Raw genomic sequence first — 144,179 nt, forward strand, 5'->3', positions numbered from 1 at the left:
TATCCTGTCGTGGCCGCTAGGCCTACCCACACAATTGAGGTATCATTTTTATCGGGAGACTTGGGGGAGCGCTGGGTGGAAGGAAATTTGTGGCTCCTCTCAGATTCCAGAACTTTCTGTCCCCGAAATTTGAGGAAAATGTGTTTTTTTAGCCAAACTTTGAGGTTTGCAAAGGATTCTGGGTAACAGAACCTGGTCAGAGCCCCACAAGTCACCCCATATTGGATTCCCCTAGGTCTCTAGTTTTCAAAAATGCACAGGTTTGGTAGGTTTCCTTAGGTGCCGGCTGAGCTAGAGGCCAAAATCTACAGGTAGGCACTTTGCAAAAAACAGCTCTGTTTTCTGTGATGTGTCCACGTTGTGTTTTGGGGCATATCCTGTCGCGGGCACTAGGCCTACCCACACAAGTGAGGTACCATTTTTATCGGGAGACTTGGGGGAGCGCTGGGTGGAAGGAAATTTGTGGCTCCTCTCAGATTCCAGAACTTTCTGTCACCGAAATGTGAGGAAAATGTGTTTTTTTTAGCCAAATTTTGAGGTTTGCAAAGGATTCTGGGTAACAGAACCTGGTCAGAGCCCCACAAGTCACCCCATCTTGGATTCCCCTAGGTCTCTAGTTTTCAAAAATGCACAGGTTTGGTAGGTTTCCCTAGGTGCCGGCTGAGCTAGAGGCCAAAATCTACAGGTAGGCACTTTGCAAAAAACAGCTCTTTTTTCTGTGATGTGTCCACGTTGTGTTTTGGGGCATATCCTGTCGCGGGCGCTAGGCCTACCCACACAAGTGAGGTACCATTTTTATCAGGAGACTTGGGGGAGCGCTGGGTGGAAGGAAATTTGTGGCTCCTCTCAGATTCCAGAACTTTCTGTCACCGAAATGTGAGGAAAATGTGTTTTTTTTAGCCAAATTTTGAGGTTTGCAAAGGATTCTGGGTAACAGAACCTGGTCAGAGCCCCACAAGTCACCCCATCTTGGATTCCCCTAGGTCTCTAGTTCTCATAAATGCACAGGTTTGGTAGGTTTCCCTAGGTGCCGGCTGAGCTAGAGGTCAAAATCTACAGGTAGGCACTTTGCAAAAAACAGCTCTGTTTTCTGTGATGTGTCCACGTTGTGTTTTGGGGCATATCCTGTCGCGGGCGCTAGGCCTACCCACACAAGTGAGGTACCATTTGTATCGGGAGACTTGGGGGAGCACTGGGTGGAAGGAAATTTGTGGCTCCTCTCAGATTCCAGAACTTTCTGTCACAGAAATGTGAGGAAAATTTGTTTTTTTAGCCAAATTTTGAGGTTTGCAAAGGATTCTGGGTAACAGAACCTGGACAGGGCCCCACAAGTCACCCCATCTTGGATTCCCCTAGATCGCTAGTTTTAAAAAATGCACAGGTTTGGTAGGTTTCCCTAGGTGCTCGCTGAGCTAGAGGCCAAAATCTACAGGTAAGCACTTTGCAAAAAACAGCTCTGTTTTCTGTGATGTGTCCACGTTGTGTTTTGGGGCATATCCTGACGCGGGCGCTAGGCCTACCCACTCAAGTGAGGTACCATTTTTATCGGGAGACTTGGGGGAGCACTGGGTGGAAGGAAATTTTTTCTCTCCTTTCAGATTACAGAACTTTCTGTCACCGAAATGTGAAGAAAATGTGTTTTTTTAACCAGATTTTGAGGTTTGCAAAGGATTCTGGGTAACAGAACCTGGTCAGAGCCCCACAAGTCACCCCATCTTGGATTCCCCTAGGTCTCTAGTTTTCAAAAATGCACAGGTTTGGTAGGTTTCCCTAGGTGCCGGCTGAGCTAGAGGCCAAAATCTACAGGTAAGCACTTTGCAAAAAACAGCTCTGTTTTCTGTGATGTGTCCACGTTGTGTTTTGGGGCATATCCTGTCGCGGGCGCTAGGCCTACCCACACAAGTGAGGTACCATTTTTATCGGGAGACTTGGGGGAGCGCTGGGTGGAAGGAAATTTGTGGCTCCTCTCAGATTCCAGAACTTTCTGTCACCGAAATGTGAGGAAAATGTGTTTTTTTAGCCAAATTTTGAGGTTTGCAAAGGATTCTGGGTAACAGAACCTGGTCAGAGCCCCACAAGTCACCCCATCTTGGATTCCCCTAGGTCTCTAGTTTTCATAAATGCACAGGTTTGGTAGGTTTCCCTAGGTGCCGGCTGAGCTAGAGGCCAAAATCTACAGGTAGGCACTTTGCAAAAAACAGCTCTGTTTTCTGTGATGTGTCCACGTTGTGTTTTGGGGCATATCCTGTCGCGGGCGCTAGGCCTACCCACACAAGTGAGGTACCATTTGTATCGGGAGACTTGGGGGAGCACTGGGTGGAAGGAAATTTGTGGCTCCTCTCAGATTCCAGAACTCTCTGTCACCGAAATGTGAGGAAAATGCGTTTTTTTAGCCAAAACTTGAGGTTTGCAAAGGATTCTGGGTAACAGAACCTGGTCAGAGCCCCACAAGTCACCCCATATTGGATTCCCCTAGGTCTCTAGTTTTCAAAAATGCACAGGTTTGGTAGGTTTCCTTAGGTGCCGGCTGAGCTAGAGGCCAAAATCTACAGGTAGGCACTATGCAAAAAACAGCTCTGTTTTCTGTGATGTGTCCACGTTGTGTTTTGGGGCATATCCTGTCGCGGGCACTAGGCCTACCCACACAAGTGAGGTACCATTTTTATCGGGAGACTTGGGGGAGCGCTGGGTGGAAGGAAATTTGTGGCTCCTCTCAGATTCCCGAACTTTCTGTCACCGAAATGTGAGGAAAATGTGTTTTTTTAGCCAAATTTTGAGGTTTGCAAAGGATTCTGGGAAACAGAACCTGGTCAGAGCCCCACAAGTCACCCCATCTTGGATTCCCCTAGGTCTCTAGTTCTCATAAATGCACAGGTTTGGTAGGTTTCCCTAGGTGCCGGCTGAGCTAGAGGTCAAAATCTACAGGTAGGCACTTTGCAAAAAACAGCTCTGTTTTCTGTGATGTGTCCACGTTGTGTTTTGGGGCATATCCTGTCGCGGGCGCTAGACCTACGCACACAAGTGAGGTACCATTTGTATCGGGAGACTTGGGGGAGCACTAGGTGGAAGGAAATTTGTGGCTCCTCTCAGATTCCAGAACTTTCTGTCACCGAAATGTGAGGAAAATTTGTTTTTTTAGCCAAATTTTGAGGTTTGCAAAGGATTCTGGGTAACAGAACCTGGGCAGGGCCCCACAAGTCACCCCATCTTGGATTCCCCTAGATCGCTAGTTTTCAAAAATGCACAGGTTTGGTAGGTTTCCCTAGGTGCTCGCTGAGCTAGAGGCCAAAATCTACAGGTAGGCACTTTGCAAAAAACAGCTCTGTTTTCTATGATGTGTCCACGTTGTGTTTTGGGGCATATCCTGTCGCGGGCGCTAGGCCTACCCACACAAGTGAGGTACCATTTTTATCGGGAGACTTGGGGGAGCGCTGGGTGGAAGGAAATTTTTTCTCTCCTCTCAGATTACAGAACCTTCTGTCACCGAAATGTGAAGAAAATGTGTTTTTTAACCAGATTTTGAGGTTTGCAAAGGATTCTGGGTAACAGAACCTGGTCAGAGCCCCACAAGTCACCCCATCTTGGATTCCCCTAGGTCTCTAGTTTTCAAAAATGCACAGGTTTGGTAGGTTTCCCTAGGTGCCGGCTGAGCTAGAGGCCAAAATCTACAGGTAAGCACTTTGCAAAAAACAGCTCTGTTTTCTGTTATGTGTCCACGTTGTGTTTTGGGGCATATCCTGTCGCGGGCGCTAGGCCTACCCACACAAGTGAGGTACCATTTTTATCGGGAGACTTGGGGGAACATAGAATAGCAAAACAATTGTTATTGCCCCTTGTCTTTCTCTACATTTTTCCCTTCCAAATGTAAGACAGTGTGTAAAAAAGACGTCTATTTGAGAAATGCCCTGTAATTCACATGCTAGTATGGGCACCCCGGAATTCAGAGATGTGCAAATAACCACTGCTTCTCAACACCTTATCTTGTGCCCATTTTGGAAATACAAAGGTTTTCTTGATAGCTATTTTTTACTCTTTATATTTCAGCAAATGAATTGCTGTATACCCGGTATGGGATGAGAACCCACTGCAGGGTGCAGGTCATTTATTGGCTCTGGGTACCTAGAGTTCTTGATGAACCTACAAGCCCTATATATCCCCTCAACCAGAAGAGTCCAGCAGACGTAACGGTATATTGCTTTCGAGAATCTGACATTGCATGATAAAGTTACAGAGTAAAACGTAGAGAAAGATTTATGTTTTTTCACCTCAATTTCAATATTTTTCTTTTTCAGTTGTTATTTTCTGTAGTTAACATTAGCAGAATCTACACACATTACCCCTTGCTGAATTCAGAATTTTGTCTACTTTTCAGAAATGTTGCGGTTTCTGGGATCCAGCGTTGGTTTCATGCCCATTTCTGTCACTGACTGGAAGGAGGAGGAAAGCACAAAAAATTGTAAAAATGGGGCATGTCCCAGTAAAATGCCAAAATTGTGTTGAAAAATTAGGTTTTCTGATTCAAGTCTGCCTGTTCCTGAAAGCTGGGAAGCTGGTGATTTTAGCACCACAAACCCTTTGTTGATTCCCTTTTCAGGGAAAAAACCACTAGCCTTCTTCTGCAGCCCCTTTTTCCCATTTTTTTTGAAAAAAACAAAATTTCATTGTATTTTGGCTAATTTCTTGCCCTTCTTCTGGGGAACCCACAAAGTCTGGGTACCTCTAGAATCCCTAGGATGTTGGAAAAAAAGGACGCAAATTTGGCGTGGGTAGCTTATGCGAACAAAAAGTTATTAAGGCCTAAGTGCAAACTGCTCCAAATAGCCAAAAAAAGGCTCCTCACAGGAGGGGGAAAAGGCCTGGCAGCGAAGGGGTTAATGAGATGCAGTAGGTATTGGTGAAGGTTTTGTGGTGTTTGATATTTGTTCTGGCAGTGATTAGCACAACATGACTTGAGACATCTATGCCTTTTTTGGAAGTTACATGACATCGGCATGGTGTATGCCCTTGATGTGTCTGTGCTATTGTTTGTTTGGTGTAGTATGTGTGATATGTACATAGTGGGCAACCTGAGGCCACTTGTAGTGGCCGGTGTAGTTCTGCTGTTTTCAAAGAGTACATGCCTGCACCTGTCCCTCCTGTGGTGTGCCTGTCAAGTTGTGGGTGTGTTACGTACATGAGGGTATGTGTATCAGTGTTGTGCACTGATTGTGCTGTACTGCAGCATGTGGCATATGTGTTATCACCTGCACATGTGTGTAACCCTGGCCATATGTTACTGTAGTGGTGGTATGTCTTGTGTGTCAGACAGGGTTGGGGTATTGTGTGTACATTACTAGATTTGTAGACTTACCCATAAGTAGGCCATTTCCAAATTGTCCATCCTGGAACTGTCTATTGATTGTACTGTGCCAGAATATATAGGTGTCATGGACACTCCCAGGATACTTGGCCAAAATGTTTATGAATAATCCACGGAGGTTGAGTATGCCCTGCACATTAATGGAATGTGTGTACTTGGGATTCCAGTATAAGTGCTTGGTTGCTGCAGGTGGTACGAGCCGGACATGGGTGCAGTCCATTGCACCGAGCACATGCGGAAGCCATGGATTTGATAGAACCTCTGTTTGTTCTCCTGCTGCTTTTGCTGGTGTTGGTAGATCTGATGTGGCAGGGTGTCAGGGAGATGATGGCATCTAAGACCTTTGGCAGGAATGCAGAGAAGGACGGCTGTGAGACACTAGCAACCAGCAATCAGCGCACCCATTGTTTGGAATGAGCCATTTGCCAGCATGTGCAGGACAGCGAGCAGTTTTTTTTATATGTGGTATGTTGTGTGGGGTCTGCAGGCTTGCTGCAATTTGCGGCTCAGTGTGGTGCAGCAGGTGTTGTATGGGTTGCAGGTTGAGTATATAGGTCCAAATTATGTCCAGGTCCTTGAGGCCAAGGAGGGATGTCCTGGTTCTGAAGAGCCTCTCCTGCCTTCTGCGCTGCCTTTGTGGGCCGTGTTATAGTTGTGGTGATTGCTGGAGTTGTTGCTGTCCTCTGCGTCATCTAGCAAGCTGTATCAGTATCACCTCCATCTTGTCCTTTGAGTGCAATGTTGCTTCTGTGTGTTTTCCTTAGGTAGTGGTGTGTTTGCCTCATATTAATGCCTGCCCTGACCCAGGCATTACATTTTGACACAAATTGGTATTAACGTCATTTTTTGGGTCCGCCTCTGTATGTCTTTTTGCCCATGTGGATAACTATGGTGCTAAGGTGTTTGAGTCATTTTTTGGACGAGAACGCCTACCCTGCATCTCATTGATGCAAGGAGGTTTCACGCATCCTAAAAATGACGTTAACACCATTATTTTGACGCTAGACGGGTCTGGAGTCAAAATATAGAAATGGTGTTAGGTTTGTGCTGGATTTGCCTAAAAAAAATGACACAAATCTGGCGTAAACAGAGTATAAATATGCCCCCTAGAGCGTAAGCATAAGCACGCTTTGATTAGCTTACATCTGATCAACGAGGCTGCTGCACAACCACTTTACTGTTCTGCTGGACCAAAAGCATTATTTAATCTACAAGTTAGAAGTATTGTTTGATCTACAAATTACAAAGTAAGGATAAAAATGAATGTATCTTAAACTTTCAAACTTAGAAATATGAACTTTACAGGAATTAGGTACCCTGTGGATCTTATATCTGTCCATTCTTGCCTGATAATAGAGCTCTGGACTATATTATTTTAATACTGTCTGCATATTTACTCTCTACTGACTTGATATTGGCATCCCTGCCTGAAGTTATGAAATATATTGAAAATCGTTTATGTTAAGTGTAGGCTGGCTCATGCATTCTTAACCAGTAAATTCATTTTGAATTCCACAGACATGGGAATGCATTTGGTGACCTCATCTGAGAAAGTATAGGAAATAGCTTCGCTGTAAAAGAATGCACATTTATAAGGAATTTGTCTATGGAGATGAGTCTGCAATTATAAAATAAAATAATGAGATCCTGCTGCAATTCATGAAAGAGTTAAAAAAGTGCAACACATCATTGTATTCTTCTTTCAGTTTCCTGTTGTCAGCCTTAAATTGAATCAGATTGGCTTTCTCCATTTAATACACATTTTCATTTCTGTGAAACGTTATTGTTTTTTAAAGGTACCACCTGGAGCTATATCCTGATCCCGTTTTCACATTATCAGCGCATCCATTAACTCGAAAAAATCCTCTAGTTAGTACATGGCCTATTAACATCAGAGCTCGGAGATACAGAAAGGCAACTATTGCCTGTTTTTGCTGAGCACTGCTGTCTGCACGCCATGCACTAACTCGTGTTAAGGTATGCGCTGAATATAGGAAAATGAAACACACAGGGCCGTATTTATACTTTTTGGCGCACAACTGCGCCAACGCAGTTGTGCGTCAAAAAATTTAACACCCGGCTAACGCCATTCCAAAGCGCCATGCGGGCGCCTTATTTATGGAATGACGTTAGCCGGCGGAGCTGCCTGGTGTGCGTAAAAAAAAATGACTTACACCAGGCAGCGCTGGCGTAGGGGAAAATGGAGCTTGGGCGTCAAAAAATGGGGCAAGTCGGTCTGAGGCAAAAAATCTGCCTCAACCCGAGTTGCGCCATTTTTTTTGGACTCCCACCCTCCATTGAGATGACTCCTGTCTTAGCAAAGACAGGAGTCATGCCCCCTTGCCCAATGGCCATGCCCAGGAGACTTATGTCCCCTGGGCATGGTCATTGGGCATAGTGGCATGTAGGGGGGCACAAATCAAGCCCCCTATGCCACCAAAAAAAATAAAAATATACTTACCTGAACTTACCTTAAGTTCCCTGGGATTGGTCCCTCCATCCTTGGGTGTCCTCCTGGGGTGGGCAAGGGTGGCAGGGGGTGTCCCTGGGGGCATGGGAGGGCACTTCTGGGCTCCTTCCGAGCCCACAGGTCCCTTAACGCCTGCCCTGACCAGGCGCTAAAAAATGACACTAAAGCGGCTGGACGTCATTTTTTTTGACCCGCCCACTCCCGGGCGTCATTTTTGCCCGAGAGTATAAATACGGCGCACATGCCTCGGAGTCATTTTTTAGACGGGAACGCCTACCTTGCATATCATTAACGCAAGTAAGGTGTCCACGCTAAAAAATGACGCAAACTCCAAGATCTTTGGCGCTAGACGGGTCTAACGCCAAAGTATAAATATGGAGTTAGTTTTGCGTCGGATTTGCGTAAAAAAAAACGACGCAATTCCGGCGCAACCAGAGTATAAATATGCCCCACAGAGCCCATCTGCACTAGAGAAGTGCAAGAAAGGGAATCATAATGCAGCCCGTGTTACTGTGGGAAGCTTAAGCGATCTCCTGACCAGAAAACTAAAGTTATACAATCCAGTATAAGGTGTAGAACTGGGATGTACTTTCCAGCACAAAACTGGTTGTAAAATAGCACTAAAATAATGCAAAATAATGGTATGCGCTACTTTACAAGACGGCGTACCTTGGGGGTATATGACCATTGTCATGCAGCCACTCGTAGATTTTGACGCAAATCCTTATCTACAAAAAAATCTGAAAAACCGTAGGCGTAGGGTTAGGGAAAAGGTTTCTTTTCTCCGACCCAGCTTTTAATGTGTCCTCTAATAAACAGACCTTATACAAATTTGGAAACATTTTACTGCCAACTGTATTTATTCAGTATATTAAACACACCATCCTCTACAGCCATGAGGCCAAAATTGAGGAAAACTTTTAGCGACAACTATGTTTATTCAGTAGTTTCATATTCTTAGTCTACAGCCATGAGGCCAACGAGCAACTCAGAAAGCTTAAAATACAGGATTGAATTGTAAACAGTAAGTAAATCCCCACGACCCCTGCCACCCCCACCCCATGCTCCCATGCAAAATATAACACATAGGGCCGTATTTATACTTTTTGGCGCACAACTGCGCCAACGCAGTTGTGCGTCAAAAAATTGAACGCCGGCTAACGCCATTCCAAAGCACCATGCGGGCGCCTTATTTATGGAATGAAGTTAGCCGGCGGAGCTGCCTGGTGTGCGTAAAAAAAAATGACTTACACCAGGCAGCGCCGGCGTAGGGGAAAATGGAGCTTGGGCGTCAAAAAAAGGGGCACGTCAGGCTGAGGCGAAATTTTCGCCTCAACCCGATTTGCGCCATTTTTTTGGACTCCCAACCCCCATTTAAATGACTCCTGTCTTAGCAAAGACAGGAGTCATGCCCCCTTGCCCAATGGCCATGCCCAGGGGACTTCTGTCCCCTGGGCATAGTGGCATGTAGGGGGGCACAAATCAGGCCCCCCTATGCCACAAAAAAAAAAGAAAAAAAACTTACCTCAACTTACCTTAAGTTCCCTGGGATGGGTCCCTCCATCCTTGGGTGTCCTCCTGGGGTGGGCAAGGGTGGCAGGGGGTGTCCCTGGGGGCATGGGAGGGCACCTCTGGGCTCCTTCCGAGCCCACAGGTCCCTTAACGCCTGCCCTGACCAGGCGTTAAAAAATGACACTAAAGCGGCTGGACGTCATTTTTTTTGACCCGCCCACTCCCGGGCGTCATTTTTGCCCGGGAGTATAAATACGGCGCACATGCCTCGGAGTCATTTTTTAGACGGGAACACCTACCTTGCATATCATTAACGCAAGGAAGGTGTCCACGCTAAAAAATGACGCAAACTCCAAGATCTTTGGCGCTAGACGGGTCTAACGCCAAAGTATAAATATGGAGTTAGTTTTGCGTCGGATTTGCGTAAAAAAAAACAACGCAAATCCAGCGCAAACAGAGCATAAATATGCCCCATACATCCTTGCATTATGGAGCCAAGGTTTGTGCATAGTGCAAGGCTGCCTGAAATATACCAGTAGAGAGTACTAAGAAGCAGCATCATTATTTTTAATACATTTGATTAGTTTCAAAAATGTAAAACGTTCTTAAAAAGTATAAATCATGCGGAAAACAAACTTCCAAAGAGGGTTCCCCCTCTCGTGTCTGACACAAAGCCTTAGGTATATGGCTTCCACATACACCAGCGACTGGATCGAACTCACATCCTCACTGGAGAGCGAGAGACTGTCAAATTGTGTCAGATATGTTCCTTAATGGAGAAATTAGAAACTTTGCTGACTGTACCCACCTCTAGCCATCCATATTACACAACATTCATCAGTATTACATGTTTTTTTAAAATCAAAAAGTCTCAGTGCCCATAGTCTAGGTGGACAAGTCACAGTTCCTCCTATGTCTTCCAAGTATAACAACACCGATAGACAAGTTTTTAAGAGGTTGTCCATATCTTTATCTACACAAACTATATAATTTTCCACTGGCATGGTGTCCTAAATATTCCAGCACCACGTATGTCATCAAGGTCTTACAGATTGTTTCCAGTATTTAGGAATGGGCATGCATACTCTCAGGAGGGCCTCACTTGTAAATTTCTGTTTAGTTAGTATTCCCACATCCCAGTCCATAGGACGCAGGTCCCTTTGGGTCAGTTGGCATAGGGACCCATCTGATTCTATCATGCTGATTTTGGGCTAGTAAATTATACTTGTCAATGTCCTTCCAGAGTTTTCGCCACCTTTTCATGGTGATGTCACGCTGTAAGGCTTTGGCCGAGTGTACATTTATGATTAAGAGGGACGCATTAAAGGGGAACTTAAATATTTGTACGTTGCTGATATCCATATCTTTGCTCCGTTATATGTGGTGAGGAGCCCCTTTCTCTGTGTCAGCTTCTTTAATTTGTAGGTGTAAGACCTAGTGGCATACCTGCTGATAGTGAAATTACTCCAGCTCTGTGAGGTTGTATGTTTTCCTACAGTCAGCAAAGGTTCCAAGTTCTCCATTAGGGAAGGTATCTGACACAATTTGACAGTTTCTCGTTCTCTCGTGTGAGGATGTGATTTAAATCCAATTCCTGGTGTGAAGTCTGGGTAGTCTAATATGGAAGTTAAGGGTGAATGGTACGTCACAATTACATATCTTAGAGCTATTGCATCATACTCTTCCAATAATGAAACAGGGATTTGGCTACAATGTTCATTTTGCGGCCTGTGTTTGTGTTGCATCCAAATTATATTCCTTTACGTTTTGCCTATGATTTCTCTGTCTATGTGATGTAAAATGTGAGGTCAAAAGAGGTGCATCACTGGTGCTCAAGTTATAGTTAACTCAGGTAACTATAACTGCTGAATTTCTTAGGTTTTGAACGAGTAAATTCAGAACGTAACTATAATATCCCTGTATTCTCGTTTTTTTTTCAGTAAATTTGTAAGGCTTTTTTTAATTCTGTTTCCTAACAATAATGTCCCTGTAACCTTTTTGTTTTTTCAGTGAATTTCTAAAGTTATTTTACAAGTATTTCCTAATTATAACGTCCCTGTAACGTTTGTTTTTTTCAGTGAATTTCTACTTTTTTTTTAACTTATATTAATTTTCATTACTATGCATTAATCGATCCACTAGCGCGCATGGCCTTTGGACGTGCACAGCAATGGTTGACCACAGGGCCTGGCCGCCTATAAGCACCTAAACTCACACCTTGCACGACCTTCACCCATGCACAGCTGGGGTTGCCCGCAAGACATGGCCTGCAGCTAGAACCTGCGGCCAATCCCCCTAACCACCCAACCTCATGCGGTGCATGGCTCTTTGGCCGTGCGTGGCGGGAGTTGGTTGCAGCCTCTCTGGGTGTGAGAACAGTTGTGAGAGGGTGTATCTGGGGGTGAGAGAGGCTGCGAGAGTGTCTGGGTGTGAGAGTGCTTACATCAGTGTTTTAGTGAGTGTGTCAGTGTATGTGCGAGTCTGTGAGGGGGTGCATGAGGGTGTCAGTGGGTCTGTGAGTGGGTGTGTGAGAGTCTGAGTGGGTCTCTGAGTTGGGGCGTAAATGTCTGAGTGCATCTGTGAGTGTGTGCATAGGTGTCTGAGTGGATGTGTGAGTGGGAGAAATTTATTGAAAGACAGAAAGAGAGAGAGGAAAAAACTGAGAGGTAGAGAGATAAAGAGTTTTTTAGGCTTTGATGTATGATATACTTAGAATGAGATATTTCTCTACAATTTAAAATAAAAAATGTATTTGTCATTGTTAAAAAAATAAGTAACTTGTCCTTTAAAAAAAAAAAAAGGGAAGAGAGTCTGGCTGGTCTCAAACCCTGCCTGCTCACTGTGAAGGTCTAGCTACCTTCACACTGAGCAATAGGCTTTTTTAATGTATTTTCTTTCAAGCACTTTATGGGACCTCCCTTTTGGTTTACTTTTTTAATATTTTACAAAAATGCCCTTACTGGTTATCTGGCACTGGAGAGAAGCCTTAAGGCTTCTCTCGCTGTGCCATTGCTTCAGCCAGCATGGAACTGCTTTACCAGAAGTTCAGTGCTTGCTGAACCATTTCATCTCTGTTCCCTGCTGCTTCATACAGCAGGACCTGCTTTACAGGTCCCACTGACAAAAAACAGTGTTCGCTGTGGCTTGGCTTGGCTGCAGAGCTGATCCACGCCACAGCAAACAGCTATGTCCCAGGGGTGGGCACCCCAGCACATGGCAGGAGCCAGCCCTGGGGGTGGTGGTCCCCAGGGCTATTATTGGCTCTTCGAAGGGGGCTGCAAGTGAAGCAGAGTCCCAAGATGGCTACCAACACTTCCTTGTTGAAGTGTTGTCAGCCAATCAGATATCAGCACTGGGACAGTTGGATCCATGGAGGATCAATACACCTATATATCTATATTTGTTGGCCCTAAATTACTCTGAAACTACAAAACAGATTCCCACCAAACCACAAAAAGCGTGACCCTCGGAACAGAATCTAGCTTCATGCCAAATTTGGTGTAATTCCATTCAGTGGTTCAGGCTGAGGGAGTTTCTAAAAGTCCTGTGGAAAAATGAATGGGGAAAACGCATTTTGGGACCCCCCCTTTTACTCTGCCCCTGCTTGATAGGTCACCCCGCAAATTTCAAAACAGAAGATGAACCAAGCAAAGTATACGTTTTAAACATTTTGTAAAGAATCATTAAGCGTCGCCAAAATTATAAGCAAAACAAATAACGCTCTTAGGTAATATATAAACATATATATATATATATATATATATATATATATATATATATATATATATATATAATATATTAACCAGTTGCCGTCACCAGTAGGTAGTTATAATTAGAACTATGTTTCCATAGAAAAAGCATTTTTTGACTTGCTTTACCTTCATGAAATTTTTTTAAAAAAGTGTCCCGGTGATTCTTGTTGCACACAGAAATTTTCGGGGTGATCCGGCAAGCGATGAAAAAGTGGGGATAAAAAATGTGCATTTCCTATGTTAGTTTCCATAGGACCTTTCAACACGGCTCCAGGTAGGCCTTGGTTCAGAAAGATGCCTTTTTGTTATTTGGTGTAAATCTGTTCAGTAGTTTTAGAGAAATTAAAGAAAATCCAAATTTGCATATATAGGGACGTGAAGGCTCAGCGAACCCTTCCAATCTTGTGCTGAGATCTGACTATCTGTCAACACTTCAACAAAGAATTGTGGGCAGCTATGTTGGGACTTAGCTTTAGCCAAGTCCCAGAAAAAAGTGTAAAAAAAAAACCAAAGGGGCAAGGTTACAGTCACCCTGGCCCCTTAGCTCTAGTGCTGGTGTCCCAAAAGAACACCTCCAGAGCTAAAAAACATTTTTTTTACATTTTTTGCCGCAATTCATTGTGGATCTGTGGATCCAGCAGAAATTTTTAAAAAACAAGTGCAGGCTCCTGTGCTTGTTTAACTGTAGCCCCCGGGTGGGCCAAGTCCCTGAGACATTAATATTTTAATGCAGGGGGAGGCTGTCCAGCCCCCTGCTGCTCCAGGAATGCCACCTCTCATGGACAAATTATGTGTGCAGAGGGACACCTGGCCCCCCACAGCCCAGAGGAGCGCCACCTCCCTGGGGCTTAAATACAATTTAATGTGGTGGTGCTGTGCAGCCCCCCCCCACAGCCCTGGGGACTACCACCTTCCCGGGGCTATTATAAAATTTAAAGGGGGGCGCATGGCCCCCCCACAGCCCTGGGGACCACCACCTCTGTGAGACTATCACAATGGATGCAGAGGGGTGCCTAGACCCCCCACAGCCCTGGGGACCGCCACGTCCTTGGGGCTATACTTAAATAGAGTGTGGGGGGCATGTGATCCTCCACAGCCCCGGGGACCTCCTCCCCCAGGGCTATAACAAAATAAATGCTAGGGGGTGTCTGTTGTGGACCCCCGCAGTGCCAGAGACCACCCACTCCCCAGGGCTATGCTTGTTGAGGGGACCATGTGGCTCCCTTTGTGGAGCCACTGATGGCCCTGGGGACCGCCACCCCCTAGGGCTGGCTCCTGCTGGGTCCCGGGGTGCCAACCCCCAGGACATAGCTGTTTGCTTTTGCTTGGAGGGAGTTTTGACAGCTCCCATCAAGCAAAAACAAACAAAGTCCGCTTTCTGCAAGAGAGAGCTGTCAAATAGCTCTCCCTTGCAGAAAGCAGAGTTTTCACCTGTCTTCCCTGCATGCAAATATGCGTGCAGGGAGGGAAGACAAATGAGAACATTGCATCCACATCCAGGGAGCTGCTGTTTAAAGCATCTCCCTGCTTGGGGGAGCAATGGCGGGTAACACAGGACATGGGGAGCTGGCTAGGACCGCAGGGGCCTTGAGGCTCCCCCCATGGTCCCATCAAAAAGCTATTTCAGAATGGTATATTTTATAACATCATTCATAATATCACTGTAACATTTATAAAATTATTCATAAAAAACTGTGCATGGTGGGGTGCAAGTTATAGTTACTTTAGGCCACAAGTTATAGTTACTTTAGATAAAATTAAGGCCCAGATTTCTACTTGCTTTGTGATGAATTAGCGTCATTTTTTTGCGCTAATTCAGCACAAACTTAACTCTATACTTATATTTTTGAGCTAGACAAGTCTAGCTCCAAAATATTGGAGTTAAAGTCATTTTTGGATGCATAAACATACCTTGGTCAATGAGATGCAAGGTAGGCGTTCCCGTCCAATAAATGACGCTAAGGCACTAGCCCTTTATTAATCCTCCTGTGCAAAAATGGTGCACGGAGGGAGGCGGGCCTAAATAATGGCCCTAAGCTTGGGCAGGCCTTAGGGGGCCTGTGGACCCATTTCCATGGTGAAACACCATGGAAAGAGCCCACAGGTGCCCTCCCCAAGCCACAGGAACACCCCCACCCACACCAGAGGGACACCAGGGGATGGAGGACCCCATCCCAGGTAAGTATAGGTAAGTAGAAGTAAGTATTTTAGATTTTTTTAAAGGTGCTATTGGGGGCCCTGAAATGGGCTCCCTACATGGCAGTGGGTGCAATGGCCATGCCCAGGGGACTCTTGTCCCCTGTGCTGGCCATTACAATGGTGGGCATGATTCTTGTCTTTTCTACAACAGGAATCATGTGGTATGGATGGTTTTGCATCAAGAAATGACACTAGGCTAGCTAGAGTCATCTTTTATTACTCTAACCAGCCTAATGTCATTTTTTGGTGCAAAACTCCTTCTACATACCGCCACCCCCACCCTGTTAACGTCATTTTGTTTTTTTACGCTAGCCCACAGTTTGCGCCGGATTGCTCCATTCCATTAATATGGTAAGCCGGTGCTATACTTTTGATGCAAAACTGCACAAATGCAGTTGTGCTTCAAAAAGTATAAATATGGGCCTAACTATAACAGGTGAATTTCTATGGTTTGTTGTGTTTAAAATATAAAATTCACTGTTACCTTTGTTTTTTTCAGTGAATTTCTAAATTTTCTTTAACTTAAAGTAGTTTTCATTACCATATGTTACTTTGAATCCCAAAAGCTGTGTGCGGGCGTTGGCCTCACGGCCTTACCACCCAAAAACCCATACCCAAACCCTACAAATTCTATTACCATCCAAAAGCCCATACCCACCTTGGAACCTAAAAGTACCTTTACCACTCAAAAACCCATAACCACCCTAAAACCTAAAAGTTCTCTTATCAACCAAAAACCTATACCGACCCTAAAAGGTCCCTACCACCCAAAAGCCCATACATTCTTTGTTTCAAACACTCTTTCTCTACACTGATCTTTAAATAAGGTTGCTTTTGTTTACCCCTTTGAGATTCTGTTAATTTCTTATTAACCACTTTATCAAGTGCATCAGCAAATAATGTGTTTTCAGACAAAAAAACACGTAATAATAGATCCCAATCTTTTTAACTGTACCTTACATCCAGCAGTACCTTACTCTTGCAGGTTCCTGATTTTTTCCTTTATGTCAGTTTTTCAGACTTACTTTTCTTTCTTCTTTCCACGTATATGTTTTTCTCTCTCAGTGATCTCAGGCAAAGTCTGATGAGGAAAAATATATACTGGTCTCCAAATCCGAATGCGGGTGGTTCCCACCTGCAACCAGCAGTAAATTAAGCACTGTTTATGCCAACCTATATAATAAGTTGCAATGGAACTGTCCAGAAACAAGTCTTGATTTTAAGGGGTCAAGACACAAACAGAAGTTATTTTCTTTAGTCACACCCCACACAACTCTCTCACATCTCCTCATCTTCCGTCCTTTTCCTCTCTATGTCATCATCTCATCCTTATTTTTTTGCAACAACCTGTTTCAACTAAGAAATTGTGAAATCTTTGAAATCTCTTTGGGTGCATTTCTCTATGCAAGCAACATCCAAGATGATTGTCATACTATATCTCATTGCTTAATTTGAGCTGGTGGTTCCATTGCTCGGCACCAGTAATTAATGGTCTTAATAGGCACTTATAACAGTCTGTTGCATGGTGGCACTGTTTGTCTAATTTAGTGTTGATGACAAAAACAGATGTTTATTATTTCAATCTTCTTTACAAATGAATAATATCTGCGGCCAAGTCATTCTTATAGCTTTGGGGCCCTGGAATAGTCTAAATTATCATGTTTGTAGGAGTGTGAAGGTGAGAAGTTGTGTTGATAGTGCCGTTGGCAGCTCTTGCAGGGTCAATTGGTGGTGCAAGCTGCAGTGGCCCCCTAACAATTGCTTCAGCCTTTATTTTTATTACAAATTAAGCACTACTGTATCTGCAGGTTACTATGGAATAATGAGAAATATGTTACAGCAATCTTGTTTCAGTCTTTCCATTCTCCTGGATGTTTACGTGGCCTCCGGTTGCTTCTGGCGTATTGGAGATTGAAAATCACGCATGTTTGGAGCAAAGTTCGAGTGTCTGATGTAGCATGTCAAGAGCAGCTTCCTCATGTTTGAATTGGTAAACTGTAGGTCATAAAACAAAATAAGAAGTTTCAAAGAGAAAATAACACAAATCTAAAAGATGTTTTTTGATTAAAAGTGGGGCCCTCTATCCAGCAAAATTCGGAATCAACACTAGCCCATTGAGTTATGATACTTATAATATCTGTTTATATAATAACCTCATGTAACAGCAATCATTTATCTGTAATTTATCATTGTGTTTTTCTACTCTAGTAGGAATTCACTTTCTGGAATAAAAAAACCTGAACGCATTATTGCCCAGGAGGAGTGCCCAAGGTGACCAGAAGGTGTGTCTTATTTTTAAGGGATTTTAGGGAAAGTACTCTACAAAGGAGGCAATTATATTTTGGCCTGGGCAGAGTTTAAATTACAAGTTAAGTTCGGGAATTTCGGGCCATATTTATACTTTTTGACGCACAACTGCGCCAACGCAGTTGTGCGTCAAAAATGGTAACGCCGGCTAACGCCATTCCAAAGCGCCATGCTGGCGCCTTATTTACGGAATTAAGTTAGCCGGCGGAGCTGACTGGTGTGCGTCAAAAAAAATGACCCACACCAGGCAGCACCGGCGTAGGGGAAAATGGAGCTTGGGCGTCAAAAAATGGGGCAAGTCGGTCTGAGGCAAAAAATCTGCCTCAACCCGATTTGCGCCATTTTTTTTTACTCCCACCCTCCATTGACATGACTCCTGTCTTAGCGAAGACAGGAGTCATGCCCCCTTGCCCAATGGCCATGCCCAGGGGACTTCTGTCCCCTGGGCATGGTCATTGGGCATAGTGGCATGTAGGGGGGCACAAATCAGGCCCCCCTATGCCACAATAAAATTTAAAAAGAAATACTTACCTGAACTTACCTTAAATTCCCTGGGATGGGTCCCTCCATCCTTGGGCGTCCTCCTGGGGTGGGCAAGGGTGGCAGGGGGTGTCCCTGGGGGCATGGGAGGGCACCTCTGGGCTCCTTCCGAGCCTACAGGTCCCTTAACGCCTGCCCTGACCAGGCGTTAAGAAATGACGCAAAAGCGGCTGGATGTAATTCTTTTTGACCCGCCCACTCCCGTGCGCCATTTTTGCACGGGAGTTTAAATAAGGCGCACATGCCTTGGAGTCATTTTTTAGACGGGAACGCCTACCTTGCATATCATTAACGCAAGGTAGGTGTCCACGCTAAAAAATGACGCAAACTCCAAGATCTTTGGCGCTAGATGGGTCTAACGCCAAAGTATAAATATGGAGTTAGCTTTGCGTCGGATTTGCGTAAAAAAAAACGACGCAATTCCGGCGCAAACAGAGTATAAATATGCCCCTTTGTGTTACTCTTGTTGCATTAAATTTCTGAAGTGTTTGCCTTGACCTCACTTTGCATCAATATGTACTTATGCACCATTTGTGGCAAAATACTGTGGCTGGCACAATATGTGTTTATTTGCCACAAGCATTTATCACAAGTGTGAAATGCAAGTGCTTGTTGTTAGTGGTGCTCTTTTTTAAATGAATCCTAACACCAAATATTGACAGAGGATGCATATTGAGCTATAATACAACGTGAAATAATAGATTTGCATTTTGCATAATGTTAGAAATTGGGCTTCTGTTTGGCAGAGGTATGTACCCTGTCGAAGCAGGAACCATAACCCTAATGTGGGTAAGTCAGATAAACACACCATAAATTAACCTGTGCTCACTGTATGTTAGCTTGGCACAGAGCAGACAGGTTTAGCTTAGGAAGCAATGTGTAAAGTATTTGTGCAACACTGTGAAGAGTAAAACAGTGAAACCACTACACAAAAAAGCACCACACCTTGTTTGTAAAATAGAGCTAAATGTTAAGAGTAAACAAGACCAAAATGATATAAACCGTATAAGTAGAAGCCGAGATATGATTTTTTAAGATTAAAATGTAATATAGCATTTAAAAGCATAAAGCCCCAAACAGGGCCATCTGGTCATGCTACACCAGGTTAAACCCAAATGTTCAGGCCAACCACAATGGAGCTCGGGTCACATACAGTTCCAGACAAGTCCCACTGAAGTTTTACCATCGCAAGAATTGAGCCAAGAGTCCTATTCATGGGGAAGAAGTTCACCAGGAGCAAGGAGAGCACTGATGGCAGTGGTCCGTGGGCACAAAGAGTCACACGGGTGTCACAGACAGGTGGACTGGAGCCTCGTGGTTATGAGTTGTGATGCTTGCTGTGTGAAGAGACAAACTTGCAGTGGCTCATGCTGATTTTTCGTGTAAGAGACACAGTTATTGTGCGATGAGGCCCGTTAGCAGTCACAAAGAGGATAAGTGCTTGATTTCTGGGGCCAAAACCACTTCCAAGGGCCTAGGACTGGAGAGGTACTTCTTGGGGATCAGGATCTGGTTGAGGATGGATCCAGGAGCTTAAGCAGGTGTGCTTTAAGTCTTTTGTGTCCCTCAGACTTTGGAATAACAGGAGGCATGCAAGCAAGCACTTGGAGACACTCTGGTTCTGTGTTGGAGAGATTCAGTTCCAGTCCTTCTCTCTACTAGGCAAGAAGGGTAGCAGACCAGCACAGCAGAGCAGGAGTCAAGCAGAGTGACAGCCGTTTCAGAAGCACAGCAGTCCTTCTTCCTGCCATAGTATCCACGGTCAGAAGTACACTGAGTTTGTTGTGGCTGAGGTCCACTTCTTACACCTGTGGTTTCTTTGAAGTGGGGAAGACTTCAAAGAGAGGCATTTGAAGTGTATAAAGTCCCTGCCCCACCTGCCCAGGCTCCAGTGTCACTACAGGGGTTATACATCCCTTTGTGTGGGATCGGAATACAGCCCATTGAGGTGTAAGAGTCAGGTCCTCGCTTCCATCCTGCCCAGGATGGTCCATCAGGCTGTGGATGGCCCATCAGACATACCTAAGCTCCCTCTGTGTGTGATTGTCTGGAGAGAACGTACAGGAGCAGAGCTGTCAAGCATCCAGATGTGTATTCAGAGATAAGCAGAAGGCACCAGTTTATTAAAGTGAGACAATGTCAACCTTCTAAAATGGCATTTTTAGAGTTACAATTGAAAATCAGACTTCACCACAAGTTGTGATTTTAAATTGTGATTCCACAGTCACCAAACGTGGGATCCCATCCCTTCCCAATTGGTAATTACACTTATAAAATGTAATAAGGCAATCCCAATGTTATTCTATTGGAAAGATAGGCCTTGCAGTAGTGAAAAAGTATTCTAAGAGTTTTTCACTACTAGGATATGTAAAACGTAAAAATACATATTCACTTTTTAAATATACTGCACCCTGGCCTTGGACTGTCTAGGGCCTGCACCCTGCCCTTGGGCTGTCTAGGGCCTACCATAGGTGTGACATTTGTATTAAAAAGGACGATTTGGGTATGGCAAGAGGGTTAACTTGCCAGGTTGACATAGCAGTTTAAACCTGCATACATGGGCTCTGCAAGGGTAGACCTGAGACATTTTTTAAAGGCTACTGAAGTGGTTGGCACAATCAGTGCTGCAGGCACACCAAGAACATTTAATGTACAGGCCCTTGGCACTCGTAGTGCACTTTAGCAAGGACTTCTAAGTAAATTTAATATGCCACTTGTGGACAAGGCAGTGTTACCATTGTTCCACCAAAGAGCACATGGTTAGCAATGGTAAAAGTGCCAGAGTCCAAAAGCTAGCAAGAAGGAGGTCTGCAAAACAGGAGGTCTGAAGGCAAAAAATGTTAGGGAATAACCTTGCTAGAGATGCCAGGTCTACCAGGGAATTACACTTATTTTTACCGTAAATTACAGTAAATATGCGAAGCATATTACACAGATTTTGCACACCCATAAATATGACATCATAACTTTTTTTCATTCAGTATTACTTAGATTCCATGAAAAACGTATTACTTGCAATACTGTCTTTCCATCATGAAAACCACAGTGTTTGTTGTAACAACAATGGTAGCCATGTTGTGTTATTGTTGAAAGTAGTTATGGGATCCTCATTTCTCCTGTATGAAACACTGCATGTTAGTTGTTACACCTATCAGTATTTTGACAAGGTGAGCAGTCAGCCATGTTTCTTCTGGTGAACTACTTAAGTGTGCTTCAGTTTTATGCTACTGATACCTTCAAGGAATAGCATACACATATTGCAGTTTTTTACAGCACAACGCTGGCCCAAGGGCTTTGGAGCACTTGACAACAAACCAAACTAAGTCACACATTTTTTTAGGACACAGATTAAAAACCTGATTTAGCAATTTGGAGATGGAGTAGTGTGCATCTGGATGACAGGACATCACTTCTTCAAAATTTAGATATGACTACCTGCCCTGCGATAATTTCTCTGCATTGAATTTTTTTTTTCAATGTGTTAAAGTTTGGTGGACTGCTGCCTTCTGTTTTGATGGCCATTCACAAACATTCTGACATTTTTTGTTTTTCAGAAACAAACTCCCAACGTGGAAGTTTGTTTCAGAAAAACAAAAAAATATTGACTCCCCACATCCTGGGAGTTTTTTCCCAGGAAGTGGGTGTCATTACTGTTTCTTTCATTCCTTACTGCCAAGTCGTTCCTGCTGGTAATTGACAGGACAGAAAGGCATTACACCATCTACCCTAAATAGGGTGGACAATGTAGTGTCCTTTCTTCCACAGCCCCTCGTCTGCTGGGCCATTGAGAAGGTGTTCCACCAACAATGCCACGGGGACCTCTGTCAACAGAAGAATTAAGGACCATCTGTGTCGAACTAAGGCATGCAGATGGAGGGTTTGATGGCAGAGTACTCTGCCACATTTGCAATGGAGTACCCTGCCACAATCTGGGGGTCTCTCACAGAGCCACAGGGGCGTATGTCTAACACCCAGTGCAATGACACAGTTCAATACACAAATAGGAGTTAGAAATCCAGTTGCACTGCTATCCATATACATTCTACTGATTAATGCAGTGCAGATGGTGTTTTCTGGTAATGGGAAGACCCAGTAGATGAGGTCAGGGTTGAAGAGAAAACCACGCCTGATTTCATTATTAAATAACACACTGCAAAATAGAATTAAGAAAAACTGGCAAAAACTTTGAAATCTTCATTTCGAATCCCAGATATAGTGTATCAAATTAAAGAGTAACCACACAAAATGAGTAAATAAATATGGTAACGCATGACATGATCAGTGAAAACAACATGAACATTCCTAACATCGTTAGTACTTTCCTAGCCTCCGAACATCTTAGCACTGTGCTTAAATTTAGCAGAAGCATAAATAAGCAAGCATATAAATCGAGTTTCTTAAGAAGGATCACACAGCATACCTTCCCCATGGAAAAATAGCTGTTCAGCTATTACCCATCACAGTCCTTCCCTGAGAATGATAAGCAGTGCCAGGCTGAAGGTCACTTCTATGCACAGCTCCTGGAGCAGGCCCCGACTGAGGCTGGTTGTCTTAGCAAGCCAGCGTCACCTTTGGATCAGTACATCCATCGCAAATCCACTCCAATTAGTGGTCAAATACCTGGTTTTATATAGTATCTGATCGCTGATGTTATCTCATGTTTGGAAGTTTGACAATACTAAAATCTCAAAAAGACAAAAAAAAATTTGAGATAAATGTACCATCAAAATTTACATGCAGAAAATTTGTCTCTATAACAAAAACAATAGAATCATGTAAGCTTTCATTGTAAGTGTTCATAGCAATATGGCAGTGACCATATTATAAAACAAATATCTCAGTCTCAATAGGATGTGGGCATGATGCTAAAATGACTGTGCATGTCTAAAACTATAGACTTATAATAGAAATAAATAAAAGAATCTGCAAGCAAGTACATGAGGATTAAAATGGCAATGCCAAAATGCTAATGGTAGCCACGGATTGGTAATCAAAATATTTGCATTATAAAGACATCTATAATACCACGAAAGAGTGATAAATTCAAAATAGTTAAATGTGAGCTAATAAGTAAAATATGGCTGAAAATATCACATAAAACATTGCATAAAATATTGCATAAAATACTACACAAAATGACAACACATACTAATCTAAGCGCATTTACAGAAAAAGGCAAAGCAATTTAGGGGCAGATGTATAAAGAAAATCAGATAGCATAGTAGGTCACCTTGCTGCACTGGGCTGCAGTGTGCTGGGTGACAGGAAAAGCTAATTTCTTGGCTTTTCCCGGCTCTGGCACAGAATGCAGGCACCCTTATACCATGGTGCAAGGCTGCCTCAGTTGTCTCAATGACGGGATTTGTGCAGGAAGGGACACCTGCCTGCACAAAAACAATCCTGAGAGGAATTTTCTTCTTTCTGTGTGTGCTGCATTCTGTAACAAGAAAAAATAAACATATTTCTCCTCATTACACCTCACCTAGGGAGGAGTAGGTTTTTGACACATCCCCAGGTCTACCAGTACTAGTAAATTTGAGAATGCGCCAAAATCCATGGTTCCGGGACTGCCCTTGCTTCACCCACCGAGTGGCTTCACTGGGCAGAGTAAAACAACACCTCAATTTGTGCTGCTTTGCAGTACTCTAGATTGTTCAAGCCAAGCAAGGCCACACCAGGCGGCCTTTCATGGCTTGATAAATCTAACTTAAGATTTGTGTCCCTTTGCTTGGTGCAAGAGTGAGGCAACTCTTTGATAAATATGCCCATTTGTGTATAACTAATACAGCTGCGTGCATAAGAAAATTGACACCATAAAAATAAAAAATGGGGTAGCAACTGTCCTTTGGCACACTCTTCATCATTTCATTTCAGAAAAGAAGGAACAGTCATTTTCCATTGTACACTGGAGACATGATTTGAACTTAGAGCATTTATTTCCAATTGGTGATAGTGTTATGTAGTCCACATGATATTCAGGGATCTTTGCCTTTTAATTTGAAGATGAGGTATCTGGGAAAGTAAGAGTATGTTCATTAGGTTGCCTCTTTGCTTTTGGTTTGACACCGATGAAGGGGGTGGGCATATGCACTGGAATAGTTCAGCTTGGTTGCTAATGATCTCATTGAAGAGGACATCTCTTGTATTTTGGCTCTTAATAGAATTGGTTATTCAAGCTTTGAGGTGATTGTTGACTCGAATTTTGGAAGAGCAATTTGCCCATCATACTGGCATTATGTCACAATCGGCCAATGCAGTGCCTGGAAGTAGGTTTTGGGCATTTTGAGTGGTCATAGTGCCTTCACATTAATCAAATCTATTGTTGGCAGTTCCAATGGAACTTCCAGAAGAGTTTCCGGAAAACAGATTACGCATCAAAAAACTGGTCTCACTTGCGTAGCATCTAATTTATGGATGGATAGAGCCCACTGCTCGCTTAGAACAGTCAGATATTCATACTCAAGACAGACCACTAGAGTTTGCCAGACGGTTCCTCTATGGCATTTTTGAAATTCATACTGGTGATTATACTGTTTTAATTTCTTGGTCAGCAGGAAGAAGAGAACTTTGCAACTGATGATCAGAAGGATTGTTGGAATCTGTCAAATAGACTGAAGTACAGTTAATGTAAAATTGAGTGAGTCAAAAAACTGTTTTAAAACTAGTCAAACAATATTCAATGTTCTTGAAGAATTGCACTATGTAATTTGGGTTTGGTTAATTAGAGATGTGTGCACAAAATCTGCAAAGTGAGTAAAATACTGGGTTTGCAAGACTTTTTGAATATCCTACGCAGAAATGAGTTGTCTGTAAGTCAACGTTTTCTGTCACTGACCTCTTTCTGCATTTATATGGTAAAAAGAGTTTTCAGCTCAGTAAGGTGCATATTCTCAATATCTATCCTGGGAAATGGGCCATTTTCATATAAGTGGTCATTATGTCCCTGGCGGTCTTCTGACCGCTAAGGATAATGTGGCGGTATGACCGCCAACAGGTTGGCGGTACATACCACCACATTATGAGATTGGCGGGTTGGCCGCAGCCAACCTGCCACTTCTCCACTCATACCGCCATGGCGGTATGAGCCAGCGGGCCGGAAATGTCTATCTCCAGCCCGACAGCCGACATAGTACTGCCCATGGCATTATGAGCCGGCCTAACATCATGGTTTTCGTGGCGGTAGGCCCTAGCGGTGACAGGGAATTCCTTCCCTGTCACTGGTAGGCAGCTCCCCCACCCAGTCTAACACTCACCTGATGCCCCCACCATCTGTTCATCCAAACTCAGAGATACACAAACTAACCCCCCAACCCCTCCATCCAAACTCCCCCCAACCCACCCGATACACAAAGTAACCCCCCTCCATCCAAACTCACCCCCCACCCACCTGATACACAAACTAATCCCCCACCCCCTCCATCCAAATTCACCCCCCACCCACTCAATACACAAACTAACCCCCAACCCCCTCCTATCCACTCACTCACCCCCATACACGCACACACCACACAACTGACCCCACCGCCCACAGCCACACACACACACATCACCCACCCCCACGACAGTCACATTGCCCCTCACCACACACCCTCCCTCCACACATACACGCACAAAGACACTCACAAGCACCAGGCATGCACCCATTCACTTATACTGACATACAAGCATTCATTAACATACTAACATACACACATTCATTCATGAATACTTCCAGACATACTCACACACATGCTTACACACAATCTCACTGACATGCAGACACGCACTCACTTCACCATTCTTACATGCATTCACTTACACACATACACCCACGCAAACAACACAAAACACACAGACGCATTCACACACACACTCAGACATTCATGCACACACTCAGACACACACACACAACACCACCCACCCTACTAACCCCCTGTCAAAATCCCGACTTACCTTGGGTGAGGAGGTCTTCCTGCAGGGAAGGGGCACTGCTACTGCCAGCAGCACCCCACCAGCAGAACACCACAAGGCCATATTACTGGTCATAATACATCTGGCGGCGTTCTACTGGCATGGCGGCACTGGTGTTAGCAGCGCCAGCTTACCTCTGTCCACCACCATGAGCACTGCTGGATTTCCGCCCTTATTGTGGCAGAAGTCAGGCAGTGCTCATAATATGGCGGATGGATGGTAGCCGCGGTGGCAGTACTTTGGTGTCCATCATTAAGGCGGTAGACGGTATGTACTGCCAATGTCATAATTAGGACCATAGTCTTTTGGGAGAAGAATACACGGTTCTTCTACAACATTTTGACATTTTTAACAGCACAATTGGCCTTGGGTGATCCCATAACACATATAATTGCTGATAAATATGAACCATTATTCAGACATGTGTGGTGGTCTGGAATGGACAAAACAGGTGCAGCTACCAAATTACAGCTTAATCATGGCTTTGAAGGGTTTCAAGCTCCATGCAGAGTGATGGAATTGCACAGAAGTGTGTGGCCTAGAGGATTTTATTGTAGGATTTTCTTGTGTATAATAGAACAATTCAAACCCTAACTCCCACACGTGATGGAAAAGGCGCTGTGCATTGTTCATACCAACCTAAGGACTTATGTTTCTGGCTCTAATGAAAATGAAAGGTAGTCAATTCCAGTGAAATTACTTTATGTAAGAGCCAAGTTTTGCATGTGTCTTCTGCTACAGAAACCGAGGCATCTTCCATTTATTTGATACTTAATAGGTTGCCTGTGCCTTCTTTTTTAGTAGCCTTTTTTCATTTTTTTTATTGAGCAGTTACAGCCTATTAAAAGCCCCAGCATGGGGAAAATCACATTACATATAGCCTAAAGCACATAACGGAAAAAAACAATAATATACAATACAATCAGGCCTAACACAAATAGAGAAATTAGTGATACTTCACCATATAATTAGCAGCAATAAACCTTAAGTGGCAAAGTGCAAGAGTGCAAGTCAAAATGTGACCTGCGATATAGAAAAAAACACAATCATATAGAATACTGCTGGGCCTAGTATCACTCAATAAATTAACAATACTTTCACATATATTCAGCAGCAATGAACTTTAAGGTAACAAAGTGCGAGAGCGCAACTCAAAATGTAACCCTCGATATGGAGGGGGACCAGATTCATGGTATATTATCTTAACTAACATTCCGTTGCATAGCCAGTTCTTAAGTCCAAAACACAGTAGTGAAAGATTTCTATAACTCTGGTAACAGTTCTCCTACCAATGATCAGCAGCAATGCAAAATAAGGAATAAAGTGCAAAAGTGCCAAGTTAAAAAGGGCAAGCCTCCGATTTGACTCCCATCATACGAAGGGGCATATTTATACTCTGTTTGCACCGAATTAGCATTATTTATTTTGACTCTAATTCGGTGCATAGCTAACTCCATATTTATACTTTGGCGCTAGACTCGTCTAGCACCAAATTTATGGAGTTAAAGTCATTTTTGGGACATGGAAACCTACCTTTCCTTAATGAGATGCAAGGTAGGCGTTCCCGTGCAAAAAATTACTCTATGGTCTTAACGCCATATTTATACTCCCATGCAAAAATGGTGCATGGGAGGGAGGATGGGTCAAAAAATGGTGCAAAGCTTGCTTTGCCTCATTTTTTAACGCCTGGGTCAGGGCAGGCGTTAGGGGACCTGTGCACCTATTTCAATGGTAGAACACCATGGAATAAGCCCACAAGTGCCCTCCCCAGGCCCAAGGGACACCCTCACCCACACCAGAGGGACAGCGGAGGATGGTGGACCCCATCCCTTGTAAGTACAAGTAAGTACAGGTAAGTATTTTTTTTAAGTGTCATAGGGCCCTGAAATGGGCCCCGATACATGGCACAGGGTGCAATGGCCATTACCAGGGGACACTTGTCCCTTGTGCTGACCACTGGGGTGGTGGGCATGACTCCTGCCTTTTCTAAGGCAGGAGTCATGTGGCATGGTAAGTTTAGCACCATAAAATGATTCTAATCTCGTTAAAGTAATTTTTTTTACTCTAACCAGCCTAGCGTCATTTTTTGGTGCTAATCCCCCATCTCTCATAACCTCATACCACCACCTCCACCCGGCTAGCATCAAATTTTTTGATGCTAGCCCACCCTTTGCGCCAGCTAGCGTCATTCCTTAAACATGATGCCTGGCGTCTAGAAATGGCACTAGCCGGCGCTATACTTTTTGCCGCAAACCTTCTCTAACTCAGGTTTGCAGCAAAAAGTATAAATCAGGGCCTGAATCTCATAAATTTTAACTTAATCCTTGAAAAACAGCGCTTAATTTCCTATCAAGTTATTAGGCTACATAAAATATCCCCATTAGTCGAAACCCCTTAAAATTCCAGAATTGGAGCATTGACTTAGGAAGAAGTTAACCTACAACTTTCTAATCATGCATATGGAAAAACCTATGGCAGATTGAAACCTGCCTTGCCTTAAATGAACCTTTAAACAAATCTCTGTTTCAGAAAACAGCTCATACCTTGGTGCAGATTTAGGAAAAGTGTTGCTGCACCCAGTGCAGCGCCACTTTTCTTGTGCCCCTTAGTGCCCCACTGCTTCTAACATGTGTACGCCATATTTAAAAATACGGCCTACCGTATTGCAGGGTAGGGGGCCATAGCATCAAAATTGTTGATGCTATTGATATGCTGTTCAGGGTTAATGCCAAAAGACTACATAGGGGCTCATTATAACCAAGGGTGTGCCCCCTTTTAATGCCAGCTCTGAGCAGGCGCTAAAAATGCTGCAAAAATGGCACAAATAAATCTTTTTTAGATTTCTTTGTGCCATTTTTTTGTCTCCTAATGGGGGAATGCCCCCTTGCATACATTATGCCTGGTGCAGGGATAATGTGGCACAAGGGGCTACAAAGTGGCGCAATGCATGAATTGCACCACTTTGTAAATCTAGCACAGTGTTTTGGCCTCGCTGGTTGCAAATGTGGCGCAAGAAGTCTCTAGGATCTCTTAAACCTGGGCCCTTGCTTTTTAGGTAGCTTGGCTATCTTTAAAAACACCAGAAGTTCAATTTCAGATTCTTGCATAATATGAGCTAGTACATAATTGTCAAATCCTCCAGAGTCATTGCCTGCGTGAACAGTAATATCCAATAGTGTTGCCTAATATGCAGTGAGAAAGAAATGGGGCAATGCGAGCCCGCCCTGATTTATATCTAGCTGCAGAATTGAATATTTGATCCTTGGGACTTTGTTATTCCACAAAAATTTAATGAAGAGGGAATATCATTTCTTACAAATGACATATAAAGTTTAAAAGGGAGATTAGAAAATGAGAATAAAAATAAGGGTAAAATAGGCATCCTAATTAGGGAAACCATAACGATCAATGTCATGGGGAGAAGAGCTCATCTTGCTATGAAGTTCTTACCTCACTGAGCATTACTTTATAGTTGAATTGAAAACTTCATAATGCTTGCATGTAACAAACATCCCCAAGTAGCGGTTTGGACACTGGGGATTACACTGAGGCTGAAGGTCTGGAGGAAGTACCATAGGTAGGGCATTATAGAAAAAGAGCTCTGTGGTACCATGATTAATCTTGTGTCCCCTGATACTTGTGTACTCTTGAATTATATCTATTTCCCCTTGAATATTAGTCATATCGCCATTAAAGTGGTTCATATCATCTGCAAAAAGTTTTATTTTAGGCATCCCTTCTAACATAGGGCTAATGGATTTCCCTATCTTTGAGCTTATGATGATTTGTGCCTCTGCATTTTGATATGGGTTTTGAAGGATTTTGGTGATTGGATCAGGAAATCCAAATATGCCTGGAATGGAAAATAAGGCATATCAATTAAAGAAATCAAACGCCTTCTCAACATCTAGCACCATTATTACTGTACTCTCTCGATAGCTAGAAGAATAGTCTATAGCTTACATCAAGAACTTCGTATTCGCGGCCATCAGCCTATTAGGCAGAAAACAATTCTGAACCTTATGAATCAACGATTGTACTGAAAGAATGACTCATACCTTAGTATGCCCATACCTTAGTAAACAATGTATAGTCTGCATTAAGTAGACTTTTTAGACTATATGAATTTACATTGATGGGGGATTTATCTTTTTTGAGAAAGCTGACTATCACAAATTCCTTGAATGTGGAAGGTATATCCACACCTTCACTGATAAAGGTAAATGCATCAGTTAAAAATGGAAGCAGATCTTTTATGAATATCTTGTAAACCTTTGGAGGTATTCCATCACTTCCAAAAGCTTTGGCTTTAGGCAGCCTCTGAAGAGCTGCCACCAATGGAGGCACTGAAATACATTCTAACAAGCTGTCTTTTAGATCATTGGATAATTGGGGGAATCAAATTGAACTAAAATATTGTTTAAGACTGAGGGCTAGATGTACGACCCAGAGTTTTGCAACTCATTTGCGAGTCGCAAATTGCAAGCCGCAAAACCATATGTACAGCAGTGTAGTTCACATTGTTTGTGATTCCCAATGGGGTCACAAATGATCTACCCCATTAATATTTATCAGGTAGGTAGCAAATTGCTACCCAAATGGAAATGGCTGCACTCACAGGGATGGCGGCCTGCTGGGCACAGCAGACCACCATGTCTGTGACTGCTTTGAAATGCAGCCCCTTTTCCTTAAAGGAAAATGGAATGCATTTCAAAAACAAAAATGAAAAGTTTTTTTTAATTTTTTCAGAGCAGGCGGTGGTCCTTGGGACCAATGCCTACTCTGAAAAAATATTTTCGCTACCATTGTCAACGGGGAAGGGGTCCCATGAGGACCCCTTCCGGTTTGAGAATGGGTTAGCACCAATTTGAAATTGGTGCTAACTGCAATTGTTTTGTGACCGCACTCACAGTCACAAAACAATCATAAATTGCACTGCGACTCGCATTTAGGAAGCTAACGCCCTTTCCTAATTGTTACTCACAAACCTGTTTGTGATTCAGTAAATAGATTACCGAATCACAAAACAGGGTCTGTACATACCAAAATGCTTCTGTAAATCGGGACTTTGCGACAAGAAAAAAACTATGTACATGTGGTCCAAAATGAGCTTTCTCACATTGATTTCTGTAATGTTGCATGAATAGTTCTACAATTTCATAGTTTTCTGACTGCATTGTATGTGTAACCAAGTTTTTGTGTTTGCTGATGTGTTGTGTACCCTGCTTGATCTGGGTAGCCTATTCGAGAAATCTTCCTATTAACAGGCTATCCTCATATATTTTCTGCTTGTAGGTCCAAGAGTTAGTAAATAATAAATAAACAAGTCTCTGAGATTCTGCTGAACCAATATATGCTGCTCTTTTAGCCCAGACTTTTCCTTAGCCCTTACCAGAGCATTCTCAGCAGAATCATCTGCCAGTTGTAGCTCCTGTTTTTTGGCACTGGAGATTTTATTTTGGTGTCCTTTATACACTAGCACTTGGCATGATAAGTGTCTTCGAAGGCCTCCGAACTGAAAACACGTATTACAATTTATTTTAAATGAAATACTTGATAAAATTGTACTTTGTCTCTAGCCAATCCTGATCTCCAGTGTTAAACTGGGACATACCTTAGTGGTAGACCCACTATGGATCATCATGATGAATAACCTGTTTAATTGTAATGAAAGTAGCAGCTGTTTTTGGTTTCAGCTACTTTTTAGTCCTATTGCAGGTGCCTAAATTCAAATCTCGAATAAAATGTAAATCTACCCCCAAAATCATGGGACCTTCTGCCCCCATGGCCAGATTATGCAGACCTCTTAATGCACTTATGTTATCTGATATTGGGCAATAGTAATTCACAAGATTAAGGACTTGGCCTTGTACCAGAAAAACTAACTTCTTTAGCCAAATCAATCTCCTATTTGTAACCCTTATCACTTCACTCACAAGCCAGTCAATGGTCCTAGCCAAATATATTGCCACCCCATGTAGCCACTCCAGCAGATGCAAAATATGCATGTCAGTATTTCTTAGGAGTAAGGAGCTTCGAGCTATTGTCCTTAAGACATGTCTCCTGTAAAAATAAATTCTGGATTAAACGAAGAAAGTCAATTCATTATGACACCATATTGCGGCTTATTTTAGAATTCCATTAGTCTTACAAGTGATTATTTTAGCATTATACATCATTACATGTTCTCCCTATTTCCTAACTTAACTCCCCACCTTATCCTAGAAATCTGGGAATCTAACTTTTTTAGAACGTCTACAAATCTACACCTGTTTCCCTGGTCTGCACAGATCTCCTATCTTGGTTTGACCCTCCACCTTTCCACCAGCCTGGGGCTGTGATCTTCCTGGTGAATCTGCTCTTTTTCTTCCAGTTTGTAACCCCTTACCCATCTTCCCGCCTCAAGAAGCCACAACCCTAGTTTTGTATACCCATAGCATAGTAAACACCTCTGTGTGGGTGAACAGAGGTGGTTACCATACCCCTTAGTCCACCTTTTCTCCTTTTTGGTGCCATGGAACTGCACCTGGCAGCACTCCAGAAAAAAAGAATCCCCCTCAGCAAAATGAGAAAAATGACACCGTAGAAACAGAGCAAAAGGCAGAAGAAATGTCAGCTTTTTCTGAAATGCTATACTGGCCAAACACCTAGCAGCTTCTGCCGTAAACCAAATCAACATTGCATTTTTTGCAATAAACCTTGGACCTCTTCTAGTGTAGTGCACAAATTAAATTCTCCTTTGACTGTTGGGCTTTAGTGCCAGGTGCCTTAAATTTGGCTCAACCCTAAGCAGTCTTTCTGTCTTTGAGCTGCAGCGGAGGACATATCTGAAAACACTTAAATCTGCACCTTGTCAGCCATCGTAAAGGTTTTTTTCTGTATGACTAGTGAGAGAATATGCACCTTTATGCAATAGTCTGCAAAATTGACAATGATAGTACTATGAAATTTAGGGCCTGATTTATGAAAAGTTAGCACTGCCTTTGTGTCATTTTTTGATGCAAAAGCAGTGCAAACTTACAAAATATAATTATATATAATTATATCTGTATAATTATATATAACTATATATATTATATATAATTACATTTTTTAAGTTTGTGCTGCTTTTGCGTAAAAAATGACACAAAGGTGCTGCTAACTTTTCATAAATCAGGCCCTTAGTTGGCAGGATGTTGAGTGGGGACCCAAGGGGCCCGCGTAATGGAGAGGTCTAGTGGGGAATTTTTGAGGACCCATGTTTTGATCAGGAATTTCATGAACTGCAAAATATTCTGGTGGCTGTTCAAACTTTCTGCTTTTCAGATACACCCAGGAAACCCAGGTTAGATCTCCTGGCTCAATTTTCCAGTTCATCAATCTTATTCTCAGACACCATAAGCTTTTTTTTAATAGTACTTATATCCTTATCCAGGATAAGGGAGTGATGCTCGAGATCTGAGACCCTTTGCTCGACCTCCTGAAGTCACAAAATTTGCAAAACAATCTTTTCAATTTTATTTAGTCTTTGATGGAGTGCAGCAATTTCGTGAGCTTGGAACAACTTAAAGTCTTGAATTTCTGTGAAAATAGTCTTTAGGAGAAACTGAAGCAAAACTGGTTCATCCAGACTGATGGTACATTTAGGCCTAGGGGTTGAGATGGTCCAAATACTTGATGACAGAAAACATCGATCCACCACATCTGCCACCTGACTTAAAGGCCACACAACCATGATTCCCTGAGGAGCAGGTGGCTGCCAGGGAGAAGGCTGTTCCAAATCCTGACCCGATGCATTTGAAGGATTACTTACTATAGGCCGAGTGGGAGACAGATCGGAGAAAGACCTGGGTTCTTCTCCACCTGCTAATGAAGATACAGGCAGGGGGAGACTGTTGTGTTATCCCAATCTCAATACCACCTCTTTAATGCCTTGCAAATAGAAAAACAGTCTTTTAGCCTCACATTTGTGCTCTGGTCTGCCTGTGGTGGTGTTTTATAGATCTCCTCTGAACTATCCTACCTTCCATGGACTTATTGCTAAGCGCTGCTCTGCTTGGACTGGTAGCAGCAGGCAAAGGCAGATCGCTACCCCTCTACCATAGGTTGAAGGGAGCAGGTAGTGGCTTCCACTGCTTTCTCCATGTTACGTAAAAGACTCTAGAAAGCCTGTTGTGGCAGCCTTTTTCCATTGTCATGCTATGCAGGCTTCCTCATGAACAAGCTTTTTCTCCTTGCCTGCATGGTTCATTTTTTAGCTTTTTTTAAGAGAGATGACAATAGCTGTCCCCCTCGGGAATGAAGCTGCCTCATGATAGACATACAGTACTTAAATTCCTGTTATGGGACCACCCATAGCCCCTTATGTAGACTGTAATTTACTCAGGCGTGGACATGGTCAACACTCTGCCTGGAGAACTACCCTGGGACCTTAAGCCGGGCAGTAGAGAAACACCAGCCCGACTCCTCATGCCTACAGAGCACTCCATGTACCTCGACTATACATCTGGCACCTACCCTAGGTGGCAGCAAATATTTGCAGCCCCCAATATGCAACCATCTGAGACTCACATTGTTATACAGAGCACTCTACAGAGAGGTCATTTCAGCTTGTTTTTGCCTGCAATCGCAGGACTGGTGGCCTCCATTCCATGGTGCTTCCATCAACTAAACTGCCATCTAGAGAAAGCCAAGCCAGACATGCCAAACTGCTGCGCTCAAACTAAGGTGTCCTCAGCTTCAGCATCCTGCAACCGGCAGTGGAAGCAATGACAAGGAGAGGAGAGGTCCTGCAGTGTGCTAGCAATGGGTAATGCAGCACCGCCTGCTGCCCTCTATACATGATTCCCTGTGCTGAGGTCAGATAATAGGGCTCAGATATGTCACTCTTAATGAGATGTCAAGGCACTTTACTAGATTTTAGTGTGTGTAGTGCCCAATTCAACTGTGTAATAGTTTGCAACTGAACCTGTCTATGCTGTAGGAGATTTAAATCTTATTTTAGAAGTTCAAGGGCCAATGACATTACAATGTTTATGGAATCTGCTCATTTAGAGAGTGCTTGCATGCCATTATCAATAACTCTTAATGTAGTTTCAATATTTTCACATTCAATTTATTGAATTCTTTCAACAGCCTCTTTTTCTGAGTATATTTGCCTTTAGTTATACATTTCATGACCCGATGCAAATAAGACGTGTTTAAGGAAGGAAGTCATTGAAATCCATTGTTTCACTATTTATTGACAAATGCTCCTAAACAGATGTGAGACTGGAACATGCTAACCATCATTCACCCAGCTTCCCCAAATTGTAGATGCTAACACAGACAGGTGTATATTTATCACATCTGGGATCTGGGCAATTAGCTAAAGGCCCCTGAGATTCATATAGAAATCTGTTCATTCTCTCAGGATGTAAAATGGCCAAAGTGTAAGTACCATTCTGGATAATGTTTGTTAATTCAGAATCTGTATTACTTTCCAATGTTTGCCAATTTGAAAAGTAGTTTAAACCGACTTCCAGGGTCTAAGGCTTCTATAACTCTCTAATATACCCAAATCACAGACACATGGTCTGTTGAGCAGTTTTGTTCAGAAATATAATTTCTTTACGAAGTATGCATGCTCTGAATAAAGATTGACCCTAAGTTTGCTACAATTGTGTTCCACAAATACTTTTTGCTTCATTATTTTCTCCAATACTCATAGTATTGTACAGCATTATTTTCAATAAATCTATGAAAATATACAAGCATGTGAAAAGTAATGAGGCTCTTTTGTGGTTTTTAATTTTTCTGAAAATAACAGTAGGATGTTGGATCCAACTTGTCAATGCTATTGAAATAAAGGAGTTTCTTTTAGAAATTTGGGTCACAATGCTCCCTCTGCATGCAACATATATTACTCAGGAAGTGCCGGTCTGTGTATGTAATGGTATCATTAGTAGTGAAAACAATATATTTCTTTATGATTAACAGCATTAGTCCTCATTATCTAAGGCACTACATTTTTGTAAGTCTTTCAGCATTCTTTTAACAGTTTTTTATGTCACATTGATCGGAAAATAAATCAGTTATTATGATGTCATCAAGAGTAATTTTTAAAATATAGGTTATTTGTAAGAGTTCAGTAGATCTTGTGATCTGGGAAGAATAATGTGGTTGCAGCTCTTGAACTACAGGAAACATCAGAGGTTCACGGAAATATAATGTCCATCACTGTCATTACCATGATGGTCTATATTAAGAGGAAAATCCCTTCAGCAGAAATCTGGAAGTAGGACCTCAGAAGTTTGAAATACCTGTCATGAAAGTAGTAGAAAACAGAGAACCAGCTGTGACATTGAGCAACTGTGTAATATTTTGCTACTTCACCTAATTCAAAGTTAGAATCATTTTCATGAAGCATTACTTGTATAGGCATCATTTCAATTGGTGTTGATTCATTTGGTAGTTCATAATAAATCACAGCAGTAATAAAAACTGTGGAAATTGTTGAAATCACAGCATCAGGCTCTGCATTAAAACTTAGCACTTGGTGTAAAGCTGGAGACATAGTCAATTCTACAGTCCCCAGATTGGGGATCAAGATTTCAGTGTGACTGCTCTCTTCTTGAGCTGCTTCCTTCAGAGTTGGAGAGATTGTAAGGCTTGCTCCCCAGGATATTTTGGTTTCAAGGAGGGTCTGTTGAATAGAGTCAGCCAAATAATGCAGTTTAATGGGATCAATGGATAGCTTCCTGTTTTGCTTTGAACCAGGTAGTGGAGGCAGGATTACAGTTTGCATGCTTTCTACCATAACAACAAAACGGGTGGTCTTTGAGATGGTGCAAAAACTTGTTTATCTGGAATCTTTTCCAGAACTAGCTTACCCACCTTGGGGGCCATTTGCCTGCAACTTTAAGATTGGGCATCTTTGTGGTTAGTGTTTAATACATTACTAACATCCTGACTACCCATTGTTACCAAAATGTTGCAGACACATAAAATAGCATACCTATAGATTGCGCTTCTTAAGATGAATTGCACAGCTATGACTATCATAGCCTTTCCTCAAATATAATAAGTAATGCAGTGCTGAAGGCCCCTTCTTTGCATCTTTCCTGGAGCAGCCCCCAGCTGAGGCTGGTTGTCCCTGCAAACCAGTGTGACCCTTGGCTTGACAGTTCTGTTGGAAAGCCCCTCCAAATATTTGTCAAAGGCTGTGATTTTTTATAATATGTGCTCACTGATGTTAGCTAATGCTTATACATTTGGAAAAACTAAAATACCAAAAAGACAACCCAAGAATGGTGATAAATGCACCATCTTGATTTACATGTAGATAAGTTGCCCCATAACTAGAACAATAAAAACATGTCAGTTTTCACTGTAAGCATCCATACTATTATGACATTGACCATAGTATAAATACCAAAAACATGTCAGTATAGATAGCAGGCAGGCATGATGCTAACACTTCTGCATTGGTCTACATTTTCAGAGTGAAAAAAGAAAAGAATCTGAAAGCAAGTGCATTAGAAGAATAGAAGAGATATAAATGACCTTCATACTGTTCATAAATACCCTGCCCACCAGACTTTAAGTTAGGCTCTAACTGATTTGCCAAGTATCACATAATGTTGAGCTGAGGTCAGGATTCAAAACTTGGTCCCCATATTTCAAAGTCTGCAGCCCTAGTTATTATGCTACATATTCTCCTCATCTATACTTGCTGTGATGTCTCAACCCTCTTTTAGTATGAGTCTCCAACACATGCTGTTAACTATGCTTGCTGAACCTCAACACAAGTTATTGTAACACCTTTTGCAGTGGTTTAGCAATGCTATACTATATATTTGAGGATACCTTCGTTATCCAAATAGATTTGATGTGTAAGATATAGAAAAATATAGCACAAATATGAATCCACAGTAACCAAAATTTCTCCAATATTTTTCACACAATGGAATTGGAACGAAGTGTTTCAGAAGTTAAAAGGAATTCAAGACAGAACACGTACAAGCAAAAATCGGAGGGCACAGGAAGGCAATGTAGGACATTCAAACTGTGACCACGCAATCTATAGTATTCAACTTTTTCTGAAAGAAACAAAATGCCTCTCATGCCTCTCATGTTCCAACAAGTTGGCTGATTAGATTTTTTTAGTGAGGCTTCTTCCATCCTCTGTGAAATCCTCTGACATCCTGAGATGAATAAAAAAAGTAAGCGGATTGCAAGACAACAATTGCTGAGGTGCCAAAATATGTTCTGAAAAATTATGTTTAGATTCTGCTGAAGCTAAAAGACAGAGGCCCTCATTACAACATTGGCGGGTGGCTACTGCCGCCCGCCAAGTTGTAACCGCTGTGCGGCCGCCAATGCGGCCGCACTGCCGCGGTGGCAATTTGGACATCCCCGCTGGGCCGGCGGGGATTTCGGCCGCAACACAGGAGCCGGCTCCAAATGGAGCCGGCGGTGTTGCGGCTGTGCGACGGGTGCAGTTGCACCCATCGCGCTTTTCACTGTCTGCTATGCTCCATGGGGCCCTGTTAGGGGGACCTGTGGCACAAAGAAGTTTCAGAAATGTCAATGACTGCTTTTATTTGGACATTTTGGGGGCAACATAAGCCTTCTGCCTTGAGTGCTGTCAAGCATAGCAGATTGGCAGAGGCTCTGGCAGCTTCTGTGAGGAAAGAGAGGATACTGGCAATGGCATTGAAAAGATGAGTCTCCTGAGAGTCTTAAGGAAGACCAGGAGAACGAGAGCCCAAATCTCGAGAGTGGTGAAGGAGGGACAGTACTGACTGCTAAAGTGTGTAATAATGTGCTGGAGGCAGCAGAGAGCCCAGCAGACCTGCTGAGGGTTTGAAGATCTGCTCCCACTCTTGTGGCGTGAGCCTCAGGTGGTGCCTGACCACACGACTACAAAGGCTGTTTGTGTGGGTGCTGCATAGTGCTTGGCCTAGCTATTTTCAGATACCGGCAGGAGTGGCAATACTTCAGTGTGCTCCCACCTAGCAGGAAGAGTTCTTATTTCTGCTCCTGCCTGGTGGGAGCGATCCAGGGTCCCTTGCCCATGGGTGTGCAAGCAGGGGAATGTAAAGTAAAACCATCATTGTGTGCCAGAGAATGATGTACCTGGCACACTATACTAGTTGCGGGCCATTGGGGCTGAGGTCCCTGCACCATTAAACCCCTTCTCTTTAATTTAATATTATTTTTTTTAATATTTATTGCGTCGACACCTGCACGCTGTTCCAACACAAGTCTTTTTACTGAAAAAGAGAGTTGTGTCCTTTACTTAAAAAAAAAATCTCTAGCAGTAGAGGAAATGTTTATTTTTTATTTTTTTTTATTTAGCCCTTGGAAGGTCCCTCTGGGCTCAATCAGTTCATAAAACCTTTATTTGTTTTATTTTTCATTGCACAAGGGATGATTTGCATGTCCTAAAATGGTCGCCAATCATGTTTGTAGATAAAAGGTAGGCAATCATGTCTTCTCTTTGGAGTTTCAAGTCCTGCTGTACTACCATGTATGTTAATCACTAGATACGGAACTTTAATATCTCACAAAGGAATGATCAGGTTTACACCAAATTACAAAAAACATGCTGTCTTTGTAGAGAGCTAGAATTCAGCCAAATGTGGTATAACAATAATTATATGTATATATGTCCTCAGACACGAAAACTCACACTCCTGAGAGAGGTTCAATGGAAGTCATGGCGAAGGCGAAAGTTATAGTTACCTTAGGCATGAGTTTTGAGGCCAGATGTACAAAGCGTTTTGCATGGCAATGCACGGTACTGACTCGCAAAATGGGAATGCGACTCGCAAATAGGAAGGGGTGTTCCCTTCCTGTTTGCGATTCGCACCGCGATGCAGAATTGCTTTGTGACCGCGAACGCGGTCGCAAAGCAATTCGCAGTTAGCACCCATGTCAAGTGGGTGCTAACTCATTCGCAAAAGGGAAGGGGTCCCCATGGGACCCTTGTGAATGTCACCAAAACTATTTTTTCAGAGCAGGCAGTGGTCCAATGGTTTCATTTTTTCTTTTGTATTGCAATACAAAAAAAAAAACTGCTTTATTAAAAAAGCAGTCACAGACATGGAGGTCTGCTGTCTCCAGCAGGCCACCATCCCGGTGAGTGCAGGGAATCACAAGGGGGTCGCAAATTGTGACCCATCTCATTAATGTTATGTTATTCGCAGATGGTGTCATGGACACCATTCTGCATATGATTTTGCGAATCGCAAATTGCGAGTCGCACCGACTAGCAATTTCCGAGTCGCAAAATCATATATACCTACATCTGGCCAATATTTCCTTCAGCTAACCATAACTATAACTTCTGAATTACTATGGTTTTGTGTGAGTAAATTCAGAACAGTAATGTCCCTGTAGCCTTGATTTTCTTAAGTGAATTTTTGTGTTTTTTTAATTCTATTTCCTAATTATAACGCCCCTGCAACCTTTGCTCTTTTCAGCGAATTTCTATTGTTTGTTTAACATTAACTAATTTGAAATTACTTTACCTTAATCCAACCAAGGCCAGGCATAGCAGTGTCCAAAAATGGTGGGAGATGCACTTGGGGGTCCTTTTAGATAGGTGTACATCATTCTGGAAAATGCAAAGAAGATGTTGCATACCACTAATGTATATGGGGGGCAAAAACAGTGAGGTATCTAGTCCATTTCACATACTTGCAGTTTTTAAAAGGGAGAACACGATCTCTGGTCCCAGCAGCAGATGGCAATAAGAACCTACTTGTCACAGTCACTACATGAGATATTGTGCTGAAAAAAGAAAGGATACAAACACCTCCATCAAGGTTTACATATAACTTTTCAAGGAGGAAATGCAGAGAAAAAACACTTGCTTTGCCTTGACCACACGCAAGAAATTAGGATGATTAGTACTTTACAGAAGTGGAGCATCAACTTGGGCACCTGCTTTGTTTATATCAGTAAATGCTTCCTGTTCAGGTTTAATTTCTGTGAAATGAGCATTGTGTCAGAATGAATCCTGCCCTGCATATTTCTCGAAGAAGAGGCCGGTGTTTTGTGCAGAATGTCTACCCAACTGGAGTACTTTCTACTGGCTAATTAGTAAGTGCTGCCTCGTTGGGTAAATATATAGTGCATCTCCTACACTACAGCTGCATTAAGGGCACTCAGGTACTGTCTCCAGTGACGTTGTGTGTCTGTAACTTTGCTAATGTGGTAGTTCTTCGAGTGTCTTCATCAGATAACTTTTCAAGTTGGAACTGGGTGGAACTGCAGAGAAAACACACTTGGATGATTTGTACTTTACAGAAGTAAGTGCTTCTTTGTTGAAGGGAGATGTGATTGTATTCCTAGGCCTCAAGAACACAGGACTGAGGGGGAGGCTTAAGGCCCCTTGGTCCTATTGCTCCCACACACAGGGAGCTCCTATAAATGCAGCTCCCTGCACGCAGGAGCAATACTATCAACTTGTTCCATGCCCGCATTTCTGCGGGCAGGGAAAGGGAGGAAAACTCTGCCCCCAGCAAGTGGGAGCATTTTGACAGTAAGCATTTGTTTTAGCTTGGCGGGACCGGTGACAGATACCGCCAAGAAAAAAAGAGCTAGCACCTGAAGGTAGGCTCCACAGGAGATAGCAGGAGCTTGCCCTGGGGAGTGTTGGTCCCCAGGGCCATTCATTTCTCCAGAAAGGGGGCCACATGCCCCCCTCATCTCTTTTTACACAGGTGAGCCCTGGGGATGTGGTGGTCCCCAGGGCCATATATAGCCTGGTAGGGGGCCGTGCAGCCCCTCTCCCTTTTGTAAAAATGTACATGGCCCTGGGGAGGTGGAGCACCCTGGGGTGTGTGAGTCCGTGTGGCCCAGCACTTATTTAGCTTTTTGACTCAGAGTTGTGGTGGTCACGGGGGTCATTTGAAAGCCTCAGGAGGGTGGTCAGTGCAGAACCCCTCCCTTTAAAAAAAAAAAAAGAAATCCCTGGGGAGGAGGTGGTCCCCGTGCCCAGAGAGGTTTGTTTGAGCCTCCCTTTATATTTTTTTAATGTAGCACTGGGGTGGTGGTCGTCCAGTGTGCCCCCTCCTTTATATCTTATGGCCACATGCTCTATGAGTGACATTTCAACAACTATGAGTGACACTTTCTCCTGAGCCAAATCACGCAAGAGGCTGTGACAGTGAAGCACACATTAGGTAACAGCCAAGCTGGCTGTATTATTTCAAAAGGAGTCACAGCTCAGTGACTATAAAAATCACTAACAAATACGCATCCATCCACAAGAAAGCATGGCGTACTCTGATAACTTTTACCATGTGCATAGCTGCAAAGTTTGTGGTTTTCCTACTAGTAACATTTCAAAGGCTTATGTGTGATATTTCTTTGCCTTATTTTTGACACTTTGAGTGACACTTTATCACATGTCAAAGAAACTGTGCCTGTGCAATAATCTTAATTTCAGAATGTCCTGAGCAACCGTGAAAGAGTATAGTGAAGGTGAGCATAGGTCGGCATGTGCTTGTTTCCTGCAAAAGGGTCATATCATGGTGAGTGTTGCAGTGTTGTGGCTATCTTATAAAAATATTAGAAAATAAGCCAAAGACCAGGCTGGCTACAGTGTGATTTTGCCAGGGTACAGCTGTCTGTAGCAAGCACTAGTGTCGTCATGTGCTGAGTTCTGCCATATGTAGCTGCAGTAAAGAAAACACCACAAAGCTGAGAATGTAACAGCTAGGGATGATACTACTACTAGGGCATTAGGCATTAAGCCTGTGTTTCATTTTTTGTATCTACCTACTAATGCCTCTCATTTACAAATCAACTGGTTTTGTTAATAATGAAGGCTTTTGGAGGCAATTGAGTCAAATACACAAGGATAGCTCTATAACTGATTTCTACATTCTGGCTCCTTTGCCACCACATAATGGAAGTCATCCTCCTCCATCCATATCCGGGCCGCCATCCCCTCTATCTCCTTTCTCCTCCAGCAAGTCTGTATCCACATTACCACGTGTGCCTGCTGTTCAGACCCAGTGCTTTGCTGTAGGAGTGTGTGATTTTCTGACATGAACAAAGTAAATAAACTGTTGCCTCTTGCTTCTACAATGTTGATTGGGGGAGATCGAGCCGAAGGGACAGTAAAAAGCACAAACACTCCACGAAGGACAGCAGATCCTACCCTTTGCATGAATTCTATGCCTGATCCTTTTTCTATCATTTCTTGTTGCCTCAATGAACAGAAACATTAAACAAAATAGGGGCTACATTCTAGCAATAATGGGAGTACAGTGGTCCCATCACAGGCTTTTTCCCCAGTGCCACAGCACAACATCTGTTGCACTGATTATAGCTATCCCCGTTCCTCCTCCAGAACCACAGGGTACTGGCTTCCGGTGTCTGGCTGTACGCGATTCAAGCGCTAATTGTCAATATGAAGAGAACACTCCCCTCCTGATCTTGAAAACCTTAACCTTCCTCCAGTCCAGATATTGCTGAGTTTATGTCCATTTCACGGAGGGTCTGACTCACACTAATTTGTAATAAATACATTGGACGTTTCAGCAAAACATCCTGGAGTTTCTCTCAAAACTAGATAGCCCAAAATTGTGTGTTGTGTGTTTGTGACCTGGGTTATTACGTGAATGTATTTTGTGGTGGCCGTCTCTGTCCCTCATGCTGTACTTTACAGGATGTATCTAGCCCATGTCATGGTTACCAAGCATTCCTGCTTTATTGGCAGCAGAGAATGTCCCGCCGACATTCGAGCCTCTGTCTTGTGGATTGATGAAAAATATCCACAGAAGTAACATGTAGCTCTGCGTCGCAACCCACACACCCCTAAGCACCCATGGGAGTTTACAGATACATTTTGCAGAATCTTTGTTACCAAAGGCACTGATTTGATTGATTGTTCTGAGAGCGCAGTGTGATCTGCGTTCATCTGACAGCCTTTTCTAGATTTTTATGGGTGATGTCTATTTCGTGTGCAGATAAAGAACCTTTAACTTTTCACTAAAAACCCTCTATTGGCCATCCTATGAGCATTTGCCAGTTGCCTTTTCTTGAATGTTTCACTCCTAGAAATAAAAACGGTTCAATAAAAAAAAATGTGTAATATTGTAGGGTTGGGCTGTTTTGGATGGGTACGGGAATCTGTAAGGAGTTTCTCTTGCAAATGTATCTTAATTCATGAGAACACTATTATTAGTACCCTCAGTAACAATTGTATTTGCATGTGGGTGATTAAGTTAACATTAGACACGTGCACAAATTAAGCTGCTTAATGAAAAAATAGATCAAAAATTCACCTACATGCAAAGCACCTTCATTTTCAATTCTAACTACCACTTTTAAAGACATGTTTCTAGTTTGTGGCTAAAATGACACCACTAAACATTAATGAAAACAAGAACCCTCTAGAAGGGCATGTAGGCCAATAATCCACATCTATGCGACGCTTTGCGCATGTAATAAAAAAATGCACTACTCCATTCTGATGTGCCTGTTCCTGATCCAATACTCTGTCTTCATACAAGAGAATTAAGGGGCATATTTAAGAGCCCCTAGTACTGGAGTGTCACCTTTTGTGATGGCCTGGTGGTGCTATGCTCAGCACCGCATTTACAAGGTAGTGTTAACTCACTTTTTGTGGCTTAACGCCATCTTGTAAATACAGCTGCTTCACACGCAGCACTTTGCGTGGAAAGGGAGGTGCAATGGGTGTTGCTGTGGGCATGCCACAGTAACACCCATTGCATTTTGACACTGCCCCAGATTTATGAGTTTTCGTATCCCTGAGGCAGCGCCAAAATTTAACACTACCCATGGGTTGCATTAGAGTGGCGCAACAAGGAGAAATGCTTTAATTTCTCCTCGTTTTTTGCTCTATTTGTGCTGCATTTTGCAGCACAGATAGATGGAGCAAATCACCATTGAAGATCGCTTTTGTGGAGGAAGGTGCCCCTTCTTACACAAAAACAATCTCCCCTTCAATGCAGCCATCCTTGCACTATGGTGCAAGGGTGGCTGTGTTGGCGCAAAGTAGAAAATGTTGTGCCAGTGCAGGGGGAAGCACTGGGGTGCACTGTATTATTGTAAATATGGTGCCTCCCTTAAAATGATGGTGCATGACACTGCCAGATTTGGCGCAGCGACATGCACTGTCATTTTCCCATAAATCTAGCCCTTATTTTTAGGCATTGGCATACTTGAAAGTTTAGTGTCTGTTCTGCTGCCAACCTTCAGCAGAGCCCAGCTGTGTAAATGCTATGACGGATGTCAGGCCCTGAACTGGCTGGTTCCTGCTGCAGCCTTAATGTGCAGGCCAGGCTGCCAGTATGTGCACTGCTTTTAGGAGTTTACCCAACCCTGGAAAAAAGGGCTGAGTAGAGCTCTGGGTGTTGGTCTTGGGTGCAACACTTACCTTCTCATGTAAAAGCTGGCTCTCAACATACTGCTGGGAGAGCCGGGCATGCATCCTGTACACATGGTCACGTGGATGTGCAAATGACCCTGCTGTTACGTTACTGGGTTTGCAAAGCACCACCCATTATATCATGGAAAGAAAGCCTGATTTAGTTACAACAGCACAAGGGTCCATGGTCCAGATAAGATATAACAAAAGGAGTGCTAGAAATAAAATTTTAGTAATTTGGGCCCATAGGTGATTCCCATGGAAACCATAGCCATTTTCTCTCTGGGCCTGGCTATATCTATATGCTTGGGGCACATTAAAATGAATAAACAAACAAACGATGTCTGTGCACTTGCCCATTGACCGCAAAACGCTTAGACAAATTGAGACATGCTTAGTATGTGTCACAGTCATTTTGATGCAGGGATGATGAGACATAGTTTGGCTATGTGAGTGTTTCAGTGGGTGTGAGATTGCCTGTGTGGGTCTGTGAATAGGTGTGTGAGTGGTTCTCTTGGTGTATTTGTGAATCACTGTATGGATGTGTGAGTTAATGTGTGAGTGGCTGTATGGATGTGTGAGTTAATGTGTGAGTGGCTGTATGGATGGATGTGTTAGTGGTTGTGTGAGTACGTGTATGAGTGTGTCTGTAAGTGGGTGTATACTTTTTTATTTGCGGTCTGGATCTTTGGATCTGCCTCAGATTTACATGGGGGGCTGCACTGAGTGCTGCGGTGGATCCTCGAATCCTTGTGCCCCTCAAAAATCATCCTTGGACAATTTCTTACCCCTCAGAGACCCCTCCATCAGTTTCATTTTTATCTTATTTACACTTTATTTTTCCCCATGGGAACTGTGCCCTGACAGGGTCGTAACCAGGCACATACATTTTGGGGGACCTGGCCATGTGAGGAAAATAAGATAAAATTGGTGAACAAAGGGTTCGGAGCAACCTTGATTGTTTATGGGCACTTCAAAATGCAGTGATACTTTTTGAGATGAACTGCTATGCATTTATTTTATATTGTATACTTCAATTGTGGTATTATTCTCCTGAAGGATTTGCATACAATATAATTGGAAATCATGGCTAACACCAATTATTTTCTATTTGATTTATAGATGTAGTTATTTCTCTCCCCCACAGATGTTTGGGTAAATGCATGCACATTTTTGCATCTTAAACACATTTGCAAAATATAAATGTAATGCATCTGAAATATTAAAATAATTTGTGGTGGTTTTGGGTTTCTTGATTCTTATCTTGACCAGCAGGCTGTGTGTTTCTTGGAGAATCGTTTTTTTCTCTCAGTGACTCAAATTGTTAATATATGGAAATGGATAATAAAAAATGTGAAAACTGGAGTTGAACTTAGGACTGTTCAAATCACAATGCCCTCTGTCTTCCCCCATTCCCGACCTTCTGGTCTCTGTAATCTGGTCTCATCTTGACCCCCATCACAACATTGTTTTATGTACAGGACCTCACTTTTGAGATGCACTTCCTACATAAAAACATATTCATTGCAAAGACCTCTGCAGCTTCCTACAGCTATGTCTGGGCTTTATCAAATGCCTAATAATTATATTTACTTTGCTAGCTCCCTCCCAAATTCTCCTTTACCACAGTAGTGCTTACTGAAGAAATACAGTTCTCACCCTTTCTCACTCAAATACTCATGTGAGACTTCAATAGTGACATATATTTTGTCTGCTAAATCTTTGGTCATTGATGTGTTCATATCGCCCAAAGCCATTCTGGGTATAGAAGTGAGAGCCTTACTGTTACTGGACGAGTATGAAGCTATGACTCAATTAATGTACACAATATGTGCAGGCTAAGCAGTCAGATACGCAGTGTACAGCAAGACTTCTCATGCATGACTGGTATGCATGCCTCAGATGTATGCAAATGCGTATAGTCTCTGGCAAATACAATGTTTACAATATTATATTTAGAGTGTAATCCTCAGGTCTCTGATATATGCAAGGGTTGCATAGCCTCTGGCCTATAGACAATATGCAGGACTCTAATATGTATCAGTTGTCTGATAAATGTGGTATTCATTCTTCAGATTGAGTCTGCATTATATACATATTTCAAATATAACGGATTGGTAAATTAACTCTCACTCCAACACCTGTTGTGATCTGCAGTCGACAAAGGCCAAGCCCATCTCCCATTCTTCCTAAGTCTTTTAAGTAACTACCAGTAAGGTAGGTAATAGGAGCACCTGTTATTTACAGCAAGTAGGCTCAAATTGGGTATGAAATAACATATACGAGTAAAATATTACTATACATACAACACCTGATGACAGGCCATGTTAGGCATTCAAATTGTTGTGTATTCGAGGTTTCCATACTATAAGTATATCAGTTGCCTGCAAACTGTGCATATATAAGAGATTGGCAGTATACATCTTCCATATAAGAATATGCTGGCATACCGTCCGTGCATCTGAAATTTGACTCTGATATGTGGACAATACATATTGATATTCAACTGTAGGAAAAAAGAATTAGAAATAATAATAAATAAAAAGCATTTCTTCACTAATTTGAAGGAACAAGTGCATGGGACGAGTACTACATATGTACACTGTCTGTAAAAACACATTGTCTTAGAGTCTGGATTTTGCTAACTTGATTTTTGTGTTACACATGTTAAATTCTTGCCATTGAATCTGAGGGTGACTGTGTTGCATTCTAATACTGACACCAAAAATGTGCATCTATCCCAGTGACTTCATGGCCACCTACATCACTCTTATCATAAAAAAACAAAACCTCAATCCAGTAGAAGCTACTAACTAAGAGCTAGTGTGTAAGAGATCATTTTTGCTAGACTCATCAACACAGAAGGCTTGAACAAAAACCGATCATGTATCTCTATCACCAAGCATCTTTCTGGAATGGCTGGAAGACCAGTGTTGACAGGAGTGGATTGGTTGTCTTATCATTACTAAAGCCATCCACTGCCTTCAATTCAGTGCATCATCCCACATGGGTTCTAAGTCTAGAAGATCTTGGAATTTAAGGAACCTTCGTAGAATGGATCTCCTCTTATCACTCCAACAAATGAAGCAACATCTCGTGCCCACTGTACTCTTCAATTTTTTCTGCCCTAAATAGGGAGTCCCATAATATTTGAAAATCTTGCCACACTTCAGCCAACTACTAGAACTCATCTGATTTCTCAAACAGAAATGTTAAAGCCATGCAGAAGACACCCACTGCACCATGAATCTCAAAATCTGACCTTTTATTCTGCTGGAGCACTGCCTCCAAACTGTTGATAAATAAAAGTATTAAACAGCCTGCAATTTAATTAATCAAAAACTTTGAGAAATTGGAAAATTTCCAGCCTATGACCATCTGGCCTCAGGAACCAGATACCTTAAAATGACGAGCAAAAAAACCTGTGAATTTTAATGGGCACTGGCCTGTCAATAGTGCCACAAGTGAAGAAATATAAAGAAAGTGCCTTTTTCATATCTGAAACTCTCTACCACATTGGTTTCTCATAAATGTCGCTCAGAAAGTCTGCCTACCATCATCTTGACGCTGTTCCACCACGGCTAGGCAAACTCACTGTCTGTTCCACCCTTTAAGAAAATGTGCACTGGTGGCATATCCCAAGAATTTACAGCCATTACTGACATTCAGAGAGCTAGCAAAAAGCTGACACTTTACAAAAAGACACCTCCCTTACTGTCAGTACCACCATCCCATAACCAACACCTGTGCAAAACAAAAATACACACACACAACTGTTTCTAACCCAACCTCACTTCATTCAATGATAAAGCTTTGCTACAAGTTCACTCCGATTTGGAAAGCCCACCTCTCTGGTTCTCATGTACAATACAAAAGCTCTTCCCACATAAGCAACACTATAATCCCAAACTCTACAAATTTAGAAGAACAACTGGAGTAGCAGTAATAAATCCAAGAAAAGCTGACTCAGTTTGTCATCATTATGAGGCCAAGCTTAGTAATTGTAGCACCTTCTATTTACAGTGTTTATAAATATTGCTATAGAGAAACAAACTTCAAATGTTTATTAATGAGATCAATGTATGTCTAACACATGGTTATACAACACTCCCCCTTTCATGGGGGTTAAGATATGTCCCCTCTTTCAAATGGCCCTATGGATCTTCCATCTTTGTAAGGTTTTGGCACCTGATCTGCATGCAGAAGCAATGGGCATGTATGCTGCTGCTGTCCAGGATATGGTCTTCATTTGTCTTCATGAGAATCGTTGCTCAGAACCATCAAAAAAGGTCTTTTAAGTGTCAACTTAATAACTGTGGAACATGTTTGTCGAGAAGGCGGCAACGTAATGAAGAATCCACTGTAGTCACATATCAAATGACTATCCATCCAAAAGTTCAGAAGTTACATCAGCCTCCTGTATCATACTCAAACAATTTTCTTCTATTGGGTAAATAGTATATTAACACAGTCTTATAACACACTACAGTGCCACCTCCTCTAACTTTGTTTGATACTAAGGGGCATATTTATGAAAAGTGGTGCTACACTGTGTGCAGCTCCACTTTCCTTGCACCCTTTACCGCCCCCCTATTGGCACCATGTGTGCGCCGTATTTAAAATACAGCACACCATGGTGCAGGGTAGGGGGCAATGGCATAATTTTTCAGGAAGCTATTGATGTACTCTGTAGGAGTACCAACACAATATTGACGCTACTCCTGCAGAGTACAAAGGGGCCCATTATAAATAATGGAAGCCTCCTTTTAATGTCTTCTCTGAGCAAGAGTTGAAAGTGCCATAAAAAATGACGCAAGGAAATCTATTGGAACTCCTTGCGCCACTGTTTCGGCTCCCCAAACAGGAAAACACCCCCTTTGAATACATTATATCTGGCACCACATTAGCTTTAAAAAAATGACATTAATGTGGAGAAAGGTGGCACTAGGGGCTTATAAATATGCCCTTAAGTGTATTGAACAGGGCAGTCCACCTAACTTAAGGTGTTCCATGAACAATGAAAAAATTATCAAATCTGCAGTGATGAGCATTTCCCCCTCCGAGGAACCTGAGGATCAACTGGGGTGGTGACCCTTCTGGGTTGCAATTGGAGCACGCATGCTTGTACACTATCAAATCAAATCATTAACATTTATAAAGCGCGCTACTCACCCGTGCGGGTCTCAAGGCGCTAGGGGGGAAAGGGGGGGTTATTGCTGCTCGAACAGCCAAGTCTTTAGGAGTCTCCGGAAAGCGGAGTGGTCCTGGGTGGTCCTGAGGCTGGTGGGGAGGGAGTTCCAGGTCTTGGCCGCCAGGAAGGAGAAAGATCTCCCACCCGCCGTGGAGCGGCGGGTGCGAGGGACGGCAGCAAGTGCGAGGCCAGCGGAGCGGAGGGGGCGGGTGGGGACGTAGAAGCTGAGGCGTCTGTTGAGGTATTCCGGTCCCTTGTTGTGGAGGGCTTTGTGTGCGTGGGTGAGAAGACAGAAGGTGATCCTTTTGCTGACTGGGAGCCAATGCAGGTGTCTCAGGTGTGCGGAGATGTGGCTGTTGCGGGGTACGTCGAGGATGAGGCGGGCCGAGGCGTTTTGGATGCGTTGCAGGCGGTTTTGGAGTTTGGCGGTGGTCCCGGCGTAGAGGGTGTTGCCGTAGTCCAGGCGACTCGTGACAAGGGCGTGGGTCACGGTTTTTCTGGTGTCGGCGGGGATCCAGCGGAAGATCTTGCGGAGCATGCGGAGAGTGAGGAAGCAGGCGGAGGACACGGCGTTGACTTGCTTGGTCATGGTGAGAAGAGGGTCCAAGATGAAGCCGAGGTTGCGGGCGTGGTCTGCGGCGGTCGGTGCGGTGCCGAGGGCCGTGGGCCACCAGGAGTCGTCCCAGGCGGACGGGGTGTTGCCGAGGATGAGGACTTCCGTTTTTTCAGAGTTCAGCTTTAGGCGGCTGAGCCTCATCCAATCTGCGACCCTCTTGTAGGTTGGTCTTGGCGCTGGCGGGGTCCTTGGTGAGGGAGAGTACAAGTTGGGTGTCGTCGGCGTAGGAGGTGATGATGATGTCGTGCTTGCGTACGATGTCGGCGAGGGGGCTCATGTAGACATTGAAGAGTGTCGGGCTGAGCGATGAGCCTTGAGGTACGCCGCAGATGATCTTGGTGGGTTCTGAGCAAAACGGAGGGAGGTAAACTCTTTGGGAGCGGTTAGCGAGGAAGGAGGCGATCCAGTCCAGGGCCTGGCCTTGGATCCCGGTGGAGCGTAGGCGGGTGATTAGGGTGCGGTGACAGACGGTGTCAAAGGCAGCCGAGAGGTCGAGGAGAATGAGGGCGACTGTTTCACCGTTGTCCATCAGGGTTCTGATGTCGTCTGTGACTGAGATGAGGGCGGTTTCCGTGCTGTGGTTGGTTCGGAATCCGGTTTGTGAAGGGTCGAGCAGGTTGTTGTCTTCCAGGAAGGTGGTCAGCTGTTTGTTGACGGTCTTTTCTATTACCTTGGCTGGGAAAGGTAGAAGAGAGATGGGGCGGAAGTTTTTCAGGTCGCTTGGGTCAGCCGTAGGTTTCTTTAGTAGGGCGTTGACTTCAGCGTGCTTCCAGCATTCGGGGAAGGTAGCAGAAGAAAAAGAAGAGTTGATGACGGTCTGGAGGTGCGGGGCGATGATGTCGTCGGCTTTGTTAAAGATGAAGTGCGGGCAGGGGTCCGAAGGGGCGCCGGAGTGGATAGAGTTCATGATGGATTTGGTTTCTTCCGTGTTGATGTGGGTCCAGTTGTTGAGGGTGATGTCCGGGGAAGCGGGTTCAGTGGTGTATGGTTGGGTCTGGTGTCCGAAGCTGTCGTGGAGGTCGCTGATCTTGCGATGGAAGAAAGTGGCGAGGGATTCGCACAAATCCTGTGAGGGCGTGACGGCGTTGGCGCTGGCGCTGGGGTTGGAGAACTCTTTGACGATGCTGAAGAGTTCTCTGCTGTTGTGGCTGTTTTTGTCTAGTCTGTCGGTGAAAAAGTTCCTTTTGGCAGTGCGGATCAGGTGGTGGTGTTCGCGTGTAGCGTTCTTGAGGGCGGTCATGTTGTCCGCGGTGTGGTCCTTGCGCCAGGCCTTCTCAAGGGCACGACAGGTTTTCTTTGATTCTTTGAGGGTGTCAGAGAACCAGAGAGGTTTTTTGGTGTTGGTCTGTCGATGCGTGCGTTTGAGGGGAGCAAGGTTGTCAGCGCAGTTGGAGATCCAGTTTGTGAGGTTGAGAGCTGCGTCGTTGGGGTCGGTGGTGAGGGTGGGTTGGTTGGCGGCGAGAGCGGAGAAGAGTTGCTCTTCAGGGATCTTGTTCCACTGTCGACGAGGGGTGGGTTGAGTGCGGAGGTGGGAGGTCTCGCGTCGGAATGTGAAGTGGACGCAGCTGTGGTCGGTCCAGTGTAGGGCAGAGGTGTGGCTGAAGAAGACGTGTTTGCTGGCGGAGAAGATAGGGTCGAGCGTGTGTCCGGCGATGTGGGTGGCGGTGTTCACCAGTTGTTTGAGGCCGAGGTTGGCGAGGTTGTCGAGCAGGGTGGTGGTGTTGGGGTCGTTGTTTTGTTCCAGATGGAAGTTGAGGTCGCCTAGGAGGATGTAGTCCGGTGAGGCGAGGGCGTGCGGGGAGATGAAGTCGGCGATGGCGTCGCTGAAAGAGGCGCGAGGTCCGGGAGGACGGTAGACGAGGGATCCTCTGAGGGTGGTCCTTGGGTCGGTGCGAATCTGAAAATGCAGGTGTTCAGCGGCGAGGGGGGGGTCTTCGGTGGAGGTGGTGACGCTGATGGAGTCTTTGAAGATGATGGCGACACCTCCTCCTACTTGGTTGGTGCGGTCTTTTCTGGAGATCTTGTAGCCTTCGGGGATGGCGGTAGCGATGTCTGGAGCAGAGGAGGCGTTCATCCATGTCTCCGTGATGAAGGCGACGTCCGGGGCTGTGGAGTCCAGGAGGTCCCAAAGTTCAACGGCGTGCTTGTGGACGGAACGAGCGTTGATCAGGATGCACTTGAGGTGGTTGATGGCGCGTGGGCTTGTGGTCGTGGTAGTTGCGTGGTGGAAGATGCGTTTGCAGGAGTTGCAGGCGAAGGGTCCATGGGTGCGTTTGGGGTGAGCTAGGAAGCAGGTTTTGGAGCGCCCTGGGTTGAGGGCGTGGAGGGTGGTGGGGTCGTAGCGGATCAGCGGGGCTTGGGGGAGCTGGGGACCAGGGGTCGTGGCGCTGGGCGCGGGCCAGGCGCAGACGGGCGCAGACGGGCTTGCCTCTGGCGCGCCTCCGGCGCGGCAGCGGCGTGCCCGCTGCGCGCGCCCGCTGCGCAGTCGCGCAGCGGCCGCCATAAGAGGTAGGAGGGGGGGGGAGGGGTCAGCTGGGGGCGAATGGGTGCTGGGGGGGCGGGGGTGTGCAGGAGGTCGCGGCGGGAAAGCGCGAGGGAGGGGGGGGGACAGGTAGAGTGAGAGGAGCTGGGGGAGGGGGTTTAGGGTGGAGGAGGGTGAGTGTTAGGAGGTTTGGAGATTAGGGAGAGAGATAGGAGTAGGGTTGTGAAGATAGGGGAGGGGGGGTTGTAGAGGTGGGTGAGGGAGAGAGGTAGAGTGAGAGGATAGGGAGATAGGTAGTAGAGGGGGTGGCGGGAGGGGGGGAGAGATAGAGAAATAGATAGAGAAAATAGATAGAGAAGTCGATAGATAGGGAAATAGATAGATAGACAGATAGGTAGGTAGGAGGAGGTGGAGAGTGGGGGAGTTAGATAGTGAGATAGGGAGCTAGAGAGATAGGAAGATAGGAGGAGTGAGGGAGGTAGATAGCGAACGGGTTAGCTAGGGGTGAGAGAGGGGGAGGTGAGTGAGGGAGGGGGATGAGGAAGGAGCAGGAGGGCAGGCTCGGGGGAAGAAGACGGAGGAGGTAGAAGAGCCGAAGACAGGAGAACAGAAGACAGAAGAACAGAAGACAGAAGAACAGAAGACAGAAGAACAGAAGACCGGAAGAGCAGAAGACAGAAGACCAGAAGACCAGAAGACCAGAAGAACAGAAGAACAGAAGAACAGAAGAACAGAAGACAGAAGCACAGAAGATCGGAAGAGCAGAAGAACAGAGAAGAACAGAGAAGAACAGAGAAGAACCGAGAAGAAGAACACAGAAGCACCGAGAAGAACAGAGAAGAAGAACACAGAAGACCGGAAGAACACAGAAGAACAGAAGGGAAGAACAGAAGAACAGAAGAGAAGAACAGAAGAACACAGAAGAAGATTGCAGAGGGGGAGCGATGTAGGTAGGGGATACTATGGGCCAGATGTAGGTAAGTTTTCTTTTGCGACTTGCAATTTGCGAGTCATAGCGACTCGCAAATTGCAACTCGCAAACGTGCATGCAGAAAGGTGTCTCAGACACCTTCTGCGACTCGCTATGGGGTCGCAAAGACCCACCTCATGAATATTAATGAGGTGGGTCGCAGTTTGCGACCCCATAGCGAGTCTGTGCACTCACAGGGATGGTGGCCTGCTGGAGACAGCAAACCACCATGTCCGTGACTGCTTTTTGAATAAAGCAGTTTTTTTTTGCTTTTTGCAGCCCGTTTTCCTTAAAGGAAAATGAGCTGCAAAAAGAAAAAATTCTGAAACCATTTGGTTTTGGTTTTTTCAGAGTAGGTAGTGGTCCATAGGACCACTGCCTGCTCTGAAAAAATATTTTAATTGACATTCACAAAGGGGAAGGGGTCCCATGGGAACCCCTTCCCTTTTGCGAATGAGTTACCATCCACTTCAAGTGGATGGTAACTGCGAGTTGGTTTGTGACCGCATTCGCGGTCCCAAAGCAACTCAGCATGGCGATGCGGTCGCAAATAGGAAGGGAACACCCCTTCCTATTTGCGAGTCGCAGCCTCAAATTGCGAGTCGGTACCGACTCGCAATTTGCGGTTGTGCATCGCATTTGGCCTTTTGCGCCTCGCAAACTGCGTTTTTCGCAGTTTGCGAGGCGCAAAAGGCTTCCTACATCTGGCCCCATCTCACAACCCTAGCAAACATCAGTCCGATGTTTCCAGACATGTTCAGTGGCACAGGGCTATATAGAGACTTCAATAACCTTGCCAGTTATATCCCAAAAGAATATACGACGAAACAACGACTGCAAAAAAAACTACTGCCTTAACAACGAGGTCGGAACACCGACCTCGTTGCTACTACTAATGATTTTACCACGAATGCCTTAACAACGATATTTCGTTGTAAAGGCATTCCTGATAAAATCATTAGCAATAGGCACCATTCACCCTACATCCCTCACCCCACCCCCCCAACCCCACCCCAAAACCTAAAACCCCCTGACCCCCCACCCACTCCCCAAAACCAAAAACGCCCCACCCACCCAACCCCACCCCAAAACCTAAAACCCCTTGACCCCCCACCCACTCCCCAAAATCAAAAACGCCCCACCCCCCCAACCCCACCCCAAAACCTAAAACCCCCTGACCCCCCCACCCCCTCCCCAAAACCTAAACCCACCGCTTACCTTCGCCAAGTCCCTTCTTTGTACCTTAACCACATGTTCGTTGTTCAGAACATACGTAGTTAAGGCACAAAAAACCGAAGTCGTGGTTAAAAAAAGCGGTGTTGCGCTTTCGTTAACCACGAACTTCGTAAAAAAAAAGTCGTAAAAAAGGATGTTTCCCGGTGTTAAGTGGTGCATCTGGCAAACCAAATTCACAGACAGTTGCACACTGAGCCTACAGAAAGCAAAGTAGAGACACTCCAATAACACCCAGCATAAATTATATTCATGCCTTCAGCTTGACTTTAAGAGCCTGGTTTGTTTTCTAGTATTGTAAGATGGACCTGGTAGTATTATACTTTAATGTGTTGGGATGACATCTCTTCTGAACACAATATATGTACATAACTGTAAATGCTTTTAAAAACGTACTTCTGAAGGTGACAATAGTTATATTTACAGATGGGTCTTTGGTACAAGGATGGTACTCAAATGTCAATGGGGTAAAATGCTTACCCTCACGTCACTGACATCAAAATCATGACCTTAAGAAGTTATAAACCTAGTAATAATTAAATACTGACTTAGAAACGGGTTTCTTTCGGGCCACCTACTCATGTCCTTAACTTTGCAGTCAAATACACTGATTGATTTCTTAATAAAGACTGTGAAAAACCTTAAGGAAATCTATGTCTGTGATGCAGTCCCTGTTTACAATTGACATGTTTTACTTCATGTTACATTCCCCAAGAGCATTTCATTTTTTCAGATGTGTTTCACATGTATTTTAATTTATCATGCAACAGATAACTTTTGGATAGTACATACTGTGAACAAAGTCACCCTCCAGGTGTCCCACCAAATTCAGGTTATGGGCGGGTGTTTTTGCTGAAGCTGCAAGCAGTGTGAATTTTTCAGTGTTTGTCAGTACATCACAGAAGTGTGTAGACTACATGGACATCCAGGGCCAAATGTAGCAATTTTTGCGAGTCGCTAATGGCCCGATTCGCTATCTCAAAATCAGAAATGGGAAGCAAAAATCCCATTTGCGAAATGCAAATAGCGATGCGACCCATTACCAACTTGCAAAAATTGCGACCTGATTTTGCGACCCGCAAATAGGAAGTCACAAATTGCGAGTCGCAAACCATATGCAAAAGCCAGTCGCAAATTACGACTAGTCGCAAAAAGCCCATTTTGCACATCCAAATTACCACTGATTCAGAGCAGGTGGTAACCAGAACCAAAGTATAAAAGGAGACCCAGAAGGCATCTGGGTGACTCAAAATGGCTGAACTGCACGTGATAGCACGGAGGAGGAGAGTCCAGGCCGCCCAGCAGAGGAGGAGGAGGCAGAGACAAGAGAGGATATACCGAGCCAGGCAGACACGATTTCAACAAACTGAGGAAGAGATATATGACAAATATAGACTGAGCAGTGCTGCAATCTTAGAATTAATTGAACTACTGAATCCTCAGCTTGAACGACAGACAATGTGCGGCAGCGCCATCCCTACACATGTGCAAGTGCTATGCTCACTGCACCTCTTGGCCTCGGGTAGCTATCAGGGGGTGATTTCTGTGGCAAGTGGGGTATCCCAAAGTGCACTCTCACGATTCTTCAGATCTTTCCTAGATGCCATACTCACACACATGTCCAGATATATATACCTTCCCAGGAATGAGGCAGAAATTAACAGCACTAAGTTGGACTTCTACAGAATTGCCAACTTCCCCCATGTAATAGGGTGTGTGGACGGGACACATATACAAATTTGCCCTCCTGCAAATCTAGAATATGTGTTCCGCAACAGGAAATGTGCCCACTCACTAAACATCCAGGTGGTATGTGACGCCCATAATGTCATTACTCACATTGTAGCTAAGTATCCAGGGAGTACACATGACTCAAACATATTTAGGCACAGTGGGATACACCAACACCTAGAATGTGGGGAGTTTGGAGACGGATATCTATTAGGTATTGCTGACTACACCCTCAATACATGCAGGTCACTGTGTAAAGCCTTCATGCCCTGCTAAATGTGCCTTTTTTGTGAAACAGGTGGCAGTGCATGTGCCCTGAGACCATGGATACTCACCCCGTACCTAACACCTGGCAATCAGAACGAGAGGCGATATAACAGTGCACATCGGCAGACCAGAGCTGTCGTGGAGAGGACCTTTGGCTTGTTATAGGCAAGATTCAGATGCCTCCACAAAAGTGGAGGTGCACTCCAGTATGCCCCAGAAACAGCATGCAAGATCGTTGCCGCCTGTGCCATCCTACACAACATTGCGACCAGAAGTGGGCTACATCTCACCCCTGAAGACACAGATACGGAGGATGAGGAGCAAAAGCTACCAAACCGACAGCCTGGGGATAGAAGCATCGCAAATGAGGGCAGACAGAGACGGAACCACAGTGCAACCCAATACTTTGGCAGGCACGTGGCAAACGTCACCACACTCACTAATGTCAGACACACATAGGCCAGTTATGTAGTGAAACAAACAACACCTTTTTATTTCTAAACTATGTGAAAGAAAGATTACTGCTGTATGTCACAGTCTGGAATTGTCTATTTGCATTTAAGATTTAAGACACATTAAAATCATGTGCCTTATTTACAGTACAGTCTGGTGGCTCACACCCTCCTCCTAGTGCGGCCACCATGGCTTATCCCTGGTGGGTCCCCTGACCCCCGCCTTGCACTGCTACTCCATAGCACACAGGACTCGTTGGCAGACACACTACTAATGGTTGACCCCTCCTCGCTGTCCTGAGGGGTCTCCCCTGTGCCCCTTGCAGCTTGCCTGCTCTCCATAAGGTCCACCGCATGGCTGATGCGGCCAAGTCCTCGCGCCACATCCCCTGCAAAGCGGCCAAGTTCCACCTGGAGGCTGACTGTACGCCTTGACAGGCATGTTGTATTTGTGTCAAGACACCCAATAGATGCTGCCAGTCGGTCAAAGCGTGCAGCAGTGTGGCACTCCCTGCACCTTGCATGTGCTCTGTCTGCCACAAGTTCAGTCACCAAATGTTGAATGGCCTGTGTTAAGTCCCCCAGATGTTGATTCATGCGGTTGAACTGACTGTCCACATTTGCCATCCCATTTGTCATTGTGGTCTGCAGTGTATTGAGGGTTCTGGTGATGGACCTTAATTGTCTGTTTTGCAGGCGCTGACCCTGAATGAGCGATGCCTCCAAGCCCGCAAAGGCTGCTTCTCCTACATCATCCTGGGGCACCGACTGAACTCTGCGCCGGCGTCTGCGCACTGGTCCAGCTGCTGGCTCTGTGCGCCTCTCTGTTGGGCTGGTCCCTGGTGTAATTTCTGCTGCCCCCATGTCCTGCGTTTGCTCTTCAATGCACCCTGGTGGTGTTCTGCTGGGCCCTGCAATGTCACCGGCAGCCTCCTGCAGTGGGTCTGGCCCATGTTCTTCTCCCTGCCTTATGTCGCTGCTGGGGGTGTCTTGTGGGAGACCTGTGGGACATAGGGGATACACTGTCAGTCTTGCACATCTGTTTTATGCCTCATAATAAACATTTGCCTATATTTGGACTACTGTACTACATTGCCCATAATGCACTATTCTAGAGGTTGCTAGACTTGAATGGAGCTAGTCTGGTGGTGCCTGCTGCTGTGTACTGGGATAGTGTGTATACTGCATTTGTGGGTGTCAAAGCATATCTCATGGTACTCACTTTTTGAAGTCCCAGGCGCTGAACTGTCCAGTTCTCCCATGCCCATTATGGCCTCTGGCTCCAGTGTCTGCTCCACCATGCTTTCCAGGGCTGTGGGTGGTGGGACGGGGGATGGGCCTCCTCCTGTGCCCCTCATCTCCCTCATGCGCTCCGCAACCCTCTCCTTGGTCCTGGAGTGCAGGTCATACCACCTTTTGCCGATTTTCTCGAGGGTGCGGTGGCTCACCCCTATGGCATTGATTTTATCCTGTATCTGCTGCCATAGTCTTTTCTTCTGAGTGTCTGGGACACTCATAGCTGCCTTTCCAAAAAGTTCATCATGGTGCAGGTCGCATTCTTCTGGCAGTTGCAGGCAAATTGCGAGTCAGTCAGAATTTGCGACAGCATTCTCGCAAATTGCGATCTCGCTTTTAGCAAAAAGCGAAGATCGCAAATTGCGGTGCGACACCTCTGCGACTCGGAAATTGGTATAGCGAGTCTTTCTTGCATTTGATTTTGCAAGTCAGAAATAGCGATTTGCATGGAGTCGCTATTTCCGAATCGCAAAAATGTTCCTACCTACATCTGGCCCCTAATCTTTGGCCTCTCGGTAGAGCATGCACAGCGATGGTCACTTATGTAGCGAATGGATTTGCCATTCTACGGCAAAGTGTGTGTGTAAGGGTAGTCCATTGTAGAAATATAGACAGCACCAAAAGAAAAGAAAATTAGATCCTCACAGCTGAGTGGGTGGTTTGTATATGAGGGAGAGATGGCAAAGTGGGGAAGATAAAAAGAATTGCCTCCTCACAGTATGCCTCATAATCGTAAGTATTGGTATGAGAAAAAAGGTTAATTGTAGGAATGAAAATTACCAGGAACTACTTTATAATTATATGCAGGACAGAGTGAAATGCTACTGAAGACCAATACGTTTTCAAAGACCTTGGTAATCTTTAATTCAGAGTCTCACATTTTTATCTTCTTATTTAGAACAAAATCATTGTTGTCAATTTATATGATACTGCTAACAGACACTGGGGAAACTAATATGACTGTATTGCCCTTTGCTGTGATTTGTATGTTTGGGTGCAGTTACAAACAAACTCACAAGGAGACACCTATATATTTGTTAGGTGGCATGCTGTATGAAGCACAGGCTTTTGCGTTACAAGTTTTAGACCACAACCTTCATGACAAAAGAAAGCTATTGTAGTTATATTTCTAGGCAAGTTTCTTTTAGAGACCCCGTTTTCATCCCACTTAAAAAATCAAAAAGTTAATAAAGCGTTGTACTGGGTTGTTTATCCATGCTTAACTATGCAAGAAAGTTATTTCGGCAAAGCAATTTAGCCTTCTTATTAGAAAACCATTTGTTGTTCACTCTCTGCAGTTGCAGAGCCATCATGCATCTATGTGGAGAGATGTTATCTCAGTCTGCTCCGATTACATTATAAAATGGCAGATTATCAGATTCAAAAACTACAGCATTCGATCCTCCTACCTGCCTGTGCCACGCTTCATCTTTCTTCTTACTTTCCTGAGCTTGCTCTAAGTGCTCATGTCAGACACATTTAAATCACTGCTGGCAAGGGCAGGGAAGAGACAGAGATGTGTGTGATACTAAACCAGCACTATTGCACCAGCCTATTGCTTTATCTGACGAGCCACTAATCATTTTTGCTGCAGTTTGGTGTGCACCATATTGAGTCTGCAGAATAGAAGGAAAAGCATGCAAAGATGCTCCCGTCAACCCTAGCAGCACTACACAGCTCTCCTGCAGCAGCACATTGCACCCTCACTGGAGGTGTAGTGCCATAGTACTTACACAGGTCAAGCCAATGAGCCCGTGGAACATTTGGAAGCAGAACTGCTGCTCAGGCCACAATAAAAAATACTGAGCAAATGTTACCAGCCCCAGTTATACATGGGCCTTAGATTTAGGGGGCCCAAAAAGAAATATGGGCTCCTATGGCCCCGCTGCCCCTCCGTGGCTATGGCCCCGTGTTCTGATTCACAAAATGGAGGCCGCAACTTTTCTCTCAGATTGCAGCAAACCAAGGACTTCATTGCTCTTGGTGCATGGATCCACAATTGTGCACTGCCTTCTGTCTGTGCATGGCAGGGGTTAGCTGCCGGGTCGGCAGCCAAATGCCTGCATGCAGCAAACACCACATTGCACAAGGTCTCTGGCTGTGCACAACTGGATATTGGCTACCATGTCTGGCTTGCAGCAGGTCCTGTGGCCAAACCCCCTAAAGGCAGCTGATCCAACACTGCACAGGGCCTTCGATCATACATGGCATGCGGTTGGTTGGAAGGCGCAGAGGACAACCCTCCCAAAGGCATTCAACCTCATGCTTTACACAGCCTTGGGTCATGCGTGGCAGAGGGTTGGCCACAGGGCCTGGTCATGAGTACCCCATTGCCCAGGTTCTCCTGAACCTATTATGGCCCTGGGGATGCCACACCCCAGGGCTATATATATTTTAAGCCTTGTTAGTCCTGGGGGACCCCATCCTTCAGAGCCACAGATTTCATTTAAAGGGAGGGGCCACCGGGTCCCCCTCCCCGAGCCTTGTTAGGCCTTGGGGATCCCATTCCCATTACAAGTAATTTAAATATAGGGAAGGGACCATGTGAACCCCCTTCCTTAACCTTCCTAGGCCCCAGTGACCCCAGAGCCACTGATTTCAATGAAGGGGAGGGGGAACGCGTGGCCCCTCTCCCCAAGCCTCTTTAGGGGAGCCCATTGATGGCCTATGATAAATGGGGAGGGGGACCAGATGGTCCCTATCCCTGAGCCATTATCAGCTCAGGGAAACGTCATTCCCTGGGGCGCTCATCATTTAGTTTATGTGGGGAGGTGGGTCACATGGCCCCCCTCAATGAGCCTCTAGAGGCCCCAGGGAGCCTACTCTGGGAACCCAGTTTGTTTATATGAAGAGGGGTGCTATGTGGCCCCCATCCTCAAACTACCAAAGGCCTAGAAAAACCCACCCCATGGCTAAAATGTAACAAAGTGGGCTTGGGGCCCACATGCAACCCTTCCTGAGCCTCAAAAGGCCCCTGGGAGCCAACCCCTGGGGTCAAAATGTAACAGAATGGACAGGTAACTGCATGGCCCTCTCCTCAAGTCTCTAAGGGCCCTAGGAGCCCAAAGCTGGGGATGAGATTACTTAAAATGGGTAAGTGGACCACGCACCCCCAGAGCTACTGTCGGCTCCAGAGACCCCATCTCCACAGTTCGCATTTTTTAAAGGTGGGTGCCCTGGAGCCTACCCATGGCACCCACCATATTGTGTTTGGGGGCTGTGGGGGGAGCTACAAAGGCCCATTGGCTGAGCTAGCTCCCCACATGCAGCAGGAGCCAGCAGTGCTCCCACCTAGAGAGAACAGCTACTAATTCTGCTCTCTCCAGGCAGGAGCAATCAGTTGACCTGCTTCCCTGCCAGCTTCAGTGTGGGCAGAGAAAGATATCAAAGGTCTGTTCCCAGCAGGTTGGAGAATTTTCAAAACTCCTGCCAACTGGGAGCAGACTTTGTGTTTGTGGCCACTTGGTGAGGGTTTTGAAAATGTTACTGCCAAGCGAGAGCAAACACATATTTCTTTGCTTGTGCAGATGTGGGCAGGGAAACTACAATGTCCCAGCGGTGGACTCCCTGGACATAGTTTGCAAGCCATCCATCAGGTAAGGGGTCCCTGGGAGAGATAGCAGCTCAGCAGAGGTCCCCTACCACCTTTAACGTAATCGCTGGACCTAGAGGGTCAGGGTGTCTCTACCCTGCACCTTTATATATTTTTTAAACTTGTTAAGGACAGAGGACTAAGGGCTTCATTATGAGTGTGGCGGTCTGAGGATCACTGCACTCAAGTTGATGGTCACACCACCACAGTCCAGGTGGTCCGACTGCCCAATTACAAACCTGGGGGTTGGACCCTAAAGGGGACACTGTCTCTGCTGCAAACATGCTTCCTGATGGCATGATGGCAGTCAGAGTTGTACTCAGCCAAGGCAGTACTGAACTCAGCACAGCCTGGCAGATTTCCACCTCCCTCACCATTAGCTTTCCCATGGTGCCTTGAATGCCATGGAAAGGCGGGCAAGTGAGGGTGTGCTGGGGCCACATGGGGCCACTGCACTACCCATGCCCATGTCATTGGCAGTGCAAGCCCCCTCTGCCCAGCAGTATCAGAATGCGCACTGTCTGCTTTCCGAGGGTGCTGGTCACCCCCTTCTGTGCTATGAGATAGCATTTGGCTCCCTTAAAGGAGCTGAGTGCTATCTTACAGCATGGTTACTGCCGGTCAGACTGAAAGGAGCAGTCTAATAGGGCAGGGGGGGAACCACTGCTATGGTGGTGGCATCCTCCCCGCGAGTTTGGTGGTTCGGACCACCAAACTCCTAATGAGGCCCTTAGGGGCTCATTCCGACCCCGGCGGTCAAGGACCGCCGGGGCCGGGGATGCGGGAGCACCGCCAACAGGCTGGCGGTGCCCCGCAGGGCATTCTGACCGTGGCGGTTTGGCCGCGGTCAGACCAGGAAAACCGGCGGTCTCCCGCCGGTTTTCCGCTGCCCTGGGAATCCCCCATGGCGGTGCAGCTTGCTGCGCCGCCATGGGGGATTCCGACCCCCTCACCGCCATCCTGTTCCTGGCGGTTCCGACCGCCAGGAACAGGATGGCGGTGAGGGGTGCGTGGGGCCCCTGGGGGCCCCTGCAGTGCCCATGCCAATGGCATGGGCACTGCAGGGGCCCCCGTAAGAGGGCCCCACTTTGAATTCCAGTGTCTGCTCAACAGACACTGGAATTCGCGACGGGTGCAACTGCACCCGTCGTACCTTCCCACTCCGCCGGCTCCATTCGGAGCCGGCTTCCTCGTGGGAAGGGGTTTCCCGCTGGGCTGGCGGGCGGCCTGCTGGCGGTCGCCCGCCAGCCCAGCGGGAAAGCCAGAATGGCCTCCGCGGTCTTTCGACCGCGGAGCGGCCATATGGCGGTTCCCTCCAGGCGGGCGGCTCCCGCCGCCCGCCGGGGTCTGAATGACCCCCTTAGTCTCAAAGTCCTGTAATGGCAGCAACATTTTTCTCATGTTGCTGCCAGCCAATCAAAGTGCTCGTTCCTAGAGGAGTCTACCTCCTGAAGGAGTGAGCTGGCCTAACGGAAATAAAGCTCCTTGGGCCAATAAAAATGCTCTAATATTAAATTGGCTCTCCTTCCAGAGTCTCTCAAGGCTCTCGCGCACCTACCTGTCCACATATACCATTATACGTTTATGAATTTAAACCTTAATTTCTCATAAACACTACCAAACCGATTTACAAAACATCACTAACAGCACAATCTGCAGACTAAAATACAGTTTCCTTCAAAATTTAGTGTAATTCTGTTGAGCAGTTTTGTCTATGGACGTCCATGGAAACTGCATGGGAATTTTGGATTTCGGCCCCCCCATTTTTCTTGTCTCCAGCTTGACAGATCACCCAAACTTTCCATTCACAAACAAAGCAAAAAGTAGCAACTTTTCGAGAAGTTTTGTGGAGATTCATCAAATGGTGCCATAATAATTAACAACACAAAAACACTTTTCCTTTGGAACAGCTGACATAACTATAACTACTGAGTGGCATTTTATTTTTACTTTTGCTTATCACCACACTTTCGATGGCGTTGTATGAAAGCAAAAACTTGCCATTTATCCACTCTCTCTAAATAGCGAGAACAGACCAATGGGCCATTGGAGAAGAATGTCAGCGGCAGAGATGGAGTTGTTCCCATTTCTGACATACTTAAATTCTGCTCAACTCTAAATGAGTGAGCAGAACTTCATTTTGACGCTGGGAACTCCGTTACTGTTGCAATACTCTCCTTGGTAAACTCTAGATGAGATCCTAATTTAGAACATTCAGAAGGGATGATTATCATTGATAATATAACTTTGTTACTGCATATCTTAACAGGTCCCAGGGCTGCCTTTATTCTAGAATACTAGAATTACATTTGAATCTTCAGTCATAATGCTTTCTGAAAACCTCTCTTTTCAGAGTAGTCACTGCGAAAGCAATCTTGTACTGCCTGGAAAGATATGAGATGATACCCTGTAGGAGAAATAAAGCTTTCTACTTTGACACATTATTCTGTTTGAGTAATTTCTTTCTTGGGTATTTGATTTCTTTATGACACATTGTATCCTTTCTTTTCCACCTAGATTGTTTCTCTTGACATATGTTGTTTCATTTGTCTTCCATGGTCTTGACTGCAATTTGTTATAAAAATATATATAAAAGTACAAAACACAGGCCGTAACACAATTTGAGTAAATAGCAAATATACACAAACATTTTATTGGGTATCTATATTGGTGTCATCAATGATGTTAACAGCAAGGTGATATGTGATGCCACCTATGATGTAATTGATAATGTAATTTTTTATGTCGTCTGTGACTTTGTATGTGAGGGGGTGAGCAGATGACATCTTTCAGTGATTTGAATGTTTTAATTTGTAACCATAAAATCAATTCAACTGCGGTTTTGCTCGGGAAAAAAAAATATTTATATATATTTATACATACCCATTCATTTTCACTAAATAAGAACATTTCATGAGGTCTATGTTATTCGTTACTTTATACAATTCAACATTTGTTGGAGTAAATCTTCCTGATCATTTCCATATCATTCTGCCAGACAGAATTTGTGATCAACTAAAATATCCTAGACCAGTTCAAAGACATTTTTTACACCTAAGGGGTATTTAGTTGTACATTATTTCACTTAAATTATTCATTTCTTTATTAGTTACTTTGTAATCGATGCCCTGTAGATTCTTTTTGGTCTCCAGGAAGCACTGGTATGTACCAACTTACTATCCTAAGAAGGAGAAATAGACCAGCTGTGCCCTATGCATCCCCCACTATTTACTTGGAAATAATGACCATTGGGCAATTTATCAAATCATGTTGGAGTCTTCTAGGAATACTATTTTAGTGGATTACTGGTTTGCCTTTCTCTGAAGGATACACAGGCACACACACACACAAGAAATCCACACTGTAATTTTAAAAGGCTATATTAATATTGTTTGGAGAGAAAAGTTATTTGCATGGTGATTCACATATACCCATTACCTGAGTGCCCAAGCTGTAATGATGCCCAGACCCCTGGGAGGTCGTCCAAAGCACCACCCTCATTGAGGTGAAAGTCTACTGCCTTTACCAGTAGTTAAGCTGCACAAGTGTGGTGGTGGTGGCTTGAAAATACCTTTTTACCTGTGTTACTGGAATGAGGTCTACAGACTCACTCTTGAAAAGTTCTACTGTGTGTACTTAACTCACCCTTTGCCTTCAAGTTAGTGTGTAGCACTGTGCAGTGCTTGTATGACGTATGCACAGGCTGGGTGTATGTGTGCCTGTGAATAGTACAACACATGGAAGATTCTGGGTTTCATTTTGGGACACCCAGGGCTGACTGGAGGAGCATGAGGAGGTAGAAAAATGCCCCACCCCAGACAAATTAGTGGAGTGCGGCATTCCTGTGAGTGGATGGGACACACACTTGCGCACTGGAGGAAGAAGAGACAAGCTCTTTAGTAGACTTAGGCGGTGATTCTGACCGCGGCGGTCGCTGCCCGCCAAGCGGTTCCCGCCGAAAGACCGCTCCGTGGTCAAAAGACCGCGGCGGCCATTCCGGCTTTCCCGCTGGGCCGGCGGGCGACCGACAGAAGACCGCCGGCCGGCCCAGCGGGACAGCCCCTTCAACAATGAAGCCGGCTCGGAATGGAGCCGGCGGAGTTGAAGGGGTGCGACGGGTGCAGTGGCACCCGTCGTGATTTTCACTGTCTGCACAGCAGACAGTGAAAATCTTTGTGGGGCCCTGTTAGGGGGCCCCTGCACTGCCCATGCCAGTGGCATGGGCAGTGCAGGGGCCCCCAGGGGCCCCACGGCACCCGTTCCCACCATCCTGGTTCCGGCGGTGGACCCCGCCAGAAACAGGCTGGCGGGAAGGTGCTCGGAATCCCCATGGCAGTGCTGCAAGCAGCGCCGCCATGGCGGATTCCCTGGGCCAGCGGGAAACCGGCGGGAAACCGCCGGCTCCCCTTTTCTGACCGCGGCTTTACCGCCGCGGTCAGAATCGCCCAGGAAGCACCGCCAGCCTGTTGGCGGTGCTTCCGCCGCCCTCCGCCACGGCGGTCATGGACCACCAAGGTCAGAATGACCCCCTTAATACTCTTTGATTCTGAAAGAGGAGACTGGAAGTAAGTCTAGGCAAATCTCAGCAATGGGACATGGCTGATAAGAGAATCACAAGGATTGGGGATGGGAGGCCCAGGTTTAAACTTTAATACACATATCACTGTGGCTGACATCCAGGTGTAAACCTCAAGTCTCTCCCATGGCCTGTGTAGGGGGATATCAGATTTAGAGCAGCTCCTGCTGTGACAGACCGCTTCTGGAAGAAGGGCAGGACAGAGAACTGAACACTTACAAAGGAACAAGACATCCTACAAATACTTCAATGACTGAAAAACACTTTTAGTGTCTGGAAATGGACCAATAAAAGGGGAGCTCAAGGCTCCCAGAATTGTCAACTGTCAAGCTGCTAGTCAGGCTGTTAAAGGAGGAGAAGCTCTGGAAGACTGCTGCCTGTGACTAAGACTAATATTTAAGGCCTGCCAGACTCCATCTGGGTGAGCGGACATCATCCAGGTAAAATGCAAGACCACATGTCCCTGAAGTACAAGTTTCTGCCTGCTTGCCAAGACCAGTGTGCCCTGTAAAGAAAGAAGAGACTGCTATTGGGAGTGAGGTTCCGTGGTGGATCCTGGTTAGTGGATCTCTGAGGTGCGAGACGATGACTATGGCGGGCTCGTGAAAGACACATTATGCTAGAGGGGCTCGTCATGAAGTTAACTGTGCTGATTGGGCCAAAATTAGATTTTTGGTTGACTGTGTTGTGAGCCCTGATCAAGCAATAGCCACAATCCCTTGCAAGGTGAACCATGAAAAGTCACTAAATTAACCTGTGCTTAACCCTGAGTAGTAATAAACTGAAACACAGCACAGGAAGAATTCCACCCCAATATGTGAATTTTTAAAAGTTTTAGTAAATCCAGGGCTACATGTACGTAGCATTATGCACATCGCAAACAGTGAATCAGGCCGTTTCGATGTGCAAAATGCACTTTTTGTATGTTGAAACCAATTTTTGCGATTCTGTAAACTATTTACCAAATAGCAAAAAGGGATTGCGAGTCACAGTTAGGAAGGGGTGATCCCTTCCTAATTGCGAGTCGAAGACCCATGTATGATTATTTTGTGACTGCGAATGCAGTCACAAAACAATCTCAGTTAGCACCAGTGTCACATTGGTGCTAACCCATTCGCAAACAGGAAGGGGTCCCTAGGGGACCCCTTCCCCTTTGTGAATGGCAGTAAAAACATTATTTCAGATCAGATAGTGGTCCTATGGACCACTGCCTGCTCTGAAAAAATGAAGCAAAAACGTTTCATGTTTTGTTTTTAAAATGCATCTCATTTTCCTTTAAGGAAAACAGGCTGCATTTAAAAAAAAAACTGCTTTATTTAAATGTAGTCACAGACATGGTGGTCTGCTGTCTCCAGCAGGCCACCATCCCTGTGAGGGTGGCCATTCCCAAGGGGGTCACAAACTGCGACCTACCTCATGAATATTCACAAATCATTTCTTTGGTCTATGTAGCCCCTAGTGCCCAAAAGACCAATGCTCCTGACTGGATCAAAGTTGAAAGATAGGGCTGACCACGATGGAGAGTGGATTTTAGAAGACATTTTAAGGAAAATGTTCTGACAAGGCACAGTTCAGATGGGCAAAACTGTAGGCAGTGTCTGAGGAGGAAGCATTGTCATTGGGAAGCCTTGGATCAAAGCTGCTATAAAGATTTCTTCATTCAGACAGACTACTTTTTGGAAGTGGAAAATCTCCAGCAGCCTGAGACAACGGAATGTAGCCAAACACAGCTCCATAAGTCCAGATACCCCTTTTGCAAAGGACTGCTGAACATGATTTGTTGAAGTGTAGAAGAATGTAGTGGTAGAAGTTGCAAAACCAATCTGGCTCGCAATGCACCTCGGGCAGATAGGTGAGCTGGTTAGTCCTGGTCTCCTCCTAGTTCTTAGAGCAGTTTTTGTTCCTCAGTTTTGGGACTTGGCCATCTGGGCACATTTAGCACCACTACCAAGTGTCCAGGACATGTGGGACAACACGTGGGGGTTCTGGACTGACTTAGGCTATGTTTAGGTGAGTGTTCAAGATGGTGGGAGTCTTTTTTGTCCCTGAGGCTCTGAACAGGGATCCAGCAAACTAGCCCTTGGAGTCACACTGATAGTCCTGGGTTCAGGTGAAGATGCAAGGCTCAACAGCAGGCTGGCCTCTGGCAGTTCAAAGCAGGCTCCAGGCAGTCCTTCCAGGTACAGCAGGCAGTCTTGCAGAGTGCACAGCAGGTCACAGCAGCAGGCAGTCCTCAAAATTCTTCAGCAGATCCTGGAGTGTACTGTAGAGTGGGTCTGAATGTTTTATATTTATACCATGGTGCCCTTCCTCCAGGTGGGAGAAGCTTCTAGAAAGGTTCTTTGAAAAGCCAGGAATTTCCTGACTCTCTTGCCCCAGCACCAATCTGGCTTTATGACAATGTGGAGGTGATAGGTCCTTTGTGTGATGGCGGAGAACACAATATTCACTTGCAAGTGGGCTGGTCTCAGATGTGCCCCCATCCTGCCAGCAATGGTCCATTCAGACACACCTAATCCCTCTATTGTGTGATAGTGTGAAAGCAATTCACAAAGTATAACTATCAGTAACATTCAATCAGGTGACTCAAGACAGGCTGCAGGCACAAAAGGGGAAAAGGGCAGGAAAATTGCAACTTTCTAAAAGTGGTATTTTCAAAATTGTAAATAAAAATCTGACATTACCATTTAAGACGTTTTTTTAAATCATAGTTTCATAGATACCAAACATGAACTGAATACCTGCTCCAATCAAACGTTAGCATTTGTTAAATATAATAAGGCAGCCCAAAGTTATCCTATGGGACAAGTGTCCCTTGCAGTAGTGAAAAATGAATTCAGAACATGTTTAACTTAAAAGTACATGTCCAGTCTTTCAGTTACAATGCACCCTGTCCTATAGATTACCTATGGCCTACCTTAGAGGTGCCTTGTATGCAATTAAAGGAGAGTTTAAGACTTGGCAAGAGGGTTATATTGTTAAGTCAAATTGGGAGTTTAAAACGGCATTCAAACTGCAGTGGCAGACCTGGGTCATGCTTTAAGGTACTACTTAGGTGGGTGACACAGTAAGTGCTGCAGGCCAACTAGCAGCATTCAAAGTAGAGGCTCTGGATATATGGTACACCAAACTCCAAGGGTTTTATAAGTAAATTAAATATGCTAAACAGGTGTAAGGCAATCAAATCATGTTTAAGTGAGTGAGCACAAGCACTTTAGCACTGGTTAGTAGTGTTAAAATGCACATAGTCCTAAGTCCAACAACAATGAATTTCAACACAAAAATGGAGGTAAGTAGGTTGAAGACCACCCGAATGCTGACTGGTCTAACATCTGTGTGTAAGTTTGTGAGTCTGCATTCTAGAGGGGACTGCAATGAAATTAACCACTTTGATCAGGCCATCACATGTGTGCAGTTGGTAACCCCGCATGACAAGAGAGGCCACTGTGAAGTTAACCGTGTTGTTTGGGACATTGTCCTAGTGTGGTGTGTAAGTTGTTGACTCTGTATGCCACAGGGGGCCACTGTGAAGTCAGTCGTGCCTATCAGGCCATTGCCAGCATACAGCTGGAGAGTAGGAACCTCAGTATTCCAGAGGGGGCCACTGTGAAGAGGACCTTGCTGTTGTGCAGATGAGGTAGTTGCCCAAGTATGGAGTAGAAGTAGTGACACTGTATGCCAGAAAGGACCACTGGAATAGATAAGGATTGTAGTTTGGTTGAAGCCATCACTAAAAGGAGAGGTTGCTCTGATGATCTGTGCAGGCTCAAGCCCTGACAGAAGATTGGAACCAGAAGCTGTTGAATCCAATCTCACCTGTGGGAAGGAACGAAAGAAACATACTGTTGCATCCGAGGAAAGTCAAGGTCACCCTGCCGTTGTCCCTGCAGAGCTGTTACTCACCGGAGGCAGCTGCTGCATTCTCTGTTCCCACGAGTGAGACAATCTCTGACACAGCAGTCATGCAATCCCTGCTGGTGCAGGTAAACCTGAAAGACGTGCCAGAAGGCCCCAGAAGAGCTTGCCTGCCAGGTAGTGCTTCGTTGCTGGAACACTTTTGACTTTTCTAAAAGAGTCAGGGGAATAATTCTGTGCCAGAGTTCACTTCAGCGCTCACAGAGAATAAAACATTTTTGGCAAAAACTTGAGACAAAGAGGGGAAATACTAGGTATGTTGAAGACCATAAAGCACTAACACCGAACTGCAGAGAAATAAAAAAACATTTTTGAGGTGAAAAAACATGATATTAACAGTAAAGTTTTAGATTCTGTTAAGATGCCAAAATATTTTAATTTTTATACAAGCATTTACTAAAATAGTCTCTTCTTCCATGTCCCACTATCTCAATCGAGAAAGTATAGGAATTTTCATGCAAAAAGCCATTGATAGCCAAATAGTTAGAGAGTCACAAAGAAACATAAACAATCCCTAAATCGAAGGTAAAGAGGGGCTTAGAACCACTACTGATAATCACTATAAGTAATCTCTAATCACTTTTTCTCATGGAGGTTGGAAGAGAAGTCTAACAGCTGTCTACTTATCACTTTAAGTGCGTTTGTTGAAACATGTTTTGGCCCATGGGTAATGGCCCTGTATGAAAGAGAAAAACAATCTTGCTGCTATTAAAGAAAAAACCCTCTCTAGAGTTGGATTATCTAAACAATCACCATCCATTCACATGCCAACCTTGAACTTTAAAAATCCTAGAACGCTGGAATAGCTTCAAGTCAGGTTTCAGTTCTCATTATGGGACCAAGAAGGTGATAATAATGTTACTTGATGATATTCTAGCCTCCGAGGTTGATTGTCACATGCTTCTGCTGATCCGGACAGATTTGCTAGCAGCATTCAACACTGTCACAATTGACCTTGTCCTTTTACATCTAATGTCTGAGGCTACCATGTTGAAATAAGGAATGAATTGGTTTAATTCTATTACATTCTTTTTTTAAACTCTGGCTACATACATACTCAAATCATAACTGTCAACTGATGCAACAGTGGAGTGTGATGCATATCAGATCATTCTGTTATGCCTCCTGTGGTTAAGCATCTTCAGTTCCCCATACTCAGGACTAGTGGGGTACATTCCCATGTTTACACTGATGGCACACAGATTTATGTGAGTCAATGAACAAGTTAAAGATTTTTCTAACTTCAATCAATCAATAACTGGTTAAGTGTGCTACTCACCCGGTGGGGTCTCAAGGTGCTGGGGAAGGAGTGAGGGGTGCTACTGCTCAAAGAGCCAGGTCTTGAGACGCTTCCTGAAGTTCAGGAGGTCCTGGGTCAGACGTAGGTTGACGGGGAGGGAGTTCCAGGTTTTGGCGGCAAGGTGGGAGAAGGATCTTCTGCTGGATGTGGTACGGTGGATGCTGGGGATGGTGGCGAGGGCGAGGTTGGCGGAGCAGGGCTGGCGTGTAGGGATGTGGAAGTTGAGACATTCGTTGAGGTAGGCAGGTCCGGTGTCGTGGAGAGCCTTGTGAGCGTGGGTCAGGAGTTTGAAGATGATCCTTTTGTTGACGTGGAGCCATTGGAGGTCTCTGAGGTGGGCTGTGGGATGTGTTCGTAACGAAGGAGATTACGGATGAGTCTTGCTGAGGCATTCTGAATGTGCTGTAGTTTTCTCTGGAGCTTGGCCGTTATTCCCGCGTTGAGTACGTTGCCGTAGTCCAGTCTACTGCTGACGAGGGCGTGGGTGACCGTTCTTCTAGTTTCAATGGGGAGCCATCTGAAGGTCTTGCGGAGCATGCAGAGGGTGTTCAAACATAAGGATGAGATGGCGTTAACATGCTGGGTCATAGTGAGCGATGAGTCCAGTATGAACCCAAGGTTGCATGTGTGGGTGGTGGGAGTTGGAGCGGTTCCTAAAGTGGCAGGCCACCAGGAGTCGTCCCATGCTGATTTGTTGGAGCCGAAGATGATGATCTCGGTCTTCTCCCAGTTCAGTTTGAGGCGGCTTCTCTCCATCCAGTTGGTGATGGTGTGAAGTCAAGTGTGGAGGTTGGTCTTGGCGGTTGCGGGGTCCTTCGTGTGAGAGCATAGGCTGTGGTTCGTCTGCGTAGGAGATGATGTTGAGGCTGTTGGATCGGACAATGTTGGCGAGCGACGCCATGTAGACACTGAAAAGTGTGGGGCTGAGAGAGGATCCTTGGGGCACTCCGCAGATGGTCTTGGTGGCTTTTGACAGGAACGGGGGGAGGCGGACTCTTTGGGTACTGTCAGAGAAGAAGGAAGTGAGCCAATCCAGGGCCCTATGGCGGATTCCAGAGTCATAGAGGCGTGTGCAAAGTGTGTGGTGACGGACGGTGTCGAAGGCTGCGGACAGGTCAAGAAGGATGAGGGCAGCGGTTTCACCTTTGTCGAGCCTGCTCCTGATGTCGTCGGTTACAGCTGTGAGAGCGGTCTCGATGCTGTGGTTCTTGCGGAAGCCAGACTGGGAGATGTTGAGTAGGCTGTTGTCCTCCAGGAAGCAAGATAGTTGGCTGTTGACTATCTTCTCGATGACCTTTGCAGGGAAAGGGAATAGGGAGATGGGTCGGTAGTTTCTGAGGTTTTCGGGGTCGGCTTTGGGTTTTTTGAGAAGGGCGTTGACTTCGCCATGTTTCCAGCTCTCTCTTAAGATGGCAGTCTTGAAGGAGCTGTTGATGATGGTACGGAGCTGGGGGGTGATGATTTGGCTGGCTTTATTGAAGACGTGGTGAGGGCAGGTGTCGGCAGGAGAACCGGAGTGGATGGTGCTCATGGTCTTGGTGGTTTCCTCGTCGTTGGTGTGGGTCCAGGTACTCAGGATGTTGGCGTAGGCGGGTGCGTTGGGGTCGGCGTTGGCAGTGGTGGTGGTGGTGTGGGACGGTGGTGCTAAACTGCCATTGATGTCTGTGATCTTGCGGTGAAAAAAGGTAGCGAGGGAGTCGCAGAGGTCTTGCGAGTGCAGGGGTTAACAGAACAGGACTTGGGATTGGTGAGTTCCTTGATGATGCTGAAGAGCTCCTTGCTGTTGTGTGCGTTGTTGTCAATTTGTTCTTTGTAGAATGATCTTTTGGTGGTCCGGATGAGCTGGTGATGTTTGCGGATGGCAGTCTTGAGGACGGCGTGATTGCATTCTGTTTGTTCTTGGCGCCAGGTCTTCTTGGCTTTCTGGCATTCCCTTTTGGAGGTCTGAAGGTCGGAGGTGAACCAGGGAGATTTCTTACTGGTGCGGGTGTTGGTAGTTTTCCTAAGTGGAGCGAGGGTGTTGGCGCAAGTCGTCAAGCCATGGTTTGAGGTTGAGGGCGGCGGTGTTGGGGTCACTGGTGTTGGGAGGCGGGTTGAGTGCGAGGTTGGAGATCAGTTGGTCCTTGGAGATCTTGTTCCACTTGCGGTGGGGAACCGAAGCTGGTGGTGGTGGGTGGTGGGTTTCTGGAAGGAGAAATGGACACAGCGGTGTTCAGTACAGTGGAGTTCGGTGGTGTGGGTGAAGGTAATGTGACTGCTGATGGAGCAGATGGCATTGAGTGTGTGGCCGGCTGAGTGGGTGAGCGTAGTAACGAGTTGCTTGAGGCCGAGGTTGGTGAGGTTGTCGAGCAGGGCTGAGGAGTTGCTGTCGCCGGTGTTCTCCAGGTGAAAGTTCAGGTCGTCGAGGAGCATGAAGTCCGTGGTGCTGATTGTGTCGGCGATGTCGTCGCAGAATTGTGGGCGGGGGCCTGGGGGTCTGTAGACAAGGGTTCGTCGCAGGGTGGTGATGGCATTGACATAGATCTGGAAGTGAAGGTGTTCTATGGTGTCTAGGGTGTCGTGGGTGGTGGTTGAGATCCTGATGGTTCTCCTGGGAACGATGGCTATTCCTCCTCCTGGCTTGTTGGAGCGGGTATCTACGGATGATTTTATAGCCCTTGGGGATGGCTATGGCGATGTCAGGATCTGAGGAGTGGTTCATCCAAGTTTTGGGAGGCAACATCTGGGGAAGTTGATGTGAGCAGGTCCCAGAGTTCAATGGCGTGCTTGTGGATGGAGCGAGTGTTGAGGAGTATGCAGCTTAGGTGGTTGTAGTGGGTAGCATTATTCTGGTGCTTGGTGGCTTGAGCGCAGGTGAAGTTGCACGTCAGGCATGAGAAGGGTCCATGGGTGTACATAGGGGAGGTCTGGACGCAGGCAGTGGGGCAGCAGGGTTGAGTGTGTGGAGTTCTTTGGCGGTGTAGCGGTGTCTGGTGGTGTGGGGGGCACCTGGGACAGGGGGACTGGTGGTAGGCACTGACCAGGCGCGTACAGGCGCAGATGGGCTTGCCTCTGGCACACCAGTGGTTCACCCGCTGCACACGGCCGCCATTAGTAAGGGGAGTTGGGATGGAGGAGCAGCTGGGAGGCGGGAGGCGGGGAGCAGGGGCAAATGGGGGCAGGTGGGGGGTGGGGACGCAGGGGACGCAGCGGCAGGAACGGGAGTAAGGAAAAAAAACATTGAAAAGGTCAGAAATACAAAAAGGCAATAAAACAGAAAAGGAAAGGCACAAGACAGAGTGAGAAAAAAACAGAAAAAGGCACAGAAGGTAGTAAAAATGGCACAAAAACACAAAGACAAATCACAGGAAACACCGTACTTACGGCAACCACTAGACACCAAGGATGATGTTCAGGCGGGTGCCTGCAGGTGGTGAAGGGCCTCGAACTCGCGGCAGCAGCGAGGGTGGGGTAGGGGGCACAGAGGCAGGCTGGTGGAGCTGCTCAGCGAGTTGAGTGATGCCTGGCCTTAAGACTTGAACTTAAAGAGAGGTACACAGCATAACTCTACACATCAATATCAGTAGGCCAAAGTTAAATAGTCTTGTTAATGGGCTTAGGCTATAAACTGTAGGCAGTAGGCATGACCCCCTCAACAACCCAAATCTATGCGGCCTTCCAGCAACTTTTGACAACACATAGGGAAACATAGAGATGTTTCAGATTCCAAACTAAAGAAAACAAATGACCAACTCTGTATCTTTATATTAGTTTACATCCAATGATATTACTTATTTTACAACATGAACATTGAGCCAAAAAAAGTCTTAATATATTATTTCACAATATTCTTTACTTCATGTTTCTTGTCGGAATATTTCTCAATATATTTCACACATTTATTTTTTGCTTGTGGAAAAAGTTTTTATATGGTGAAAACAGAAATACTCATTCATACACATGAAATCAACTACAAAATGTACCATGATGCATCTTGACCGCCTGGACACTGTTGGAGACTGTTGGGGTCATTACAAGATCAGCGAATGGAAAAGCCTGCCTGCTGAAGTCCCAACGAGCAGGTTGCCTCCTGTGCGGCTGCTTTCCTGTGGGGCCTATTAAGAGTTTCCCACTGGCCCAGCGGGAAATGCTCAACAGCATTGTCTCTGATTCATAATAGAGCCGGTGGCAATGCTGTTGTTCGTAGGGTGCACCAGCACCTGTCGCGATGTTCATTGTTCACTGTCTGCAAAGCAGACAGTGAACATTGCGACGGGGCTGGTCAGGGGGGTGGGGTCTGCACTGCCCATGCCAAGCAACATGCACTGCCATCCTTTACATGGTGGGGCTTCTGCCATGTAATCACCAGTGGAGAAGGGACTAGTAATCCCCAGGGAAGTTCTGCTTGCAGTGTTGCCCTGGCGGATTAGGACTGCCAGCCCCTCCTGTGGAGGAAAACTGTCAGTGCTGGTGGTCCGACCATGGCACAAACGCCACGTCGTAATGTGGCTGTCAGACCACCTCATTGGTGGCAGTCCGACCTCCACCGCAGCCCTGGTGGTCTTAATCAGGATCCTGTGTGTTTAGATGAGATTTCACCCAGTTATCAGAAGGCCGATGCTGTATATTATATAGCTGAACCATTATTGGCCACATTTTCTACTTGGGAGAATTTTCTTAGCCATTCATTGTCGTTTTGGCATTTGTCAACTACTACTTACTTATAGTTATTCTGTTGGGATCTCTTTATCAATATTTGTGACGTCCTTTTGATTAAGAGACTGTGACATCTTCAGCTTGAATAGCTGTGTTCATCTTTTGAAAACGAGACATAATATTCTCATTCTCATTTGGTTACCTCCCATTTCTCCTTTTTTCAGTCCTATTTTCATTACCCCCTGAAGAAAGTGGTAGACTGCATTTGGTTTCACACTGAAACACGCATCGGCACCATTGTAGGGGTGTTTGGAATACTACTCTACTCTAAAAAGTACAAGAATTAGCAAGAAGATCTTTGCATGTGAAGAGCTTTTATACTTTCAGTTTTATGAATATGTTTCAACTCTGTGTAATATCAGTCAGAATGCATTGATTGCTTACAAAAAGAGAGTATGTAATTTGTTGCACTGGAATAGAATGGATCTTCTCTGGATAGGATTCATTATACAACAATTTGAAAAGGATGATTTGTTTATGCTCTCAAGCTGTGTAATATTCAGTGGACATTTTGAAAAGGATGGTATCCTAACAACCAGCTTTACTTAATAGTTTTGTCAATGATTTTTAAGATAAAACCTAAAGGTGATTGCACTTAAAGCAATGTCTTGTTGTTAATAAAAAGGGTTTCTCTAAATAGGCGTTCTCATGCTCCAAGATTATTCAGAAGTACAGTCAGATTTTTACTTAGAATGGATCACAACATAATAAAGCTTTACGCTTTTTATAATAGACTATGCATATTTCACATGATGTTTGCCAAATCATATCAAATTTAATCCAGTTGAATGTCAAAGGGATTTAGCTCCATGTTATATTTGAAAACAGTTAACATTGATAATGCTGAGGAATGCCCTACCACTGCACATTAATGCCCAAATTTACTGAAGACTTGTGTTGTCCTGGGAAGACGCAAGTCATCACCAATCCTTAACTGGCATTTGCAATGCTAGGCAAGGGCCGATTTGTGTGGCCTGGTGTGGCTTTGTAATGAAATATAATGCAATGCTGCAGCTTGCTCCATGTTACATTATGGGCCAGATGTAGCAAGAAAGGATTTTGCGAATCGGAAATTGTGAGTCGGTGCGACTCGCAATTTCCGATTTGCAAAATCATATGCAGAATGGTGTCTCAGACACCTTCTGCTAATCACAAGGGGGTCGTAAAGACCTACCTCATTAATATTAATGAGGTGGGTCGCAATTTGCAACCCCCTTGCGATTCCCTGCACTCACAGGGATGGTGGCCTGCTGGAGACATGTCTGTGACTGCTTTTTCAATAAAGCAGTTTTTTTTTTTTGTATTGCAGCCCGTTTTCCTTAAAGGAAAACGAGTTGCAATACAAAATAAAAAATGAAACCATTTGGTTTCGTTTTTTCAGAGTAGGCAGTGGTCCATTGGACCACTGCCTGCTCATAAAAAACATTTTTATCGACATTCACAAAGGGGAAGGGGTCCCATGGGGACCCCTTCCCTTTTGCGAATGAGTTAGCACCCACTTCACGTGGTTGCTAACTGCGAATTGCTTTGCGACCACTTTCGCGGTCAAAAGCAAATCTGCATCGCGGTGCGAGTCGCAAAAAGGAAGGGAACACCCCTTCCTATTTGCAAGTCGCATTCCCATTTTGCGAGTCGGAAACAACTCGCAAAATGGGATTGTGCATCGTGATGCGCGTTTTGCATGGCGCAAACTGTGATTTTCGCAGTTTGCGCCATGCAAAACGCTTCTTACATCTGGCCCTACATTTCTTTGCCGTAGGTATTCCCAAAGGGGAGCATGGGGGTTCCTATGCATCCATCCATGGATCTGGACAAAATTCTAGATTTATTAAGCTCAGTAAACCTGAGATTGTTGCACCTCTCTGATCCAGGTATAATTAGGAGAAATATTGTTATTTCTGCTTGTTACTCCCTTCTGCTATGCATGCTTCATTTCGCATCTCGCATAGAAAGAGGAAAATATTTCTAGAGATTGTTTTTATGCAGACAGTCCTTTCTCCACAAATCAAACCTACCTGTAACGCAGGCACCCTTGCAGGATGACACTGGGTGCCTAGCCTGATGTTAGGCAGCACACATCTTTGTAAATATGACACATTTCAGCTGTCTCTTTTTCATGCAAAGCAGCGCAGCAAGTTGCCCTGCTGCACTGTCTTGCTTGAATTCTTAGTAAATCTGGGTAAGTGAGCACACCGGGTTCATTAAATAAACATATAAGTTTATTCTGTTGAATATTGTTGCGAAGAAAATCTCTCAAAGAAGAAAAAGGGGCACAGAGTAATAACCGTCATTACGAGCCAAACGACACCAAGGAATCTTCTGACATCAGCAGGCGGCGATGTCACAAGATTCCAGGTGACACATGTAAATTCTACAGCACGTCACTATGATGGTCATTACAACCCTGGCGGTCGGTGTTAAAGCAGTGGTAAGACCGCCAACAGGCCGGTGGTAAAAATTTGGAATTACAACCGTGGCGGAAACCGCCAACAAAGACAGCCACTTTAACACTCTGACCACCATGGAAGTACAAACAAACAGCATGGCGGTCAACGCCAACAGACAGGCGGGAGACAATGTACCGCCCACACTATTATGAAAGCCCAATCCGCCACCTTTTCCGGGGCGGATTCACCGCGGATAAAAACAGTGGAAACAGGAATCCCGAAGGGAAAACGCTCACCTCTACACACTCCACGAGGAACGAGGACGCCGTGGAACCAGAGCTTCACATTTTTCCAGCCCTCATCTTCTTGCTCCTCTACCAGGAGCACGACCGCCGGCGGCGAAGACCACGGTGAGTACTGCACCTACGACACAGGGGAGGGGGGAGGCAAAAAACAGGGACACACACACACACAACACCCCCACCCCCACCCTCACCCACTACAACACACACACTAATGCGTATAAATACATCACAGTTACACCCCCTAAACCCCCCGGAAGAATGCAGAGACAGTAGAAAATGAGTGTAACCATTGTAATATATTAAAAGCAAGTAGGCAGAAATAGATATATACACCATGTACATAATATATACCAAGCATAGTAGTCCAGGTAGTCTTCTAAGAAAGTCCGTGGAACACTGGGACCACACAGTATGGGCGAGGCCCACACAAGCTCCCCGACCATGACGGAGAGAACACTGCAGGGGCATCAGACAGCAACTAAACAGGCACCTCAGGGGGAGGGAAAGGGGGGGCACCTCAGCCGCTTGAGTGCACAACGCCAAATCCACGAGGGGGCCACATGCCCACTGTTCAATCCTGGGGAGTGCAAAGCCACAGTCTCTCAAGTCTCTACAGTGGGTGGGTTGCCCACTGTACCATCCTGGGGAGTGCAAAGCCACAGTCTCTCAAGTCTCTACAGTGGGTGGGTTGCCCACTGATTGTTCCTGGGGAGTGCAAAGCCACAGACTCTCAAGTGGATAACAGTCTCCACTGGTTCTGGAGGGGGACTGGTGCCCAGAGTGCTTCATCCTGTGAAGGATTCAGGTAGTGGATGCAGTTCTCCACTGGTTCTGGAGGGGGACTGGTGGCCAGAGTGCTTCATCCTGTGAAGGACAGAGGTAGTGGATGCAGTTCTCCACTGCTTCTGGAGGGGACTGGTGCCCAGGGTGCTTCATCCTGTGAAGGACAGAGGTAGTGGATGCAGTTCTCCACTGGTTCTGGAGGGGGACTGGTGCCCAGAGTGCTTCATCCTGTGAGGGACAGAGGTAGTGGATGCATGTCTCCACTGGTTCTGGAGGGGGACTGGTGCCCAGAGTGCATCACGCTCCCCATGACGGTCCCAGTTCCGTCACTGTCCCAGCTGCACATGGGCTAACGATGCTTGAGTTGGCGGTCTTTACCCTGTTCAGCGGTGCTTGACTTTGCAGTTTCTGACCTGTTCAGCGGTGCTTGCCATGGCGGTCTTTGCCCTGTTCAGTGGTCTTTGCCCTGTTCAGCGGTGCTTGACTTTGCAGTTTCTGACCGGTTCAGCGGTGCTTGCCATGGCGGTCTTTGCCCTGTTCAGCGGTGCTTGACTTTTCAGTTTCTGGCCTGTTCAGCGGTGCTTGCCATGGCGGTCTTTGCCCTGTTCAGCGGTCTTTGCCCTGTTCAGCGGTGCTTGGCTTTGCTGTCTGTGACCTGTGCAGCGGTGTGTGGCATGATGGTCCCTCAGTGCCCAGCGGGGCTGTTGCTGCCAGCGCCCTCCAGGGCACTGACGCTGACGGTGGTCTCCGGACCGGTGACGACAGCGCTTTCCTCCAGGGCACTGACTCTGGCGGTGGTCTCCGGACCTGTGACGATAGTGCTGCCCTCCAGGGCACTGACTCTGGCGGTGGTTTCCGGACCAGTGACGATTTTGCTGCCCTCCAGGGCACTGACTCTGGCAGTGGTCTCCGGACCAGTGACGATAGTCCTGCCCTCCAGGGCACTGACTCTGGCGGTGGTCTCCGGACCAGTGACGATAGTGCTGGCAGTGGCGTCCCGACCAGCGGGGAGGATGGTGGCCTCCTCCACTGTGCTGCTCTTACCAGACTTTGGAGACTTCTTCTGCCCCTTCACCACCTTGGGAGGAGTCACAGCTGACTCGGCACTCCCCCCGGGACCCTTGTGAGCTGTTTTGCCGGCAGGAGTCTTCACCCTCTCCCGTCGGGCACTGTCCAACTTAAGGTGCTTTACAGGGGGTGGACTGGCAGTGCTTTGGCTCCGTGTCACACTGGCTGTCCTGGTGGCCGGTGCACTCCACAGACCTCTAACACGCACCACTGGTACCGGACTTTTTTTGGCTGAGGTGCTAGTACGGAACCTATGAATTGGAGGGGTGGGGGTGGTGGGACAGAGGTCAAGGTTGCTCAGGAAAAGTTTCTGACGAACACTGGGATGGGTAGCTGGAGGGGGTCTGGGAGTGGAAGAAGAGGAGGTGGTTGTAGGAGGTGATTTGGGTGCAGGTGCAGGTACTGGAGGCTGTCGTGAGGTGGATGGATGTTGGGTGTGTGGGTGCCCGCGTTTGTGTACTTTGGGAGGGGGTGTCACAGACACACTGGGAGAGGACACAGGGGACGTGTAAATGGTAGTGGGGGTGGTGAGTGCAAGTGAGCGGGGTGTGGTGCTGGGTGTTCTGGTGCGAGTCCTAGTGCCTGTAGATGTAGTGCATGCAGGTGAGAGTGTAGATGACACTGAGAGGGATGAGGGAGACGACGAGGAGGGGGACACAGTGGAGGCAGTGGATGTTGCTGTGTCTGTATGTGGGTGATGCTTGTGTGAGTGCCTGTGGTATGTGTGGTGCCTATGTTTGCCTGAGCTACTTTTGTGTGTTGAGGTGTGTGCATGCTTGTCTGATGGTGTGGTTGGGATAGGCTGGGGTACAGGGGATTGGGTCTGGGTGGAGGGAGTTGGAGGGGGGAGGCTAGACACAGGGACAATGGCTGCCATCAGTGCTGAGGCCAGAGATTGCAGGGTTCGATGATGGGCAGCCTGACCAGAATGAATGCCCTCCAGGAATGCATTAGTGTGTTGCAACTCCCTTTCTACACCCTGGATGGCATTCACAATGGTAGACTGCCCAACAGTGAGTGACCTGAGGAGGTCAATGGCCTCCTCACTGAGGGCAGCAGGGGTGACAGGGGCAGGGGCTGAGGTGCCTGGGGCGAAGGTGATGTCGACCCTCCTGGGTGAGCGGGCACGGAGCAAAGGCTGAGGGGCTGCTGGGAGAGCGGTGCTGGCGGGAGGGTGGCGGCTGTACCTGTAGAAGTGGGGGGCACCGATGGTGCCGCCACCACAAGGGAGCTCCCATCGGAGGACGAGTCCATGTCGCTGTTTGCTGATCCAGTGACCGACGTGAAGCTCCCCTCGCCCTCCGTCCCACTGGTGTATTCTGAGTCCGTGGTGTGTCCCTCCATGGCCATGTGGGATGCAGCTCCCTCGTGCTCCGGTGCCACTGTACCTCCGCCTGATGATGCTGATGCACAAAAGAACAGGGAGAACACAAAAAGGGGTGGGTAAACAGAAGAAAGACAGGTTGAGTGCATGGCTTACCACTACCGTTGGCGGACAATACAGACACAGCAGCCCCCTGCACTACGCCGTGCTCTTGGCCTCTACAGATGCAGTTCCTGGGATATGGCCTACATGGCTATGAGTGTCATCTGTCCACATAGATGACACAGGGGCATGTATACCTGTACTTGGCACTCTACAGAGGTTGGATGGAGTGGCACATGGCCTGCATTCTGGAGGGGCCTAGCCTACATAACTCGCCCTGGCCTAGGGAAACCCACCGCCCTCCTCCCCCACCCAGACCCCTCCACTGCGTGCAAAGTCATCATAATGTGAGCGTACTCACCCCCTTGTGTCTACTGTGATGCCCTCATGCGCCCATCCAACTCAGGGTTGGCCACCGCCAGGATCCGGAACATCAGGGGGGTCATGGTGCGATGGGCACCCCTCCCGTGTTGGGAGGCCATCCCCAGCTGAGCCTCCGCCGTCTTCTTGCTCCAGCGGCGAATGTCCTCCCATCTTTTACAGCAGTGGGTGCTCCGTCTCTGGTGGACCTCCAGGGTCCGGACGTCCTTGGCGATGGCACGCCAAATATCCTTCTTCTGGTGGGCGCTGACCTACATGACATGTACAGGGAAGAAGAGAAGTTATTTCCAACTGCACCGTCGAAGTGATTGGCCCACATCCCTACCCTTGCCATGTGGCACATGCATTCACAGTCCTTCATGCTCGCAGAACTCTGCCCCCTTCCTACTGACATCCAGCCCTCTCCACCCAGGCATAGCTCACACAACGTGCTCCCTGTGTACTTACCTGTTGGTCTGGAGGACCGTAGAGTAGTGTGTACTGGGGGAGGACCCCGTCCACGAGCTTCTCCAACTCCTGTGCAGTGAAGGCAGGGGCCCTTTCCCCAGACGCACCAGCCATTGTCTCTTCCAGACCTAGGTCACAGCAGCACTTGCAGTGTAGGTCCTCTTCTGTCGAAGATTAGGTATCGAGTGATTGAACAGATAGAAAATGGCGGAGACGTCCGCGGCGGTGACGTCCGCGGCGGTGACGTCCGCGGCGGTGCGTATCATCACCACCGGCGCACTTCATCATTGGCTCCTGGGACCCATAGGGTCCAATGTTAACCAATGCAGCATTGCGCCGCGGTCTACGACCGCCTACCGCGACGGTGTACAACGCCAGCGCAGTTACCTCACAACCCATTGTCCCAGTTTAGAGGTCAGGCAGCCGCCATTTCACGGGCCCACATAGCTTCATTTGCTACTGCGTCACACATACCTAGGCCTACACTCAACACACATACAGGAAGAATTTTGTATTTAGTGTCGTGTTCTGTGTAGCTGTGGGTACATACCTGACAATTTGTTGACTCTGTGGTCGCTGTTGTCCTTCTTAGGCACCGTCAGCTGGGACATTTGAGGAGATGGCGGAATCCTCCGGTGTACCAACCGCTGGTGGACCTGTTAACAATGGAGGAGCGACATTTGATCATCACCTACAGGTTTGACTGTGCCACAATCCAGGAACTGTGTACCCAGTTGGAGCCAGACCTGATGTCACCAATCCACCATCCCACAGGAATCCCCCCTGAAGTGCAGGTGCTATCAGTGCTCCATTTCCTTGCAAGTGGGTCATTTCAAACAACAGTGGCCATGGCATCAGGGATGTCCCAGCATATGTTTTCCAATGTGTTGTCCAGAGTGTTGGTTGCCCTGCTGAAACACGTGAGGAGCTACATCGTTTTTCCTCAGGTGGAGGATTTGGCTACAGTTAAAGGTGACTTCTATGCCCTGGGACATATCCCTAACATCATAGGTGCTATTGATGGCACCCATGTAGCTCTGGTCCCCCCTGCAGGAGTGAACAGGTGTACAGGAACCGGAAGAGTTATCATTCGATGAATGTACAGATGGTATGTTTGGCAGACCAGTACATCTCGCAGGTAAATGCTATGTTCCCTGGCTCAGTGCATGACGCCTACATCCTGCGGAATAGCAGCATCCCGTATGTGATGGGTCAACTCCAGAGGCACTGGGTGTGGCTATTAGGTGACTCTGGTTACCCCAACCTGTCATGGCTACTGACCCCAGTGAGGAATCCCAGGGCAGAGGAACGCTACAATGAAGCCCATGGGCGGACTAGGAGGGTGATCGAACGCACCTTCGGCCTCCTGAAGGCCAGGTTCAGGTGCCTCCATATGACAGGTGGATCCCTATTCTATTCACCAAGGAAGGTCTGCCAGTTCATCATCGCCTGCTCTATGATTCACAACTTGGCTTTGCGACGCCAGGTGCCTTTTCTGCAGGAGGATGGTCCAGATGACGGTGTTGTGGCAGCTGTGGAGCCTGTGGTCAGTGATGAGGAGGAAGCAGAGGAAGAAGACATTGACACCAGGGAGTCAGTCATACAGCAATATTTCCAGTGACACACAGGTGAGAACACATTCCTGCCTACTACAAGTACTTTCACACTTCTACCTCTATTCTGTCTGTCAATTTGAAGTAGTATTTGCTAACTGAGTGATACATTTCCATTACGGTTTCACAGGTGTGTTTACCAACATGTATCATCTGCTTGCATCCTTCATGGACTTGTGATGTGTGACATAGGTATGTTGACATTACATTTTCAAACAGATTTTGTCATTGTCATGGCTAATACACATTTTCAAAATCACAGGCTGACTCCAGATTGTTTTGTGGTTCAAGGGTGTTTATTGAAGTGCTAATTATTGGAGGGGGTGGTAAAATGGTCATGGGTGATGGTGGAGGAATGTCCATGGCAGAGTCCAGTCTATTAGTCTCACAGGTGCTTTGCCCATATGGGCATAGGAAGTGGAGCTGGGGGAGTTGCAATCTGGACAGGGTAACAAAGTGGGACAGTGGGAGGACAATCAGGGTGGTCTCATTTCCTGGCGGGGGTCTTGCATCTTGCTCTGTGGTCTCAGGGACCGCTTGTGGGGTGGTTCTCCGTCTGCAGGGGGTGGGGTGTGGGTGTGGTGGTCCTGTGGCGGGGCGTCCTGTCCACTAGCGCCGGTGGAGGTGGTGGGCAGTTCATCGTCCAGGCTAGTGTCAGGGGCCCCTTGGAGTGCCACGGTGTCCCTCATGTTCTTTTGTATGTCCTTCAGCACCCCTACGATGGTGCCCAGGGTGGAGCTGATGGTTCTGAGCTCCTCCCTGAAGCCCAAATATTGTTCCTCCTGCAGGCGCTGGGTCTCCTGAAACTTGGCCAGTACGTAGCCATCGTCTCCTGGGAGTGGTGGTATGCCCCCATGATGGAGGAGAGGGCCTCGTGGAGAGTGGGTTCCCTTGGCCTGTCTGCCCCCTGTCGCACAGCGGCCCTCCCAGTTCCCCTGTGTTCCTGTGCCTCCGTCCCCTGGACCGTGTGCCCACTACCACTGCCCCCAGGTCCCTGTTGTTGTTGGGGTGGTGGGTTATCCTGGGTTCCCTGTAGCGGGGGACACACAGCTGATTGACGTGTCCTGGGTACGGAGGTATGGGCCCGCTGGGTGGGTGCTGTGCTGGTGTTACTAGAGGGTGGAAGGTCAGTGTTGGGCTGTGCCTGTGCAAGGGGAACCGACTGTCCCGAGGCCCACGATGGTCCGGGCTTGTCATCTGGATCCAGTTGGCCAGAGCTGCTGTCGCCACTGTGGGCCTCTTCTGTGGGTGGAGTGGAGATGTCTGGACCCTCCTGTCTGGTGACGTTAGGTAGTGGTCCTGCAGGGGTATAAAAGCATGATTATTGCATGTGTGTGTGTCATGGTGTACAATGGGTGGGTGTGCGTGTACCCCAGTGCAAGCATTCCTGTGTGGGGGCTTGTGTGATGATGGTTGGGGGGGTGTTATGGGTATGTGCAGTGGGCATGCTTTTGTGAGGGGTGTCCATGCTTTGTTGTGTCATGTAGGGCTTGGTGTTGGGATGGGTGGTTTGTGTTATTAGTACGTTAGTGAGGAGTTGGAGTGATAGGGGAGGGGGTGAGGGTGGGGGTGTGTGATAGCATGCAGGTAGGGTGGGGTATATGATAGTTAAGATTTGACTTACCAGTGTCCATTCCTCCACCGACTCTTCCGAGGCCCTCTGGATGCATGATGGTCAAGTCCTGCTCCTCCCATGTTGTTAGTTTGGGGGAGGAGGTGGGGGTCCGCCGCCAGTCCGCTGAATCGCGATGTTGTGCCTGGAGATCACTGAACGTACCTTTCCCCGTAGGTCGTTCCGCCTCTTCCTGATGTCCTCCCGATTTGTTGGATGCTGTCCCACAGCGTTGACCCTGTCCACGATTCTTCACCATAGCTCCATCTTCCTGGCTATGGAGGTGTGCTGCACCTGTGATCCAAATAGCTGTGGCTCTACCCGTACCATTTCCTCCACCATAACCCTGAGCTCCTCCTCGAAAAAAACCTGGGGTGTCTTTGGCGTGACATGGGGTGGTGTAGGTGATGTGTGGGGTGGTGTATGTGTTGATGAGTATGGTGATGTGCAGTGGTGTTGGGTGTTTTGTGCGTCGATGTTGTATGGGTGATGGTGTTGTGTGCCTCTGTGTGGTGGGGTTGTCTATCGCTGTGCTCTCTGTCTGTCGCCTTCGTCTATAGTTTTTGGTCGTAGGGGTCTGTGGGTGATGTGGGTGTGTGTTTTATATTGTATTGATTGTGTGGGAGGGGTGTGTGTATGTGTATCAGGTGTGTGTATTTTGAATTGTCCAATGTGGTGGTGTTTTGGAGATGTGTGTGTATTTTGAGCGCGGCGGTGTGTACCGCCAATGGAATACCGCGGTTGAAAGACCGCCGCGTGGATTCGTGGGTCATAATAGCATGGGCGTGTTTCTGTTGGTGTGACGGTGGAGGATTTGTTATCGCCAGTTTATCACTGACCTTTGGTGTGGCGGACTTGTGTGGGTGTCTGAATTTCGGCAGATTACGAACAGTGGGTCGTAATAGCTGTGGCAGAATTCCGCAGCCGCGGCAGTGTGTTGGCGGTCTTCTGCACAGTGGCTTTTACCGCCGATGTTGTAATGACCCCCAATGTTTTTAAAGAAAGAAAAGGTTGAAGTTTTTTTAGAGTTCTACAAAGAAAAATATTTCCTTATGTAACTAAAGCACCACCAACAATTGTCACCAGATGCCACATTAAAACACCGTATAAAGAAAACATGCCATAAATTAATATAAGAGGTTGACAAAACCAAGAATCAATTCAACACATAAAGTCCCATTGATAATCCATTACAGAATCAGATCGATTGATGTGAAGATCTCTCTGTAAGGAAATACAATGGGAATTAAACAATAATATGAAACCAATTATATGTAAAATCAATGTGTAAGATTTTAAACAAATAATATTAATCTAAGACTACTTAATTAAAAGATACACAATACTACAGCCTACAATTACATTTATATTAAATTACAAAATAATCTACAGCTATTAAATATTTTAAAAAAATACATATATATAGAACAATTTTGGGAGAATACATTAAAAATAAAATCGCCGACTCTCATGATTGTTTTTATTTTTATTTAGTTAGTAACAAAAATGTTTATATGTTTTGAATTAGTAAAAAAATATGCTATAGACAATTTAACATAAGCTGAATATTTTAATTAATTTCCATTTTAGAACAAACAGTGGTTGGCAATGTGTGGACTGTGGTGCTTGAATTACTCCAAAGCTGGGCTTGGTCCCTTTAGCCCTTTTTAACACTACTAGTTGTGTAGTGCAGTAATACATTTAGAAGTGTCGTGTAAATTGCAATGACCTTATTATTTTGGTTGTGTGTATTTTAATTAGCATGACCCTCCCCAAACTCATCTGAATGTTCCCTTAACTTCAGCCATATTATACTAGTTACTCCTCAATGATCCTACCACTTACTTTGGGCCCTCACACATACTTACTACAAAAACGCATACTTATGTGTGCACAGCTCTCCGCCAGGTTGTGGAGCTCTCCTTATGGTAAAGAGAGGAGAGACCGAGTAGTGGATCTCTTCCCCTGGTCAGGATTTGCATTTTGCAGTAAAGTAATAGTGCTACTGATTTTCTGCTTTCAGTGCTCCAAAAGTTTGTGAATCATGCTGTATTTTTTCTATCTTGATAACTCGCTTCTCAGGGGCTTCTGAATAGATTACCAACATGCTAAATTTGAAAATGATATACTAGGCTATCATAATGTCAGCTCCGCAAACAAATTTCACATTTTGTAGCCAACTCAGTCGCAACATTTAGAGAAGCTTTTTTCTAATTTTTATTGAAGTACTGTATGGAAAGTCTGTGGAGGATCTCAATGAAACACGCCCACATATTGTGTACTACATCCATCATCGAAGAGAGGGTCAGAGAAAACTCTATTAACTAGCATGAAGTTTTCTACTCACTGCAGCTGCAAATGCACCACATTGTGGAAATGTGAGGCACGCAAAAATGCGATGTCTCCGGTGACTTTCACTTTTTATAGTTTCTGCTCCAGAAGAAATACGCAATTTATCAGTTCCAAAAACTCATTCGCGTTGAGCAATTTTCTTGTACCAAAAATCATTCTTAAAGATTAACTCAGTCTCTTAAAGCTGGGAAATGTGCCTCACACCTGTAGCTCCTAAAGTGCGAGGTCACTTACTTCAAATACTATTTTCCAAATAGGCCCCTGCTATACGCACCTGTGTTCTTTCCTATTCATGACATGCTTTTATATAGCAGAAACCCAAAGTAATGCCAAAAATGTATTCCCAATGGCCATGCCTTACAAATGTTAGAGAAAAGATGGCGTGAAAACAACTTATTTTATATTCTCTCTGATCCTAAGAATAGTGATACTGCTTTGCACTGGCCAAAAATATTGAACATAACAAAAAGAAAATGAATTGTGTTTACAGTCCCTTGCTGAAATTGTGGCAAAATAATCCAAAAGAATTGTGTTTAATGTTATTGAAGAAGTGAGAGGACACCCTACACCATCGCAGAAGTTTCACTATCGTATTGAAAGAGATTCATATTGCAAACATAAACATTACTAATGATTTTATGCGACTAAGCTACTGCTGAAAACTGTTCATCTTGCACTTTGATCTGGTTTTGGATTCCAAAAGCAATTTATTTGAAGTGATACTACAAACATGGCTGGGGCAACTTTGAGATGGGCAAGTGATTTCACATATGTGTGAATATAAAATAATAGTGATATTTCAGAAAACAAAATCTACCATATGCCCCATGCTTTCAGGTGCTACATTTTGCTACAACAAAACACACTGGTTAGCTATAGTGTTCTGAAATGTTTCTTTTTTCTTTACCTGTTACACTATCAGCATCACACCTAAGGCCAGATTTATTAAGAATTCAAGCAAGACACTGCAGCAGGGCAGCTTTATGCGCTGCTTTTCATGAAAGAGAGACAGCAGAAATGTGTCAAATTCAGAAAGATGTGTGCTGCCTAGCGCTAGGACAGGCACCCCATTTCATCCTGCTTCCTGCAAGGCTGCCTGCATTACAGTAGGGTTGTTTTGTGCAGGACGGATTGTCTGCAGGAAAACAATCTCTAGAAATATTTTCCTCTTTCTATGCGAGATGTGGAATGCAGTACGCATAACAGACGGGAGTAACAAGCAGAAATAAATATATTTCTCCTAATTATGCCTGGGTCAGGGAGGTGCAACAATCCCAGGTTTACTGACCTTAGTAAACCTGGAATTTTGTCCATGTCCATGGATGGATGCATAGGAACCTCCATGCTCCCCTCATGAAATGCCTACGCCAAGGAAATGTAAGGTAATAACGAGCAAGCTGCAGCGTTGCATTATATTTCATCACAAAGCCACACAAGGCCACACAAATCGGCCCTTGCCTAGCTTTGCAAATGCCAGTTAAGGATTGGTGATGACTTGCGTCACTCCAGGACAACACAAGTCCTTAGTACATTTGGGCACTAATGTGCAGTGGTAGGACATTCCTCAACATTAACAATGTTAACTGTTTTCAAATATAACAAGAGCTACCTTTGGCATTTAACTGGATTAGATTTGATATGATTTGGCAAACATCATGTGAAATATGTGTAGTATATTATAAAAAGCGTAAAGTTTAGTTATGTTGTGATCCATTCTAAGTAAAAATGCCACTGTACTTCTGAATAATCTTGGAGCATGAGGCCGCCCATTTAGAGAAACCCCTTTTATTAACAACAAGGCATTCCTTTAAGTATAATCATCTTCAGGTTCCATCTTAAAAATTGTTGACAAAACCATTAAGCAAAGCTGGTTGTTAGGATACCATTCTTTTCAAAATGTTCAGATATCAGATATCATTATAGACAATATATAAAGTAAATGTGCATTATTTTACAAAATTCATCATATATAAGCATGTAAAACTACATAGTACTTTATTTACACGTTACTTTTCCCTGTGTATAATACTCTTGTTATCCACATTTCCAAATGTGGACTGTGAGAGACATTTGATGGTACAGAGTAGATATCAGCAGAGGCACACATGTATGAGCTGCTCTATACAATATTAGATTTGATTGATACTCAAATTTTGCACCATCGGTGAAGTTATTGTACCATAAAAGAAATTTGAAACCTGTTGTTTTGGTATCTCATAGGTCCTATAGGTTCAAGAGAAAGTATTGTCATGGGGAGGCCAACAAATTATTCATGCCTGTCATTAGTAAGAAATCGCTGGTCATTGTAATTCCCTAGGTCCAGGCTTGTCATACAGGTTAAACAAGGATTAGCTCACAGAATATTACACAGGTTGAATTGGTATATATATATATATATATATATATATATATATATATAAATCCAAATGCTCAAAAAATAGAACACAATCGGCCCAAGAGGGATGGTGCGAGAACCGGCACGAGCAAGCCAGTAATACATAAATTACAAAAATAAGGAGTTAATACTCGCACACTCAGGATTCAAGGAAAAGCAAAATTCATTTTAATACAAACACAACGCGTTTCGGCTGGCACAGCAGCCTTGGTCACGTGATAATTACCACCACTAAACCTCCACTAAATACTACCTCACCATAAACATAGAAATAAGACAATAGGCAAGTGATTCAAATGAAAACCCACACAGCACAACCTCATTGCATATACAGATCTTAATACCAAAAATAGCAACTCTAGTTTATATTATTGAATTTTAACTTGACTTAGTGTATTAATATCCCTATATGTTACCTTCAAAAGAAGGGGAATAAAGAAAAGAAACAGTGTAGCATAATAAAGTTAATATTCCCCCGGACCATAAAATAGATAATAAAATATTGTTAATTAGAGTCCTAAAAGGAATAAAAAAAAGAGGATAAACAATCATACACTGTAAATCTGCATTCCTACCTAAATGGCTACAAAAATAATTATAACTCACATAAATCCTATCAAAAAAAGTATCAAAATAACTACTTTACTATATTTAAAATATTCTTATCTGAAAATCTGCAAGGAGGATCACCCAACAGTAACGTGACATATAGAGAGAATGATGACAATAGATTTCCATCTGACCCATTACATCTGAAAGAGAATTACATATATATATATATATAAATGGATAAATAAATAAGTAGATAACTCAATAAATAAATAAATCAATCAGTAACTAAATACCTGGTCAACAATAACACCATTACAAATCCAATCAATCTCTCAATAATAAAGTTCATGAATTTCATAAATTTCATAGATTGGCTCTATTATACATACTAAGAACTTACTATTTTCATATTCAAATAAATTATGATAAATTATGACAGTTCCATAAAAAATCAAAGCAATTTATATCACCCTGTCAGAGTCTACAGGTCTTAGTAGATATCATATAAATGAGTGCTCAATTCTTCCCCCATATTCAATCCTTTCGGAGTCTTAGTTTCTAATTCTAAAATATATTTAGACTCTTTTCCCCTCAATGTCAATTCTCTGTTACCTCCTCTATAACTTGGAGGAACATGTTCAATGCTAAAATAGGATATCTTAGTGCAATCAGAATTGTGTTTTTCTTTAAAATGCCTTGCTACCGGATAATGCTCATCACTGGATGTAATCACATGCATATGTTCTAAAATCAGTTTTTTAACACTGTGTTTGGTACTTTCAACATACCATTTTAGACACGGGCATTCTAATATGTAGATCACAAATGAAGTACTGCACGTTATAAATTGATTGATCTGCCTAACTTTCCCAGGTTTGCATACAGCATATTGATTCCGCATAACACTGTTACGACATGCCTTGCAGTGTCCACATGGAAAGAAACCTTGTAGATTGTGTTGTCTCAATTGTGGAATTGTAGTAATATCGTTCGATCTTAAAATATCATGTAAGCTACGTCCTCTCCTATAAGTAATCTGTGGTCTTTTCTGTATTATACCTCCAATAACGGGGTCACTCTTTAAGATTTTCCAATTTTTTGCAATAATGTTATTAATCTGTCTCGAATCCTCATTATATGTCATAATAAGTCTAGTCCATTCATTGTCATCCCTTTCTAATTTGATAGTATTATCAAATGGGGTGTCAGATCTTTTTATCCCCTTTGTTTTATCAATTGCTTTTTTGATTACCCATTCGGGATAACCGCTGTCTAAATCTCTTAATCATCTCTTTTTGCTCTACTTCAAAAGCTTCATCAGTACTGCTAACTCTTTTGGCTCTTAATAATTCCCATAGGGGATACTCCATTTTAGATTTTATGGGTGACCACTAGAAGCATGTAATAAACTGTTACATGCAGTATTCTTATGAAACAGTTCAGTGGTGATCTTACACTCGCTGATCTTTATCAGGATATCCAGAAATTCAATTGAAGATCTACTTTTATTATAGGTCAGACCAATATTCAAATCATTGTTGTTTAACTCACCAACAAACTGTATGGCCTCTTCTTCCGTCCCTTTCCATATAATAAAAGGTAATCAATGTACCTTAGCCACAAGATTGCCTGACTAGTTTCTGGGAATCGTTCATCATCTTTGAAAATGTTCTCTTCCCAACATCCTAAAAAAAGGCAGGCAAAACTGGGAGCGAAACATGTACCCTTCGCAGTCCCGAGGGTCTGTTGGTATAAGATCCCATTAAACAAGAAAAAATTATTAGTCAGACAATACCTTATCATGTCCATTATCATATCAGTATGGGCCAGGTATTTTAATGATCTAGTACGTAAAAAGTGTCTGCAAGTGGCAATGCCCTTATCATGGTCAATAATAGTATATAAAAAATTTACATCCAATGTCCATCGGCGGAGTTTGGCCCGCTCCACATTCTGCTTGAAGCCAGAGTTCAGGCAAAACTCTACTAACCGCCGCATGGCAGAGTTTTTTCTCACACGAGGCTTGCCAACGTTAAGTTGGTGGCAGCTAGGAAGATTTGCATCCCTTAGTGTGAGTTTCAGGTGCTAGAATGCTTTCCAGAGAGATTTCTCCACATGGATGATCGCGGCAGGCCATGACCGTTCGTGTTGAGAAAGCTGCTGCTCTAGTAGAAAATGTACATGAGTGGCAGAAAGAAGCAGAGCCCTCTGGAGTGCTGCATGGTGCAGTTTGTGCTGATTTTACAGCGTGGAGCAAGTTCCCAGACCTAAATTCAATGCAAGTAGCGCAACATGCCTGGAATTTGCCCACTCGTTGAACTCTGCAGAATCTCACTGTTTTTATGTAACTCAGTGGAATTCTGCAGAGTGAAACTCCACAAGTTCTGCCCAGGCCTACCAGAATTAAGCAGATTAGCAGCTCTGCAGTGAGAGGCACCATGCACATATGCTGCTTCCTATGAGGAACAGCCTGTTACCCGTTTATATCAGGTGTGTCGCCATTTAGGCCAGAGCACACCAATGGAGCAATATCCTTACCCATTGGAAAAGAAGATCCCAACTGGTGTGGACTGGAATCCCTGACAGAAACCTCAACATCAAAGACAGAGTGTTAGAATACCTTTTCCTTTGCCACCCACATTTAAGAGTTGTAAAGACAACAAAAGATGTGATCCGCTTGACTGTTCAGCATGTTTTTTACATCTTCTGGTAAATGTGCAGAATCAAACATTGGGAAAAGAAAACTCCAGGAAGGTGTGCTGCACTATTGCATGTACTCCACATGCAGTCATGCATTTCACGTTAATTTAAATTGTACATAATAGGTTACAGGGTTGAAGGTGTCCACACACACATAGATACAATATGGCACTATAAGGGCACCCATATACACTAGTTTGACTAACATGAGGTAACATTTCAAACATTAGGTCCTCAGCCCCTCTTTGAAAGATAAGTACGGAAAGGTTAATTAGAACATGCTAGTACTAGTGTGATGCTGAAGTTGTTTCTTATCACAAGTGACACCTGCACAAAACTATCACAACCTAAGGACACATTATACTGGGTCTTAAAAAGAAAATCTCACATTGGATATAACCCACGGGTAGGACACTAAGATAGCCTGCATAGAGCAACTGAGATATATTGATCAATTTTAAGATTTTTTTTGTAGGTCATTGAACTAGTCCTGAGGTGGCCTGTAATTAGAGGGGCCAAAATGTGTTGACTCTTCACAAGAAGCCTTGTTCCAAGCATTGCTGATAAAGAAGCTTGAGCTACAACGGATGGTCAAGGAGGAAACAAGGCCAGTATAAAGGGACATGAAAAAAACATTGTTTCAAAGTTTATTTACTGGAAGTGTTGCAGTGGAAGTGTCACTCTTTTTTTTTATGAGTCATCGAGCCTCAAGAACAAACTAAGGGGCATATTTATAATGCCCTAGCACCACCTTGTGTACATTTACCCCATTATTTTTGATGTTAATGTGGCCAAACGAAGCTGAAATTCCCATGCCGTATTTACAATATTTTAGTGCTGCTCCTGCAGAGTACATTAATAGCGTCATGAAAAATTACACTATTGCCCCCTACCCTGAGCCATGGTGCACCATATTTTAAATATGGCACACACATAGTGGCATTAGGGGAGTGCTAAGGGGTGCAGGGCAAAGTGGTGCTGCTCTCAGTGCAACCCCACTTTCCATAAATCTGCCCCTAAATGTGTATTACAAATGAGTATTAAATTATGTAACTACAATACATCGCAAATGGTAAATTGATGATTTGAAATAATATATAAAAAATGAATAACAGCACTCAGGAGGAGGCAAAATAGTTTACTTTATATATAATTACTTTAATTAATTTACAGTGGACTGACAATTTCCTCAATATGAGTATCAGTAATTAAGGTGCCTCATACTCATATATACCTTATATTATTTTTACATGTGTCCCTTGGAGAGTAATATGCTTTTATGTATTAGATTTCAGCTTGTGACCTGCAGATCAGGAAGCACACCAGCATTTGCCTCACTGAGCCATCTTTTTGGTAGAGATACATTTTTCCTCTTGTGTTCAACTTAATAAGCACTTGGAGTATGTCAATGACATTCAAGACAATTATTTTGGCCATGTAGGGCTGGAAGAGTGATACATAGATTAAATGGTAAAAAGAACATGGAGGGCACCGTAAGTAACATGGATAGGAATTTTAGGTGTCTTTTGATTGATGAGAGCCTGAAGGTAAGCACCACATTTACAACTGCCATTGGGGAATTTGGAGAATTCAAGAAGGGTGGAGATGACTTGAATGAGTGTTTCGCACAAGTTGCACGTCAATTAGCTTTTTTTTTAGTCACACACTCTAAATCTGCAACCTAAGTTGATGAGCTGCACCAAGAAAAAATGCAAGCAAGACAACAATTACACAATATATCAATCTCTGGATCTACTGAGATTTGCCTACTTTTCCTTTCATAAACCGAATGTCAGGACCTCCATCTTAATATTCTCCTGTGTTGATAGTTTGACTTAAAATTGGTGAACCCAACACTGAAGTTATCTTATTCTCCCTTAAAGACTATAAATAGCATTTATAAAATCTTGTAACATAGTTTTGTCTTACACCCAAAAAAGAAAGCAGTTCAAGCATCTGAAAGTATCCTTATCAAACAGAAAGCACCCAATGAAAGGGCAGGCTAATATTCCATAAGGATATGATTCTTCCATTAGGATACTAGGTATGTCAAAACATATACACATAAAATGAAGGCCAGAGGGACACTTTCCTTGTAATAAGCAAAGGCCAATAGGAGGGAAATCCACAGCTGAAGGTCCTTCTATAACAGGAGCAAATGTTATTTCATTCCTTATATATAAAATATTTTGCCTCAGTTTGGTTAATTACAGCTGCTTGAGCTGGCAGAGTGATAACTAGAGGCATTTGCATAACAATTAAGAACAAATGTAAATGACCGACAGAAGTAACATAGGGTACGAAGCCACCCCATCCAATTTTCACTAGGGCATAAACTTTGTACCCACAATTTACTAACACTGTGAAAGGATCATTGTAAGAAATTGGGTCTCAAGTTGTCAGAGGTATGCACCCTGTCCAAGAAGGGGCCACAATCCAAGTCAGGGTAAGTCAGATACATAACCTAAATTAACATGTGCTCACCCCTTGGTAGCTTGGCACAGAGCAGTCACGATTAACTTAAGAGGAAATGTGTAAAAGAGTGAAATACACCACAAAAAGACTCCACATCAGTTTTGAAAAATAGAAAATATATATCTGAGTGAATGACAAAAATCCAATAAGTAGATCCTGAGATATGCAAATTTAAATGTTTAGGCGAAAATAACTATGGTTATCTAGTCGCGCAGGACTAGGACAAAGTCCTTGAGTTGACAACAATAGAGTGTGAGCAAGATACAGGGACCCACTTAGGCCCACTGAACACAGTACCTTAAATCATGGAGGGTTGCATGCACAGCGTTGCTTTGCGAGTCTTCGCTGAGGTTCCGGTGAAGTCCACAGAGGGCAGAGCACCTTAGGCTGATTTCACCACAAGTTGTGGTTTTAAATTGTGAGTTCCGAGACACCAAACTACAAATTTCTATCTTTTCTCAAATGGAAGTTACACTTAAAGGTTGCTTCATGGTAACCTCAATGTTAATATATAGGAGAGATAAGCCTGGCAGTATTGGAAACCGAATTTAGCAGTTTTCCTAATGAGGCCCTTAGTCTCCAAGTCCTGTAATGGCTACCAGCAACATTTTTCTCATGTTGCTGCCAACCAATCAGAGTGCTCTCTCCCACAGGAATTTAACTCCTCTGGGATTGAACTGGCCTACGGGAAATAAAGCTCCTTGGGCCAATAAAAATGCTCTATTATTAACTTGGCTTTCCTTCCAGAGTCTCTCAAGGCTCTCACGGACCTACCTGTCCACATATACAATTGTAAATTTATAAATGTAAACCTTAATTTCTCAAAAAAACTACCAAACCGATTTACAAAAATCATTAACAGCACAATCTGCAAACTAAAATCTAGTTTCATGTCAAATTTAGTGTAATTCTGTTGAGCAATTTTTGCTGTAGTATTGTCTATGGATGTCCATGGAAACTGCACGGAAATTTTGTTTTTCTGCACCCCCTTTCTCTCATCTCCAGCTTAATGGATCACCCAAAACTTTCCATTCAAAACAAGTCTCAAAGTTGCACCTTTTTGGGAAGTTTTGTGGAGATTCATTAAATGGTTCCATAATAATTAGCAACACAAAAACACGTTTCCTATGGAACAGCTGACCTAACTATAACTACTGAGTGGCAGTTTTATTACTTTGGCTAACCACCACACTTTCGATGGCGTTGTATGAAAGCAAAAACTTGTCATTTGTCCACTCTCCCCAAATAGCGGGTACAGACCAATAGTCCATTGGAGAAGAGTGTCAGAGATGGAGTTGTTCCTATTTCTGACATACTTAAGTTCAGCTCAACTCCAAGTGAGTGAGCAGAACTTTATTTTGGCGATGGGAACTCAGTCACTGTTGCAATACTCTCCCTGTTAAACTCTAAATGAGATCCTGATTAAGAACATTCAGAAGGGATGAGTATCATTTATAATATACATTTGTAACTGCACATGTTCACAGGTCCCAGGACTGCATTTATTCTAGAATTTTTTAATTACATTTGAATCTTCAGTTATGATGCTTTTTGAAAACCTCTGTTTTCAGAGTAATCACTGCTAAAGCAATCTTGTACTACATGGAAAGATATAAGATTATACCCTGTAGGAGAAATAAAGCCTTCTTTGTTGACACATTATTCTGTTTCAGTAATTTCTTGGGTATTTAGTTTCTTTATGACACTTTGTATCCTTTTCTTTTCCATCTAGATTTGTTCTCTTGTTATATGTTATTTCATTTGTCGTCCATGGCCTCGATTGTAATTTCATAAAAATATATATGGCAGGACAGAACACAATTTGAGTAAATAGCAAATATACACAAACATTTTATTGGGTACCTATAATGGTATCATCAGTGATGTTAATGGCATGGTGATATGTGATGCCACCTGTGATGTCATTGATCATGTAACTTTTTTATGTTGTCTGTGACTTCGTATGTGAGGTGGTGAGCAGATGACATGTTTCAGTGATTTGAATGTTTTAGTTTGTAACCATAAAATCACTTCAATTGTGGTTTTGCTTGGGAAAAAATCTCTATATATTTTATACATACCCATTCATTTTCACTAAATAAGAAGATTTAATGAGAAGGTCTTTGTTATTCGTTACTTTCTACAATTCAACATTTGAAGGAGTAAGTCTTCCTGATAGTTTTCATATCATTCTGCGAGACAGACTTTTAGATCAACTAAAATATCCTAGACCGGCTCAAAGACATTTTTACACCTAAGGGATATCACTTGTATATTAATTCACTTAAATTATTCATTTGTTTATTAGTTACTTTGTAATCAGTGCTCTGTAAATTATTTTTGGTCTTCAGCAAGCATTGGTATGTACCAACTTACTATCCTAACAAGGAGAAACAGACAAGCTGTGACCTATGCCTTCCCCACTATTTACTTGGAAATAAAGACTGTTGGGCAATGCTCAAATCATGTCAGAGTCTTCTAGGAATACTATTTTAGAGGATTACTGGTTTGCCTTTCCCTGAAGGATGCACAGGCACACACACACAAGAAATCCACACTGTAAATTTAAAAGACTACATTAATACTGTTTGGACAGAAATGTTACTTGCATGGTGATTCATGTGTACCCCTGACCTGAGTGCCCAAGCTGTAATGATGTCCAGACCCCTGGGGCAAATTTTTGTTGTCACAGGTGAAAATGGATCATGGGTGTGTGCCATGCCATAGGCCTATCTCACAGACTGCAGTCTTGTTGGACAGGGAGGTCGCCCAAAGCACTACTCTCATGGAGGTGAAAGTATACTGCCTTCACCAGTAGTTAAGCTGCACAAGTGTGGTGGTGGCAACATACCGTGTAGTAGACTTGAAAATATCTTTTTACCTGTGTCACTGGAATGAGGCCTACAGGCTCACTTTTGAAAAGTTATGCTGTGTGTACTTAACTCACCCTTTGCCTTCAAGTTAGTATGTAGCACTGTGCAGTGTGTATATGGATTATGCACATGCTTGGTGTATGTGTGCCTGTGAATAGCACAATACATAGAAGATTCTGGGTTTCATTTTGGTAGACCCAGGGCTAACTGGAGAAGCATGAGGAGGTAGAAAAATGCCCCCGACAAATTAGTGGATTGCAGCATTCCTGTGAGTGGGTGGAACACACACACACACACTGGAGGAAAGGGACAAGCTCTTCAGTAGACTTATTAGTGTACTCTTTGATTCTGAAAGAGGATACTGGAAGAGGGCCTATGCAAATCTCAGCAAGGAGACATGGCTGATAAGAGAATCACAAAGATTATGGATGGGAGGCCAAGGGTTAGAACTTTAATAAACATATCACTGTGGCTGACATCCAGGTGTAAACCTCGGGTCTGTCCCAGGTCCTGCATACAGGGATATCCGATTTAGAGTGGCTCCTGCTGTGACAGACTGCTTTCTGGAAGAAAGGCAGAACAGAAGAGTGAACACTTAAAAAGGATCAAGACATCCTACATATACTTCAATGACTGAAAATCACTTTTGGTGTATGGAAATAAATAAAATGGGAGCTCAAGGCTCCCAGAATTGTCAACTGTCAAGCCGCAAGACCACATGTCCCTGAAGTACAAGTTCCTGCCTGCCTGTCAAGACCAGTGTGCCCGGTAAGGAAAAACAGACTGCTATTGGGAGTGAGGTTCAGTGGTGGATCGTGGGGAGTGGATCTCTGTAGCGAGGAGATGACTATGGTGGGGAAGTGAAAGACCCATTATGCTAGAGGGGCCCGTCATGAAGTTAACTGTGCTGACTGGGTCAAAATTTGATTTTTGGTTGACTGGGCTGTGAGCCCTGATCAAGCAATAGCCACAATACCTTGCAAGGTGGACCATGAAAAGTCACTAAATTAACCTGTGCTTAACGCTGATTAGTAATAAAATGAAATCACAACACAGGAAGAATCCCACACCAATATATTAATTTTTAAAGGTTTTAGTAAATCTAGTGCCAAAAAGACCAATGCGCCAGACTGGATCATAGTCGAAAAATAGGGCTGACCGCAATAGACAGTGGATTTTAGAAGAAATTTTAAGGAAAATTTTCTGACAAGGCAAAGTTCAGAGGGGAAAGGCTGCAGGCAGTGTCTGAGGAGGAAGCATTGTCATCGGGAAGCCTTGGATCAAAGCTGCTATAAAGATTTCTACATTCAGACTTAGACTACTTTTTGAAAGTGGAAAATCTCCAGCAGGCTGAGGCAATGGAATGTAGCCAAACACATCTCCCTAAGGCCAGATACCCCTTTTGCAAAGGACCGCTGAACATGATTTGTTGAAGTGCAGAAGAATGTAGCTGTAGAAGTTACAAAATCAATCCGGCTTGCGATGCACCTCGGGCAGATAGGTAAGCAGGTTATTCCCGGTCTCCTTCTGGTTCATAGAGCAGTTTTTGGCTGAAAAATGTCTGTCCTCAGTTTTGGGACTTGGCCATCTGGGCACATTTACCACCACTACTAAGGGTCCAGGACAAGGGGGATGCCACATGGGTTTTCAAGACTAACTCTGGCTATGTTCAAGTGAGTTTTTAAGATGATAGGAGTCTTTTGTGTCCCTGAGGCTCTGAACAGCAAGCCAGCAAACTAGCCCTTAGAGTCACACTGATAGTCTTGGGTTCGGGTGAAAAGGCAAGGCTCAACAGCAGGGCTGGCCTCTGAGGGTTCAAAGCAGGCTCCAGGCAGTCCTTACAGGTACAGCAAACAGTCTTGCAGAGTGCACAGCAGGTCACAGCAGTAGGTAGTCCTCAGAATTCTTCGGCACATCCAGGAGCGTACTGTAGAGTGGGTCTGAATGTTTTATATTTATACCCTGCTACACTTCCTCTGGAAGGTGGGAGAAGCTTCCAGAAAGGTTCTTTGAAGTGCTTGGAATTTCCTGACTCCCTTGCACGAGCTCCAATCTGGCTTTATGACAAGGTGGAGGTCATAGGTCCTATGTGTGATGGCAGAGAACACAATATTCACTTGCAAGTGGGCTGGTCTCAGATCCGCCCACAACCTGCCAGCAGATGGCCCATTCAGGCACACCTAATCCCTCTATTGTGTGATAGTCTGGATGGAATTCACAAAGTCTAACTGTCAGTAATACTCAAACATGTGACTCAAGACAGGCTGCAGGCACAAAAGGGGCAAAAGGGCAGAACAATTGCAACTTTATAAAAGTGTTATTTTCAAAATTGTAAATAAAAATCTGACATTACCATTAAGAAGATTTTTTTTATAATATTAGTTTCATAGATGCCAAACATGAACTGCATACCTGCTCCCAATCAAACTTTAACATTTGTTAAATGTAATAAGGCAGCCCAAAGTTATCCTCTGGGACAGGTGGGCCTCACAGTAGTGAAATATGAATTTAGAACATGTTTAACTTAAAAGTACATGTCCAGTCATTCAGTTACAATGCACCCTGTCCTATAGATTACCCATGGACTACCTTAGAGGTGCCTTGTATGCAATGAAAGGAGAGTTTAAGGCTTGGCAAAAGGGTTACATTGTTCATTCAAATTAGCAGTTTAAAACTGCATTTAGAGGCATGCTTTAAGGTACTACTTAGGTGAGTGGCACAGTAAGTGCTGAAGGCTCACCAGCAGCATTCAAAGTATAGGCCCTGGTTATATGGTATACCAAACTCCAAGGGTTTTATAAGGAAATTTCATATGCAAAACAGGTGTAAGGCAATCAAATAATGTTTAAGTGAGTGAGCACAAGCACTTTAGCACTGGTTAGTAGTGGGAAAATGCACATAGTCCAAAGTCCAACAACAATGAATTTCAACAGGGAGGTAATTAGGCAAAAAGTTTGGGGGAAGACCGCCCGAAGGCTGACAGGGCTAACATCTGTGTGTAAGTTTGTGAGTCTACATTCTAGAGGGGGCTGCAATGAAATTAACTACTTTGATCAGGCCATCACTTGTGTCCAGTCTGTAAGTTGGCAACCCTGCATGACAAGAGAGGCCACTGTGAAGTTAACCGTATTGTTTGGGGCATTGCCCTAGTGTGGTGTGTAAGTTGTTGACCCTGTATGCCACAGGGGCCCACTGTGATGTTAGTCACCCTAATCAGGCCATTGCCTGCATGCAGCTGGAGAGTCGAAACCCCAGTATGCCGGAGGGGGCCACTGTGAAGAGGACCTTGATGTTGTGCAGATAAGGTAGTTGCCCAAGTACGGAGTAGAAGTAGTGACCCTGTGTGCCAGAGAAGACCACTGGAATGGACAAGGATTGTAGCTTGGTTGATTCCATCACTAAAAGGAGAGGTTGCTCTGGTGATCTATGTAGCCCCAAGCCCTCACTGAAGATTGGAACCAGAAGCTGTTAAATGCAATCTCACCTCTGGGAAGGATCAAAGGAAACTTACTGTTGCATCCAAGGAAAGTCAAGGTCATCTTGCTGTTGCCCGTGCAGAGCTGTTTCTCACCGGAGGCAGCTGCTGCATCCTCTGTTCCCACGAGTCAGACACTCTCGGACACAGAAGTCATGCAATCCCTGCTGGTGCAGGTGAGCATGAAAGATTTGCCAAAAGGCCCCAGGGGAGCTTGTCTGCCAGGTAGTTCTTTGCGGCTGGAACACATTAGAGTTTTCTAAAAGAGTCAGGGGAATAATTCTGTGCCAGAGTTCACTTTTTCTCATGGAGGTTGGAAGAGGAGTCTATCATAGCTGTCTACTTACCACTTTAAGAAGGTTTGTTGAAACATGTTTTGGCCCATTTTTAATGGCTCTGACTTAAGAGAAAAACATCTCTGCAAAGAACCGCAGAGGAGGAGATGCGTGGAAAACAAAGGGGGGTGCGTCGATTTCCCGGGCCGCACACGGTGGTGCGTTGTTTAGTTTTCACGCAGGGACGGCTGTGCATTGATTTACGGCACTCGGTCATGGATCCTCTTCTGGTTGCGGGGTTTTCAGACACCTCTGGGGTGATGCGTGGATTTCCTGCTCTGAAGTCACAGAAGCTGCGTCGATACAGTGGGTGTTGCGTCCAATTTTCTACCACACGGCAGGTGCTGCGTTGATTCCTCTCTGGAAGATGGGTTGCGTCATTCCAGTTTGGCTGTGCGTCGATCCGGTGGTCCCTGTGCCAAATTTCCGGTCGCTACGCTGGCGCTGCGCTGATCTTCTCAATGCAAAGTCAGGCTGCGTCGTTCCGGTTCGGCGTGCAGTGATATTTTCACCTTGTAGAGATGAAGGGGGTCATTCTGACCCTGGCGGCCGGTGACCGCCAGGGTCACCGACCACGGGAGCACCGCCAACAGGCTGGCGGTGCTCCCTTGAGCATTCTGACCGCGGCGGTTCAGCCGCGGTCAGAAACGGAAAGTCGGCGGTCTCCCGCCGACTTTCCGCTGCTCGGGAGAATCCTCCATGGCGGCGGAGCGCGCTCCGCCGCCATGGGGATTCTGACACCCCCTACCGCCATCCTGTTCCTGGCGGGTCTCCCGCCAGGAACAGGATGGCGGTAGGGGGTGCCGCGGGGCCCCTGGGGGCACTGCAGGGGCCCCCGTAAGAGTTGGGGGCAAAGTATTTCTGCAAAGCAGACACTGAAATACATGACGGGTGCCACAGCACCCGTCGCACCCCTGCAACTCCGCCGGCTCCATTCGGAGCCGGCATCCTCGTTGCAGGGGCATTTCCGCTGGGCCGGTGGGCGCTCTTTTGGAGAGCGCCCGCCGGCCCAGCAGAAATGTAAGAATGGCCGCCGCGGTCTTTTGACCGCGGTGCGGTCATTTGTCGGCGGGACTGTGGCGGGCGGCCTCGGCTGCCCGCCACAGTCAGAATCACCCCCGAAATCTTTTTGGTCCTGAGACTTCAGGGAACAGGAGGCAAGCTCTATCCAAGCCTTTGGAGAGCACTTCTTGACCACAGCCAGAGAGCAGCAAGGCAGCAGGGCAACAGCAAGGCAGCAGTCCTTCACAGAAAGCAGACAGGTGAGTCCTCTGGGCAGCCAGACAGTTTTTCTTTGCAGGATGAAGGTTCTGGTTCAACTTTCTTCTACAGGAAGTGTCTGAGTTGGAAGGGGCAGAGACCCTGTTTAAAAACCCAAATGTGCCTTTGAAGTGAGGGAGACTTCAAAGAGTGGCTTAGAAGTGCACAAGGTCCCTTTCCATTTCAATCGTGTCTGCCAGGGTCCCAGTCGGGGGTGTGGTAGTCCTTTGTGTGAGGGCAGGCTACTGTCTTTTGACATACAAGTGTCAGGCCCTCCACCCTCCCAGCCCAGGAAGGCCCATTCACAATGCAGATGTATGTAAGTGGGGCTGAGTATCCTGTGTTTGGGGTGTGCCTGAGTGAATGCACAAGGGAGCTGTCAACTAAACCCAGCCAGATGTGGATTGTAAGACACAGAAAGGTTTATGTGCAGAGAAATGCTCACTTTCTAAAAGTGGCATTTCTAAAATAGTAATATTAAGTCCAACTTCACCAGTCAGCAGGATTTTGTATCACCATTCTGGCCATACTAAAAATGACCTTTCTTCTCCTTTCAGGTCAGCAGCTACCACTCAAACACTGTATCAGGGCAGCCCCAATGTTCGCCTGTGAAGGGAGCAGGCCTCACAGAAGTGTAAAAACGAATTTGGGAGTTTTACACTACCAGGACATGTAAACTACACAGGTACATGTCCTGCCTTTTGCCTACACAGCACCCTGCCCTATGGGTTACCTAGGGCATACCTTAGGGGTGTCTTATATGTAAAAAAAGGGGAGTTCTAGGCTTGGCAAGTACTTTTAAATGGCAAGTCAAATTGGCAGTGAAACAGCACACACAGGCCTTGCAATGGCAGGCCTGAGATAAGGTTGAGGGGCTACTTAAGTAGGTGGCACCATCAGTGTTGCAGGCCCACTAGTAGCATTTAATCTATAGGCCTTGGGCACATATAGTGCACTCTACTAGGGACTTATAAGTACATTAAATAGTCCAATTGGGTATGATCCAATGTTGCCATGTTTAAAGGGAGAGCATATGTACTTAAGCACTGGTTAGCAGTGGTAAAGTGCGCTGAGTCTTAAAACCAGTAAAAACAGTATCTGAAAAGTGGAGGGAGGCAGGCAAAAAGTTAGGGGTGACCACCCTAAGGCTGTTAGGTCTAACACTCTTCTTGTGGTACCCCACTTACAGTTTTTTCACAATTCTAGTACATTTTGAAACATCTGATCAATTGTTGTGTGTGTGTAGAATGTTCGTGATATGCTTGAAAGTGTTTGAAGTGTTAGTACATTTTTTGGGCAAGTGGGGTGTAGTCTTGCTGTATAAAATTTCATTACATGTGGATTTATGTGGATTTCTGTTGTCACCATATAAAAAGTCTTCAACAAATAAGAAACAAATGTGTGAAATATATGGAGAAATATTCTGAAAAGAAATAAGGAATAAAGAATATTGTGAAATAATACATTAAGACATTTTTGGGCTTAATGTTCATGTTGTAAAGTAAGTAATATCCTTGGATGTAAACTAATGTAAAGATACAGGGTTGGCAGTTTTTGTTCTTCAGTTTACTTAATTTCCCCTGCTGCCGCCTGCCTCTATTCCTTTCAGAGCTCCTCTTTTCATTTGCACGTTTCAGATTCCATTCATAACATTGAATTCCACATAAGGTCTAGGGCCTGGTAAGCACTTTTCCGAATCCACCAACTGAAATGCATAACGCCTATTGTAAACAAACCCATCACAAAATAGTTTTAACCTTTCTCTTGAAATTCGTATTTGACTATTTTAATGACTATTGAGAGAGATGCTGACAGGTCAGATTAAGTGGCATCAAAAAGCTACAGCAGTTACATTAGGTGCTTAACAAAGGCCATACAACATTTCTGTGCATTAAATTATCCAGGGAAGATTTTACAGAAGGGGTTTCTTGCTCAATGATCTATTAATGATTGTGGGTGGTATTGTAGGCATAGTGTATATCAATTAAAATAACTATTTTACTTTAAAACACCTAAATGCAGATACATTTAAAGAACATTTTTACATAGAACATAAATAGATAAACTAAATAAATAAATAAATAAAGAGATTCATAAATAAACTGCTCTAGAAAGAACCCATGATACTAAGAATGGCAAAAGGTAAATACAAACCTGAAAGCATATACCGTAGTTCAAAAGAAAACACAATGTCCCATATGTATACTTTTTGACGCACAACTGCGCCAACGCAGTTGTGCGTCAATATTTTTACCGCCGGCTAACGCCATTCCAACGCACCACACGGGCGCCTTATTTATGGAATGACGTTAGCCGGCGCTGCGGACTGGTGTGCGTCAAAAAAATGACTCACACCAGGCAGCGTCGGCGTATGGGAAAATGGGGGTTGTGCGTCAAAAAATGGGGCAGGTCAGGTCTGAGGCAAAATTCAGGCCTCAAACCGGATTTGCGCCATTTTTTTTTACGCCCAACCTCCATTGACATGACTCCTGTCTTAGCAAAGAAAGGTGTCATGCCCCCTTGCCCAAGGGCCATGCCCAGGGGACTTATGTCCCCTGGGCATGGTCATTGGGCATAGTGGCATGTAGGGGGGCCCAAATCAGGCCCCCCTATGCCACAAAAAAAATCTGAAAAAAATACTTACCCGAACTTACCTTTACTTCCCTGGAATGGGTCCCTCCATCCTTGGGTGTCCTCCTGGGGTGGGCAAGGGTGGCAGGGGGTGTCCCTGGGGGCAGGGGAGGGCACCTCTGGACTCCTTCCGAGGCCACAGGTCCCTTAACGCCTGCCCTGACCCAGGCGTTAAAAAACGGCACCCATCAGGCTGTGCGTTGTTTTTTAAGGCCCACCCCCTCCTGTGCGTCAGAGTATAAATATGGGGCACAGGCCTTAAAGTCATTTTTTGGAAGGGAACGCCTACCTTGTATATAATTAACGCAAGGAAGGTTCCCCCTTCCAAAACATTACGCACATGGTGGAATTTTGACGCCCGCGGGGTCGGACGTCAAAGTATAAATATGGGGCAGGGTTTGCGCCGATTGTGCATCAAAAGTTTTGACGCACATTCGGTGCAAACAGAGTATAAATATGCCCCAATGTGTTTAAAGGAAGAAAATATTTACGTTTTTTTAGAGTTCTACATAGAAACATATGTCCTTATGTAACCAAAGCACCACCAACCAATGTCACCAAAAACAGGAATCTATTAAACACATAAAATCCCATTGATAATCCATTAGAGAATCATATTGATTGATGTGCAGATCTCTCTGTAAGGAAATACAATGGGAATTAAACAATAATATGAAATCAAGCATGTGTAAAATTAATGTGTAAGATTTTAAACAAATATTATTAATCTAAGACTGGTTAATCAAAAGATACACCACACTACTGCCTACAATTAACTTTATATTAAATTACAAAATAATCTACAACATTTAATAGTTTTTTTTTTTAAATAGCAATTTTGGGAGAATACTTTAAAATTAAAATCATACACCCTCATGATCATTTTTATTTTTATTTAGTTATAACCAAAAATGTCTATACGTTTTGAATTTGGTAAAATATATTGTAGAAATGTTAAAATAAGCTAAATATTTTAGTCAATTTCTTTTTTTGAAAAAACAGTGGCTGGCAATGTGTGGACTGTGGTACTTGAATTACTCCAAAGCAGGACTTGGTCCCTTTAGCCCTGTTTTGACACTACTAGTTGTGTAGTGCAGTAATAAATTTAGAAGTGTTGTGTAAATTGCAATGACCTTATTCTTTTGGTTGTGTGTGTTTTAATTTGCGAGATCCTCCCCAAACTCTCCTTAATCTTCCCTTGACCCTCGGGTAGGTCGCTTCCCCCGCCGCTGCAGCTCCACCTGACCAGGCTCCTGACACCTGCCAGCAAGACCAGCAAAACCGTAAGTACTCCCCCGCCCAGCCCCTCGCCCAGCCCCTCGTTACTCACCTCTGTTTTTCTACACTTCTGTCTTCTTTCTTCTGCTCTCTCCTCCATCCTTTCTTCGCACCTCTGCTGTCCTCTCTCTGTCCATTTCCCTTCGCTTTCTGCTCCTCCCTCTGGTAGCCATCTTCCTCCACTCTCTGCTCCTCTTCTGCAGCCCACTTGCTGCGTGTTCTGCTCTTCTCCTGTGTCGTTCTCTTCCTCCTCACCGCACTTTCGTCGTGTTCTGCTCTTCCTCTGTGTCCCGCTCCTCTTCATCACCGCATTTTCTTCCTGCTCTGCTCTTCCTCTGTGTTCTTCTTTTCTCTTCTTCCTCACCGCATTTTCTTCCTGCTCTGCTCTTTCTCTGTGTTCTTCTCCTCCTATGCACCCCATCCTGCGTGTTCTTATCTTCTTCTGTGTTCTTCTGTGCTCTTCTCCTCCTCTGCACCCCGTCCTGCGTGTTCTTTTCTTCTTCTGTACTCTTCTCTGCGTGTTCTTTTCTTCTTCTGTGTTCTTCTGTGCTCTTCTCCTCCTCTGCACCCCGTCCTGCGTGTTCTTTTCTTCTTCTGTACTCTTCTCTGCGTGTTCTTTTCTTCTTCTGTGTTCTTCTGTGCTCTTCTCTCCTCTTCTTCTGTGGTCTTCTCCTCTTCTTCTGTACTCTTCTCTCCTCTTCTTCTGTGGTCTTCTCCTCTTCTTCTGTACTCTTCTCTCCTCTTCTTCTGTGGTCTTTTCCTCTTCTTCAGTACTCTTCTCTCCTCTTCCTCTGTTGTCTTCTCTTCTTCCTCTTCTATTCCTCTCTTCTTTTCTTCTGAAACCTTTTCTCCTCTGTAATCCTCCCTTCCCTATCTTCTTTCCCTTCCCCTCTATCTGACGCCCCCGCCCTCCGCTTTCCAGCCACCACCTCCAGCTCAGCCCGCCCCCCCCTGCTCCCATTCGTCGCCCCCCTCCCGCCTCCGGCCCCCAGCTGACCCCTCCCCCCCTCCTTCTTATGGCGCCCGCTGCGCGGCAGAGTCAGCGACCCTTGACCCTAGGGTAGGTCGCTTCCCCCGCCGCTGCAGCTCCACCTGCCCAGGCTCCTGAAACCTCCCAGCAAGACCAGCAAAACCGTAAGTACTCCCCCCGCCCAGCCCCTCGCCCAACCCCTCGTTACTCACCTCAGTTTTACTGAACTTCTGTCTTCTTTCTTCTGCTCTCTCCTCCATCCTTTCTTCGCACCTCTGCTGTCCTCTCTCTGTCCATTTCCCTTTGCTTTCTGCTCCTCCCTCTGGTAGCCATCTTCCTACGCTATCTGCTCCTCTTCTGCAGCCCACTTGCTGCGTGTTCGGCTCTTCTCCTGTGTCCTTCTCTTCCTCCTCACTGCACTTTCCTCGTGTTCTGCTCTTCCTCTGTGTCCCGCTCCTCTTCCTAACCGCATTTTCTTCCTGCTCTGCTCTTCCTCTGTGTTCTTCTCTTCTTTTCTCTTCTTCCTCACCGCATTTTCTTCCTGCTCTGCTCTTCCTCTGTGTTCTTCTCCTCCTCTGCACCCCATCCTGCGTGTTCTTTTCTTCTTCTGTGTTCTTCTGTGCTCTTCTCCTCCTCTGCACCCCGTCCTGCGTGTTCTTTTCTTCTTCTGTACTCCTCTCTGCGTGTTATTTTCTTCTTCTGTGTTCTTCTCTGCTCTTCTCCTCCTCTGCACTCCGTCCTGCGTGTTCTTTTCTTCTTCTGTACTCTTCTCTGCGTGTTCTTTTCTTCTTCTGTGTTCTTCTGTGCTCTTCTCTCCTCTTCTTCTGTGGTCTTCTCCTCTTCTTCTGTGCTCTTCTCTCCTCTTCTTCTGTGGTCTTCTCCTTTTCTTCTGTGCTCTTCTCTCCTCTTCTTCTGTGGTCTTCTCCTATTCTTCTGTACTCTTCTCTCCTCTTCTTCTGTGGTCTTCACCTCTTCTTCTGTACTCTTCTCTCCTCTTCTTCTGACGTCTTCTCTTCTTCTTCTGTACTCTTCTCTCCTCTTCCTCTGTGGTCTTCTCTTCTTCCTCTTCTATTCCTCTCTTCTTTTCTTCTGACTCCTCTCCTCCTCTGTAATCCTCCCTTCCCTATCTTCTTTCCCTTCCCCTCTATCTGACCCCCCGCCCTCTGCTTTCCCGCCGCCACCTCCCGCTCGGCCCCGCCCCCCCTGCTCCCATTCGTCGCCCCCCCTCCCGCCAGTGCTCCCAGCTCACCCCTCCCCCCACCCTCCTCCCTCTTATGGCGTCCGCTGCGCGGCAGAATCAGCCACCCTTGACCCTAGGGTAGGTCGCTTCCCCCGCCGCTGCAGCTCCACCTGCCCAGGCTCCTGACACCTCCCAGCAAGACCGGCAAAACCGTAAGTACTCCCCCCGCCCAGCCCCTCGCCCAGCCCCTCGCCCAGCCCCTCGTTACTCACCTCTGTTTTTCTGAACTTCTGTCTTCTTTCTTCTGCTCTCTCCTCCATCCTTTCTTCGCACCTCTGCTGTCCTCTCTCTGTCCATTTCCCTTCGCTTTCTGCTCCTCCCTCTGGTAGCCATCTTCCTCCGCTCTCTGCTCCTCTTCTGCAGCCCACTTGCTGTGTGTTCTGCTCTTCTCCTGTGTCCTTCTCTTCCTCCTCACGGCACTTTCCTCGTGTTCTGCTCTTCCTCTGTGTCCCGCTCCTCTTCCTCACCGCATTTTCTTCCTGCTCTGCTCTTCCTCTGTGTTCTTCTCTTCTTTTCTCTTCTTCCTCACCACATTTTCTTCCTGCTCTGCTCTTCCTCTGTGTTCTTCTCCTCCTCTGCACCCCATCCTGCGTGTTCTTTTCTTCTTCTGTGTTCTTCTGTGCTCTTCTCCTCCTCTGCACCCCGTCCTGCGTGTTCTTTTCTTCTTCTGTGTTCTTCTGTGCTCTTCTCCTCCTCTGCACCCCGTCCGGCGTGTTCTTTTCTTCTTCTGTGTTCTTCTGTGCTCTTCTCCTCCTCTGCACCCCGTCCTGCATGTTCTTTTCTTCTTCTGTACTCTTCTCTGCGTGTTCTTTTCTTCTTCTGTGTTCTTCTGTGCTCTTCTCCTCCTCTGCACCCCGTCCTGTGTGTTCTTTTCTTCTTCTATACTCCTCTCTGCGTGTTCTTTTCTTTTTCTGTGTTCTTCTGTGCTCTTCTCTCCTCTTCTTCTGTGATCTTCTCCTCTTCTTCTGTGCTCTTCTCTCCTCTTCTTCTGTGGTCTTCTCCTCTTCTTCTGTGCTCTTCTCTCCTCTTCTTCTGTGGTCTTCTCTTCTTCTTCTGTACTCTTCTCTCCTCTTCTTCTGTGGTCTTCTCCTCTTCTTCTGTACTCTTCTCTCCTCTTCTTCTGTGGTCTTCTCTTCTTCTTCTGTACTCTTCTCTCCTCTTCCTCTGTGGTCTTCTCTTCTTCCTCTTTTATTCCTCTCTTCTTTTCTTCTGACTCCTCTCCTCCTCTGTAATCCTCCCTTCCCTATCTTCTTTCCCTTCCCCTCTATCTGACCCCCCGACCTCTGCTTTCCCGCCGCCACCTCCCGCTCGGCCCCGCCCCCCCTGCTCCCATTCGTCGCCCCCCCTCCCGCCCCCAGCTGACCCCTCCCCCCCTCCTCCCTCTTATGGCAGCCGCTGCCCGACGCGCGCAGCGGGTGCGTCGCTGCCGCGCCAAAGGCGCACAAAAGGCAAGCCCGTCTGCGCCCGTCCGCACCTGGACCGTGCCCAGTGCCACGACCCCTGGCCCCCAGCACTCCCAAACCCCGCAGCACCGCTACGACCCCACCTCCCTCCACGCACTCAACCCGGGACGCTCCAGAACCTGCTTCCAAGCCAACCCGAAACGCACTCATGGACCCTTCGCATGCCTTACCTGCAAACACACCTTCCACCGCGACTGCACCCCGCCCGCCAGCCCACGCGCCAATAATCATCTCAAATGCATCCTCATCAACGCACGATCAGTCCACAAGCACGCCATTGAACTATGGGACCTCCTGGACTCCACCGCACCGGACGTCGCCTTCATCACTGAGACCTGGATGAACGCCTCCTCGGCCCCCGACATCGCCAAAGCTATCCCCGACGGCTACAAGATTACCAGGAGAGACCGCACCAACCAAGTCGGAGGAGGAATCGCCATCGTATTCAAGGACTCCATCAACGTCACCACCTCCACCGAAGACACCCCCCTCGCCGCCGATCACATGCACTTCCATATCCACACCGACCCCAGGACCACCTTCAGAGGAACTCCCATCTACAGACCCCCTGGACCATGCGCCCTCTTCAGCGAATCCATCGCTGACTTCATCTCCCCGCACGCCCTAGCCTCGCCGGACTACATCCTCCTCGGAGACCTCAATTTCCACCTGGAGCAGAACAACGACCCCAACACCACCACCCTGCTCGACAACCTCGCCAACCTCGGTCTCAAGCAACTGGTGAACCCACATCGCCGGACACACGCTCAACCCCATCTTCTCCGCCAGGAACCACGTATCCTTCAGCCACTCCTCCGTAATACCCTGGACCGACCACAGATGTGTCCACTTCACAATCAGACGCAAGACTCTCCACCTCCGCACACAACCCATCCCACGCAGACATTGGAACAAAATCCCCACGGAACAGCTACTCTCCACTCTCAGCGACAACCAACCCACCTTCTCCACCGACCCCAACAACGCAGCCCTTAGCCTCACTCATTGGATCACCAACTGCGCGGACAACCTCGCACCCCTCAGACGCCTCCCAAGACAGACCAGCACCAGGAAACCTCAATGGTTCACAGACACCCTCAAGGAATCCAAAAAAAACTGCTGTACCCTCGAGAAAGCCTGGTGCAAAGACCACACCGTAGAAAACATGTCTGCCCTCAAAAACGCCACCCGCGAACACCATCAGCTGATCCGCGCCACCAAAAGAACTTCCTTCATAGACAGACTGGACAAGAACACTCACAACAGCAAAGAACTCTTCAACACGTCAAAGAGCTCTCCAATCCTAACGCCAACTCCAACTCCATCATGCCCTCACAAGACCTCTGCAACTCCCTCGCTACCTTCTTCCATTGTAAGATCACCGACCTACACGAGAGCTTCGGACTCCAGACCCAGCCAACCACCTGTTAGGGTTTGTGCACAGCAAAGAGCATGTCCCCTCTCACTGCACTAGTGGGTTCTGTAATAGCTCCCTTTTAAACTTACTATTGAAAGCCTTTCTTGTTATCTCACCTGCCCCCCCCCTAGGCTTCTGTGTATGTTGTTTAATGTGCTGTTTTGTTTACACATTGGGCCTTGCTTTTACCAAGGCTTCTTTAAAACACTCCTCTCTAGGCCATGTGTTAATTTAACTCATTTGCATAATAACTGAAACTCTGCACACCTTTCAAGAACATGTGCAGCATGTGAGGACCACACCCAGCTCTTCAAACCACACCCAGCTCTGCACACCTTTCAAGAACATGTGCAGCATGTGAGGACCACACCCAGCCCTGTCTATAAAAGGCAGCCCCCGAGCCTCACCCAGTGCTTGTGCTCGTCTACCTCCCGCTTACCTGAGGACAGATCCCTCGGCGCTGGCACTCCTGCTCTCTACAGACTTTCATTGGCTTCAATGGGCGCAGCTGCTGGTTCTTCCTTCTTCCGGTTTCCGGTTCCTCCTTGCCTCAGCCTCTCTCCTACAAGCAACCTGCAAAAGAGAAAGAAGACAAGGTTAGACTGATCAGTATCTCTTGCCAGCAACAAGTAAGTGCAAAACTTTTATTACCTGAAAGAACTTTGACAACAATTTCTGGAAACAAGATACCTTCCACGAACATTGTGATTCAAACTCTTTGTTACAAGAATACTTTGCGGAACTTTGTGAAGCAAACATTTTTTATGGAACTTTTAAGAATCGAACCGTGGAAACCATTAACAGCAAGGCAAACAGTAAATCAAGGACTTGCACAAATTACATGCTGTATTTTGACGTAAAAGTACAGTATTTGTTTTATAAAAGATTCTGGAAATATGGGAAAAGTGAGTCTGCTATTGGGAATTTAGGCTTTAGTTATATTAAGATGAATGTTTGATATTAGTAATTCTGATAACGGTATTTGTTTAATGTTTTAGAAGCTTTAGAGTAATAGAAAGCACATCCCAGAGCAGTAACACATTCCAAACCTGGAAACTAGAGACCAGGATCCAAGAGGTACTTTTAGAAGAAAATTTCTAATAAATAAAGGGATAGTCAGGAACCCAGTTAGGAATAGGTTGTACTTATCTGTTCTTTGTTTATGTTTCATTAGGCACCAGTTTCTACAGAAGTCAGAGAGGGCCGCAGATTTGTGCAGCACTTCAACAGTGGAAACGCAAGAATGGTGTTGTCTCTTTATTTTATTTTATCCACTTCCCCCCTTCCCTTGAGCTTCTGTTCTTAGTGCACTGTTTTAAAAACTAGTGTGCTGGAACAAGCAGTTTCAGGGTGGGGTCTGATTGTCTTCAACCTCCATCAGAACTGAACAAGGACTCAGGTGAGCTGGGCTTTGACACCACCACAGAACCTACAACCCTAGCCATCACCCTCAACGCCTGGACTCACATCAGCGTGGAGGAGACAAAAGCTACCATGAACACCATCCACTCAGGTGCCCCCTGGGACCCCTGGCCCCACTTCATCTTCAACAAAGCCGACGACATCATCGCCCCTCATCTCCAGACCATCATCAACAGCTCGTTTGCTTCTGCCACTTTCCCCGAGAGCTGGAAACACGCGGAAGTCAACGCCCTCCTGAAGAAACCTACGGCGGACCCCAGCGACCTGAAGAACTTCCGCCCCATCTCGCTCCTCCCCTTCCCTGCCAAATTCATCGAGAAGACCATCAACAAGCAACTGACCAATTTCCTTGAAGACAACAACCTACTCGACCCCTCCCAGTCCGGATTCCGAGCCAACCACATCACAGAAACCGCCCTCATCGCAGTCACAGATGACATCAGAACTCTGATGGACAACGGAGAAACAGTCGCCCTCATCCTCCTTGACCTCTCGGCTGCCTTCGACACCGTCTGCCACCGAACCCTAATATCCCGCCTCCGCTCCACCGGTATCCAAGGACAGGCCCTGGACTGGATCACTTCTTTCCTCTCTAACCGCTCCCAAAGAGTCTACCTCCCTCCGTTCCGCTCAGACCCCACCGAGATCATCTGCGGCGTCCCACAAGGCTCCTCGCTCAGCCCGACTCTCTTCAATGTCTACATGAGCCCCCTCGCCGACATCGTACGCAAACACAACATCAACATCACCTCCTACGCCGACGACATTCAGCTGATAATTTCCCTCACCAAGGACCCCACCAGCGCCAAGACCAACCTCCAAGATGGAATGAAAGACGTCGCAGAATGGATGAAACTCAGCCGTCTGAAACTGAACTCAGACAAAATGGAAGTCCTCATCCTCGGAAACACCCCGTCCGCCTGGGACAAATCTTGGTGGCCCACGGCCCTTGGCACTGCACCAACCCCCTCAGACCACGCACGCAACCTCGGATTCATCCTGGACCCACTTCTCACCATGACCAAACAAGTCAACGCCGTATCATCTTCCTGCTTCCTCACTCTCCGCATGCTCCGAAAGATCTTCCACTGGATCCCCGCCGACACCAGAAAAACTGTGACCCACGCCCTTGTCACAAGCCGCCTGGACTACGGAAACACCCTATATGGAGGAACCACCGCTAAACTCCAGAAACGTCTTCAGCGAATACAAAACGCCTCCGCCCGCCTCATCCTTGACATACCCCGCAACAGCCACATCTCCGCCCACCTGAACCACCTGCACTGGCTTCCCGTCAACAAAAGGATCACCTTCCGGCTCCTCACCCACACACACAAAGCCCTCCACAACAAGGGACCCTAATACCTCAACTGTCGCCTCAGTTTCTACACACCCACTAGTCAACTTCGCTCCGCAAACCTCGCACTCGCCGCCGTACCTCGCATCCGCCGCACTACGGCAGGTGGGAAATCCTTCTTCTACTTGGCGGTCAAGACATGGAACTCCCTCCCCGCCAACCTCAGGACCACCCTGCATTCCAGAGGCAGCTCAAAACCTGGCTCTTCGAGCAGCAGTAACCCCCCTCCCCCAGCACCTTGAGAACCTCACGGGTGAGTAGCGCGCTTTATAAATGTTTTTTGATTTGATTTGATTTGATTTGATTCCCTTAGCTTCGGCCATATTGTAGTAGTTACTCCTCAATGATTTTACCACTTACTTTGGGCCTTCCCACACTTACTACAAAAACGCATACCTATGTGTGCAGAGCTCTCTTCCATGTTATGGAGCTCTCCTTATGGAAAATAAAGTAGAGACCGAGTTATGGATCTCTTCCCCTAGGTCATGAAATTCATTTTGCAATAGGGTAATAGTGCTACTGAATTTCTACTTTCGGTACTCCAAAAGTTTGTGAATCGTGCCGTATTTTTTCTATCTTGATAGAGATCATTGGTCGGTTTGTGTTTATCTTGATAACTCGCTTCTCAGGGGCCTCTGAATAATTTACCAACATGCTACATTTAAAAATGATACACTAGGCTATCATAATGTCAGCTCCACAAACAAATTTCACATTCTGTAGCCAACTCAGTCACAACAATTAGAGAAGCATTTTTCAAATTTTTATTGAAGTACTGTATGGAAGGTCTGTGGAGAATCGCAATGAAACACCCCCACATATTGTGTACTACACCCTTCATCGAGAAGGGGGTCACAGAAAACGCCACTACCCAGCATGAAGTTTCTACTCACTACAACTGAAAATGCACCTCATTGTGGAACTGTGAGGCACGCAAAAATGCGATGTCTCCAGTGTCTTTCACTTTTTATAGTTTCCACACCAGAAGTAACACACAATTTATGAATTCCAAAATCTCATACTTGTTGAGCAATTTTCTTGTACCGAAAATCATTCTTAAAGATTAACGTACTTTCTTAAAGCTGGGAAATGTGCCTCACACCTGTAGCTCCTAAAGTTTGTGCGAGGTCACTTACTTCAAACTCCATTTTCCCAAAAGGCCCCTTGCTATATGCACCTGTGTTCTTTCCTATTCATGACATGCTTACATAAAGCAGAAACCCAAAGTAATGCCAAAAATTTACGCCCAATGGCCATGCCTTACAAATGTTATTGAAAAGATGAGATGAAAGAAAATAACTTATTTTATATTCTCTCTGATCCTAAGAATAGTGATACTGCTTTGTACTGGCCAAAATTATTGAAAATAACAAAAGAAAATAAATAAATTGTATTTACAGTCCCTTGCTGAAATTGCGGCAAAATAATCCAAAATAATTGCGTTTAATGGAATTGAAGAAGTGAGAGGACACACTACACCGTCGCAGAAGTTTCACTATCGTATTAAAAGAGATTCATATTAAAAACATAAACTTTTCTATTGATTTTATGCGCCTAAGCTATTGCTGAAAACTGTTCCTCTTGTACTTTGATCTGTTTCTGGATTCCAAAATGCAATTTATTTGAAGTGATACTACAAACATGGCTCGGGCAGCTTTGAGCTGGGCAAGTGATTTCACATATGTGTGAATATAAAACAATAATGACATTCCAGATAACAAAATCTACGATATGCCTCATGCTCTTAGGTGATACATTTTGCTACAACAAAATACACTGGTTAGCCATAGTGTGCTGAAATGTTTTTTTTTTCTTTATCAGTTAAAGTATCAGCATCATACCTAAGGCCAGATATAGGGGGTCATTACAACATCGGCGGTAAAAGCCGCTTACTGCTGTGCAGAAGACCGCCAACACACCGCCGGGCTGCGGAAGACCACCACAGCTATTATGACCCACATTTCGCAATCCACCAAAATTCAGACACCCACACAAGTCCGCCACACCAAAGGTCAGTGATAAATTGGCAAAAAAAAAACCTCCACCATCACGCAAACAGAAATACGCCCACACTATCACGATCCACGAATCCACGCGGCAGTCTTTCAACTGCGCTATTCCATTGGCGGTACACACCGCCGCGCTCAAAATACACACACACATACAAAACACTACCACATTGGACAATTCCAAATACACACACCTGAGACACATACACACACCACTCCCACACACCCATTACAATATAAAACACACACCCACATCACCCACAAACCCCTATGACAAAAAATCCAGAAAGAAGGCCAGAGAGAGACACCACTAGCAAGAACAACAGCATCCACAGGCACACAATACCATCACCCACACAACTTCCACGCACCTCACACAACACACCACTACATATCAGCACACTGATCACCACACACACCACCCCACACATCACCTACACCACCCCATGGCACGGCAAAGACACCCCAGGTTCCCGGAGGAGGAGCTCAGGGTCATGGTGGAGGAAATCGTCCGGGTAGAGCCACAGCTATTCGGAGCACAACTGCAGCACACCTCCATTGCAAGGAAGATGGAGCTATGGCGAAGAATAGTGGACAGGGTCAACGCAGTGGGACAGCACCCAAGAAATCGGGAGGACATTAGGAAGAGGTGGAACGACCTACGGGGGAAGGTGCGTTTCGTGGTCTCAAGACACCACCTGGCGGTTCAGCGGACTGGCGGCGGACCCCCACCTCCTCACCCACAACTAACAACATGGGAGGAGCAGGTCTTGGTGATTCTGCATCCTGAGGGCCTGGCAGGAGTAGGCGGAGGAATGGACTCTGGTAAGTCAAATCTTAACTATTACATCCTCCACCCTACATGCATGCTATCACATACCCCCACCCTCACCCCCAGCACCCCAACTCCTCACATATGTCCCAACATCACAAACCACCCATCCCAACACCAAGCCCTGCATGCAACAACAGAGCATGGACACCCATCACTAAAGCATGCCCACTGCACATACCCACACAACCCCCTGAACCACCATCACACAAGCTCCCACACAGGAATGCAAGCACTGGGGTACACGCTCACCCACCCATTGCACACCATGACACATACAGATGTAATAACCATCCTTTTATACCCCTGCAGGACCCCCACCCAACGTCACCGGACAGGAGGGTACATACATGTCCACACCACCAACAGAAGAGGCCCACAGTGATGACAGCACCTCTGTCCAACTGGATCTAGATGACCAGCCCGGCCCGTCGGGGACTTCTGGACAGTCGGTTCCCGTCACATTGGCACAGGCCACCACAGACCTTCCCCCCTCTGGAAACACCAGCACAGCACCCACCCAGCGGGCCCATACCTCCGTCCCCAGGACACGTCAATCAGCAGTGCGTCCACCACTACAGGAAACCCAGGATAACCCACCACCCCAACAACAACAGGGACCTGGGAGCAGTGGTAGTGGGCACACGGTCCAGGGAACGGAGGCCTAGGAACACAGGGGAACTGGGAGGGCTGCTGTGTGACAGGGGGCTGACAGGCCAAGGGAACCCACTCTCCAAGAGGCCCTCTCCTCCATCATGGGAGCCTGCCACCACTCCCAGGAGACGATAGCAATGATACTGGCCAAGTTTCAGGAGACCCAGCGCCTGCAGGAGGAACAGTATATGGGCTTCAGGGAGGAACTCAGAACCATCAGCTCCATCAGCTCCGCCCTGGGCACCATCGTAGGGGTGCTGAAGGAACTACTCAACACCAGGAGGGACACTGTGGCACTTCAAGGGGCCCCTGACACTAGCATGGACGATGAACTGCCCACCACCTCCGCCGGCGCTAGTGGACAGGACACCCCGCCACAGGACCACCACACCAGCACCCCACCCCCTGCAGAGGGAGAACCACCCGCCAAACGGTCCCTGAGATCCAGGACAAAGACAGAGCACGATGCCAAGACCCCCGCCAAGAAATGAGACCACCCTGATTGTCATCCTACTGTACCACTTTGTCACCCTGTCCATACTTAAACTGCCCCAGCTCCACTTCCTATGCCCACTTGGGCAATGCACCTGTGAGACTAATAGACTGGACTCTGCCATGGACATTCCTCCGCCATCACCCCTCACCATTTCACTACCCCCTCCAATATTGAGCACTTAAAAAAATACACTTAAAACACAAAACAATCTGCAGTCTGTCTGTGATTTCGAAATAGTGTATTAGCAATTACAGTGACAAAATGCTCTTTCAAATGTAATGTCAACATACCTATGTCACACAGCTCAAGTCCATGAGGAATCAAAGCAGATGTCACACAGTGGGACCCACATCTGTGAAATCGTAAGGGAAAGTGACAACTCAGTGACCATACACTGGGTGAAAAGGACAGACAGTAGAGAGGTAGTAGTGTCTAAGTACATGTAGTAGGCAGGTCTGTACTCTTACCTGTGTCTCACTGGAAATATTGCTGGATCATTGAGTCCCTGTTGTTCATGTCTTCTTCCTCTGCTTCCTCGTCTTCACTATCCACAGGCTTCACAGCTGCAACAACACCGCCATCTGGACCATCCTCCTGCAGAAAAGGCACCTGTCGTCGCAATGCCAAGTTATGAAGCATACAGCAGGCCAGGATGATCTGGCACACCTTCTTTGGTGAGTAGAAGAGGGATCCACCTGTCATATGGAGGCACCTGAACCTGGCCATCAGGAGGCCGAAGGTCCGCTCGATCACCCTCCTAGTCCGCCATGGGCCTCATTGTAGCGTTCCTCTGCCCTGGTCCTGGGATTCCTCACTGGGGTCAATAGCCAGGACAGGTTGGGGTAACCAGAGTCCCGCAATAGCCACACCCGGGGCCTCTGGAGTTGACCCATCATATAAGGGATGCTGCTATTGCGCAGGATGTAGGCGTCATGCACTGATCCAGGGAACATAGCATTTACCTGCGAGATGTACTGGTCTGCCAAACATACCATCTGTACATTCATGGAATGATAACTCTTCCGGTTTCTGTACACCTGTTCACTCCTGCGGGGGGTACCAAAGCCACATGGGTCCCATCAATGGCACCTATGAGTTGGGGATATGTCCCAGGGCATAGAAGTCTCCTTTCACTGTAGGGAAATCCTCCACCTGAGGGAAAACGATGTAGCTCCACATGTGTTTCAGCAGGGCAGACAACACTCTGGACAACACGTTGGAAAACATAGGCTGGGACATCCCTGATGCTATGGCCACTGTTGTTTGAAATGACCCCCTTGCAAGGAAATGGAGTATTGACAGCACCTGCACTTGAGGGGGGATCCCTGTGGGATGGCGGATAGCTGACATCAGGTCTGGCTCCAGTTGAGCACACAGTTGCTGGATTGTGGCACGGTCAAGCCTGTAGGTGATGATCACATGTCACTCTTCCATTGTCGACAGGTCCACCAACGGTCAGTACACCGGAGGATGCCGCCATCTCCTCACATGTCCCAGCGGACGGTGCCTATGAAGGACAACAGTGAGCACAGAGTCAATCAACTCAGAGGTACGCACCCACAGTTTGCACAGAACACCAATCATACACAAAAGGTGGCCTGTATGTGTGTTGAGTCTAGGCCTAGGTATGTGTGACGCAGTTGGAAATGAAGCCATGTGGGCCCCTGAAATGGCGCCTGCCTGACCTCTAAAGTGGGAAAATGGGATGTGAGGTAACTGCGCTGGCGTTGTACACCATCGCGGTAGGCGGTCGAAGGCCGCAGCGCAATGCTGCATTGGTTAACATTGGACCCTATGGGTCCCAGGAGCCAATGACGATGTGCGCCGGCTGTGACGGTATGCACCGCCGCGGACGTGACCGCCATTTTCTATCTGTTCAATCACTCAATACCTGATCTTCGACAGATGAGGACCTACACTGCAAGTGCTGCTGTGACCTCGGTATGGAAGAGACAATAGCTCGAGTGTCTGGGGAAAGGGCCCCTGCCTTCACATCAGAGGAGCTGGAGAAGCTTGTGGATGGGGTCCTCCCCCAGTACACGCTACTCTACGGTCCTCCAGACGAACAGGTAAATACACTGTGAGCATGCTGTATAGGCAATGAGTGTGTGGAGTGGGGTGGATGAAAGATGGGGGAAAGATTGAGGCATGCATGAAATGACGATGAGTGCATGTGCATCATGGCAAGGGTAGGGATGGAGGCCAATTACTTTGACGGTGCAGTTGGTAATAACTACACTTTTTCCCCTGTACATTTCATGTAGGTCAGCGCCCACCAGAAAAAAGATATCTGGCGTGCGATCACCAAGGACGTACGAACCCTGGGGGTCTACCATAGACGGAGCACCCACTGCCGAAAAGATGGGAGGACATTCGCCGCTGGAGCAAGAAGACGGTGGAGGCTCAGCTGGGTGTGACCTCCCAACGTGGGAGGGGTGCCCGTTGCACCATGACCACCCTGATGTTCTGGATCCTGGCGGTGGCCTACCCGGAGTTGGATGGGCACTTGAGGGCATCACAGCAGCCACAAGGGGGTGAGTACACTCTCATTCTGCTGACTTTGTGCGCAATGGAGGTGTCTGGGTGGGGGAGGTGAGCTGTGGGTTTCCCTAGGCCAGGGCGAGTTCCGTAGGCAAGGCCCCCCAGCCCACCTCTGTAGAGTGCCAAGTACACCTATTCATGCCCCTGTGTCATCTATGTGTGCAGATGTCGTCCATAGCCTTGTAGGCCATTTCCCAGGAATTGAACAGTGGAGCCCAAGAGCGCGGCATAGTGCAGGGGGCTTCTGTGTCTGTCGTGTCCGCCAACGGTAGCGGTAATGCATGCACTCAACATGTGGTCTCCCTGTTCTTGTGTGCATTAGCATCATCAGACGGAGGAGCAGTGGCACCGGAGCACGAGGGAGCTGCATCCCACATGGCCCTGGAGGGCGACACTACGGAGTCTGAATTCACCAGTGGGACGGAGGGCGAGGGGAGCTCCACGGCGGGGCAGGAGATGAGACCAGCGACACAGAGTCGTCCTCTGATGGGAGCTCCCTTGTGGTGGCAGCACCCCCCCTAACAGCACCGTCCTCCCAGCAGCCCCTCAGCACCTCAGCCTTTGCCCCGTGCCCGCTCACCCAGGAGGGTGGGCTTCACCTTCACCCCAGGCACCTCAGGACCTGCCCCAGTCACCCCTGCTGCCCTCAGTGAGGAGGCCATTGACCTCCTCAGGTCCCTCACTTTTGGGCAGTCTACCATTTTGAATGCCATCCAGGGTGTAGAGAGGCAGTTGCAACAAACAAATGCATTCCTGGAGGGCATTCTGGTCAGGCGGCCCTTCACCGAGCTTTTCAGACTCTGGCCTGATGGCAGCCATTGTCCCCGTCTCTACCCTCCCCCCTCCAACTTCCTCCACCCCGACCCAATCCCCTGTACCTCAACCTATCCCAAGCACACCTACAGACCAACATGCACACACGTCAACACCCAAGGGAAGCTCAGGCAAACATAAGCACCACACATCCCACAGGCATTCACGCAAGCATCACACACATGCAGATACACCAACATCCACTGCCTCCACTGTGTCCCCCTCCTGCTCGTCTCCCTCCTCCCTCCCAGTGACGTCTACACTCACACCTGCATGCACTACCTCTACAGCCACTACGTCCCTCTCTAGCACACCCACCACCACACCCCGCTCATGTGCAGCCACCACCCCACTACCATTCACACGTCCCCTGTGTCCTCTCCCAGTGTGTCTGTGACGCCCCCTCCCAAGATACACAAACGCAGGCACACACCCACCCAACAGCCATCCACCAGATGACAGCCGGGAAACATCCTGAACAACTAGGTCTAAACCACTACTTGCCTGAACCACTACTGCTAAACAACTAAAAAGTCTCTACAACTAAGTACTGAACAACTACTGTCTAAACAACAATTGTGCCTAAATAACATGTGCCTGAACCACAAACTTTAAGGTACGGTTTTCTTTTTGGTTTTTATGGTTTATTAGTTGTTTAGAATATATATTAAAATTAGTTGTTCAGGCAATTGTTATTCAAACCCCTCCAGCTACCCGTCCCAGTGTGTCCCAAAAACTTTTCCTGTCCTCCCTTGACCTCTTTCCCACACCTCCCCCACCCCGTCCATCTCATAGGTCCCGAACTAGTACCTCAGCCACAACTTCTCCGGGACCAGTGGTGCCTGTAGTCACCGGAATCTGGAGTGCACCGGCCACCAGGGCAGCCAGTGTGGCACGGAGCCACAGCACAGACAGTCCCCCACCTGTGAAGCATCAGAAGTTGGCCAGTGCCTGGGGGGAGAGGGGGAAGACTCCAGCCACCAAAGCCGCTCCCAGGGGTCCCGGTGGGAGTGTGGAGTCAGCTGTGACACCTTCGAAGGTGGGGAAGGGCCACAAGAAACCCGGCAAGTCTGGGAAGAGCAGCACGGCGCAGATGACCGCCATCATCCCCGCTGCCCAGGAGGCCAGCACCAGCCCAGCTGCCCAGGAGGCCACCGCCAGCAAAAGCCCTATTGGGCCATGAAGGACCACCAGCAAATGCCCCGTTGGGCCATGAAGGACCGCCAGCAAATGCTCCGTTGGGCCATGAAGGACCGCCAGCAAATGCTCCGTTGGGCCATGAAGGACCGTCAGCAGCTGAGACCCTGCAATGAAGATAGGCATCTCAAGCACCGCTGCACAGGGCACCGCCATCTCAAGCACCACTGCACAGGGTACCGCCATCTCAAGCACCGCTGAACAGGGCACAGCCATCTCCAGCACCGCTGAACAGGGCACCGCCATCTCAGGCACCGCTGAACAGGGCACCGCCATCTCAGGCACCGTTGAACAGGGCACCGCCATCTCAAGCACCACTGAACAGGGCACCGCCATCTCAGGCACCGCTGAACAGGGCACCGCTATCTCAGGCAACGTTGAACAGGGCACCGCCATCTCAAACACCACTGCACAGGGCACCGCCATCTCAAGCACCGCTGGCCCATGAGCGCCAAGGGCACCGACGCAACTGAGTCCGTCACGGGGTGAATGTAGCACTCTGGGCACAAAGCCCCCTCCAGAACCAGTGGAGAAAGGCATCCACTCCCTCTGTCCTTAGCAGGATGCAGCACTCTGGTCACAAAGCCCCCTCCAGAACCAGTGGAGAGATACATCCACTCCCTCTGTCCTTAGCGGGATGAAACACTCTAGGCACAAAGCCCCCTCCAGAACCAGTGGAGAAGGCATCCACTTGAGAGACTGTGGCTTTGCACTCCCCAGGATGTAACAGTGGGCAACCCACCCACTGTAGAGACTTGAGAGACTGTGGCTTTGCACTCCCCAGGATGTAACAGTGGGCAAACCACCCACTGTAGATACTTGAGAGACTGTGGCTTTGCACTCCCCAGGATGTAACAGTGGGCAACCCTCCCACTGTAGAGACTTGAGAGACTGTGGCTTTGCACTCCCCAGGATGTAACAGTGGGCAACCCTCCCACTGTAGAGACTTAAGAGACTGTGGCTTTGCACTCCCCAGGATGTAACAGTAGGCAAACCACCCACTGTAGAGACTTGAGAGACTGTGGCTTTGCACTCCCCAGGATGGAACAGTGGGCATGTGGCCCCCTTGTGGATTTGGCGTTGTGCACTCAAGCGGCTGAGGTACCCCCACTTCCCCTCCCCCTGAGGTGCCTGTTTAGTTGCTGTCTGATGCCCCTGCAGTGTTCTCTCCGTCATGGTCGGGGATCTTGTGTGGGCCTCGCCCATACCATGTGGTCCCAGTGTTCCACGGACTTTCTTAGAAGACTACCTGGACTACTATGCTTGGTATATATTATGTACATGGTGTATATATCTATTTCTGCCTACTTGCTTTTAATATATTACAATGGTTACACTCATTTTCTATTGTCTTTGCATTCTTCCGGGGGATTTAGGGGGTGTAACTGTGATGTATTGATACGCATTAGTGTGTGTGTTGTAGTGGGTGAGGGTGGGGGTGTTGTGTGTGTCTGTCCCTGTTTTTTGCCTCCCCCCTCCCCTGTGTCGTAGGTGCAGTACTCACCGTGGTCTTCGCCGCCGGCGGTCGTGCTCCTGGTAGAGGAGCAAGAAGATGAGGGCTGGAAAAATGTGAAGCTCTGGTTCCACGGCGTCCTCGTTCCTCGTGGAGTGTGTAGAGGTGAGCGTTTCCCCTTCGAGATTCCTGTTTCCACCGTGTTTTTATCCGCGGTGAATCCGCCCGGGAAAAGGTCGCGGATTGGGCTTTCATAAAAGTGTGGGCGGTACATTGTCTCCCGCCTGTCTGTCAGCGTTGACCGCCATGCTGTTTGTTTGTACCTCCGTGGCGGTCGGAGTGTTAAAGTGGCTGTCTTTGTTGGCGGTTTCCGCCACGGTCGTGATTCCAAATTTTTTACCGCCGGCCTGTTGGCGGTCTTACCGCCGCTTTAACACCGACCGCCAGGGTTGTAATGACCATCATATTGACGTGCTGTAGAATTTACATGATTCACGTGGAATCCTGTGACATCGCCGCCTGCTGATGTCAGAAGATTCCTTGGTGTCGTTTGGCTCGTAATTACGGTTATTACTCTGTGCCCCTTTTTCTTCCTTGAGAGATTTTCTTCGCAACAATATTCAACAGAATAAACTTATATGTTTATTTAATGAACCCGGTGTGCTCACTTATCCAGATTTACTAAGAATTCAAGCAAGACAGTGCAGCAGGGCAACTTGCTGCGCTGCTTTGCATGAAAAAGAGACAGCTGAAATGTGTCATATTTACAAAGATGTGTGCTGCCTAACATCAGGCTAGGCACCCAGTGTCATCCTGCAAGGATGCCTGCGTTACAGATAGGGTTGATTTGTGGAGAAAGGACTGTCTGCATAAAAACAATCTCTAGAAATATTTTCCTCTTTCTATGCGAGATGCGAAATGCAGCATGCATAGCAGAAGGGAGTAACAAGCAGAAATAACGATATATCTCCTAATTATACCTGGATCAGAGAGGTGCAACAATCTCAGGTTTACTGAGCTTAATAAATCTAGAATTTTGTCCAGATCCATGGATGGATGCATAGGAACCCCCATGCTCCCCTTAGGGAATGCCTACGGCAAAGAAATGTAGGGCCAGATGTAAGAAGCGTTTTGCATGGCGCAAACTGCGAAAATCACAGTTTGCGCCATGCAAAACGCGCATCGCGATGCACAATCCTATTTTGCGAGTCGGTTCCTACTCGCAAAATGGGAATGCGACTTGCAAATAGAAAGGGGTGTTCCCTTCCTATTTGCGACTCGCACCGCAATGCAGATTTGCTTTTGACCACGAAAGCGGTCGCAAAGCAATTCGCAGTTAGCACCCACGTGAAGTGGGTGCTAACTCATTCGCAAAAGGGAAGGGGACCCCATGGGACCCCTTCCCCTTTGTGAATGTTGATAAAAATGTTTTTTATGAGCAGGCAGTGGTCCAATGGACCACTGCCTACTCTGAAAAAACAAAACCAAATGGTTTCATTTTTTATTTTGTATTGCAACTCGTTTTCCTTTAAGGAAAACGAGCTGCAATACAAAAAAAAAACAGCTTTATTGAAAAAGCAGTCACAGACATGGAGTTCTGCTGTCTCCAGCAGGCCACCATCCCTGTGAGTGCAGGGAATCGCAAGGGGGTCGCGAATTGCGACCCAACTCATTAATATTAATGAGGTAGGTCTTTACGACCCCCTTGTGATTAGCAGAAGGTGTCTGAGACACCATTCTGCATGTGATTTTGCAAATCGGAAATTTCGAGTCACACCGACTCACAATTTCCGATTCGCAAAATCCTTTCTTGCTACATCTGGCCCATAATGTAACATGGAGCAAGCTGCAGCATTGCATTATATTTCATTACAAAGCCACACCAGGCCACACAAATCGGCCCTTGCCTAGCATTGCAAATGCCAGTTAAGGATTGGTGATGACTTGCGTCTTCCCAGGACAACACAAGTCTTTAGTAAATTTGGGCATTAATGTGCAGTGGTAGGGCATTCCTCAGCATTATCAATGTTAACTGTTTTCAAATATAACATGGAGCTAAATCCCTTTGACATTCAACTGGATTAAATTTGATATGATTTGGCAAACATCATGTGAAATATGCATAGTATATTATAAAAAGCGTAAAGCTTTATTATGTTGTGATCCATTCTAAGTAAAAATCCGACTGTACTTCTGAATAATCTTGGAGCATGAGAACGCCTATTTAGAGAAACCCTTTTTATTAACAACAAGACATTGCTTTAAGTGCAATCACCTTTAGGTTGTATCTTAAAAATCATTGACAAAACTATTAAGTAAAGCTGGTTGTTAGGATACCATCCTTTTCAAAATGTCCACAGAATATTACACAGCTTGTACATCTATATATGATGACAGTAAAAGAATGGGCCACTGAGCCACATAGATTCACATACTCCATTAGAAGAAGGAGGAAAGGACAGCTTCATTAACTCAACATAAAATGAAGGTTACAATTTGGGGGGGTTAACATCACAGTTGACATAACATGCATAAGTGCCCCATACCATGACATATGTTTGTCCACCTATGTTGACACCCAGAAATTAGGGGTGGGTGAAAATTCCACTCCGCCGACAGAGTTTGCGGAGTTTTTCCCACTCCACATTCTGCTTGAAGATGGAGTTCAGGCAATACTCTACTAACCGCCGCATGGCAGAGTTTTTTCCCAAACAAAGCTTGTCAACGGTAAGTTGGTGACAGCAAGGAAGAATTTGCGTCCCTTAGTGTGAGTTTCAGGTGCTGGAATGAGATTTCTCCATATGGATGGTCATGGCAAGCCATGGCCATTCATGTTGAGAAAGCTGCTGCTCGAGTAGAAAATTTACTTGAGTGGCAAAAAGAAGCAGAGCCCTCTGGAGTGCTGAATGGTGCAGGTTGTGCTGATTTTACAGCATAGAGCAAGTTCCAAGAGCTAAAATCAATGCAAGCAGCGCAACATGCCTGGAATTTGCCAACTCGTTGAATTCTGCAGCATCTCATTGAGTTTTTATGTAACTCTGTGGAATTCTGCAGAGTGAAACTCCACAGGCCTACCAGAAATAAGGAGATCGGCAGCACGGTAGTGAGAGGCACCATGCACATATACTGCTTCCTATGAGGAATAGCCTGTGCCCCGTTTATATCAGGTGTGCCACCATTTAGTCCAGATCACAACAATGGAGCAATATCCTTACCCATTGGAAAAGAAGATCCATTCTGGTAGGGACTGGGATCCCTGACAGAAACCTCAACATCAAAGGCAGGGTGTTAGAATAACAAACAAAACCTTTTTCCCACACATTTAAGAGTTATAAAGACAACAGAAGATGTGATCAGCTTGACTGTTTAGCATGCTTTTTACATCATCTGGTAGATATGCAAAATCAAACACTGGGAAAAGAAAACTCCAGGAAGGTGTGATGCACTATTGCATGTACTACACATGCACACATGCATGTCACGTTAATTTAAGTTGTGCATAATAGTTTATAAGGTCCTAGGTGTCCACACACACATAGATACAATATGGCACTATAAGGGCACCCATCTACACTAATTTGACTAACATGAGGTAACATTTCAAGCATTAGGTCCTCAGCCCCTCTTTGAAAGATCAGTACCGAAAGGTTAATTAGAATATGCTAGTACTAGTGTGATGCTGAAGTTGTTTCTTATCACTAGTGACACCTGCACAAAACTACCACAACCTAAGGACACATTATACTGGGTCTTAAAAGAAAATCTCACATTGGATGTAACCCAGGAGTAGGACACTAGGACAGCCTGCATAGAGCAACTGAGACATATTGATCAATTTTAAGATTTTGTAGGTCCTTGAACTAGTCCTGAGGTGGCCTGTAATTAGAGGGGCCAAAATGTGTTGACTGTTCACAAGAAGCCTTGTTCCAAGGCTTCTGATAAAGAAGCTTGAGCTGCAATGGATGGTCAAGGAAGAAACAAGGTCAATATAAAGGGACATTAAAAAAGAACATTGTTTCAAAGCTTATTTACTGGTGTTGCAGTAGAAGTGTCACTCTTTTTTTATGATTCATCAAGCCTCAAGAACAAACTAAGGGGCATATTTATAATTCCCTAGCGCCACCTTTCACCACATTAACGTAATTATTTTGGACGTTATATAGCCCAACGAGACTGAAATGCCTGTGCCGTATTTACAATATCTTGGTGTTACTCCTGCAAAGTACATCAATAGCGTCATGAGAAATCACACTATTGCCCCCTACCCTGCGCCATTGTGTACCCTATTTTATATATGGCACACACATGGTGGCATTAGGGGGGTGCTAAGGGGTGCAGGGAAAGTTATGCTACAATCTGTGCAGTGCCACTTTCCATAAAGCTGCCCCTAAATGGGTATTACAAATAGGTATTAAATTATATAACTGCAATACATCGTAAATGGTAAATTGATGATTTGAAAAAATATATAAAAAAAGGAATAACAGCACTCAGAAGGAGACAAAATAATTTTCTTTATAAATATTTATTGTAATTAATTTGCAGTGGACTGACAATTTGCTCAATATGAGTATCAGTAATTAAGGTGTCTCATACTCATGTATACCTTATATTATTTAACATTATTTTAGCATGTGTCTCTTGGGGAGTAATATCCTTTCATGTATAGGATTTCAGCTTTTGACTTGCAGATCATGAAGCACACCAGCATTTGCCTCACTGAGCCATCTTGTTTACAGGGATACATTTTTTCTCTTGTGTTCAACTTTATAAGGACTTGGAGTATGTCAGTGACATTTGTGACTATTTTGGCATGTAGGGCTGGTCTTACCTGGTAAAAAGAACATTAAAGGGTACCACTAGTAACATGGATAGGAGTCTTAGGTGTCTTTTGATTAATGAGATCCTGAAAGTAAGCACAGCACTTACAACTGGCATTGGGGGATTTGGAGAATTCAAGAAGAGTGGAGATGACATGAATGAGTATTTGGCACTAGTTGCACATCAATTAGCCTTTTTTTTTGTCACACACTCTAAATTGGCATCCTAAGTTTGTGAGCTGTAACAAGAACAAATGCAAGCAAGACTAAAATTACATAATAAATCAACCTCTGGACCTACTGAGATTTGACTACTTTTCCTTTCATACACTGAATGTCAGAACCTCAGTCTTAATATTCTCCCGTATTAATAGATTGACTTACAATTGGTAAGCCCAACACCAAAGTTATCTCATTCTCCCATAAAGACTATCAATAGCATTTATAAAACTGTGCAACTTAGTTTTGTCTTACACCCAAAAAAGGAAGCAGTTCAAGCACCTGAAAGCATCCTTATCAAATGGAAAGCACCCAGTGAAAGGGCAGGCTAACATTGCATAAGGATACAATTCTTCCATTAGGATACGAGTTATGTCAAAACACATGCAGATAAAATGAAGGCCAGAGGGACACTTATCTCATTATAAACAAGGGGCAATAGGAGGGAAATCCACAGCTGTAGGTCATTATTGACCTTCTATAACAGAAGCAAATGTTAGTCCATTCCTTATTTATAAATGCTTCCATATTTTACCTCAGTTTGGTTAACTACAGCTGCTTAAGCTAGCAGAGTGATAACTAGAGGCATTTACATAACAATTAAGAACAAATGTAAATAACTGACAGAAGTAACATAACGTACTAAGGGACCGCATCCAATTTTCACTAAGGCATGGACTTTGCACCCACAATTTACCAACACTGTGAAAGGATCATTGTTAGAAATTGGGTCTCAAGTTGTCAGAGGTATGCACCCTGTCCAAGAAGGGACCACAATCCAAGTCAGGGTAAGTCAGATACACAACCTAAATTAACCTATGCTCACCCCCTGGTAGCTTGGTACAGAGCAGCCAGGATCAACTTAAGAGGCAATGTGTAACAGAGTGACATACACCACAAAAAGACTCCACATCAGTTTTGAAAAATAGAGAATATGTATCTGAGTGAATGACAAAAATCCAATAAGTAGATCCTGAGATATGCAATTTTAAAGGTTTAGGTGAAAATAGCGCATAGAAGTGCAAAGCGCAAACTGCGTTTATCTAGTCGCGCAGGACTAGGACAAAGTCAAGAGTTTAGGTTGACAACAAAAGTGTGAGCCAGACACAGGGACCCACTTAGGCCCACTGAACACAGTACCTTAAATCATGGTGGGTGGTATGTGCAGCGTTGCTTTGTGAGTCTTCGCTGAGGTTCTGGTGAGGTCCACAACGGGTAGAGCACCTTAGGCTGATTTCACCCTAAGCTGTGATTTTAAATTGCGAGTTCCAAGACACCAAACTCTTAATTTCTATCTTTTCTCAAATGGAAGTTACACTTAAAGGTTGCTTCAAGGTAACCTCAATGTTAACCTATGGGAGAGAGAAACCTTGCAGTATTGAGAAACAAATTTAGCAGTTTTCCCCAACCAGGACATGTTAAACTTAAAACTAAGCCCAGGCATAGAACTCCACTCAGCAGGCAGAGTTTGCAGAATTCAGGTACTTTGTGCTACATGGAGTTCCCGAATTTCACAATCCGGGTGGAGCAGAGTTTGTTGTTTTTAGATTTGGTTTTGATGCTCTCTCGCGTCCGTGATGATACTCTTGGCCTGCTAGGTAGTGCAAGCAGAATTTGCGTTAACTCACACTACTTCAGCCCATGAACGTAAGGCCTTGCGTTTATCCGCGCTGTTCTGACTGCAACGGTGGTCAAAACAGTCCAGCTTGTGAGCCCAAATGCAGCTGGAGCAGATTTTCTACATGAGATGCATCTAAATCTTGTCATAAGTAGGTTTTTGAGTAGATTTCTACTGCAATGGACCCTTCAAGTTGTTTTTTAGTGTGAGAGGCTTTTTTTTTCAAACAGGAAGGAGTGCCCTAGAGACTCCAGCTTCATGTTCCTGTTTAGCAGCCTCCTGCTAGTACTTTCTCCATCTCCTAGTCACTTTTCACTTGGATTTTGAGACGGAATGATCCCTCTCTTTGTTTTCTGGATATACTTATGTAGTTAAGGACTTTGGGCCAGATGTAGCAATATTCCGAATTGCGACAAGCAAATTGCGAGTCAGAGCGACTTGCAATTTGCGAGTCGCAATTCAGAATGTTGGATGGTGTCCCTGACACCATCTGCGACTCACAAGGGAGTCGCAAAGGCCCACCTCATAAATATTCATGAGGTGGGTCACAATTTGCGACCCCCTTGCGAGTGGCGGCATTCCCAGGGATGGTGACCTGCTGCGGACAGTAGACCACCATGTCTGTGACTGCTTTTTAATAAAGCAGTTATTTTTCTTTGTAATGCAGCCCGTTTTCCTTAAAGGAAAACGAGATGCATTACAAAAACGAAAAATGAACCGTTTTTGTTTCATTTTCTGCAGAGCAGGCAGTGGTCCATAGGACCAGTGCCTGCTCTGAAAAAGTGTTTGCAGTGCCATTCACAACAGGGAAGGGGTCCCATGGGACTCCTTCCCTTTTGCGAATGGGTTAACACCCATTTCAAAAGGGTGCAAACTACGATTGCAATCCTGCATTGCACTGTGACTCGCAATTAGGAAGGGGGCACCCCTTCCTAATTGCGACTCGCAAACCCATTTTGCAATTCGGTAACCAAGTTACCGAATCACAAAACAGGTTTTGTGCATTGCAAAGTGCATTTTGCACGTCACACACAGCGAAATTCGCTGTTTGCGACGTGCAAACTGCTTCCTACAGCTGGCCCTTTGTTTTTTGTGAAATCATACAAGTAAGTTCGAAAACTATTGAATAAGGGTGTTGTTTGTTTGCTTGGGCATGCACAAGTTTTTCCTTATACTTTAATTTGATCTAAAAAATGTATAAACGTGGGTGGCCTGGAGTTTAAGTATGGGTCTAGATATTATTTGTTTTGCATTTCATTGATTTTTCATATTTTGTAAAGGAAACTTGTTGCACAGCTCAGTCCTTTTCCTACAAGTTTATAATATTTGCAATATTTTTTTACTCTGTGGTCTAGATTTCCCAAGGGCCTTCTAGCCAGTAGGCCCAGTAGTATTAGTCATCAGTGCATGAAATAAATGTTTATTTGCTATATGTTTAAAAAACTTCATTTAGGGCAGGGATGCATTGGATTAAATTAAAAATATTAGTTAGAGATTGCATTTCTTTTTTTTTGCAAAAAGTGTATATTTTGTGGGGTAATATTTGATGGCATAGTAGGATGTGTACTGTTGTTGTGAAATTTTTATAGCTCAGTAAATTTTCATATTTTGCAATGCTGAATTAATGTGTGTGTTTTCTTCAGGGTTACCACCATGCTTCCTTATGACGTGTGTGTGTGTGTGTGTGTGTGTATGTGAATTTGTCATCGTCCACCATTTGTCTTTGTTCTCCATGCCGGATGGTCAGGTGCCATTTTGTGTAGGTCTGTGTCCATGGGCTTGCATGTCTTCTTTCTTCTCCATGCCTCTTTGTTTGCAGTTGTTTTTTGACCATGTGGTTGGAGGGGCATTTTGTGCATCCAGCCAGTGTGTCTTTGTCATAGGCTTGCATGTGTTCATTCTTCTCCTTGCTCCTTGTTATTATTGTTTGACCATGTGGCTTGTGGCCATTTTGTGCTCCAGACAGTGTTACTTTGTCATGATCTTGTTTGTGTTCTTTGTTGCACAAGCCTCCTTGCTTCTTGTTGTTGCTTGACCATGTGGCTGAAGGCCATTTTGTGCATCCAGCCAGTGTCACGTTGCCACAGACGTGCATGTGTTCTTTGTTCCCCGTGCCTTCCTGCATTGTTGTTGTTTGACCATATGGCTGTTTTGTGCATTCAGCCAATGTCTCTATGCCATAGGCTTCCATGTATTCTTTGTTCGCCATGCTTCCTTGCTCCTCATTGTTGTTGTTTGACCATGTGGCTGACGGCCATTTTGTGCATCCAGCCAGTGTCCCTTTGCCATAGGTTTGCATGTGTTCTTTGATTGCCAGGCCTCCTTGCTCCTTGTTGTTGTTGTTTGACCATGTAGCTGACAGCCATTTTGTGGATGCAGCCAGCATGTCTTGCCATAGGCTTGTAAGCAAACATCTGCAATAATTTATCATTTATTTTAAGATTATATTTTATTTTAATTTTCAATGTCAATGTTTATTTTTTATTTATTTTTTCCCAGTGGAAAAGTGGCAGCAGCAGTGTCGCTGGCTCATAATTTAGCCGACGGCAATGCTGCCACACTCAGGCAGCACCAGCACCCTCGAAATGCGCTCTGTCTGCACAGCAGACAGTGCATATTTCGAGGGTGCTGGGCAGGGGGACCCCTGCACTGCCCATGCCATGGGCATGGGCAGCATAGGGGCTTCACTGTGTCCCCTGCACCTGTTCTCCACCAGCATTTTCATGGTAATGGTACCGCCATGAAAAGGCTGGTGGAGAACTAGGTTCTAATCAGCAGTGCGGTGCAGACTTCAGTGCCGCCCCGGCTGATTAAAACCTGCACCTGTCATCAGTCTTCTGGGATCGAAGATCCTAGTGGGGAATGGAGGTTGGTTGGCGGGTCTGCCAGCCAACCTCTTAATGTGGTGGTCTGACCGCCACTGTGGTATTGGCAGACCTCGGATCGCCAATGTCGTAATCAGGCCCTTTGTCTTGATCCATCTATCCAGTCAAACAGCCATCCATCCACACCATCCATCCATCAAAGGCACACAGCAGTGCTGCAGCATTCAGTTTCATTAAGTGTATACTAATTCTAATTACTCAATGACACCCTGGCTGTGGTGCACTGCAGACACATCAGCAGCATACATCATCTTTTTAAATGATTAATCCATTTTCCCTGGACCACCTTTCCTACATAAGTTTTTAAGGATTATTCCATTTACCCATGGACCTCTCTCTGACTATCACAGGTGTCTCCTTAACAGATGAAGATAAAGCAAAGAGCTATATCTGCATGTTGTGCTGCCTGATTTGAAATTAAGTTTTATGATATGGTGCTGTGATTTCACTTTACAGTGTGTGATCAAATTGGTATTTATTACATAATTTACCAACCACAGTAATATTGCAGTTCTCTGTACTATTTCAACCTGCAACAATGCCACGTTTCTTTAACTGCATGTTTTTCTTCCTTGGTTGCTTTTAGGTGCACAATAGAAGAGATGTCACATCACCTGCAATATTGCCAAAGAGAAGGCCTGTCCAGTTAGTCTTCCCTTCCCTTCCACTTGTGCAGCTTAGCGCCACTACCAACTGAGAGCTTTAGGAGGGCCCCAAAGAAAGTTGGTCCCAAGAAAGTAGTCAGTGACAAAAAGCAGCTTTAAACTAGTGGTGTGCTGACCACAAACCTTTCGGGAGACATGTGTCTGCCACACTAGCCTGTAGGGAGGAACCTGGGAGCAGCACTCCAGCACCAACAGCATCACCCCAACCAAAGACCAAGACCATGTCTGTCAGTGAGTGAGCACTGCAATCATGTTGACGCTGACAATCAGTGATGCTGAATTTGATTTGCCCCTTTTGCAAAGTAGTACCTAACAGAAACAGAGCTAAGTGATCAGAAACTGCAGCCAGCGAAAGTTGATCTTCCCAAAGTTGGAGCAGAACAGGAGGATGAGCTTCCTACTGAGCAAGAACCTCCTCTTTTAGTATCAATGGCTCCCAGAACACCAGCAAGAAAAATAAAGGCTACTACTCCACCCTCTTCTCCAAGCACCACTTCTGATAATGATGATAGGGGCATGGAGTGGACCCCAGCAGAGTCTGGGAGATGACAGAAGAGGAAAGGGAAAAGAAAAGTTCCGGAAAGCCTTAGAATCCTGGTAGGGGTGATGATGCAAGCCAGTCACTGTGGAAGCTAGGAAAGAGGAGTCAGAGGAGTCAAACCTTACTATCAAACCTGCTTTGAGGGATGTGGTACAGGCACCAGTGCCAACTCCCATATTTCTAAGCCCCCAGCAGAGACCTGTACAACCCCTACCTAAGTTTAAAGAGGCAATTGACACACCCACCTACCTCCAGTTCTTCTTCAGTCATTGGCAGTGGCCCAGTAAGAAAGTACTTCTCCCCAGTTTGGGACTATTTTATGATTATCAAATATGAGAGCATTAAAATACACTACATTTGCCACATGAGTGTTTGTCGAGGTAAGCCTGGTTCACATTATGGTACTGGAGGCCAGACAAACCATATGGAAAAACATTACACAATCCAGCGAGAGGAGCACCTTCGAAGAATTGCTGAACGTGATCTTGGTGGTGAAGGTGAGGAGAGCTGGGAAATATCAGCTACAACTGGTCAAATCACAGTGAAAGATGAGGAGGAAGAGGGTGGCATTCTCAAACAAATCAGTCCTGTCCCCAGCCACGCACCAGAATTGCCTTCCCAAGTGACATCACAATGACACAGGAAGACTCAGGTTTACGGGGACTGCACCATGAAGTACATTGAGTCTACCACCACCTACATCTCAAACGTCACCTGCATCTGTGATGCCACAAAAGAAGAAAATCCAGACTACTGTTACAGGCATGTTTAGACAAGATATGCCCTATGACTGCAACCACCCAATGGCACATTTGTACAATGTGAAGCTGGTAAAAATAATAAGGCTGGACCTCCTCCCTTTTTCTTTTGTGAAAGAAGTGAGATTCTTACTGTTTGTGACAGCCATCTGCCTGAAATGGAAAGTCCTAAGCTGGACCTATTTTACCAGAGTTGCTGTTTCAACTATGCATCACAATGTGCTACAATTGGATGGACAAGCTTTGGTGCAAAGTGTTGTCCACACTAGCCACCTGATGACAGACATGTGGAACAGTTGTCAGGCTACTGATTGCATGTGTATCACTGCACACTGGATCTCTTTTGCGGGGGTAAAGCAAAAGCCATCTACAGGTCTTGGCCCTAAAGACATTTTTAAGAGCGTTCATTAGCATGCAACAGTAGCCATGTTCACCATGAAGTAGGCACATGCAGCTGCAAACATCTTAGACAAATTTAATAGCAAGGTGTCTGAATGGCAGTGACCCAGAGGTTTCCATATTGGATTTGTTGCCATGGACAATGGTAGTAAAATAGTCAAGACCATGGCAGACTGTGGCTATTTCAGAGCCTGTGTTTGGTGCACTGCATTAACCTGTTTGTGCAAGACTTTCTCAAAAAAGAAGACATAGTCAGCAACATACTTACCACCTGCAGACAAATATGTCCTCATTTCAGCCATTCTTTTAAAGCCCAGAAGCAGTTGCGGATTATTCAGTATGGTAACAGAGTACCAGGTAAAGCCCTGAGCCAGGAGGTGCCAACACATTGGAGCTCGTCCTATTATATGTTGCAGCGTCTGTTTGAGCAGTACAGACAGATCAATCACTATGCCATCCTAAGAGGAAGGGATGCAAATCGGAAAGCTATGACCATCGATGAGGACCTAGTCAAATGCCTGACAGTGCGATGGGCCAAGCTATGCCATTGTTGCACCTGCTACAGCAGCGCTAAAGATGGTGTCTGAAAGGTTTGCACTCGGAGGTGTGAATAAAAACTCAGAAGAGCATGCCTTGGTTGGGAGCCTAAGCCATTGCTTGACTTATAATGCAATCCTGAAAAATGACATTATCACATCCAGAGAGTACCTCTGCGTTACCCTACTTGATACATGCTACAAAAAATTCTTCCCAGTTTCATTCTTTTTTTCTGATGGGGACATTTCAAAATGGAATAGGTGGATTGAGCAAGTCGGAGAAATGGAAGAAAAATGTCTGTAACTTAGAGTTCCACTCTGCAGTTCTGTGGGGCCAACTTCAACTTCCAGAGAGGGCAGCCAACACCAGCAACAAGAACACCAGCAACAACAGCATCAGAAGAATCAGACCCAAAGTCTGCATTGGCTTGGTTTCAAGTGGCAGGTCTTAAGTCCAGAGGCGAAGGCAAAAGAGTTTGAGCAAGAGGCCACACCAATGACACTTCAGAGGATGTTCCAGGAATATATGGATGACCCAAAAGAGGTGTAAGTGGATCAGGACATATTGGTGTATTGTTACGGAAAGATATGCCATTGGCCAGAGCTCAGCAGTATCTGACTTTTCCTGTAGCCAGCATGTCTGCTGAACATGTGATCAGTGCAGTTGGTGCAGCTGTTGCAGTGAGAAGGACCAGTCTCTCACCTCAAAACATGGAGAGATTAATCATGATCAAAATGAACCAGCACTTTAAACAACCAGATTACACTGTTCTCTAAATACCACAGGAGGAGGAAGAGGATGATTGGTCAGAATCAAGTGTGCTTGCTGACCAACTTCTGGGTGACCCACGAGTATGAGGACAAAATCTACTTCCCAGACTGAGTGTGCCAGTACCACCATAGAACTTTCTATTTGTTTCTCATTGAACTTCTTTCTTTATCCACAAAAAAAGAAACAAATTACTAATGGAACATTATGTTTGATTCGGATTTATGCTGCCCAACCATTTCTTAGTCACATATTTGGATGGATTGGAGTTCAGGAAATTTGAAACAATGCCTGCCTCACTCACATGCCATTGCCTATTCTTTTTTTCATTTTTACATCATCTAGTTGGGTGGCCTCAGAAGAACATTGATTAAAAGACTGCCAGTGCCAACGCCAAATTCCAATGAGTTGCTACCCTTAAAGCAGAGGTCATATTTTGTATCAACCACCTTGCTTGATTGGAAAAGGTAACTACTAACTATTGCACCAATCAGTGGTGAAACATTGAGTGATTATGAGTGATGATTGATGATGTATATGGTGGCTGACAGTGAAGGAGGAAGTTCAGCAAATGTGTAAAATTGATTCTGATGACTTGCAATGTTTGAGCTGATGAGGGATCATTTTTTCCTGAAAGTTATTGACCTTTCAAACTTAGCAAAATTTACCTGCAGGGTCCACTACTCTTTTCTAGTTCCTCAGAGATCAGACAAGTCAGTTTAGTTATTAAAAACAATTCTACACAAAATACTTAATTCTGTTTCTCTATTTGTTCTTCAATAGCAGTGCACTACACAGATCTAACACTGGGACTGGGACAGAGTTACTCAGTATCTGGAGAAGGAGGAGGAGGATAGGAAGACTCAAGATGGGATTACTTCACCAGCTAGAAGGAGAAAGTTTTTGACTTCAGAGAGAAACCATGATGATGGTGAACTTCTGAGGCCTAGTACTCACTCAGTTCTGTGGGTTGAAGAGAGGTGCATTGATTTGGAAATGCTGCTGAGTGTGTGTTTGCTCCGTTGCTGGCTCAAACGTGAAACTCCTCTTTATGTTCATGCTCTGCCTCTGAGTCTTCTTGGTATACGCCTGACCCTCATAATGCTTACCTTGCTTCTTTTTGTCCTTCTCCTTTACTCTGTAACACAGTTGCTGTCTTTCAATATGCAGGCCTTCTCCTAGTCCTCTCCTGCACATACAAAACTTGATGAAAGCTCAAGCCTTCAGTCTACCTACTGGACGGGTTCATTCAGGCACCCATGAGTGACAGACATTCCAAGGAGAATGGAAATACACCTCCCAATTAAGCAATACAGTATAATTTTCCTATTAACAATCATCATTTTTTTTAACTGGATGGGTTAACTTCAATCCTCCATAATTTGTATTTTCAAACCAAGATGACATGGCATTTAGAGATGTACTATCTTGGGTTTCTCTGGGGCAGAAGGACTGTTTGTAATGCATTTAATTGAACTGTGTCATACATTTCCCTTCATTGTTTCCTTCCACAACAGATTGATGATGGAGTGCTGCTCAGCGCCCCAATGAATATTGTGGTTTCTTTTGGGTAGTGTTTGTCTTTGTCACACCTTTCCCTAAATCGCCTCCCTCATCCATCCATAGAGCCCCCAACCCTCTTCCCCTGGGCTGTGTGATTTATTGAGATGTGACTTCATTTTACATCATGAATGGATCACACACTTGCTGAGGTGATGTGGTGAAAGCAACACCAACTCATTGCATGACCTTCTATTAGCTGAACAATATTCCATACTGGCCCCATCAACATCATCATTACGGCCTTGTGTTATGTGTAGTGTAAACACTTCACCTTGTCCAACCAACCACTCCTGAACCTGAGCCCACTCCTCCTAACTCAAGGATTTCATTTCCTAAGTTTAGGTTTTAAATACTAGCTCTCCATTGCTCAGAAGTAGTTGGTATTGCTTGTTTGTTATATCATACCAGGACTTCTTTGTTGTGTGTCAATTACTTTCATTGTGGTGGTCTGATCTCAGTCTTCATAAAGTTATGATATAATATATGACCCACTAACTCTCCATTTTCTTTCAATCTAGTTGACAGTGATGAATAACCCTTTGATTCATCTTGCAGTTGGAGTTCGCATAGGTGGGAGTGGCACCTTGTGTCTTCCCTATTAGCACGCTAGCCTGTTACTACTACTAACCCCTTAATTTAAGATAAGGTGCCACCTTGGGCAAACCCTGGAGGAAGAAGAATAAGGTATCAGCCCTCACTTCATCTATTCAGGGGAGAGAAGTCCTATGGACTGTAATGAAGTTGGTCAGTTAGTAACTAATTTCTACTGAACAACATGTTGTTTGTGTTTATATATAGGTTTTTGTAGTCAAAAGAGGTAATGCAATCATCGCCTAGTGGCCAATACAGATGCAGAGGGCAGTAGAGCAAGGGTATGAGTAAAAGACAGTCGATCAAACTAATGGCATCCTTACAAGTTAGGCGTTCTAACCAGCGAGAACATCTCAATAGAGCATTCCCACAGGTCAGCCCAGTGGGATCAGTGCTATGAGATAGCACTCACCTCCCTTAAAGGAGCAGAGTGCTATCTTGTAGCACAGAGGGGGGCGATCATCATAGACAGTGCACATTCTGAGGATGCTGGGCAGGGGAGTTCCTGCACTTCCCATGCCATGTACCCCCATCAACCCCCAACGCACCCTCACCTCTAGCCTTTCCATGTCAGTGAAATGGCCATGGAAAGGCTGGCAGTGAGGGGAGTTGTAATCAGCCAGGAAGCACTGAGTTCAGCATCACCTTTGATGTGTACAACTGAGAATACTGTCATAACGCTGGGAACCATGTTCCCTGTAGTGACGGCGGTCCCATGGTGGGTCCGCCCACCAGGGTTGTAATTGGCCGGTCAGACTGCCCTGTGAGAGGTCTGACCATCAATACGAGTGTGGCGGTCCTCAGGCCACCACACTTGTAATGAGGC

Source organism: Pleurodeles waltl, chromosome 9, assembly GCF_031143425.1.
Source record: "Pleurodeles waltl isolate 20211129_DDA chromosome 9, aPleWal1.hap1.20221129, whole genome shotgun sequence".
Taxonomy (NCBI): Eukaryota; Metazoa; Chordata; class Amphibia; order Caudata; family Salamandridae; genus Pleurodeles; species Pleurodeles waltl.